This window comes from Vitis vinifera, chromosome 11 (assembly GCF_030704535.1).
Source record: "Vitis vinifera cultivar Pinot Noir 40024 chromosome 11, ASM3070453v1".
In the NCBI taxonomy this organism is placed as follows: Eukaryota; Viridiplantae; Streptophyta; class Magnoliopsida; order Vitales; family Vitaceae; genus Vitis; species Vitis vinifera.
Window position 1 is genome coordinate 4798027 of NC_081815.1, and position 106828 is coordinate 4904854.

The following is a 106828-nucleotide window of genomic DNA, read 5'->3' on the forward strand; positions in this document are numbered from 1 at the left end:
AATAAAAATAAATTTATCATAATACAAATAAATTAATATCTTAAAAAACAATAAATTAAATATCTTAAATTAATAAATTATACAATTTTATATATTATTTATATGTTATATAAGTTTATTATTTTAAGATTATTAATTTATTAATAAATAAAATATTCATTTATAATATCTTCTATTTATTAATTTATGTTTGTTGAAATAATACTAGATTTTTAAATTTAAATATAAATAATTTATTATTTAAGTATATTTTTAAATTTCAATCATAAATTGTAATTTAATAATTTTTAAATAAATTTTAAATTTTTTTAAAAAAATTAACTAAAGTCTCAGTTGGCAACTGCAACTTTAACCAAAATGATAAAAAAAAAAAAAATTAATTATATGATGTTTATATGACACCAAAGAAGTCAATTTGAACCTAAGTTTTGGTTAGATGTTATAATTTTTTTTTTAAAAGGGTCATTTTGACCCAAAACTCGAAATTTAGACTTCTGGTTAAGAAAAATTGTAGTGTCCAGAGATGGAAAATTGTGCACTTAATCCAAACCCATTGTCCTTATCAAATCTCTCATTAATCAAAAGTTAATTATGAAGTCAATCAATCACTTTGCTGAAAAAACTTTCTAACAACAGTACAAGACAAAGACTAAAAAGCAAGAGGCATGCCCAACTAATACGTTCAATCTGCCATAATTGAAGAAACAAAAGTGATCGCCTTTTTCTTTTCTTTTCTTCTTCCTTTGTTAGGATAGATTAGCTATACATCACCTACTCATTGTCTCATGGAGATGACACAAGTGGATTAAATTGATCTTCTGTTTGAAACCACGCACTAACAATGAAAAACATTGATATATAGAGAGCCAGGTACATCACAATTGATTAGGTACAAGTCAAGCTATATTACAATCAAAGCAAAAATTCGTGGACTACCTAAAAGACTTCTGTGAGAAAAGGGCTTTTAAGCTTTAGAGAGCAGGCCTAAGGAAAAAGGGTGATTTACTCCAAAGTCTCTAAAGTAGTATTAATGGCTTGTCTCTACCCAAGCAAGTGGCTTACTTGAATCAAAATTTAACGAGTCAAATGCACTCACCATGGATTGTTATGATCAAAGGTACAGGAATGGCCTAAAGAGTTAGAGATTAGCTTCAAAGATAGTGATCAAGATTGAAATTTAAGTCCAAGATTTTCAGTATTCACAATTATCTTAAACTGGGCACTTGATTAAAAGTTTCCCAGTAAGTTATATGACCTTGTTATAAAGACATTGCAGTAGACAACTAATAACCTGGTTTCCTCTTCTTCATCTTCTCCATCTTGCTTTTCATATCTTCTGGTCGAGGCACTCCTACGGAGTCTTACCAATGAGCCATATATTGGAATCAGAAATGTGAAGGTGTACTTCAAAATCTGATGGCATGCCGCAGACATTTGACCGTTATGTTGTGTCTATGATATGTTTCATGATCCCAAATTCTATAAGAGTATTAAGGAGAATTGATTGTCCAATATTGGAGTCGGATTTCACTAGAGGCTCCCACATGTAAGCCCTGTTGTTTGCCTATAGAATTTTCTGTCTTTCTACATGTGGGTATAGGGCCCAAGGCAAAGGCTGCATGGCTGGAGTAGTTTCATGAATACAATTATGGTGAAGTTGTTACCATGTTTGTATACCAAGTAGTATTAGATTTATTTCCTTACAAAACCATATATTAAAAGATTGATAGGTGAACCAATTGATCAAAATATCCAAAAGTCTTATACGTAAGAAACTAAAAGTAATTGTAGGAAAATGGAGTGGAATCCTTTGAAGTGGGTAGATTCAAAGTAGACAATATTTACATGAGAGATAATTAATTATTATAAACAGTATCAAAATTGATTTTTGATATGTTGTGACCCTTTGTCTATTTGGTCCCACAATGGGTGTTTGTCTTATTAGCCTTGCAATTCCATGAGTAGTATAGAAATTTGCTTGTGATATCCTATATCAAATAAACAAGAATGTTCCTTACACTATTTACGTAGTAGATTTTTCTTAATTATGTAAATATGTTTTAAAGTCATAAAAACCCATTGAAGTTAGAGCAAACAATATCTACATTGAAGCTCGTGAGTCATTATAAATGATATCACATCAAAGTCAATCCAACAATGAGGAGGTTTTGTTTGATTATGATATCTATTATTGGTTAGAGGTTCCTTTTATTGGGTTGATGCATTTTAAAGTCATTATGATGGACAATATCTACATGGTTGAAACGATCTAGTAATGAAGATATTATATTTGCATGAGGGTTATGGACAATATCTATACGGTTGAAACAATCCAATAATGAGAATATTATGTCAACATAGGGGTTGTAATTATGATTGATAAAGAGAAGAAGTTCTCATTGGTAGTGTATTCCTCTCATCTTAATTTGGTAGATGCATTTTAAAGTCGTAATGGTCTATTGGGCCCAAAGTGGATGATAAAAGGGTCGAATAATGAGAACATCATGTTGGCATGAGGGTTGTGATTATGATATCTCATATTGGTTAGGGAAGAAACTCCTAGTAAGGTGATATTCCTCTTAATTGGGTAGATGTGTTTTAAAGTTGTAATTTTCTATTGGATTCAAAATGAACAATATCTACATGATTGAAATGGTTTAGTAAATGAGGACATTGTATCAAATATTATGATTATGATATCTCATATTGATTAAGGGAAGAAGTTCCTAGTAGTGAAATATTCCTTTTAATCGGGTAGACACCATTGACTCCTAAATAGATAATAGCTTATTAAAACAAGTCCTTATAAACTCGTAATTTTACATAATTGTATAGATAATGGATGAAAAGGGAGGTGGAAGGAAAAAATGAAAAGTTAACCTACAAGTCATTGATGGGAAGACCATGTGATAGTAATGGTTTAGTACTAATCTCTGCATGTTTAATTGAATCTTTGGAAAAATTAGTTTTCAATTTAATAATTTTATTTCATTATGTTGTCATTCGACATTGTATCAAATATTATGATTATGATATCAATTTACTAGGAGACACAATTGTGCGAATGAAAACACCAAGAGATCAAAGACTTTTAATAACAAATTTACTATTCGAAAGAATAATCCATGGATTTATCTGATAGATGTTATTCTTAAATCTTACTCCTCAATAGCTATATTGAACTTCATGTTAGCAATGCAGGATTACATGTGCTTACAATGGATATCATCTCAATGTTTGAGGGGATGCAGATCTCCTTCTTAATCCAATGAATGTTATAACAAACGTTTTTGAGAGTTTCGAAAATAAGAAGGCAAATTAAGTTTTTTCCAATGTTAGGATTAAAAGCCCAAAATCATTTTTATCATAGTTTTTATAAGATACAAATAACTAATGAACTCAAATTCGGATTTTCAAAATAAAATCGATTAAAATATGAAATAAAAATATTGGTATAGATTAAAATCTTTCAAGAAGTTTTAAAACACTTCAAAAAACATTTTATCTCAATTTAAAAATAAATGATCCACACCATTATTTAATCAAATCTAATTTATCTTTCTCAACCTTTCCATACTTACCAGTATCATCCAATTGATCATGCAATAACCTTAGTTTTGAACATAGAAGTGAAGTTACCTAACTTTAAAATACATAGCCTAATACATCCTACATTATGAAAAGGGAGTTCCAATAATATTGCGGACTAATACCATTTCATCATTTTTTTTTTTTTGTCAAGTCTCTTTTCTTATTCAAACTATTCCAAAGTTCAAATAGAGAGAATATCTTTAGTTTAAAAAAAAATTAATTTGATTTTTAAAGAATGACTCGTCATTAAACATATTGAGATCTCAAGGAACTTAAAATAAGTTTTTGCAGATTATTCAATGAAAAGATTTTATATTATTGTCTTTTTGTACCTCATTTATTTAAAAATATTGCTTTTGATTTCATTATTTTTTTTTTAACCTTTGGAAGCTTTGTTAATGAAAGAGAAAAACTGTAAGCTAATTGGGATTCTTTGGGTGACTTGGATTTGATGATTTTCCAAAGAAAATTATTTATTTTAAAAGATAGGGTTTGAAAGAGTTATTTATTTATTTATTTATTTATTATTATTCAATTGACTTCTTAGTTCTTGCAAATGAAATGAGATTGAGTGGGTCATTATAAATTCAACATAAAGTTTCTAAACTAATGTTTTCATAATTATATTAGTCATTGAATTAAAAAAAATATCAATTCACGGTTTAGTGGTATGATCAGTTGTTGAACTGTAGTCGAACCGATAACGTTATAAATATATAATTTATATTTTATTAAAATTAAAAATAATTTAACATTTTATATATATAATTAAAAATCAATAATATTTATTTTTTTATCTTTTATATAAATATATTAATATTTTAAATTTTATTAAATGAAAAATATATATAATATTTAAATGTTAAAATATATTTTGAAAATGGAAGAGTATTATGTCATATTATATATACTATAATTTTAAAAAATATATCTTATTATTTTGTAAGTTTAAAAATATAATAAATATTTGAGATGAATTTTCTAAATAAAACATCTATTTTATTATTTTTTACAACTCTTAGCACAAGCCAATGAGTAGCTGGTTGGTGCAATCATGCTTAACTTGAAAGGTTCACGCTCGAGGCCCACAAGTTATGCATGTTTAAAGATCGAAAGACCTTTAAATTTCTCATTCACTAAATTAGATCATAAGTGGCTATTGGGTCATGGAATGCAAGGCCATGAATGAATGCGTGGCCCAATAGCACAATCAAGGCCCAATTTCGCCAAAAATTAAAAGCCCAGTGCAGAAAATTTGTTGAACCGAATCATCCGGTTCAATCCGGATTGACTTCCTGGTATGGGGAATGAATAATGAGGATAAACATCTTTCCTTCGTTCATTCTTTCCACTTATTGAAATTTCAATTCATTATAATTAAGAGGTATTTTGATTCTTATTTTTAAAAATAATTTTTAATATTAAAAATATTTTTTAAATATTAAAAAACTAATGACTTTTTTAGATAGTTTTTTTTAAAATAATTTTTTATTTTAATTTTATAACATAAATTGTAAATTCAATTTATATAATATAAATTAAATTTAACTCACGTCTTATTAAGAATAAATAAATTAACTACAAATAAATATTAAAAATTAAATAGTTTTTAATGAAAATGAATATTAATGATATAATAAAAATCATAAATTATATTTTTATAAATAATATAAAAAATATAGATATTAACATTAATTGATTTATTTTGTTAAAAATAAATAATAATTAATTAATAATTTCTAATACTATTTATGTGATTTTATATATTTTATAAATATTATAAAAATATGGATATTAACATCTTATAAAATCATAATTAATTTATTTTGTTAAAAATAAAGAATAATTATTTAAAATTAATACTTGGTAATACTATTATATTTTAAATGAATATAAAAGTAAATAAAATTTAATTTTTTAAGATATAAATGAGTCAAATTTTTCATTATATGCATACATTTATTACTCAATTATGAAGATGACATTTTGGATTATTTTATTTAATCTATAATTAATTAATCAAGTTTTTAAATTTCAAATTATAAGATTTATTAACCAGTTTAAAGCATTAATTATGTCTATTATTTTTTATAATCATTAGATATATTTTTGAGTTTTAAATTATTTTTTAAAATTATTAAACTTATTAATAAATTCAATACAAAGTCTCACTTGATTTGAAATTTGTTTTCGTAGTGAAAAAAATCAAAACAATTTTCTACTTTACTTTGTTTTTAAAAATTATTTCTAAAAAACATTTTGAATTATTTATTTAATCTATAATTAATTAATCAAGTTTTTAAATTTCAAATTATTCATAAAAATTATAAGATTTATTAAAGAATTTAAAACATTAATTATGTCTATTATTTTTTATAGTCATTAGATATATTTTTTAAGTTTTAAATTATTTTTTAGAATTATCAAACTTATTAATAAATTCATTATATTTTAAATGAATATAAAAGAAAATAAAATTTAATTTTTTAAGATATAAATGAGTCAAATTTTTCATTATATGCATACATATATTACTCAATTATGAAGATGACATTTTGGATTATTTTATTTAATCTATAATTAATTAATCAATTTTTTAAATTTCAAATTAGAAGATTTATTAACTAGTTTAAAGCATTAATTATGTCTATTATTTTTTATAGTCATTAGATATATTTTTGAGTTTTAAATTATTTTTTAAAATTATTAAACTTATTAATAAATTCAATACAAAGTCTCACTTAATTTGAAATTCATTTTCTTGGTGAAAAAAAAATCAAAACAATTTTCTATTTTACTTTGTTTTTAAAAATTATTTCTAAAAAACATTATTAAATTTTTTATTTAATCTATAATTAGTTAATCAAGTTTTTGAATTTAAATTTTTTCATAAAAATTATAAGATTTATTAAATAATTTAAAGTATTAATTATGTCTATTATTTTTTATAGTCGTTAGATATATTTTTTGAGTTTTAAACTATTTTTAAAATTATTAAATTTATTAATAAATTCAATATAAAGTTTCACTTGATTTGAAATTCATTTTCCTTGGTGAAAAAAATCAAAATAATTCTCTATTTTACTTTATTTTTAAAAATTATTTCTAAAAAATAACAATTATGTTTTAAAATCACACATCCAAATAAGGTTTTATTATTTAGCAAAGAAAAAACTCTTAAGGATTTTTTTCAAATGAAAATAAAAATATATTTTATTTACAATGTGAGGTTTTTTTTAACTAAAAATAAAGAATTATGTTAAACCATGTGTAAGGATATTACTGATAATTTTTTTTCATTTTCATTTATATTTTTACTGAATATTCAAATGAAACAAATTATCATTTCAACCTTACATTTCTAGATGTATCCAAACACAATAATTGAAATTACCAAATTCATTCTTATTTATGGATAATAAAAATTGAAACAAAATAATCATTCTCAGTCTTCATTTCTGCATTAAAAAAACGCATCGAATAAGTGACCTTCTTACTACGTCATACTCATGTCAATTCTTGTTAGATAAAATTATGTTTCATCCCAAACATAGAATAGATAAAAATTAGGGAGAATTATCTTTTGGGGGTAGATGGACCCCCAAATTAATAAAAGGTCCATATAACTCTTCAAATTGAGTTGAAGGATATGAAATAGTAACGGACAAATATATCCTTTAAGAACACATATAAAATATTTTATAAAATTAAGTTAAATAATTTTTTTTTCAATAATTTTTTTTTCAAAAATACTAAATTAAATAAAAGTAGTTTTCAAAAATATTAAATTAAATATTTTTTTTTCAAAAATATTAAATTAAATTTTTTTTAAAAAATATTAAATTAAATATTTTTTTAAATATTAAATTAAATAAATTTATTTTAAAAAAATATTAAATTAAATAAATTTATTTTAAAAAATATTAAATTAAATAAATTTATTTTAAAAAATATTAAATTACATAAAAGTATTTTTTTTAAATATTAAATTAAATAAAAAATATTAAATTAAATAAAAGTATTTTTCAAAAATATTAATTTTTTTCTCAAAATCAACAAAGGGCATTTTTGAAAATACTGAAATATGATATCCTTCAACTCAATTTCCATATTTTCATTGGGTCTTGTGCTCAATTTAAAGAGTTACATGGACCTTTTATTAATTTGGGGGTCATCTACCCCCAAAACATAATTCTCCCTAAAAATTATTATATTTCATTCCAAATATATAACAGATAAAATTTTCCATAAATATGTACTTCAATAATAATCATATAAAAATTTCATAATTAATCTTTTTGTGATAAGTCAATGGAAATGGGGTAATTCATGCGTTCTATTTGTTTTTTTAGTAATGATTATTTTTATTAATTAAGAATTTTAAGAAATCTTTTTATCATTTTAACTTCTCCATAAAAATAAATTTATAAAAATACTAATCTAGAAAATTTAATATTTAATAATTAATTGATTAAATGTATTTATACAAAGATTAATATTTTACCCTATAACACAAATAAAGATTATTTAAATGTGTATAAATCACAAATAACTAAAAAATCATTTAAAAATAAATATTTTTAAAAACAATTCTTTCCTTGTTTTGAGATAAAGTATTCTTTGCTAATTGAAATAATAAGAGGAATGAAGAGTGAAAAGAAGAAAAACAGTGAGAAGAAAAAGCACTTCTCAAAATATTGTTGTCATTTAATGGATGAGATATCCATTCTATAGGTTCAGAAAATGCCCTTAAGCTTTCAAATTCACTACTTCATTTATGTAAATGTTTTAATTTGCAAATTGAAGTGGTGCTTGGTCACCATTAATGACCATTTATAAGACTACCCTCGAATGTTCACTAAATAAACAATCATATAAAAATCTTATAGGAAAAATCTAGCGAAAAATAAGTACAATATTCTTATGAATTTTTAGATTATTTTTAATCTATTAAGTTTATTTCATTAAAAAACCTTGATAGTAAAATCCAATGGAACAAAACATAGATGATGGGAAAAATAGTACAATATATTAACATTCTTTTATAAACATGGTCCCCTTCATGTCGATATCCTTACATTGACATATTTTAATTTTGTATATTAATTTTTGAATAGCAAGGTTGACAATAACTTTATAAATAAATTTATTAGATTATCATAAATAATTTGAAAATGTTTGTTTGTATAATAAGTACGCGATTAATGTTTGTATGTGTGTTTTCTTTTTTCCTTGGGAATTTGAGGAATGATTACCATGGACACGATGGTATTAAGTCTTCATTTCATGACCATACCCTCATCCTTGTCCACATTTTATTTATTTATTTATTAAAAGCTTGTTATTTTGTTTAACAATAAAAATACATGATATTAATTCAAATTATTTTGTAAATCTACACTTCAATATTATTATTACATAAATAAATTTGAGACATAAAATGTATTAAAACTTTTCCTCTAACATGTTTTCTTTTGTGATTTTATGACTTTAACAACACAAAATTGTATCCATTCACATTTTTAAAATCTTATAGATGTACCTAATCATATCGAGTTTTCAAGAGAATCATAATTTTGATTATATATTTCCTTCAAATCACTCTAAAAGTAACAAGATCTTTTACTTTAAAATATTTATTTTTTAAACCTCTATCGAGATGACAAAGGAAAATCAAAAGTTTTTTTTGTGATCTTACAATAATGTTTGATTTCCTTCCTTAATTATAACTCCAAGATTCATTAAATCAAGATATATTTCAACATTAAAATTCACGTTAATTTTTGTTCCTAAAATGCCAAGCGACACATAATATCTTATAATGAATAATATTAAATGGGATTTGTGCATAGTTTCTCACCACGACAAAGCCAAATAATTTGCTTATAACTTCCGACAATATATAACATAAATTAAATGAATGAAAGCAATAAAATATGTAAAATTTATTTACCATTATTGACCATTTATAACATTTATAAGCTTTTATTTCTTTTTCCTTTTTATATTTTTCTTATTTACTGCATTTGTTACTTGCAGTAAATTCTGACAAGGAAGTAGACTGTCTGGTTGTTATCTCAGGCTCCAAGCCTCGATTCCAAAAAGCCGAGTGTTCCCAAAAAAGGCACTTCTGGATCTCTTTGCTATTTCAACCCCTACATCAATGGTGTCTTAATTGCCCCATTCAGGTTATACCCAAGTGTTTTTCTTCTCTGTTTTCCTCTCAAATTCTACTGCATTTTTCTCTGTATGTATAATTGATGTGAATTGAGTAGTACTGTTTTCACTGACCAATTTAGTGTTAACTTGATGCCCTAGTTCCTGTAGATTTCATGCTTCGCTGGAATGGTGTTTGTGGAATCGGGTCTCTATCAGTTTCTGAACTTGCAATTTGGGTTGATTTGAAAATGGCATTTTGTTGTGTGTATTTTTTTTTATTTTTTTATTCTTTATTTTTTTGTGATTTGAAGCTTAGTCTGCCAATGCTTTGGTTTTGGATCGATGAGATTTTGAGATATGGCCAAATTCTTTGTTCTTGAACAATGTCTTGCTCATGATTGTGGCTTTTGGGGAAATCCAAAGTTTCTTTTAGTGGAGAAAATGAAATTGGTTTCTGAAGAGCGTTGTTGTTGTCGTGTTTTTTTTTTCCCCTTGGAAATTAGGATAATCGATATGCCTGAAAATAGCTGTTTTCTTGTTAAAGTGTTGGAAGCCTGGAGAACGGGAATTTGGTGTCTCTTGACAATGGCTTACTTTGGGGGAATTCTCTGGGAACCGTTTCTATGTGGGCAATTGCTGTATCAGTTTCATTTTGGAACTGGAAATAGTTCTGGCCTTCATTTCCTTCTTCTGTTGAATCAGTTTTGTGTTACATTATGTTTCTTTGCAGTGTATGATGTTTTGGATCAGTTAGTGTGTTGGATATTGGCAATTCCATGGTTGATGTGGAGATGAGCCACCAAAATGAGGTTCCTAACTCTGATGCAGAAGGGTTTTTCATGCGAAAAGTAAATGGGATTCTTAATGGTCCCATGGAAAATGAAGCACCAGATGGGAGTACCAAAATAATTTCTGAGTTGGGAGAGAGTGAAACTCTTGAATCTCTGGCACAGAAAGCCGGAGATGGGTCTAATCTCCTTGCTGATGGAAGTGTTTCAATTGTGTCTAAGGTATGTTTTTTTGGTGTAACCATTGCATACTTTTCTATTGCTTAATCTAAAAGCATCTCTCTGTCGATTTCAATTTAAAGGAATCTAGAGTAGAAGGCACAAATAACACAAACCTCTCCAGAAAAGGTCAAGGAAAGACTGACGCTGAGAAGCTTTCAAACAACAAGAGTACTGAAAGAAATAACAAATATGGGAAACATTTAGATGCAATATCTGCTGTTTCAAATGGCTCTGTCGCTTTGAAGCAACCTCTTGCTCTTGCCACCAACCAGAGATCATCTGATGAGAGGCAGATTGCTGAAGGCATCTCAAATATTGATTCAAGCAGGGATGCAATGTTGGCAGCTGAGCCTAGTACCACCAAACTGTCCCTGGTAATTTGTTTCTTTAAATAACCTAATCACAGGTTGGAATCTAAGTTTAAAACAATTTCTTTTTAAGCTTTTGGACACACCCCTTAACAGTTAGTGATCGCAGTTTAATTCCATGTGTGTTGCACAGCAATCTAAAAAGTCTTACATGGTACCCCCTCCCATGAGCATGAAGGAATTGCAAGGCCATAAGTAAGTTGCAAGCAAGAGCTGAGATCATTGATTTTTTTTTATTTGAATAATGACAAAATATCTACTGGCTGAAAACTTAATCTGGGGTTCTGAAATATGGTTTTGCACCACAGGGAACAGACAAAGCATTTGAAACCTGTGAAACAGGGATCACCTGCTAAAGTTGAAGAAACAGCACATTCTGCTTCTTTGTATCCTTCTCACATTAACTCTTTTGCCAAGTTCTTATACTTCCTCAATATTTATGTCTTCTAGCAATTCCATTTTCACCTAAGGTTTTGTTATCCTTATTACTTCATAGAAGCCCTGAGGAAGGAGATGCTAAACCTCAACGAACAGGCCATCTTCCTGCATATGGCTTCAGTTTCAAGTGTGATGAGAGAGCTGAGAAACGAAAAGAAGTTAGTTTGATTCTTATTTGCACAAATTTACATTCATTTTGTGTTTCAGCTTCACTTGATCAAATTCAGGGATTTTATTTTTTTATTTCTTTTTTGATTGGGCAGTTCTATTTGAAGCTTGAGGAAAAGACTCATGCGAAGGAAGTGGAAAGAACTAATAGGCAAGCCAAATCCAAGGTGAGAACATTCTGTGTTTACTGTTTGAATGGTTTTGTTGACTTTGATTCATTGATTTCAGCTGTCCTTTTTGGTGACTTTGAGCTCAAATGTTCTATAGGAGACTCAAGAAGCAGAGATTAAGATGCTACGGAAGAGCTTAAATTTTAAAGCAACCCCTATGCCAAGCTTCTACCATGAACCTACACCCAAGGTGGAGTTGAAGAAGGTAACTTCTATTCTAGTTGTCATGGATTGATATTAAGTACTGTTTGTTTTTAGTTTCTCTCATGGGCATAAACGTCTCCAGTTATATCATATGTTTAGGACCTGAAATATGTTTTTGGAACCTTCTACTTAAAAGTAATCACCCCTCTTTTTTTCTTTGTTCTCATCCTCATTACCTAGAAAATTAATAACGTCTACTGTTGATTCTTGGTCTATTCTTTGTTGTTAGCTAAGGTTCTCTATAGAATGGTTTATCCCCTAAGGATGTCAGTTTTGCTTCTGAAAAACTTTATTTTGTTGGAGAAAGCTTTCCAGATGGATGTTTGTGCATAAAAATTTGTCTGCCTCTTGTAATTACTAAAACACACACCATTTACTCATGAAGTTGTGGTGAAATAATTATTTACATTTGAACCCACAACCAATAACCTAGGTTTGCGAGTTCAAGTTCCACCACTCATTGTTAGGTTGTTAACTACTGTACATTTTCTCATTTCCAGCTTGAGTTGTCACTATGACTGTTTATCTAAACCCATCAAGGTATGGGATGAATGTTTGGTTGACTGCATACAATCATTCAGATACTCTAATTATGCTTTCTGATTGTATGTACAAGCATATTTATTCTCTATAGTACCTTTTGGTTACCTGATTTGAGTGTAAACCGAGATTCCAATAAAATATTTAGTTCTTAACCTTGTATTTCTCAAGCTCTGATGCAATATTCGGTTATTAACCTTCAGACTAAATGTTGATGGTCATGTGTCACAATTTGAGAGTGCAAACCTTTGTGGAAGTTATGATATCACAGTGGACTATTGAAGCCGCTGTAACTTCTGGTGAATATTTTAGGTTTGGTTGAAATATTTTTTGAACTTTGTCAAATGTGTGCTGATTTTCACTTCTATGTAGCTCCTGAAACTTAGAGGGATTTGATAAGACTCTTCTCTCCGCCTTAAGATTTTGTGGCCCTAACACCACCAAGAGAGTGCGGGTGTATCCCACTGGTTTTACTTCCGTCTTTTGACAGCTTCAATATGGAATATTTTAGTAGACAGATTAATGAGTTAGCTATTTAGGTCAGTCTGGAATTTGATTTGGGAAGAGTGTAGATGCACAACTAATCAACTTTCATTTATATGCAAAGATATGACTCCCTTGGCAGTCGAATCATGCACTGGTAATGAAATAAATTTCTGTTGGGCTTGTCTAATATACTGAGAGGATATTAAATTTTGTAGCTAGGGTTTGGGTTGTTAAGAATAGCAAGGGTTATAAGTATGTTTTCTGCTGGCTTCTGCTGATGGCAAATGCTTGGTTTGCATACACGATTTATGTGTTCAGTGTTAGTGTCGCAGGTGTCAAATTCATTTCATCCCCAGATCATAGGATGTAGAAACTCATTTCTATTTCTAATTGGATACACTAGGCCAAATTGCCATTTATATATTTGAACATTTTCAGTTTGGTGTTCTTTTTCTCAAATTCTTTAAATGATGCAGATGCCACCAACAAAAGCTAAATCTCCCAAGCTCAGCTGCCAGAAGAACCCACCAATGGCAGTCACGGAAGAGAACAGCAGCCAAAGCACTCGTTTGGGCCGTCTAAGTCTAGATGAGAAAACCACCCAAAATGGTCCCACCAAAAGATCATCCCCTCAGCAATTGAAGAAGCCACTCCGAAAATCTCTACCAAAACTTCCCTCACAGAAAACCACCTTAGCTAGTGGAACAGAGAATACCACATCTCTTGCCCAACATCAGGAACATCATAAGGTGGAGCAGGAGGCTGGACAGACTTGTGAGCCAGCCAAAAGCCAAGCTCATGTAGATACAGAGTCTGCAGAAGAAAAGGAGCAAGAGCAAGAGCAAGAGCAAGAGCAAGCTTCCTTTGTGGAACTAAAGACCGAGCCAACTGCTTGCTGAGTTCAACCAGGGGCAGCATTGAAATGGGGAATATGTATTCAAAGAACCCCAAATTCCATTTCTACTGAAATATGAAATAGTAGAATTATGAAGGTGTGAATGATCTTGACTCATGTTTTAGTAATGTTCACTTGTTCATAGCCTGTGGCAAAGAGGAGTTGCTATTTGTCTGTTAGTCCCAGTTATGGTTGTGTATCAGGATTTGATTTGCATTTCAGTATCATATTTTGTAATGATCACTTGTTTTATGCTCATTTGTAATTATTATTTATTTTAAAATACCTTAATTTTAGCAAACAAAATGGAACCTCGGCAGCCTCTTAGAATTTAGAATACCCACAAATCATGTAAGAAAATGGCCGGAAAAACCGGGAAATGAAAAATATTCATCATGGCTTTCCGGGGCATTTCCGCAGAAATCTCAGCTGGATTTCCTGCCATTTTCCACATGAATTTGAAATTAAATTCATTTAAATTTATTAGAAGGATTCGCCACGTGTTTGAATTTCACAGGTGGAGGTGGTTGAATCTTTTGAATTAAAAATAGAAGATTATAATTAGTATGAGAGACAAATGGGTGATAAAATAAGAGCCGTTGATGAAGAACTCAAACCACGTGGCAGTATCGTAGTTATGGTGGAATCTGATGGGCTAAAATCAAATGGGAAATTCTGCGTAGCATAGAATCACAAGTGACTGGTTTAGTGGGGATAAAAATGGGAAAAAAAGAGTAAAAAACCGCAAACAAAGCAGACTCAGCACTCCTATTTGTAGTGAAAGGCCTAAAAGCAGCGCACAAGCTGCCAGTGATATGAAAAGGGCGAGAAAAAGAGAAGACGAAAAAAGAGGCGCTTGAGAGAGAGAGAGAGAGAGGAGATGCAGAGGCAAGATGAAACGACGTCGTCGGGGCTGTACGGAGGGGAGAGAGGTGCTGGCGGCAAGTTCGGCAAACCTCCATCACGGAAGCCGCACGCCACTCCCTATGACCGGCCCCCGCCCAATCAATCCCGCTCCGACAACGGGCGAGGTGGAGGCGGCGGCTGGTTCTCCAAGCCCGTGAATTTGGCCTACCGCCTAATATCCGGCGGCGCCACAAGGATGTTGCCGTATTTCTTCTCTAAATCGCCTTCCACTGATGTTCTTCCGACCTCCGATGACCAGGATCACGGTGAAGTTTCTCTCCTCTGAAATCTCTTTCTTCTTTATTCTAAAATAAATTGATTAGGGTTTCAGATTCAGGACCTGCTTGGATGTGTGTTTATGGTATATTGACTTGACTTGCCCTTTACTTTTTGCCCGTTTGGTCTTCATTTGTAATTGGCATTGTGGGTTTAGGCATTTGATGTCGAGTTGTGTCTGTTTAAGAATGAGATGGTTTGGAATATCCTAATCTTATCACAAAAAAAAAGAAAAGAAAGAAGGAATTCTTTCTTGCCCTTATTTACATGCAGACACAAACTATTAGAGGGAGCTCTCATTACGAATGCACATATCTGCTCCTTTTTTTGGTTGAAAATAACATAGTAATTTAACAAAGTTTTAAACGTTCCCAACTCATTAACCATCTTTTTGGAAGAAACCCACCGCCGCTTTAAAGTCACAGACGGCAGATTCAGTGACTCAGATGATCTGGAGGACGCTTCTTCCGTTGGGCACATTGGACACGTCCAAACTTCTGTGCAACTGCAACGAGTTTGGATGCGTTGGCTGAGAAGTCTTTGTCATGCCTGTCTTTGTCATGCCTTTTCCTTCTGAATGCATTAGTAAACTTACCACCTTTCTCCATTTGTAACTTTTTGTTTACTGCACCGCAAATGGTTCTTTCAGCACATAAGAAAGCTCAAATACATGGATCAATCCATATGTTGGGAGGGAGTAAATTGATAAATACAAAAAGAAAAAAAAAAGGCTGCATCTCCTGTGTTTTGTTTTTCGAAGTGGTAATGCTTGGCATCTTGTCTCCATGTCAATGGGATGTAGATTTTGGTCATAATGGAAGAAAGTTAATCTGCTGTTAGTAAAATGGGCAATGCTTTGTGGACCGTAGTGCTTTTCAATATAGAAATAAAACATGTCTAGAATATATGAAGTTGGAATATGAATCTTGAGTAGTTGATGCAAGTCAATAATGCAGGATTGTTTCAGAATTACAATATGAAAGGACTTCGTTTGGATGGACCATAGGAGTTGCTCTAATGGTAGTTGGCTAATAGGTATCAACTATCAGTCCATGGACAATGCATTGCTTGGATATGGGAGTCTTTTTGGTTGAGATGGTTTAGTCCCACTACCGATGCTGTGAAACCCATTGCCAAGAGCAACAAAAGTGAGGAGTCACTCTGGGAAACTTATTGCTGGCATAAACAACAATGAGGAGTCGCCCCCTTGAGGCTTGGCTTAAATGGAAACCGTTAGGGTGGGAATAGGGAATTTCCGGTTTGATTGTGGATAACAATAGGAAAATAATCACATTACCAATTAAAAGAAAAAGAGGGGGAAAACAACAATAAGAAGTGCACTTGTGTGACTTGAAGTCTCTGAAAAGATGGGGGGTGGCTAAGGGGCATGGATTTTGATGGTTAGAAGGATTATATTTGACAATATATGGCTAGAAGGCTTGATGCATATCTTCTTTGCTAAAGAGTTTGTAATGGTTAGAATATGATGTTGGTAGCCAAATTTGTGAAATTTACAAGAAACTGATATTTGCATTTGGAGGCATTAGGAGCATGATGTATATTAACAAACAACAATCATAATTGATTTGATTGTCCAAAGTTTGTTTTTTCTTTTCCTTTTGGAAGCTGCTACATATAACTTGTATTCCTAGAATATATTATAAAATATTTTTTTAATTAAAGTGAGTGAAAATGTGTTGGAAGTATTTTATCTGACATGAATATTTAAGAATAGTTTGAAAGTGATACTTTTGGTATTAAATAAAAAAGGAGATGAGAGGAATTAAAAGATGTAAGCCTAGTAGCTTGGTAAAGGGATATATCAGTTACTGGCTAAGGTTTTAGCGCAAAGACTAAGTTGAGTGATAAGGAAATGGGTATCAGGCTTGCAGATGCTTTGTGGAGGATAGGTGAATTTTGAATGCGACACTAGTTACTTGAAACGCTTCATTGGAGATTGAAGAAGAGTAAGAGGGCAGAGGTTGTAAGTTTAAGATTGAGTAAACATTCAACCAGTTGAGAGTTTATGGAGATAACATTTGCATGGTGGATGGATCACTTGAATTTTCTTAAATGTAATTTGCTTGTCTTTGAGGTAGTTTAAGGGTTGAAGATGAGCTAGAAAAGAGTGAACTTATCCTAGTTGGTTGTTGCAAGCATACATAGGTTTGTAGCAATTTTGGAATTTGTTATAGAGATTACATCCTATAAGGCTAAGACAATGTGTTTTTAGTTATGGAGAGATTTGAGAGAAGATTGACCATTGGCAAGCTAGAAAAAAATTGTATTTGCTTGAGGTGGACTAATAGTTATTAGAAGTGCCCTATTAGCTTGGTGGGTGTCCTTTATAAGATTTTGGCTAAAGTGTTAGTGACTAAAGAAGGTGGTGGGTAAAGTGGTCTCCAAGTCCCAAAATACTTTTGTGAATGGAAAACAAATCTTGGATGCAATTTTTATTGCTAATGAGGCCATTGACTTGATGTTGAAAAGTGATGAATGTAGAGTTTTCTATAAGCTTGATATTGGATGCAATTTGTATATGTATACGTCGTGTATTCATTTTCTTTAATACAATGCACGTTTTACTTATCACAAAAAAAAAAAGCTTGATATTGAAAGACTTATGATCATGTAAATTGTAACTTCTTACTTTCGGTAGATAAGATGGGTTTTGGGAAGAAGTGGATTGGTTAGATTAACTAGAGGAGGTATAAGCCTTTTTGGGAGGTTGTTTGCACACCCATTTCTATGGAGGCTGACGATGTTATGGTATGGTTGCCCACAAATAATGATACTTTATAGTTAAGTCCTTCTACTCCTTTTTGGAAAATAGGAGAGTGGTGCCGTTCGCTTATGGTATTCTTGGGTGCCATCGAGAATTAACTTTTTTGCTTGGGAAGCAACTTGGGTCAGGATTTTGACTCTAGATCAGCTCAAAAGGAGAAGTTGGAGGATTCCTAATAGATGCTACTTGAGTAAGGAAGTAGAAGAAATGACCATATTCTCATTCATTGTTCGAAAGCTCACTTATTGTGGCAGTTGATTTTTGAGGTGATCAAGTTAATTATACCCAAGTCCCAAGCTCGAAGAGGTGGTGTTGTACTTGTTGCAATCTCAGGTCAAGCTTGGTAGACAGGAGGCATTCCCTTGTGGATTTTGTCAGTAGTTTGAGTGCTTCACCTGATTGTTGAGTATTGTTCAATATTTTATTTTGTTTTTCTTCTTTTCCTATATTGCTTTGTTTTTCCTGGTGCAGTCTGAGTTCGTTTCCTGTTTACATGGTTTGTGCCATCCTTGGCACTTTTTTATTTATCTTATTAATGAACATGCTGAGAGAAATAAATAGATATTGTGTACTTCAGATCCCTCAAAAGTAGCTTTCTTTATATTGGCGGCTGTTTGGAAGAAGATATTGACAGTGGATTAGCTGCTGAGGAGAGAGCTCCTGTAAATTGGATTCCTGCGTGTGAGAGGGATTTAGAATGTGTCAAACATAAACGATTAATTTCTCGGTGGCCCAAGATCTTTTTCAAGGTGGCTTTGCAATTTGGTACAGTATGAGTTCTCTTGGAACAATAAGGGATGTGTTTCTCAAAGCTGGCATGGTAGGTTTATCTGGAGATGTATCAGAAAGATGTGGTTGGTAACCTTCTCCTTTGTTTGGTCTGAAGCTCATCCTGGAAAGATAGGGATGGGGTGATATTTTGATGTGCTCAAACTTATGCAGAGGAAGCTGGAGGTTTGAGTCCATCAAAAGATCACCTATCCATATCTTTCCATCTGCTTCAGACCAAACAAAGGGAGGTTAGCATCCATTGCATGAGGTTTGAGTGAGACTTGGGAAGCTTGTGGATGTAAATTCTTCGCTTGTCTTTTCTTTTCGTGTAACTTGTGTACTCCTCATGTACTTGGTTTACATGTCCTTTGATGTTTTCTAATAATATTTTGCATATTTTGGCTTTTAAAAAGATTGTTTATCTTAGTTGTGAAAAATAATTGCTCTTCTTCCTATCACAAGAACAAGGGATTGCTCTTCTGATATATTTTTTGATAGGTTACTCTTCTGATATATTTGTATCACTATGATACTTTTTGTCAGGTGAATTGTGGAGCTAGGTTCTCTAAGGTTATTATTCAACCAGTACTTTCTATTTCTTAATTTTTTTTAATTTTTTTTATTTTTTATTTTTTGTGTTCTTGTTCTGTTGCATACATCTGTCTCAAGCTTGTTCATGTTCAACATTGGTTATTCGCTTCAAATATTTCTAATTGATTAGTCCTTCTGAAACAGATAAATTGCATACTGAGGTGCAGGAAGATGCCAATAATGACAGAAAGGGCACTTTAAATGTAAGCTTTTTTCATTTTTATTGGTTATATTCACGCTTTTCCATGTGTTTTTAGGGCTATAATATTTTTCCTGGATGAAAATGAATTTTCCCATTGCTTGACATTAGTAACATGTACTAATCATCTATGCATGGAAGTGCAAACACTTATTACTTAGCTATATTTGCTTCAACAGAGCAGATTCTATTAGCTTGAAAACTTGACATTAGCAGCAACAACTTTTTCGTGGCCTTTTTTGTTTGCTAGGGAATAACAATCTCTTTGAGTCGTATATGATTATTCTGCTTGGGTTCATATCCCAATTATGAGGGGAAAACATGAAACTTTGGAAGGCTTCATATATTTTAAATGTTGTAATTCATGAAAACATGAAACTTTGTTGTTAATCAGATTGTGTGGGTGGAGGATCAAGCAGTTGGGCTAGTTGATTTCCTTGCCTCCTCACCTACATGCTATGACCTTTATTACTTAGTTTGTGCTTTCACTCAATTTCTCATTAAGCAGAGGGTTTAAGCTCAAACATACTTTCTCAACTAGAATGTGAGAAAGTGTTAATGCGGACACTCTTATTTCTGCTTGCGATGTATTCTTGGAACTCTTAGTAGCATTGACCTGAAGACAGTTATATTTAATTCTTTTCTGATTCATTGTAATCAAAGAATTATTTAGTAGTTGTAGTTCTTATACTTTTACCACATCTCTATAATTTGATGGCTATGTTCTTTTGTTGAAATACATATTTGTTTTTACCCCTAAAAGAATTGGGAATTATTTTATGCAGTTTGAAATATCCAGATCTGCTGGAGTTGCAGGTCCTAGTGGAACTGCAGAGGGAGCTAAGCCTGTTTCTGGTTTTGATCGGCACATACAAGATAAACAGGACAACCTACCTGATGATAGCGGGCTTTCTGAAATTGAGCAGCTGATGAAAGGGAAAAAATTTTCTAGGTAAACAACGATTTTCTGTTGTCCTGCCTGAATTGGTAGCAAATAGCTCTTCAACACGGAGCTCAAGTTTTATTGGCTAATTATAGTAACTACCTTAAGTTTTATAGTTTCTGTTTCCTTCGTGTTTGTGTTGTCACATGCATGCAAATTTTCCTGTCTGTGCTTGTCAAACTTATCAATACCCATGCTTCCCCTTGCTATGTAGGGACCAAATTGATCGCCTAACAGAGATACTGTATTCAAGGGCAGCTGATCTTTCTAATTTTGAGCGGGAAAAGAAAAATCCAATTGTAAATACAGGAAGAGAAGCTGAAGGGAATCTCAATGCCCATGAAATTTCAAGAAAATCTGTGGAAGTAAAGCTGGACTTGAACAGATCTATTTGGGGAGTCTCTACTCCTCTTCCCTCGTCAACTGTGAGTGGAGTGGATAGTCACATTACCTGGTCTCTTGGGTCAATTATTTATGCATGAAAAATTATTTTTTTTCTTATTAGATTAACTTAAAGCATTTGGCTTTTGATGAAGATCTCTTTATTAGTTACCTTCATTAGTTTACCTTTCGATTTCATAATAAATTTTTAGATGAAGCACATAGTCTACAAACATCTCTTTATTAGATGAAGAACTATAAGAGAATTTGCTATAACTTTCTTCAAGTGCTAAGTGGACAAGGAAAAAAAGGTAAAAGAAGATCAAATTTCATCTTACTCAATTATTGAAAATTGACAATATCATTTATGTGATTGGATGTACATTATAATTTCTAATTTTAGTTGCATATCCATGGAAAAAGAAAACAGCACACTGTAGTACATAAAATGTATGCAATGGGCACAAAAGGGCAAAGCCATAAAAAAGAGAGAATACAAAAAACACCACTCTTTCTCAACAAGATCCCAACCCATCTACAAATTCAAATGAAAGGCATAAAGCCTTCTTTAATGTACATCCCAACCTTAGCTAGTAGGTTACTTAGGAACAAACATTTCAACATCTAATCAAAATGCTCAATTTCAAATGCTCTTCGATTTCTTTTCCTTCCATAACATCCAAAAAATACATGAAGGAGCAACTCATCAAATTCTCTTCTGTTTCTCCCTAACAATGGGCCATCCCAACTTAATAGAGGTTCTCTGACTATGGAAGGAAGCACCCAAATTACGTCAAATAAGAACAACAACTGTCATAAAGCCCTTGATTTGGCTTAGTGGAGAAGGATATGGTCAATTGATTCTACTTAGATTTTACACAAAAAAATCTATTTGCCAGTAGCTACCTCTTCTTTGGAGTCGATCTAACATTAATACTTTTCTCTAACCAGTTTCCCAAGCAAAAAAGGTTGCTTTGGATGGAACTCATAAATTCTAAAAGATCTTGATGGAAAGAGAATTGATCTCTCCCACTCCAAGTTAGAGTAGAGGGATTTAACAAAAATACTTCATTCTTGGACTCCTTCTAGATCATCCTGACATTCTCATCCCTCCTCACTGACTTATCTTGCAATCTTGAAAAAAACATCTCAACAATATCCAACTCCCCATCATTTGTGTCTAGAGAAACAAAGATTCCAATGACCCATTGCACTTGTCACATCCCAATAATTTAGCACCCAAGCTTCTTTAGTTATTTCTAATGCAACTAAGAAAGGAAAGAATACACACAAGGGATCCTCTCACACCATCTATCCTTTAACCCCTTCCTATTACCCCCTTACAAAAATAGTTTTACTATTGAATTACTCCCACCTTTTTTCTAACAGCTTTCCAAGCTCCAACCCCCTACCTATCTCTCACTTTAGGTGAATGCCAACCCCCTTCATCCTTCCCATACTTCCCCTTCAAAGATGAATATTTAAATCTATTCACCAAGAAGAGTCCAATTAAGGGATAAAAGACTTCTAAATAACCACCTCCCCTCTCTTTCTTCTTCTCTCTTTACTTCTTTCTATGCTAACATATGCTCATCTTACTAAATGCGGCCTCTTCTCCATAACCTCACCTCCCTATAGAAAACCTCTTTGAATCATCTCTAGCCTTTACCTTATATTTCAAGGGATTGCAATTGAGGGCATGTGCAGATAGGCATAATGGATAAAGTACCTCAAATCAATGTGAGCCTTCCCTTTTTTAGAAATATATTGCTTTTTCCACATTGACAATCTTCTATGAAACCTTTGTTCCACCCCATCCTACACTGATATTGATATGAAAGGGGCATACCAAAGGCAAGCTTAAGTAGTAGACTAAAGCTCCTTAGCCCTACAACCTAACTCCATTGCCAACTCCTCCATATTAGCAATCCTTCAATTGGGATCAATTCACTTTTTTCCAAGTCTATTTTCAGCCCCAAGATTGCTTCAAACAATATAACTTAAACGAACCATTTAATCTTGAGAATCTTCACAAAAGATCAACGTATCATCTACAAATAAAAGGTGGGACATCTCCACTACCTCACCACCTTTCCCTTTCACTGTAAAGCTCGACAAATAACCACCCTCCCTAGCCCTCTCCAAAAGTCGATTCCAAACCTCCATGGCCAACACAAGTAAATATAGTGTGAGAGGGTCTCCTTGTCTCAAACCTTTAGAGTTCTCAAAAAAACTTGAGGGGGGTGCTAATCAACTACCTCACCACCCTTCCTTCACTTTAAAGCTTGACAAATAACCACCCTTCTTGGCCTTCTCCAAAAGTTGACTCAAAACCTCCATAGCTAACATAGGTAAATACGGTGAGAGAGGGTCTCCTTGTTGCAAACCCATAGAGTTCTCAAAAAAACCCAAGGGGGTCCCTTTGACTAGCATTGAAAACTTTGCTGTGGATATACACCATTTGATTCATCCAATCAATTTCTAGCCGAATCTTATCTTTTCAAAAATTAACAAAAAAACACAGTTAACATGGTGATATGCCTTTTTTCAATGTCAAACTTACAAATTACTCCACTAGATCCACCCTTTAGCTTGGAATCTATAGCCTCATTGGCTATAAGTGCTTCATCTAGAATTTGTCTTCCTCTCTAAAGTCATTATGGAACTTGGAGACCATTTTTCCCATCACCTTCTTTAGTTTATTGGTTAACACCTTGGCTAGGAGCTTAAAGAAGCCACCCACTAGGCTTAAGGCGTGAAATCTTTCAAATCCTTTGCACCATCTTTCTTCAGGATTAACATAAAAAAGGTAGCGTTTGGACTCCTTTTAAATTTTCCTTGATGATAGAAATCCCTAAAGAAACCCATAATCTTATCTTTCACAAAATCCCAATTGTAATGTCAAAAAACCCTAGGGAACCCATTAGGACCGAGAGCCTTATCCTAGTTTAAAACTAACAAAGCACAAAACACCTCGTGCCTTGTGAATGATCTCTTTAAATGCTTTATCTCTTGCCTTTCCAAAACATGGAAGGATATGCCATTGATATCATGTCTCTAATCCCTTATTTCAAACAACAGATTATGGAAAGCCTATGGCACTCCTTCCTTAATCTTGTCCTCCTCATAGAGCCACTCCATTTATTTATCAAATTTTAACAATAGAACATTTTGTGTTTTCATATACTATTTTGATATTATTTCTTTGTTTCATCAATATAGAAAGCCCATAACCCAATTTTTTCTCTCCTTTATTTTTCATCACCTTCTCAAAATGCTAAAGTAACAATTGTACCTCTTTATTTGATATCAACCAATGAAGATATAAACTATGTATTTATCTATATTTTTTTGATAACAAACAACGATTTCTTACGGAAGGAAAGAATGAAATAGTGTTCAATGATAATGAACGGTCTGACCAAGCTATAAAACATTCTTTTTTGTATACCTTTGTGAATTGGGCTAGGGTGTATTTAGAGTATTATACTTTGTCCATGATTGATTTTATAGAGTGGTTGTTTGTCTAGTTAGGGGAAAGGTTTTTTATCTTTCTTTTTGTCTAATTTCTTGGGCGATGTTTGTATACTTCGTGTGTACTGTTCTCGCCGCTTCTAGGCATTTCTAATATAAACAAACAATGATTTCATTGTGATGAAATATTACGTACCAAGTAGTATTTATCTATATTTATGGCAACTCTTTTCCTCTCTGTCTTGTATCTTCCTCTCACGATACTGAGATATTAATTGGAACCATCTATTTATTGTTAACCAACCAATTAAGTTGTCAATTTGAAACTTGAAAGTCAAACCACAAAAAATGACTATTCTACTTGCTCCATCTATCCATCAATTAGGACTTTCAACTTTTCAATTAGCTGTATATACTTTCCAACCATATTAATTTGTTTAAACTATTGTATAGTGTTATACTAGTGTATGTATTATGTTTGCTACCACGTCTAGCTATTATTAGGGTGCGGGTAATTTGACAAAGATGTTTAGATATGTCAAGGTAGTTCATGAATAAAGAAAGATAAGGGTTGTACAAAAAGAAAAAGATATTAGAAATAATCACATTACTTGTTGAAGAATATAAATAAACAAATACATCAAATGCCTTCAAGAAAGAAGTATAAGAAAATGTCTTTTGAGAATAGAAGAAGAGAAGAATATGAATGTGATCGGTGTATGGTCTAGGGAATGAAATGTCTCTTTCCTTACCATTGGTGGTCATCATTTCTTCTCCCGCTTCCTTATTCTTCCAAAAGCCTCATTGTCTGTCAAACCAACTAGGCAAACCATACATGATTCAACACATTGATAACAAATTAACTGATTTTCCCTTCCTGAAATGCCAAAGTAGATAACCTACTATGGCAAAGGGATCCTGAACACCAGCTTTAGCTTTAAAATGCCCATATCTCTCCCTATAGAATTCCTCCTCTTTGATTTCTTCCAAGTCCACAACAAACACAAGGAGCTATCACCCATGTACCTCCACTCTTGTTCCTAAGAAATCTTCCATGACATTGCTCATGTAGATTTACCATTATCCTGACATCACACACTATATCACCTATGAACAGAATCAAAATACAGATTCAATGCAACACCATTTGGTACATTGCAAATGCAACACCGGTTTTCTAGCACCACCACTTTTCATACAAGGTGGTTAATGGTGAATATTACTATTAGAGCCCTCTATATAGCTTGCAGGTGCTATTTTTGCCTCCTTTGGTGGTTCCATTTTTCCATTTCCCTCTAAATGAAAAAGGAAAAATTACGATTGAACAGCAGTCCAAAAAAGGAATGACATTTAAAGGCACCCTCATCCATTTGGTACTTTGCAAATGCAACACCAGTTTTCTAGCACCACCACTTTTCATACAAGGTGGTTACTGGTGAATATTACTCTTTAGAGCCCTCTATATAGCTTGCAGGCGCTATATTTGCCTCCTTTGGTGGTTCCATTTTTCCATTTCCCTCTAAGTGAAAAAGGAAAAATTACTGATTGAACTGCAGTTCAAAAAAGGAATGACATTTGAAGGCACCCTCTTGCACCACACCCCTTTCTATGGGAACCTTCTCATCCATTCAATTTCCATCCTTGCTTGGTTGCTGGTGAATGGCATCCTCTCCTGTTGCTTCTCTCCCACCTCCCACAACTGTAGCCTGTAAAGGGTATAAAGAAATCTGTCTCCCGCTTCTCTTCCATCCCCACAACTCCAGCCTGTACATGGTATGAAGAAAATCATTGACCATGTCTAACTCTGACTCTTACAAATGTCTGGAAAATCAAGTCCAAAAGGAACTCACCTCACCCTCCAATCCAGCATATAATCCTCCAAAATAAATAATTGGTATAGAACTTGGTTGTTGGTCTTTGCCCAATGTGCATTGAATGCAATATTTTCTTCACTACATATCTTAATTTGGATATTGCATGAAATTTTGCAGATACAAGATGAAGTTGGTGCTTCACCTGTTGAAATTGCAAGAGCATATATGGGAACTCGAACATCAGAAATAGGACTTGGTTCTAAGAGCATAATAGCAAAAGATGAAAGAACTTTCCTACATAGTGATGATATTGCATCAAATCCGTTTATTGCATCACCTTCACCAAAGCCACCTATATGCTGGCCAGGTGCTATGGTACAGGATCAACGCAGTTATTTAACCCCACAGGGTCAAAGAAGCAGATTAGGAGTTAATAATTTTCCCCGAACTCCCTATTCTAGAACTATTTTTTCAAAGCCCCACTCCAAGGTATGTGGAAATGAATTCTTTTTATTATGTTTTTATTTTTAAATTTTTTAAACATGCTTCCTTTTATGATTGTTTTCTTCTTTCATGTCATCAGTCAACTCAATCACAAGCTGATAGCAGTAGGCACCTAAACACTCCATCAACGCCCTTGCTGCAATCACAATCTCCCATTTTTGAACAGGTATGTTTTCATTTTGACAATCTTCTGAATTTATGACTTGATATTGATGTTATTTCTTTCAGCTACAATGATCCTCAAAAAGTATGGGGTGAATTTTGTGGGAATTTTCTTTCTTGGTTTGTACTCAGGGTTATAAACAACTTAATGAGAACCAGTAAGTCATAATGAATTATTGTTATTGTATTGGCTCTTTCAGCTTGAAATAATCCATTGTTTCTTGAAAGTTGAAAGGATAAAAATGGTCAATGCCATAAAATCAAATTTCTAAAAACCAAAGAATGGATTCTGTGGACATTTTTTTATTGGTACTACCCCTATTAGCCACACTGAGTCTTTATTAATATATTAATTGTTAGTAATGTTGACAGATACTGTGAACAGATAAAACCCCAAATGTTTAAGCTCTTTGTAATCTTTTTGTCATTCAAATAACCAAGCAAATGTTTCACAGGTCATGAATGAAAAGGAGTTATTACAGTTTAGATATGTTCTTGGTTGTTGAATTCCATCTTTCACTCTCTGAATGAATCTTCATTAATCTATTAGTTGTTAAATAATGCTTACAAAATAGAGTGAACAGATAAAATTACACATGTTTAAGCACCTTGTTATCTTTTGGTCATTCAAATGCCAAGCATCTGTTTCACAGCTTATTAATGAAAGAGGATTCATTACAATTTTGATAGTTTCCTGATTGTTGAATTCCAAATCGCTCCCTCTGAATAAATCTTGTTTTTTCTATTATTGTTTGGATGCTACAGTGTTGCTCTCTCTCCCTCTCCCTCTCCTTCTCTCCCTCCCTCTCTCTCTCTCTCTCTGGTGTAGCATTTAGCATCTTTTTGTAGTGTATTGTTGGCCACTTGCTCACTTTTTGCAGTGTACCTTGTAGTGTTTCTTTGGAGTGTATTGATGGTCTCTTTCTCTCTTTTAATAGTGTACCATGTAGTCTCTTTGTAATGTGTTGGTGGTCTCTCTCCACCACCACCACCACCACCACCTCCACTTCATGAACTCATACAACTTATAGGTGTATATGTATATTTACAAGCAGATACACATGCCATCATTATGCTAGTGGGCATCATATTGTGTTCTCTCTCTCTCTTGTTTGCTTACTTGCTCCCTCCACCACCACTTAATACACCAAATACTACATATGTATTTGTATAATACACATGTATATACACACATACATGCGTACACACATGCTATCACATGTATGCTAGTGGGTATGGCATGGTTTGCTCTTAAGGTAGTTGTGATGGTATTTTTGAGGTTGGCGGGGGGTGTGTGGTAACAAAAGCAAGGTAATACCATATTTGCAACCACCACCACCACCACCACTTAATACACCAAATACTACATATGTATTTGTATAATACACATGTATATACACACATACATGTGTACACACATGCTATCACATGTATGCTAGTGGGTATGGCATGGTTTGGTCTTAAGGTAGTTGTGATGGTATTTTTGAGGTTGGTGGAGGGTGTGGTAACAAAAGCAAGCTAATATTTGCAATTCGGTGTTTGAAGTATGATGTGAAATGGCATGGTTTGGGGTATAAGATATATGTTAAACATGCCTATTGGTTATATATGCATTCAGGTGATACGTTCATCTAAGGAAAAGAAAGATTCATTCTTGTTTATTTCAATTGACCTTGGAATTTTTTTGGCAATCTTAGTGATACACTTTAATTAAGCATAAGGTGTAGAACTAGAAAATTGGAAATTCGTTATTTAGTCTTGTCTCCATGGTGATTTGTTAGACTAAACAAATCTGACTTGTAAATGTGTGTCAACATTCAACACTTGCACCCAAGACCTTATAATAATATAGGATGATACTAACTAGAAACCATAAGGAATGTAGTTGAAAATTTTAATAGAGTATTAGTACATTTCTCCATTCAAAATAAAGATTGTAGCATGGCCTCTGGGAAGACCCTTGGTGCATAGGAGGGGATTTTAATGCTGTTAGATATCCAGAGGAAAGAAGAAATGCCCCTAGACTCACAGCCGATATGAGGAGATTTTCAGAGGTGATAGGGGAGCTGGGGCTGAGGGATATCCCACTGGCTGGAGGTCCTTTCACTTGGATAGGGGGCTTGAACTCTCAAGCTGCGTCTAGATTGGACCGTTTTTTAATCTCTGACCAATGGGAGGACCACTTCTCTGCCATCTCACAATCTGCTCTCCCTCGCCTGGTCTCTGACCACAGCCCCATAATTCTAGAAGCCGAGGGTTTCTCCTCAGGCAAAAGCCCCTTCCGTTTTGAAAACATGTGGCTGAAAATTGATGGATTCAAAGACCTAGTAAGAAGCTGGTGGAATGGATATTCGGTTGAAGGCTATAGCAGCCACTGCATCGTTGAGAAGCTCAAAGCTCTTAAGAAGGACCTGAAAAAATGGAACAAGGAGGTGGTAGGCAACGTCTCTTTCAACATAGCAGAGGCCTTCTCCCGCTTGCAGCGGTGGGAGACCAAGGAGAATGAGAACGCTCTTACTCCTGAAGATCTAGAGGCTAAAAATCTGGATCTTGAGGAATATAAGAAATGGGCCCTTCTAGAAGAAACTTCTTGGAGACAGAAGTCAAGAGAAATCTGGTTAAGAGAGGGTGATAAAAATACCAAGTATTTCCACAAAATGGCCAATGCTAGGGCAAGGAGGAATTTCCTATCCAAAATTAAAGTAAACGGGGTGAATCTCTCATCCTTGGCAGAGATAAAAGAAGGTGTTTGCAGTGCCTACCAAACCCTTCTCTCTGATCCTGGGGATTGGTGGCCTAGTATAAATGGCCTTAACTTCAAGGAGTTGGGAGAAGGCTTGGCCAGCAGCCTAGAAGTTATGTTTTCTGAGGAAGAAATTTTCGCAGCCCTAAGCAGTTTCTGTGGAGACAAAGCCCCAGGTCCGGACGGCTTTACAATGGCCTTCTGGTTATTCTGTTGGGACGTTGTTAAACCAGAGATTTTAGGCCTCTTTAGGGAGTTCTACCTCCATGGGACCTTCCAAAGAAGCTTAAACTCCACGTTCCTCTTGCTCATTCCTAAGAAGGAGGGGACCGAAGATCTAAAAGATTTCAGACCAATCAGCCTGGTAGGGAGTGTGTATAAATTGCTTGCCAAAGTCCTAGCCAATAGACTGAAAACAGTGATGGGGGAGGTGATTTCTGATTCTCAGCATGCTTTCGTCCATGGGAGGCAGATTTTGGACGCTGTTCTTATTGCTAACGAAGCCCTTGATTCTAGATTGAAAGACAACATCCCGGGCCTCCTTCTCAAGATGGACATTGAGAAGGCCTTTGACCATGTCAATTGGAACTTTCTTATGGAGGTGATGTCCAAGATGGGATTTGGGCACAGATGGATTAATTGGATAAAATGGTGCTGCTCCACGGCTTCCTTCTCGATCCTTATCAATGGAAGCCCCTCGGGCTTCTTTCGTAGCTCTAGAGGATTGAGACAGGGCGACCCTCTATCCCCCTATCTTTTCCTTTTGGCCATGGAAGCTCTCAGCCAATTGTTGTCCCGTGCAAGAAATGGAAACTTTATTTCCTGTTTCAGAGTGGGAGGAAGAGGAAGTGAGGGGCTGTTCGTGTCCCATCTCTTGTTTGCCGATGACACCTTAATTTTCTGTGACGCCGATGCAGATCAGTTGCAATACCTTAGCTGGACCTTTATGTGGTTTGAGGCGATTTCAGGATTAAAAGTCAATCTGAATAAAACAAAGGCCATCCCAGTGGGGGAAGGCATTCCTATGGAGACTCTTGCGGTGGTCTTGGGTTGTAAGATAGGGAGCTTACCTACATCCTACTTGGGTCTTCCCCTTGGAGCCCCCTACAAATCCATTAGGGTGTGGGATGCAGTGGAAGAAAGATTCAGGAAAAGGTTATCTCTCTGGAAAAGGCAATACCTCTCCAAAGGCGGCCGTCTTACCCTGCTGAAAAGCACCCTCTCAAGCCTCCCAACCTACTTTCTCTCTCTCTTTGTGATCCCCAAGAGAGTGTGCGTAAGGCTTGAAAAGATCCAAAGGGATTTCTTATGGGGCGGTGGAGCCTTAGAGAATAAACCTCACTTGGTGAGTTGGAAGGTTGTTTGTGCTGATAAAAAGAAAGGTGGCTTGGGCATTCGTAGTTTAGCTACTTTTAACAAGGCCCTTCTTGGGAAATGGTTGTGGAGATTTGCTAATGAGAATGAGCTCCTATGGAAGCAAATTATCCTTAGTAAGTATGATCTTCAAGAGGGAGGATGGTGCTCCAAAAATGCAAGAAACCGGTATGGGGTGGGGGTCTGGAAGGCCATCAGAAAAGGTTGGGAGAATTTTCGTTCTCATTCCCGCTTCATCATTGGGGATGGCACCAGAGTGAAGTTTTGGAAGGATTTGTGGTGTGGAAATCAATCTCTGGAAGAAGCTTTCCCCATCTTGTTTATCCTCTCTGTCAATAAAGAAGGATGGGTTGCTAAGGCTTGGGAGGAAGACGAAGGAGGAGGTAGCTGGGGGCTTCGTTTTAATAGACACCTTAATGATTGGGAGGTGGGAGAAGTCGAAAGCTTATTAAGCAAGCTTCATCCCTTGACCATTAGAAGAGGTGTGGAGGACTTGTTCCGGTGGAAAGAGAACAAGAATGGAACCTTTTCTGTCAAGTCCTTTTATAGCTCATTTTCAAGGGATACCAAACCCCCCTTCCCGGCTAGAACTATTTGGATGCCTTGGGTTCCAATTAGGGCTAGTTTCTTTGGTTGGGAGGCGGCTTGGAATAGGTTGCTCACCACGGACCGCCTGAAGAGATTTGGTTGGAGCATCCCCAACAGATGCTTTTTGTGTAAATATAAGGAGGAAACCACAGATCACCTTCTACTGTTTTGCGAGAAAGCCAGAATGTTATGGCTTCTAATTTTCTCCCTGTTTGGGGTGCAATGGGTGATGCACTCCTCTGTGAAAAATCACCTCTTAGGGTGGCATGGTTCCTTTGTGGGCAAGAAAAGGAAGAAAGCTTGGAGAGCTGCCCCCCTCTGCTTGATGTGGACCATTTGGAGAGAAAGAAATAGGAGGGCATTCGATGATATGGAGAAGAACGATCAAGACATTAAATCCATTTTTTTGTACACTTTTGTGAATTGGGCTAGGGTGTATATAGAGGAACACACTTTGTCTTTGATAGATTTTGTAGACTGGCTAGCCACCAAGTAAGGGTCATGTTTGTTTTGTCCCTTTGTTTTTTGCTTCTTTGTCTTTGGTATATTCCGTGTATGCCTTTTCTCTAGCCTTTGGCTCTTAATGAAATCTATTTACCTATCAAAAAAAAAAAAAAAGTGCCAAATCCAAATTATGGTGGAGGTTGTTGAAAAGAATTCTACCATCATGAGAGGGTCTTATTGGAAAAGCAATTGGAAAAGCGATTTAATGTGGGAGTTTAAGCTGTGTGGTGAACAAAATAAGTTTAGCCATTAAACAGGAGCAAAGAATACAATGGGGAGGAGTGTTATTGAAGAAATAATATTTTAATGGGGAAGGTTAAAGTGCCCATGGCGGAGCTCCATGTCTAGTTTATTATATTTTTTACTTGAAAACAATATCTCTTATAACTCGTTTGTATATTTTACACTGTTAACTTTATGGTGTATTCCCTTTTTGTTTCTTGCTGAATTCTCATCAGTATAAGCAAGTAGCTGTACTCTGATCTATTTCTATCTATTGAGGATTGCAGTGTTTGTTGGGTCAATCAAGCTGGACATTTGGTCTGACCCTATAGTTCAAAACTGGGAAGAAACTGGCTTATTGGCTGAACACACCAATAAGTCTTATTTTTCTTTTAATAGATAACCCTTTTTTTCCTGGTCGGAATTGAACCTGGAACTCCCTACATCCCCAACTTAATCCTTTGCCACCTGAGCTAGGCTCAAAGGGCTGGGCACACCAATAAGTCTAAAAAAATGTGAAAAAGCTCTGCATGCATAAGAAAAAAGATTGGAATGCGATAAATGTAAAACTTGTGATGGTTTGCTTTTAGCAGGAATGCCTGAATATGTTTTATCACCAAACTTTAGGTTCAGTATTTCTCTAACTCAGGCTAAAATATGGAATGCCTCCACTTTCTCTTTTATTTTAGTTTATTTTGGCGAGCATAATGCAACCTTTTACCTGATTGGAAAGGAATAGCTTTCTTTTTCATGCTATCTCACACATCTGTTTCCTATGTTAAAAGCAGAAAAGTACCTATCAAAAAAAAAATGTTAAAAGCAGAAAAGTGAAGTCATGCTGTTGGTTCTTGCACTAAATGGAACTTTTAGGGTCTAATCGAGTTCTGTTAATTGCCCAGATTGCCAGGATTGACTGGCCAGCTATTAAACTAACTGGTTTAGTGGATTTTATTTTCCCCCAAGAAATTTGTGGTCCAGTTATGTTAGAATATCATTCCCTCATATTGATTCTTGGAAGTCTTCATTTTAGCACTAGTTTTAGCTAATTTTCAATTAACATCTAGAACTATTAAGGTTTTCTGTTTTTGTTTTTTATTATTTATTATTTATTTTTTGTGCTGCAATAGAAAATTCCTCTCTACGTCATTTTTTTTTTGGATAGGCTTCTCTCTACTTCATTTTATTTAATGCTATAGTTGTTTGCTTGTTCTATGCCTATACTTTTTGCAGTGCGTACGCACTCACAAATGTACATATCTATTGTGTTTTATATTCATTCTTCTCACAAATTATTACAATATGCAGGTTTTGAAAATTGGAATTATAAACACATGCACACACGCACACACGCACGCACGTATACCTATCCCAACTTAATATGTATTTGGAATTTAATATTTGTTGTGTCCTTTATATGAAGCCTAATAGTGAAATTTTGGTTGCATTTTCTCAAGTCTGTGTCTTACATCATAGCATGAAGTTATACAGTATTATTATTATTATTATTATTTCTGAAAATTGAATTCTTATGGGTAAATGTTTTGAAATTTGAAATGGCTACTCTTGTTTATTGTATCCATAGGTGAAATCAAGGAGCAATGTGTTGGATGATGGCAATGGATCTGTAGGGCCCATTCGTAGGATAAGAAATAAGACTGTTTTGAGAACTCCCCAAGGACCTTCATTTTCTCATTCTGCTTTACATGGGCCTGCACTGGTGGAAAATTCTGATGCATCCAAAGGCTTCTTCCCTGATGTCAAGAAGAATTTGCAACCTGGAGCATCAAGTAGCACTTCTAAATTTCTGTCACTAGACAATAAGCCACACAGCAACGAAGTCAGTGTTCCAACCGTTCATCCACAATCTTCTCTGATGGCTCGTAAGATATTGGAGCACCTTGATAGAAATCCACCGACCCCCAAAGAAAAGTTGGATGAATTAAAGCTAGCCACTACATGGAAGAAACCCTCATCTTCTGAAGTTGCTACCACAAGTGAAAATACCGGTACGTCACATTTAGGATGTTTTGATTTTCATAAAAATAAAAATGTAGTTGACCGGAAGTTTTCTGCTCTAGGGAGTGAACACAGAAGTAACTCTCTTTTCAAAGTTCAGCAGCCAGAAAGGAGGGCCAATGAAGCCACTGATTCTGTAAACAAGAACGCTTCAGTGTCCAACATAGTCTTTGGCAACACCACTACAAAACATAATGAAAATGCAGGGCCTTCATTAGTTTCCAAAAAAAGTCTTGATGTTCAAATCAAGAGTCCACATGAGGTATTTCATCTGTCTAATGTACCCCATACTTTGTCTTGAATGAATGTGTCTATAATATAGATACCAATATTTTCACATTCAGCTTTAAACTTAAGATTCAAGGCCTTGGAGGAGATTACTGCTTCAACTTTAACTGAATTGGTCCTTAAACTATCATGCCACGTTGCTTTGATGCATGTCTTGATATATGGGTACCGTAGTAGTAAGACCTTAAAACTGTCATGTTCTATTGATATTAGGTTGGTAAGATCTTACACCAAATGTTGCTTTGATATATAGTTACCTCATTGAGGTTTTCTTGGGTTCAGAAGTTTAAGGTCATTGTCTTCTAAATCCACTTAAATGTCCCCTTCAAATAATTTAGTATGGATCTTTTTTCCCTTTTGGTATGTTCTTTTATGACTCACATTGTCTGTTTTTTCCAGAAGGCTATCATGGGGTTCCATGATGGGAAGCAGAATGAGAAAAATCAGCTTTGGCCTCTTCAAATTCAAACTAATGGGCAGCATACATCTAAGATGGTTCACTTTGGTGCTGGGTCTGAAGTACCCAACCTACAAAAGAAGCCCCAACCTCAGGTTTTGGGTATTAAACCGATCTTGACATCTATTTCCATCAACAAACCTGATCCAAGCACAATTTCTTCTAATAATAGCTCTGGATTTACATTCCCTGTTTCTGCTTCTTTTGGTGTACACTCTGAGCCACCAACTCCATCAATCATGCCGTTATTCTCAGCCAGCAGTGTTCATCAGCCAAAGGAGGGACATGCTATTCCTTCATACAGTTTTGGCTCCAAGAGCTCTAACCCAGCTCTTGTTTTCTCTTTCCCCTCTACGAGTAGTGCCTCTGTCCCTAATGATGCTTCCAACCTCAAGTTCAACTTCGGATCCGATCAGAAGACTAGGTTATCTTTCAGTTCAGTAGGGAAAGATGCCATCACTTATGTCAACTGAAATAGTGTTTAAATATTAGTTTTTTTTTTTTTTTTTCTTTTTTCCTTGTTCCTTTTTATCTTTTTTAATATACCTCTTATGGGAATAAGTCGATTCTTTTTTTTTGCTTTTGTGTGTGTGTGAAGAATCCTGAGTTCTAGCTCACATGCTATTGCCACTCTTTTTTTCCCGTTCTTTACTTTTCATCTTTTTAGATGTTTGATTCGAATTTTATTAGCTACAAAAACGGAGAAAGATTGGTGCATTTAGCTTATTTGCTTTATTTTCTGATCAGTTTGTGTTTTCTTGTAAGTGCTTCCTCTGATTTTATTCCTTGAAAAGGAAGGCACTAAGGGGCTGTTGTTCGCGTGATTCTGTGAAATCAGAGCATCCCCATAACTTCATGATCAGAGGCTGTAATGTGACCAATGCCATTAGAAATCAGAGCCATCCCCATGGCCCATGGTACCCACCGTTAGAGCCTCAAAAGAATTTTCTACTTTTGTTCCCTAAAACACTCCGCTTTAGTGGTTTCTGATAATATCAATGTGTCACCCATGCGTCAGAACTTGTGATTCTATTCTTTTAAGTGGGACTATGTTTGGTATACGTTTTTTCATCTGCAAGGACACTAGGTTGGGATGGCTGTGACTTGGGTAGTTGATATTTTGGAATCACACTGCACGCTTTAATTAAATAAAAATACCCTTCTGTATATGAAAAAATAGCAGGTTGTTTGGTGGTTGCCTCGATCAAGTGGTGACGTGGAAACCACCTCTGACTCTGATGAGATGTTAAGGTTTACAAATCTAGGATTCTTGATGAGAAACATGAAATGATGATCATAGATTTTATTGTCTGTAAGGAGTAAGGAGTAAGGAGTAAGGACTAAGGAGGGAGTCAAGCAAACAAAACTATATAGATTAGATTCCTCTTTGTCTGATGAGTGCTGCCTGTAATCGAGTTTTTCTCTCCTTTAACTCCTAATAATGGTTTTTATTTATTTTTATTTTTTAAATAGATGTGAAATAATATTTTATTCATATTAATTTTTTTTCTATTTATAATGTTGATATTTCTTTTATATCATGGATTTTATTCCTTTTCTCTGTTTTTATTTCTTTAAAAAATTGATTTTACCCATTTAGGAAAATTTTAAAAATACCAAATTGATAAAGGAATGTTAGAAAAACCTTAAAGAATGTTTTATTTGGGCTTATGCATATTTGTTGGGATTGAGGATGAGATGAGATGCCTCATGTTGAATTTTCATTTTAGATTTTTTAATATCTTTTATATAATTAAAAAAATCATTTTAAGAAGAGTAATTATTCACCCAAGTAGTAAATGAAGAGACATGAAACCCAGGGTAAAGTCGACAGTTTTAACGGGCTAGGGGTGAAGTGCGATTTTATTGAAACGACGTCGGTTTGATAACGGAACGCGCCCTCGCCAACTGGGCTTCGCTCCTATATACGCGTTTCCTTTCTAGGACTTCGTCTACTACCGAGCACCTCTCTGCTACTTTCTTCATTTCCAATTCTCTGATCCTTACCCTCCGCCGTTCCGTTCAGGGTTCCGGGGCCCACTAAGTCCGACGCCTCTTATCTCCATTTTTCTTTTCGGATCGAATCCTCATCTTCTTAGATCTACCACCATTCATGGCTCCCAGCACCATAAAAAAAGCAATCGGAGCCGTCAAAGACCAAACCAGCATCGGCATAGCCAAAGTCGCCGGCAACGTAGCGCCTGACCTCGAAGTTTTGATCGTCAAGGCCACTAGTCACGACGACGATCCCGCCGACGAGAAGTACTTGAGGGAGATCCTCAACCTCACCTCTTATTCCAGAGGATACGTGAGTGCCTGCGTTGTCACCATCGCCAAGCGCCTCGGCAAGACTCGGGATTGGATGGTGGCGCTCAAGGCGTTGATGCTCGTTCACAGGCTTGTATCCGATGGAGATCCAATCTTCAAGGAGGAGATCGTCTACGCCACGCGAAGAGGTGCTAGGCTCTTGAATATGTCTGATTTTCGCGATGAGGCGCACTCGAATTCGTGGGATTATTCGGGGTTTGTGAGGACTTATGGCTTGTATCTTGATGAGAAGCTTGAGTTTATGGTGTATGAGAAAAAATTGAGTCCCGGTGGTGACGACGACCGACGACGACGTGATGAGTATGGAGATTATAGAGATGAGCCCATGTATGGAATGCCGCGGAGATCTAGATCGTACGGGGATTTGAATGAATCTGCTGTGAGGGAGCAGAAGGATGTGGGGACGCCAGTAAAAGACATGAAGACAGAGAGAGTTTTGGGGAAATTGAATGGTTTGATGCGGATTGTTGATCGCTTTTTGGCTTGTCGTCCCACCGGTGTGGCAAAAAATAGTAGGATGGTACTCGTTGCGCTTTACCAGATTGTGAAGGAGAGTTTTGGGCTATATGCTGATATATCCGAGGCATTGGCGGTGCTGCAGGATCGGTTTTTTGAAATGGAGTATGCAGATTGTGTTAAGGTTTTTGATGCACATGTGGGTGCTGCGAAGCTGATTGATGAACTCGTGGGGTTCTATAATTGGTGTAGGGATACTGGGGTGGCGAGGTCTTCAGAGTACCCGGAGGTGCATAGAATTACGGACAAGGTTTTGGGGTCAATGGATGGATTTTTGAAAGACAAGGGGAAGTCATCCAAAAGTCCTGAGAGGAGGGAGGAGAACCCACCAATAGTTGAGGAGCGGGAACCAGATATGAATGAGATAAAGGCTCTTCCTCCGCCTGAGAATTACAGTCCACCTCCACCCCCACCCCCACCCCCATCTGAGCCACAACCCAAGCCACAGCCTCAACAGCAGACGGAAGACTTGGTGAATTTAAGGGATGATGCAGTGTCTGCTGATGATCAAGGCAACAAATTGGCGTTAGCCTTGTTCTCAGGGCCTCCAACTTCTAACAATAATGGATCATGGGAAGCATTCCCATCTAATGGAGGGCCGGAGGTAACATCTGCATGGCAGACACCCGCCGCTGAGAGTGGTAAAGCAGATTGGGAACTGGCTTTGGTTGAGACTGCTAGTAATTTATCAAAGCAGAAAAATGCTATGGCAGGTGGCTTTGATCCATTGCTGTTGAATGGCATGTACGATCAGGGAGCAGTGAGGCAACATGTGAGCACTGCTCAGCTGACCGGGGGAAGTGCAAGCAGTGTGGCACTCCCTGGACAGGGCAAGAATGCTACACCAGTTCTAGCACTGCCTGCACCGGATGGGACTGTCCAAGCAGTGGGTCATCAGGATCCATTTGCAGCATCGCTTGCAGTGCCACCTCCTTCATATGTGCAGATAGCTGACATGGAAAAGAAGCAGCACCTGCTTGTGCAGGAACAGCAAGTTTGGCAGCAGTATGGAAGGGAGGGGATGCAAGGCCAAGTGGGTTTGGCCAAGATTGGTGGGCCTGGTTACTATAGCGCAGCTGCTCCACAGCAAATGATGCAAATGATGCCTTATGGGATGCCACCAACCAATGGCATGGTGCAGCCAGGAGGGTACCAGTACACACCTTACTGAATTGGCTTTGACAAGGAACTGCTTTTATTCATGCTACAATGCACATAAGTATGTATATCATACATCATAATTTTTTCTGTTGATTGCCATTGTTATTAGTATGCATCTGACCGGAATGAACAGAGTCACAGGAGTTTGAGAATACATAAAAGATACTATACTATGCACAATGGAGATTTGATATTTTTTTTCTTTGTGGTTTGAAATCTCATTCTGTAATTGTCATTCAGAAAGATGTTGGATGTTCAGCCGCTTCTAGAAGCTGGATTTATTTTATGTAATTGATGGAAAAGAAAAAAAAGTCCCGTTGAAACCTTTGACTAATTTTTCAAAAAAAAAAAATTTCGGTGGCCGACCATTAATGCTTGTCGTGACTCGTGACCGGGTGCTTTTGAGCGTGTCCCTGAGAGACATTTTGGACCTGGTCCTTTATCTGGTTGTCATATTACATGCTTCAATGGTTTTTTGGATTTGATCAAGTCCTAGTATTTGGATCGGTGGAATGGGACATTTATTGGATGCCACAAAGAAGATGAATGGGGTCCACCTTGAGATTGAATCGTTTGGGTCCATCCATGGCTTTTCCTGTGATCAATGATCAATTCACCCTTGTCCCGGCTATCATGAATATTTATGCCAAAAAGACAAATCAATAATTCTCACTTGGATGGCAATTATGCCAAAATGTTAAAGAACAGATTTTCTTTTCACAGAGAAAATTCTACTTTGAAGCAATGACATCCTTTTTTTCCCTTCTTTTCGAATGTAGCTCTTGAAGTGAGGAGTCCAAAAGCGCAAAATTAACATTACTAAAATCACAACTTGCCATCTACAAATTTGGATAAATTAAACCCACATCTATGGACCACGGATGAAGAGATCTCGTGGCTACATTTCTAATGCAATAAATATCTCGGAGACACAAATAACAGGATTAAACAAAAACAGCCACTAGCCCCAATGTATAGAGTAACTGGATTAAGCAAGATAGTCAGATGCTGTCAGATGCCATCAGATGCCAAAAACCTAGGCCTGAATGCACATTCTTCTTAAAGACTACAAGATCATATAGTTCTTACCGAAAGCCTCAGCAGTAAGCCCAAATCAGGTGGGACTTTCGAAAACAGGAGTCAGCAAGCAGCAATCTCAATTGGGAGTGTCACCATCTCTAAAATTCATGGTTGAAAGTACAAAATCTTCTTGCACATCCCAACAATGCTGCGGACACTTCGTCCTCATATTCATTCTTCTCCCTGATATAAGGTGACTTGAGTGTGTCTTGATAGGCAAACATGAAGCTCAAATCTTAAAAGAGTACTTCAGCTGGAAGAAACAAACAGCCGAGAACCCAGACAGTAGCATGTCACCACATCATGAAGATTAACGCTTCAACTTCAAACCAGTTTTCCACTTCTCATGTAAATCATGCTTACAAAACCTGAAAGAACAGTGAACATTCAGCTGCATTTTTCCTTGTGCATTGTCCAGTTGAGAATCTGTAGGAAAATTCACAGAAATTTCACCTGTCATAACTAAGTTGGGGGTCAAATGTGACTCCAAATATTTATTCCTAACCCTCAACTTGATCAAATGGAACATATGTCACAAAATAATGTGAGAAGCAAATATACCTTCTTCATTTCATCACTCAATGAAAGAATCGCTTGCGACACCGAGCAGATCCAAGCTCCTCATACTCAGACTTGGTGACACACATAGCTTCAAAATCAGGGCTAGATGCCAAAAGTGATCCCCCACGCCACACACCTAATATGGGACTGGACAAGCACTGTCAGATTTTCAGTGAACATCATTTTAAACAAATTGTTACTTTTTAGGAGGAAAGGCTTTACTCTTCTTGAGTTGTTATCTTGACTTGGTAATCATCAGGTACAAGAGGTCGAAGCTCCATTTCTCTGCATTTGAAGAAACCAAAATGAGTTAAAAGTTTAGATGATCATATGCCATTAAATTTAAAAGATTTGAATGTATCAGAAGAGAGATTATAGCTTACAGTCTTTGTGCAAACTGAGGAAATAATGTGCTTCCACCAGTCAAAATGATGCTGACAAATTTTAAAGACAGAAATGGGTATTAGGAAATGGAGCTAAAAAAAGGATTCTAATATATGAGATATCTTTCAATGATCAAGCATTCAAAAACTTTGTAAAACAACCTTTGATAGAGTACAGGGTGAAGATCAGGATGACAGGAGTTGACAGCTCGGATAATGCACTCTGCTAATCCAGCCTGGTTCATGCCTGTGAAAACAGCAGCAAGTTGACAATGAAGTTCAAATACAAACGCACAAGGCAAACAGCAATGGATATCATTTTTTTTTCAATCAAATTTTATCCTTTATCATAAGCTTCAAGCCTTCATCCATACAATTCCTTCTACCACCATGCTCTCACAATTTATTCATGAATCATAACAATGGTAAGAACACATTTGCAGGCTATGGTTTCCAAGCTGCAATTGTGTCATTGAAGGTTGCATGATCAAGGTGGTATAGCCTTGTAACATTAAATTCTGAAATAATAACCATTCAATAGCTTGGGCAAATAGATCAAACAATCTCAAACTGCAGTCCTCAGATTGAACTGAAAATGAAAAAGGAACCAGATACAGACCCAAATCAGCAGGACGGAAGATCATCTCTGGGACTAGGAAGCGCTCATTTGTCAAGTTAAACTCCTGAACAGAAGGTAAATATTAAAAAGGTGATACAATTAGAAAGGGGACCAGTTTCCAAAGGAATATTGAGCCTTACAGTTTTTGTTAAATCAATTCTCCTTCTGTCCTCAGGCTTTTCTGTAACTTCATGCTGATCCATATCCTCCTTTGTTACTGTTGATGGAGGGGCTCCACCGTCCAAAGTGCGGTATCTCCCTGCTTCATTTGGGTCTTTTACAAAACCCTTCATATATGTGATACCATCAGGAAGAACATATGTACATCTAAAGAGATTATCCTTTCCAGGTCTCCTACAAACATATTTCAAAATATTGTTACCCATAAGAGCCAATGATTGTATTCATAGTAAAAATAAATAGCAACTGAACAACAGAGTGAATTTTTTATCACCAAAAGAAAAAGGGGGGAAAAAGAAAAGAAGAAAAACCTAGACAGACAAACAATGTGTAATTTGGGAACCGACAAGAGAAAAAAAAGAAGGAAAAACCTTAAACACAGCTATATGGTTGTGCGCGAGCACATGTACATAGATATATTCACATTCTTATAACGGATAAATTAAAATGTCAATATGAATAAATAAAACCAGTCCCTTCAATCTAACTCATTGTGTATTCACACAGCCCAGTAGCCTAACCTGCGCTAGTTAACTAATAATGGAAGCCTATAATGTAGCCTAGCCATATGAGTTAATGATTTTTGCATCTCAACAACTTAAAAACTGTGGGGTAAATCAAAAGGAGTAGAAAGATTTTCCATTGGTTGCTTGCAAGGGAAACAACATGGGGAAGGATTTTAACATTGGACCAATTGAAAAAGAGATGTGTGTTTGTGGGGAATAGATGTTACATATGTAAAAGGGAAGAAGAATCTGTTGACCATATTCTTCTACATTTGTCTAGTAAGTATGCTGTGGTAGTTGGTCTTTTCCATGTTTGGGATAGCTCGAGTGGTCCACTCTTCAACAAGACTCATACTGCTTAGCTAGAATGGGTCCTATGTTGGGAAGACATGGAAGAGAGTGTAGACAAGTGCCCCTTTGTGTTTATTTTGGACAATCCGGTGGGAGCGAAATCAAAGGGCTATTGATAATGTGGAACATTCAGAAAGCAAGTGCTTGAATCCTTGTATATGTGCAATTTTTTGGAATGTGTAAGGCACTGAATAGAAGAGGCACCTAAGTCTGGTAGATTTTGTTCATTGGTTGGGATTGAATTAGTAGAGAGATAAAGTTGTCTTTCCTTTTTGTTCTTTTTACTTGGTGCTACTTGGTGCCCTATGTATACTCCCTATGTACTTTGGTACACCTCTACTCTAGCCCTTTTTGTTACTTTCATTCACATATATACATGCTTTTATAGATATATATATATATAGAGAGAGAGAGAGAGAAATAAAAATTAAAAAGAAAAATAAAAACAACTTCAATACTATGTCCTCACCTGAGCAAGATTCAGGTGGCAATTAGAAATAAATAAACACTAGCCGGAAAACAAAAAATACACACACATATATATATATCATTCACCTCTGTTATTATTTAATTCCCCTGAAGCCAGCATTATAGCATCAATTTATGCAAACAGTTATTGCCAATTTGTATGCCCAGAAATTCATAAAGTTATTGTGGTCTTAAGTGGTTTGAGACCACATTACTGTTATTCCAAAGTCAGTTCGTGACAATGGTTTATATGAAGAAATTTGATGGATTGCATACTTAGAATTCCATAGAACACAAGAAAGATACCTCAAGGTTTCACCCCAAATGTTTCAAAAATAGGAATTTTACTGAAATGCTCATAAAGGGTGCATGTTTCTGGTCTGGGGCTTGGTTTTCCCGACTCGTGAAAGTGAAATTCTAATATAATTTCAATATCATGAAACTCACACACACACACATACACAAATAATCCAAAGACTTGTTATTCATGTTCCAAAGTTTTATTCAATACCAACCTTCATTACATAGGGGCTGATGATAAAATTACTTGCACTGACTGGAACTCAAGGATTTTCGAACTTTTTCACAAACAACTAAACAAGGAATACTATTTGATCTTCTTGTTTTTTTTCAAGAGTCACTGATAAATTCCCAAAACAATAGGAAGCCTAAAACGTCATAATTTTCTACACATTATACTCATTTTAAGGACAGCATATATTTATTTGACATTTACCATAGTTCTTTGAAACCCTTTCCCTTTTTTCTCCTTTTTCTTACATTTGTTTTTCATTTCTCCTATGTTTGGTTGCCAAGAAAGCAGAGGAAAATTTTCACATTTTCTTTGAGACAAAATGCCTCAAACTGGTTTCTTTTCTGGTGTTCTACTAGAGTAGAAGCAGAGTGGAATAAATAAGGGAATAAGCAAAAGTACGCACCTGGCAATCTGGAGATCGCGAGGGACATCTAGAGAGACGAAGCAGAGCTTCTCCTTGACATCGTCCATAATGAAAGTCTCATCCATAACATTAACGGCACGATAAGACACCAGTTCCTTGAGATAATTAGTCAATGCCTTGCCTCCCAAATCGAGGCGCTTCACGGCGTAGTTAATGGTGAAATTCTGGAAGACGGGGGCGGCATGGGTGAAGGAGAAGCCGCAATCCACAACAAGACTACACTGGGACTTAGCGAGGAGACCATAGGGGCAGTGGCTAGCCTCGTAGAGGTGGACGAGGGAAGGTGAATCGGCGACAAAAAGGGAGCGGAAGCCTAGGTCTTCGAAAACGAGCTCGTCTATGGAGCGTTGAATAGAAGGGAGATTGAAGAGGGGTTCGACGAGGAGGAGAGATGACTGGGAAGGGGAGATGCGGAGAAGGTTGGAGAAGAGGTGGGACCAGATGTCACGTTGGAGGTCGGGGTTGAGGAGGTATCCGCGGTCGAATGGGCGGCGGAGGGAGACTGAGGTGAGGTCCGAGTGGGAGTGGAGTTGGTCGCCCATCAGCCACTTCTTCGAGGAGGGAGGCTTCCCCATGCAGTTGGGGATCACGGCACTAGGATCCCGTTCGCCGCCTATTCCGGCCTTGATTAGGCCTCCGCCGTTGTCTAGCACCACCACGTTCGACGTCGTCATCGCCTCCACATGAATCTCCTCTCCCCTCTCTAGATGCTATACTAGACTACCAGTGGCGGTAGCTGGACCCAGTATATCGTGAGTTGGGCCAACGAAAGCCCAGTCCTCTCTTTTCCACAGAAAATTATGCATTGTTTGCACAATGCTGCGTGGGAATGGGAATGGGAATGGGAATGAGAAAGCGAAAGGATATTTTGTTATTTTGTTTTTATTTTTATTTCTCCCTTAATAAGTATTTTCAATTCTTGTATTTGAACTAGTAAGGGTATCCAACGGGCGGGCCGGGCCGGGCCGTAAATAGGAGGCCCGCTGCCCAGCTCGGGCCGGGCCGTAAATAGGAGGCCCGCTGCCCAGCTCGGGCCGGGCCTATGGGCCCGTTGACTGGTCAACAGGCCGGGCCGGGCCATGGAAAAATGTTAGGCCCGCGGCCCGGCCTAGGGCTTTTTTAAATAAGCCAAAATGGCTTTTAAAGAAAGGAAGGGAGAGGGGGGGATTCGAACCCCTCCCCTCATGCTTTCATATCAAGGCTCTAACCAACTAAGCTACATTCCTTTTGTGCTTAATAATTGAGTTAATTATATATATATAAAAATAAAGTATATTATTTTTTTAAAAAAAATTAAAGGCTCCAACGGTCATGTGACCGTTGGAGCTCCAGCCAGCTGCCCATGTGAGTCATGTGACCGTTGGGGCTAAGCCTCCAACGGTCACATGGCCAATTTTTTTTTTTTTTTTTTTTAAAAAAACCTTCCTATAAATACATGTTCTTCCTTTTCATTTTTTCATCAAATTCTCTCTATTTCTCTCTCTATTTCTCTCACATTCTACAATATTTCAAATTCTTTTATTTTTCCCTCAAATTATACAATATTGTTGGTGGTGCAAAACAAGCATTGGTGGCTCCAAGAGTTCAAATTTGCTAAGAATTTCTGCATCGGTTCTCTAATTGAGTAACATACTTCACCCCTACTACTTTATTTTTTTGTTATATTTTTTTTTTATATTTATTACTTTATTATTTTTGGCATAATATTTTATCAATAATTATAATATGACAAGTGCTTCTTCATCTAGTCCATGTGATGAAATATCATCAAACAAAAAATTTACTTCAAATATATGGAATTTTTTTGATAGAATAGAAATAATTTTAGAAAATAATAAAAAAGAAATAAAAGCAAAATGTAAAATTTGTAATAAATTTCTTACTGGTGGCTCAAATGCAGGCACAAGTCATTTAAAAAAACATCACGAAAATTGTAAAACTAAAAATAATGTAGATTTTAGAAATTATATGCAATTAGGTAAAAATGAAAGTGGAAATTTAAAAACATTTTCTTATGATGAATCTAACTGTCGTGAAGAAATGATTGATTATATAATAAGAGCAGAACAACCTTTCAACATGATGGAAACTCATGATTTTGTAGGAACAATTCAACGAGGTATTAATCCTCAATTTAAAAGTTGGTCTGGAAATACAGTTAAAAGAGATATTATGAAAAAATTTTATACACAAAAAGAAATTTTAAAAATTTTTTTTGCAAATTTTGAAGGAAATATTTGTTTAACATCTGATATTTGGACATCTTTAACTCACACTGGTTTTTTATGTATAACTGCTCACTACATTGATAATGAATGGAAATTAAATAAAAGAATAATTTCATTTAAATTAATAAATGCTCCACATAGTGGTAAAAATATAGCATCTTTAATAAATGATGAAATTATAGATTTAGGCATTCGTGATAAAATATTGACAATAACATTAGATAATGCTGCTAATAATGATACAACAATACATAGACTAAAACGATATTGACAAGTAAAAGAAGATCATGCTAAAATATTTCATGTGCGTTGTTGTGCACATATTTTAAATTTAATTGTAAAGGATGGATTAAAAAATGTTGATAATACATTGGAAAAAATTAGAGGCATTGCATATAGTATTAATAGTTCTCAAGCAAAACATGAATTATTTTTTTATTGTTGCAAAATGTTAAATATGAAAAGAAAAAATATAAATTTGGATATGGCCATTAGATGGAATTCCACATATAAACTTTTACAAAATATTACAAAATATAGAAAAGTAGTCGAATTATATGAAATACAATTACTTAACAATGATTGTGAAGCAGATATTTATGCATTAAGTGATTATGATTGGCATATTGCAGATCTTTTAAGAGATCTTTTTGAAATTTTTTATACTTCAACAAACATTTTTTGTGGTGTATATTATCCAACTTCAAATCGAGTTATTATGCAAATAACTAATATTTTTATTGTACTTCAAAAATATTTAAGTTTTTAAATATTTAATGATACAATATTTGCAATGATAGAAAAATTTAGAAAATATTGGGGGGAAATACCTTTAATTTTTTATATTGCTTTAATTGTGGACCCTAGATTGAAATTTGAAGCTTTGGATGAATGGTTAACAATTATTTATTTTAATGACCAAATAAAAATTGAAGAAATTAAAAATGAAATAAATTCATTATTACATAATTTATATAACTATTATAAAGAAAAATATGGTAATAATATTAATAGTATTAAATTACCACCTACATCTACAAACTCCTCATCTTTTTATAAAGGAGCTCTAGAAATGTTAAAAAGTCGAAAAAAGACAACAAATAGTTCTCCAAATAATACATCTGATTTAGATAAATATCTTAATACTGATATAATTTCATTTGAAGATCAAGAAGATTTTGATATTTTAATATGGTGGAAATCACATCAACACAAATATCCTGTGCTTTCTATAATTGCTCGTGATGTACTAACAGTTCCTGTGAGTACAGTTGCATCAGAAGCTGCTTTTAGTGCAGGTGGAAGAGTAGTTAGTAAAAAACGATGCAACTTAGCGCCAGATGTTATTGAAGCAGGGATATGTGTGAAAGATTGGGAAATAGCAGATAAAAGGATGTACGATTCCATTCGAGAAACAGAGATGCTTGTCGATATGGAATCTTTAAAATTATCAAGATCTTCATGGATGCATGATAGTTCGCCATCACCGCCAGAAAATAATGACTAAATGTATATTATATTTTTATTTTTATTTTTTGTGGTTGAAAAATACAGATGATTGACAAATAAATAGGTGCCAACCTAGTTGGGATGTATTTATTTTGTAGTGATGTAAACTTTTCCCACATTTTTAAATGTAATTATACATTCAATGAATAAAATTTTGAAATGAATATTTTTTTTAATACTTTTTATTTTTGTAGTTTTTTTTTAAAGGGGCGGGCCTAAGGGTGGGCCTAAATTTAGGCCCACGGCGCGGGCTTTTTGGAGACCATCAATTTGAAGGGAGGTAGGAATGTAATTATTTGTTGCGATTTTAATGTTAGGTAATGATAAAATGAGAATGAAGAGAAATGAATTAACACATAATTTAAAATATATATATTTTTTAAAAATCTCAAAATATATAGCTTAAAATAATTTTATATTTTAAGAGTTATTTTCAACTATTTAATAAATGTCTATTTGATTGTATGATTTAAAACTGATGTTTTATTTTTAAAAATAAAAAATTATTTTTAAAAATTTATAAGTTATTCTATAAAAATAGTTTTTAAAAATAAAAAGGAAAACATAAAGAAATAAGAAAAAAAAAAAGAATAATTAAGTGAGACATAATTAACACTTTAAATTCTTTAATGAATTTCCTAATTTTTAAGAAAAAAATTAATTTAAAAAAATTAATTATAGATTAGATAAAAATTTTTTAGAATACTCTATTATGCACATAATGAAAAACTTGATTCATTTATAATTAAAAATAATAATTTTTATTTTTAAATTCAATTAAAATAAAATAGCATTAATAATTATTGATTTTAAATTATTATTATTATTTATTTTTAATAAAATAAATCAATTGTATTTGAGGATGTCAATAATATCCATGTTTTTATAACATTTATAAAAAAAAACCATAATTTATGATTTTATTATAAAATTACTATTCATATTCTATTAAAAATAATTATTTTTAAATTTAATTATAATTACAAAATTATTTAATAAAACTTGAATTTCATTTAATTTATATCATATAAATCGAATTAAGAAAAATACTTGCTATTAGAAATGAAATGAAGGTTGGAATAATTTTTTACTTCGATTCTTATTGTCATTTAAGTTATCCAGATATGAAAATGACCCGATCATGTGCTATATAATATGCTAAAATTTTGAAGTTATACACAGAAATATGCCATATCCTATCTCCTTCAAAAGAATGCAATTTGAATATTTTGAAAATAAAATTAAAATCATAGTGTTGACAACATTTCTTGCATATGAATGAAACACAAAATTTTTGAGCCACCATACAACATTAACAGCCTTGCAGTCGTACTTCACATTTTCAAAAACAAACTTTGCAGGAATCGTTCTTTCAAAAATGGATACAACACAGCAGATTCAGAATTTCCTAGAGTTGCTGTGACCAACACAGATACTCCTCTCCACAACTTGCTCAAATGCATCCTACATTCCAATTCTCCCATGTATTAGTATCACAACAATTTTTACCTCTGCGTCCGGAAAAAGAGCTTTGAATCATAAACAGCCTCTCTTCGGATTGCCATGGATGGTTGGTCTGGGATAATAAATTGACCAGTTTTCCATGCAAAAACAGAGATGTCTCAGCATCTGACAAAGCCATGTTGCTCAGTCAAAGGATGGTTGTGAGTCCATGCACAAATGCACTAGTTTTCTTTGGTACTGCTCATAAAATTCACCAACTGCAATCACATCTTCGTTCTCTGGGTCCAAACCAGGCAAGTTAAGCTGCTTAGCCTTGGTTGAAGACTTTGATTCATCATCTGAATCTCCCAGATTGGAGATGATTTCTTCATGGATTTCACGGCATGCAACTATGAACATGGCAGCTGTATCTGGTAGTTTTGCCTCGCGAAGTGCAGCCAATGCCTCTTGCAATGCACCAGCTGCAACGTACAAAATCAGAGCCCTGCATTGGCCCCCCCATAATTAGGCATCGGATACAACACGGGCAAATTAAAGAAATTGTATAAGGAGAAAACTGAACGCTAACAGTACCTCCAGATGTTGTGTTCAGTGTGAAGGACATGGTCTGCCCATCTTTGCAACACCCTGCAGGATCAGAACTTTCAACATCAAGGTTTCAAGACAAAGGTCATAAAATTTCTGTCAATCAGGGTACAGCACTTTCAAACAGCTTTGCCCAATTTACACTTCATGCATGCAATGAGATAAAATAGATTTTAAATCCCAAATTCTAATTGCACTTGCCTCCAAAAGTACCAAAGGCATCTGGAACATTTAAATGTTTAATTTTAGCCAAGAATACTTTGAAGTGCTGAAAAATAAAATAAAATAATAAAAAATTGACCCAAAACCATGAACAGTACTCAACAAAATCAGATGCAATTGTGAAATTCACTTTAGATATAGATGACAATGTGGAACAAAAAAGAAAATAAATAAAATTTTTCCACTAATAAAAGTTCTATAAGGGGACTGCAGCAGAGTACCATGAAAGAAATATCTTATAAAATAAGATTTGCAAGATGCAGACAGAAAGTCTTGCAAGTGTTCAATCATAAAGAACAGAAACAAACCTTGCATAATCAGATCCCTTTAAATGTGTAGCGGCTAAAGTTGCAGCATCTGTCCAGCATCCGGCATCTTGTAGCTGCATAGGAAATAAGATAACAATTAGCTGAGTAAGAATTACAAAGCCTCGTCTGTTGACTGCTTTTTCATGTTTATGTATCATCGGAGAGAGTACCACTTCCTTCTAAACCTAAGAAATCAAGGCCATAGAAAATCCTCAATTTAATCAATTGAGCATCCTTAATCACGTGAAGCCTTCAGGAGGCACTCTGCACTCTGCACTCTGTTCCCATTTTCTGACAGCATGCTTGGTGTGTGTATATATATACATAATATACCACAATCCCATTACTGACACCTTTATCTTATCAATACTCCTTGGTGTCTTAATAGCATGAGCTCCATGGAAAATTTGTTATTAACATTTGCATATTTATTATATGTATTTTATTGACAAATAACACTATGTCTAATCATTTTCAATAAGTTTAAATTGTCAAAACATCCACTTCCTTACCCTGTACCAAAACAACCTCGGTGACAGGAACTCTGTTCTAGCAATATATCATGATACTTGGATCAAATGAAACCACTGAAAACATGAGCTATACTTGAGAATGCAACTTTAGTTGGAATTAACAAATTTCTGTAAGTCATTTAAGTGTTAAACCAATACTCACAAGGATTCCATTTCTCTTGCTTTTTCTTAATATCTGAAACAAAAACTAGAAATTGACTGAGAGTTGGGATGATTTGCATTACAGGTCTTAAACTAAGCACCAAAATATGACCATCAAAGCTATATCCTTTAAAGTTCTAGTAGCACTTAATGCACAACTGGCCATCATGATGGTTGGCCATCACTTGATAAGAGTGCAATTAAAAAACAGAACATGACATGGCAGTTGATTAAGAACACAAGTGTATACAACAAAGGAGGGTAAAATACAAGTTGCATTTCTTTTCCGCTGCCTTCCTATTTCATCCCTCCTTTCATAAAAGCAGAGGATTTTTAATCTATGCAACTCCCGTATCTCTGAAAAAGTGGAGATTGGCTGCATACTTCTCTGCCTCTAAGATAATATAAGAAATTGGTATCATCCTCCACATAATTGCTTTTTCCTAACAATCTTATGCATCTTACCAAGAGGGTTTCATACATAGCAGGCTGAGTGGATCAGAGATTGACATCCTCACTGGTTTCCTGAATTGGAGCACAACAGCTGAGGATTTCGATGCACTTGCTTCAACATGCTAGCAAAGACATTTTTCCAGGAATAACAAACTTCATGTATGCAAAATTTTCAAATTATTACCTTATTTTTTGAATTCCACTAAATTTTTTCATGAGTGTACGAAACCCAAATTTATTGCATATGATTCAACAACTCCCAAATTCTTTGGAAAAAAAAGAGTACTCAAAATATTGTGAGTAATTCCCAATTTATTTGCAGCCACTTTCAGCTTCCCATGCTCCTAGCCAAGGATGAAAATATCAATAAATACGGATATATCAATACTTGAATTTTATAAATATCAGAAATATCGGTAAAATATTGGTGGGGAGGAAATTGTTCAAAATTCATAGAAATACTTGGAAAAACTTTAAAAAATGATAAAATAAGCAAGAATACACATGTTAAGGTTATTTTGTAAGTGTGATTAATAATAGGTATGGTCAAGGATAAAAATATCGGTAAACACGAATATATCGATATTTGGATTTTAAGGATACAAAATATGAATTTTGGAAGTGCACGCTTAGAATTAAGATAAGAAATATTTGATTTCATTCAATGAGAATAATTTATACATATTACATGACAATAATCCTTTAGTACTAAAATGAATATCATTGTGGTTCCATCGCATTGTTAGACAAAGGGATCCTTTCAACAATACTAATTGTAAGTACAAACATGTCATGCATAAATTTATGGCATTGATAATAATGTCTAACTTGAAAATATATTTAATATTAAAACTATAATTTATTTAATTCAAATGTATTTAATGATGTAAAATAAATTATGATACATGTATGATTTTCTTTTTAATATTTATATTCTTTATATTTAATTATCATATAAATAATAAAAAAAAAGCATTTGTTAAAAAAAATTATAATAGTGGTCTTATATTTTTGGTAATCAATTAAACAAAATTTAAAATAAAATAATCAGAATTAATTTATTTATTAAAATATTCTTTTAATATTAAAACTATAATCTATTTAATATAGTAATATTTGTCCATATACAATGAAGAGCAGAGTTGGCTTAGTGGTTGCCAAGGGTTCAATTTGAACCTTTTAACATGGGTTTGAATCCCTTTCCCATGTAAAGTTATCATTTTTGTGCTTTGACCAAGTTGACCAAGTAGGCAAGAGGAGTGGAGTGTGGCTAGAGCGTGCTTTGACCGAGTTGACCAAGCAAGAAGGCATGAGGAGTGCAAAAAAACTGGCAAAAAATCAGAAAATGCTGAAATATCGCCGTTATATCGACAATTTTGCCGTTTTTTCGGCAATTTTTTACCTAATCAATAATCAGTGGCTGATTTCATATCGACCACTCCCAATATCCGAAATTTCACCAATATTTCGGCGAAATTTCCCAACATTTTCATCCATGCTCCTAGCATAAGCAGCAAGGAAATCACAAATATGTGGAAGGGGAAGTACTACTAATGAAAAAAAGGAGCATAAACAACAGTTCATCTTCTCAAGTTGCTCAAAATAATTTTAGCATGACATTTTCTTCTCCTTGATATCCATTGCCCATCCCACCTCCAAAGTTCATTTAGGTTTTTCCCTGAATATTCAGATTAAATCCAACATTTTGAATCACATGGGCACTAAATAATTGCCGGATTCTAATTGTGTTACTATACCCTGTAGGGACTCCAAGATTGACACATTTAAGCAGTTGTAAATTTATCTGACAAGGTCCAGTTTTTAGACTAGAACATCTAATAAACAAATCAGAATCTAAGCAACAAAAAACATACCATAACATCTACATTTCATTAGTTTACTGGAGGATTAGTCAACTATTCTTGTGATTGGTGGGTCCCTTAACAATTATCCTAAATGTTCAGGCAAACTCATACTTGGTTTTATGATTCTATAATTGAACATCAGGACTGCCTTGGCTTCCTTGCATCATGAAATCATTAACTTAGTGAAATCCAGGCAAACATATGCCAGGTTTTCTTATGTTAGCTTTTGAACCATAAGTGCTTATGCCCCATGCTTGTTGTTCCTTTACATATAATTTTGCCTCTTTTATTTTATGTCTCTAAAATTCTGAATTGTAATAGAACCAGAAAGAACCAAAATTCTCTTGATAAGGAAATGTCGTATCCAGTCATGTCATATCTCATGACAACAACACTCTAATCAGTGAATAAGGCAATGAAGAAATAGGAAAGAAGGCCTCATAATGATTTACACATTCTATGAAGTTTAAGAATATACTTGTATATTGCTATTTATTCATCAAAAAGAATATACTTGTAAAATTCAGCTATGCAAGTAATTACAGAAAGCTGAATCATATGGACAGCAGTTCATCAGGCAGCCAGCAAAGGTAGCACATGAAATCAAACAAACCAAAAACCAAAAAGACTAAATGTCATCATCATCTGAGTTTCAAACAAGGACTCAACTTTGATCAACGATTTTAAAAGTAGGAAAGATGTACTGGAAAATTTTGTTTCAGTATAGTGCCTAACCTGAGAACAAGCTTCTTGATACCTTCCAACAGCACAGAGAAGATGAGTCCCTGACAATGACTTGTCAATCCTGACCATATTGGCAGCAACAACCTATATATTCACACAGTAGTAAGTAGGCAAATTACATGGAAAGGTGAACCACTTTAATTTCAATCATAATATGAGCAGTCTGAAATGAACACTCACCTTAACTGCAAGCTCAAGCAGTGACCTTGACACAGCAGAGGAAAGAGCAACTGCACGCAGTGCATTTGTAGAGAAGTAAGGGCTCTCTGGAGGAGTGGAAAGCAGTATACTAACAGCAGTTTCTAAATTCCCAACTGACACAAGCCTGATTATCAAGGATAAAAAGTTACTAGAAGAGTGAATGTAGCAACTAATAACAATGTCAACAGACGGTGAAGCCTACCCACAAGATGCAAGAGCCACTATGACATAATTAAGTCCCTTTATGATGGACACTCATAATAAACAATGGATTTTGAATGGATGCAAGCAAGGAACCCTAACAGTATCTTCCTTACTTTTCATGTAAGTTAATAAAGAACCATACTTTCTCCTAAAACCTGGAACCCTAATGGTATCTTCCTTAGTCACTTTTCTCCTTCTAAACAATCCTCAGTTATCTTTTCTGATGGTTCTAAAAGTCAAGTCTCAGGTGAAGGAAGTGTTTACTACTTTGCCTCTTTCATTAATTTTATATCTTCTGCATTTTCTTATTAATCTTTATTTGCCAGTCAACTCATAAAAAGGACTGTTCAATTGCCTTTTTTCCTTCTTTTGTGTATTTTGGGATCTTTGCACCATAAAGATAATTGGTGGAGGGCATGAAAGGAATGAAGTATATCTTCTATCAGCTTCTATACTGTCTACTCAATACGCACTCTCTTCGTCTGTCTCTCCAACACAGGGGCATTTCATATTTAGCACCCTCCTCCAAGACCTCTAGATTTTAGGGTTTCTAGTTACTTCAAGTCTATCCTTTGATTGTGAGTCATATCAACTAAGGAAACACCATTGATCTTCGTTTGCCCGTCAAGTCAATAAAGTTAGTCCTGAGTTGTTTTTGTTAGTTCATTTGATTTGTGGGGACTTTGTAAAATTCCTAATGTCAATGGGTTCAAATATTTTGTGTTTTCTTAATGAGAGCTCAAGAGCTACTTGGTTATACTTGTTAAAAGAGCAGTCAAAAGTCCCTTTTGCTGGTGATACATGGACACTTTAATCTCAACCAAAATATCCATGTCGACATGGTGCGGGTGTGAGATCTATGACTGATATGGATATATTGCATATGATATGACTATTAATTGTACTATCTCTTTCTTTAGGCTATGTTTGGTTCTTAGAAAATTTGAGGGAAAATGCAAAAGAAAGAAAATAGAGAGGAAAAGTAAAAGGAAAGAAAAGTGAAAAAATAAAAATAAAAAATAGATTTAAAATTAATAAATTATTTTTATATGCTACTTCAAACTTATTTAACTTATTTTAACTCTTCTATAAAAAATTAAATAATTTGAAAATAAATAAGTTTCTAACTAATTTTAATTATATTTTATTTTCTTTGATATTTTCCACAACACAACCAAACATGATAAAATAATTTTCCTTATCATTTTTTTTTCTTTCTTTAGCACTTTCTCGTAACCAAACATAACCTTAATTTTTTTAAAATTGATAAATTTATTTCTCTCTTTATCTCTTTCTTAATTTTTTTAAAATAATACTATAAATAAATTATAATAAAAAATAAATAATTTTTAAATTAATTTCTAACTCTTGTAACTAAACTGTTTTATTTATTTCTTAATTTTTTTAAATATTAAGTTATAATAAAATAAAATAATTAATTTTATATAAATTTTAAAGATAAATATAATAAGTAATATTAAATAAAATTTAATGATAAATATAATAACTAATAGATAAATATAAAAATTAATACCTTAAAAAATCTAGAGATGAATTATAATAATTAATATAAAATTCAATTTTTTGATAAGAAATTAAATATGAATCATATTTTGTCAATATCTAATCTATTAAAATTACAAAACCAAGATAAAATTTTAAAATTTTAAACAAATCAAAATTTGTTGGTATAATATTGTCTTAAATATTTTTCTTAGCAACTTATTAAACTAAAAGACAAATAGTAGTAACATCAAAGTTGTTAGGACAATGAGTCAAGTACATTGTTTGTTGGCAATTTTCTTCCAATTTATTTTCTGGCTTAGGAAACTTTTAAGATAGTGATTTACTCTTCAATGAAGATCCAAGGTTGTTGTTGGCTCAATTGGATAGTCACAAATAAGCCTAAAAAGTTTTGGTTAGTGGCAAGTTAGGTGCTCAAAGGGTAAATATGGATCAATATATTTTTTGTGCTTTAAAATACTTAAATTAATGTTTTGGAAAAACAAGGATGCTCAAGCGATGGAAGCAACGCTCAAGCATTGGAACCATTCAAGCGCTTATTCAACACTCAAGCGTCTGAGGCACTCGAGGGGTGGGTAAATGCACTCGAGCGCTCGTCTTGAATCTACTAGAATATGGAAAAATATTTTTTGAAAATTCACGAATATTGTATTTGGAAAATTCGGGATATTCGAATCTCCTAGGACTTCCAAGTTTAAATCTTGGGTTGTTAGAAGACTTGCATCCCTTCAACAAGGTTGAGGAGAATTCACTAGAGCAATTGGAAATTGCTACATCACAGACATGGATCAAGTTGTAGGTTCCGGAGAGTAAATCTTAGGGGTAAGCAACCAGGTAATTTATATGTGACTTGATCTGAAATAGTGGATTTTATATAGGTCTTAGATCCCGTGGTTTTTTATTTCCATAGATAGTACGAGGGTTTTCCACGTAAAAATTTCCTATGTCCCTTGCTTATTTGTTTGATTTTAGTTATTTTGTTTAGTTTATCTCTGATATCGTCTTGGAATTAATTTGGGTAAATAATTCAACTCTTAAATTATAATCTTTTTAGATATACACAGTCACCCCCCTCTAGGTATTACCTTACTGGACAACGGTTTTTCAAAAGTAAAATAAGCTTTGCATCTTATTAAAATAGAAAAGATATAATAAATATATTCCTCAATTACAATTAACCATGTAATATTATAATGACTAATACTTATCATACTATGTTCATATTTTGTGTTAATTTATTTTTGCTTGATGTTTTATCCAAGTACCCACACCTATAGTTGAGATCATTCTCAGCTGAATCTTTGAATCCAGATTTTAGAATGCAAAGGATCCAACACCTAGAAACATACATGCACCCGATGCCTGTACCTGAACCCGTGAAACATAACCCTTTTGTATTCCAATCTTTTCTCAATGAAATAAGAATCAATTCGATTTATCTATTACAATACTTCGTTCTAACAATGTTTTGGAGTTTTCTAATGCTTCTATTTCAAATGTCTGCACAAAGAATGGAGTTGTTCACCAAACATCCTATTCATACACCCCACAAAAGAATGGGGTAATTGAAGGAGCGAGAGAGCAAGCGAGAGAGCGAGGGCGATGGCGATGAGGGAGAAAGCTAATCGGGGAGGTGAAGAAAATGGCAGGGGAGTAGCTTTGGGGTGGATTCGAAGGTTTTTGAAGTCAAAGTGGAGGAGAGAAGAGGCAAAACCCTGGTTTTCATCGTGGAAAGCAAGAGAGGGGTTTCGTCAAGGGTCCGACTAGGGCCGACAAGTGTTAGGCTCTTTCTGGAGGGTCTGGATCAGTGCGTTAAGAATGGGAATGAAGATAAATGGGAGAAGGGTTGGAAGGAAAAGGGGAGAAGTTACTCTATGGTGCGCGAAGCCAACAGGGCGGGTTGTTTTCTCTGGTTAGGGGTCGTCGACTCGGAGGAGAAGAGATATAGTATTTGTATCCCGAAAGGCAAAAGGGAAAGGGGGGGATGGTTAGCTATGGCGGAGGTCTTACGGAAATTGATCGCTAGTTTCGACAAGAAGGAGAACAAAAAGGAAAAGAAGACCTCCAGAAGGTTGCAAGTAGAAATGGGGAAGAGGCTGGGAAGCAGGGATAGAAATTTGGTCAGAGTGGAGGTAGAAGGGGAGGAAATTAGTAGAAATTTGAGTAGATTGGAACATTGCTTAGTCGGAAGCTGGAACCCTAGGGTAGCAGGAGGAGAGAATCTGGAGAGGTTGGGATGGTTAATGGCGTGTTCTTAGGGGTTGAAAGGAAAGCTTGGTTTGGCAAGGCTGGAAAAGGAATGGGTCCTTTTGGAATTCGAACTTGTGGAAGAAGCTAGACGAGTCCTCACCTCCGGGAAAAGGTCGGCAAGAGGGATTCAAGTAGGTTTGGAGTTCTGGAATCCAAGGTACGGGTGCTTGGAAGAAGGGGAAATAAGAAACAAAGCATGGGTGAGGATCCTGGGTCTGCCAAACTCCCTTTGGGTCCCGTCCATTTTGAGAAGAGTGGGGGAAGAGTGCGGCGGTTTTTTAGCTATTAACCCATAGACAGAAAGAATGGAGGAACTCCAGTGGGCTAGGATCCTAGTTAAATCAAACGGAGAAGATCTGCCAAGCTCGCTGGAGATCAGGGTCGAGGAGACAACCTATCACCTTCCCCTTTGGTGGGAGGTTTTGCCGTCGTTCAGACAGAACTCGGGGGGCTATCGTGGTTCAACTGGTCGTTCCAGTGGAGAGGTTAGGGGTGACGGTGGTGCAAGCGTTGGCCCACAAGTGGAAGAGCGGGTAAACGCAAGGCCTGAGGCGCTGTCACTGACAGCAGATGGGACTGAAGGGCAGGTGGACGGGGCGGGCAGTGACTTGACTGAGGGCTGGATTCAATTCGGGTTGGCAACCTGGTTTCCTATGGATTGTTCAGTAGCTGGGCCATCTTCGACTGGCCTTGCCGAGGATCTTTCGGGCGTGAAGAGGGCTGAGGGCCTCTTTTGCAAGGCCCTTCAGAGGGTGAAATTTTAAAAGGGGCTGGGGATGGAGGGGTTGGGCCTGTGGTTGGGCCGACGGGCTCTAAGGGTAAGGAGAAAGTCGCAGTTGTGGAGAACGGGCCGCCCTTTGGGCCTTCTGTTCCTTTAAGGAACAGACTTGGCCCGTCTCTAACCCAACTTAAGGCTTTTGGGGTGCAGCCTATTAGGCCTTCTGTTCTGTTAAGGGACAGCCATGGCCCATCCGAGATTCAGCCTACTGATAAAGAACTTTCTGTGAAGGTTTGCTCCTCTTCTCAACCTGAATTCTGCAAGGAAAGCAATTTTGAGCTTGAGTTTATAAGCCTGCGAGAGAAGGAAGCCGGGAGAAAGCAGCAGGTGGACTCCCACTACTCATTGACAGACTGCGTGTTAGCGGGAGAAGATTCGAGGTATGGGTCCCTATCAAATTTGGGGGGCTTAAGGGATTTGGGGTCTACTTCTCCTTCTATCTCTTTTTCTTTTAGTCGGACTCTGGAGGGGGAGTTTTACGACCATTCTGGGGAGATAAGGGAGGTTTGCCAGAATGGAAATTTGCTAAGTTTCCAAAACGCAGCTGGGCCCATTGTGAATGGCAATGGCTGCTTGGAATTGGTTGAGTTTAACGGTCCTATTTTAGTGGCAAGGTTTTCGGAGGGGGGTTCAGCTTAATCTGAGTCCCAAGAAGGAAGGGGGGAAAGGGAACTTAATTGGGAAGAAAGTAGCCTAGCGAAGTTCAGCCACTTCTTGGGGTTCTCGACTGAAGGTTTGGAAAAGGAAATCCTGAGTTTCTTGGTCAAAATTAGAAAAAGGCGGGAAAGGATTCACAGTAAAGGTCTCTTGGAAAAATCAAAATTTGAAAGGGAGCTAAAAATGTTGGAGTGCTCAATTAACTACGAGGGGGTAGGTAAGAAGAAATGCCCTCTTCAAGGCAGAGGGGGTTAGCCAGTGGTTGTCCAATGAACCTCAAACTGTTGAGCTGAAATGTGAGGGGAGCGAACGACGGCTCTAAAAGGAAAGTAATCAAGTCTGTCGTAAGGAAGCAGAAGGTGAATCTGATTTGCATTCAGGAGACAAAAATTCAAGTTTTGTTTGATAGGGTGGTGAGAAGTTTAGGGTCAGAAAGATTCTTAAACTAGAAGGCCCTGGATGCTTTTGGATCGGCATGAGGCATTTTGATTTATTGGGACAAAAGATCTCTAGAAATTCTGGAATGGGAGGAGGGCCAGTTTTCTATATCCTGGTGGCAGCTTCCCAATTGTTGTTTTTTGTGTGGTTGTGAAGAGAAAAATGTAAATCATATTCTCATACATTGTACAGTGGCCAGAGTGCTGTGAGATTTAGTTTTGGGATTGTTTGGGGTTCAGTGGGTGTTTCCAGAAACTGTAAAGGAGGTTTTATTTAGTTGGAGGGGATCCTTTGTGGGGAAAAAAAGGAAAAAACTTTGGAATTCCATTCCGTTGTTTATTTTTTGGACGGTTTGGAAGGAGAGGAATAAACTAGCTTTTACGGGGGAAATGAGCAATTCAGAGACTTAAATATTCTTTTGTTTGTAATATATGAGGTTGGGCTAAATTGTATATTGGAGAGGAGTCGCCTTCCCTCATAGGCTTTCTGGTTAGCCTCCAGATAAGGGGTGGTGGGTTTTTTTGGTTTTTTGCTTGTGAGGCCTTAGTAGCCTTGTATACCCCCTGTATACTTTGTGGCTATTTTGCCTCTTTTTTTTTAATTTTGTACTTACTTATCAAAAAAAAAAAGAATGGGGTAATTGAAAGAAAAAATAAGCATCTCTTAAACATGGCAGGAACCATCATGTTTCATATGTAATTTCCAATTAGATTTTAGGATGAAGCTATCCTCACTGCCTGTTATCAGATCAATACACTTCCTTCATCAGTTCTGAATTTTAAAACTCCATATTTTGTACCTTCCCCTGGTGAACCACCTTAAGTGCGCCTAGACTCAAGGCGCCACCACTCCCAAGTTATAGCACTTGCTTGCCAAGATATGTGCCTTATTGAAAAAGTGTGCCTTGTCAGCTTTACTCTTCCTTTGTAAACACTTTTATTTTTGAAATTTCTAATTATATACTGAAATGTATATAATTTCATTACTTATTTATTGAATGCTTCTTTTAAATGTTTCAAATCTTAAATTTTTTATTGATCGGATTAGATTTTGAATCATATTTTACAAAATTGATGTGTATTCTAGGTCTCATTTCACTTCACTCAAGCGCACACCTTGTGTTGCACCTTGCACTTAAGCTATAGGAGACTTTTGCGTCTTAGGTGCGCCTTGCGCCTTTTAAAACTATGTTGTGCAGATGTAACTTTTTTCGAGTCTGCTCCTTTCTTTTCAACCTCTGAATCAATTTTTGGTTCTGAATTATTTCCTTCCCCTACTCCTATCCCTAATCCTATAGTTTTGTCATCAAAACCACTTCAAGTTTATGCAAGGAGGAGAATAGGACAGCATGATGACCAGCAAAACTAATATTTTCCCAATCTTAATGACCTCTACTCAAAAGCCAATCTCGGATTAGAGATCCTACTCCTGATAGTGAGTTCTCTGACCTTGATTTACCTGTCGCTCTTTAGAAAGGTAAGAGATCCACCACAAGGTATCCACTTGCTAACTATGTTTCATTGGAGAATCTTTCACTTTCATCTTGATCCTTCACCTTTTCTCTTTTTATTATCTCTCTTCCTAAAACCTATCAGGAAACACTTATAACTCCTGGCTGGAGGGTAGCTATGGGGGAAGAAATGAAAGCCTTGCATGACCATAGCACCAGGGAATACAAGCTCTTCCTACGGGTTAAGAAGTTGAGTGTAGATGGATCTTTACCATCAAATGCCAACCTGATGGGTCTATTTTGCGGCTGAAAGCTCAAATTGTAGCCAAGGGATATACACAAACTTATGGAGCAGATTATTTTGAGACATTTTTGACAGTTGCTAGACTCAACTCTGTTCGGGTTCTTATATCCTTAGCAGTTTCTATGATTAGCCTTTGTATCAACTAGATGTTAAAAATCCCTTTTTAGGAGATTCGCAAGAAGAGAATTCAAGACATTTTTGCCAATTGCTAGACTCAACTCTGTTCGTGTTCTTATATCCTTAGGCAGTTTCTATGATTAGGCTTTGTATCAACTAGATGTTAAAAATGCCTTTTTAGGAGATTTGCAAGGAGAGGTTTAAGTGGAGCAACCTCCTAAATTTGTTACTAAGGGGGAGTCTAGCATGGCATATAAATTAAAGAAAGTTATTTACGGTTTGAAACAATCAACCCAAGCTTGGTTTGATAAGCTAAGTGGAGTAATAGAATCTCTTAGCTTTGCATGCTGCCATTCTAATCATTCAATGTTTGTAAAGCATACTTGTTATCATTATTATTGTTATTTATGTGGATGGTACTATTGTCTTTGGCAATGATCTTAATGGCATAGAGGAGGTGAAAAGTCAACTCAAGGAACATTTGCAAACAAAAATTTTGGGACAAATTAGATACTTTCTTGGGATTGAAGTTGCTCATAGCAAAAGAGAAGTGCTTTTGTCCCAGAGGAAAAATGTTCAAGACCTCCTAATTGAAAAAGGAATGTTAGGGTCCAAACCTACAAATACTCCTATGGATCCCAACTTATAACTTGATGATGAGATTAGTTCTAACTTTGAAAACAAAAAGAAATATAGAAGCCCTGTGGGCAAATTAATCTATCTGATAGCAACAAGGTCCAACATTACTTTTATAGTAAGTGCAATTACTCAATATATGCAGAGTCCAAGACAAATTCAATGGGAAGCAGCTTGTCGAATCCTCAGATATCTCAAACAAACAATTGGTATGGGTGTCTTATACAAGAGAGGTAAAATTTTGGATATAGTAAGCTACTCAGATGCTGATTGGGCTGGTTCTAAGTCCGATAAGAGATTGACAGGCAGGTATTGTAACCTTATTGATGGAAACTTAGTCACTTGGAGGATTAAGAAGCAAAATATCGTAGTCAGGTCTTGTGTTGAGGCAGAATACCATGCAATGGCTCATATTGCCTGTCAGCTCATGTGGCTGAGAAACCTATTGAAAGAGTTTGGAATTACAATTAAAACTCCTTTAGTCATGTATTGTGACAACCAGGCAGCTACTTATATAGCTAGTCATCCGATTTTTCATGAGAAGACTAAGCATATTGAGATTGACTGTCACTTCATTAGAGAAGTTGTGATGACTGAAGAGATTGTCTCCCCATATATGATGTCAGAAGATCAAATTGGTGATCTCTTCACTAAAGTGATGCATAAGAGCCCATTTCTTCTTTATTATTCCAAGTTAAGCATTGAGAATATTTATACTCAAGCTTGAGGGGGAGTGTTAAAAAAGGATTGAAGATAATATTATTTTTCTTAAAAGTATTTTCTTCCTTTTCCATGAGTTGGACTTTCCTTGTTGAAATAGGAATCCTTCACTATATATTTATGAGGTGGACTTTCCTTTTGGATATAGGAATGTACTCTATATATTTGTATAGTTTTCCCATACTTTCAAGGTGAGTATATGAAATTTTAGCTTTCTTTTATCAACTATCTTATGTTTAACCTCCTTTCATGCATAGGATCAAAAAAGGGGAGAATAAATAATAGAGAAATTTAAAGGAAAGACGATCAAGTGTATCTATTATTCAAAATGTTAGTCAAGATCAAAAGCAAGGACATTTGAGGAGTTTTAAAGGAGGATAAACGAAGCAAGACTAATAATAGGCACTTAAAGGCAACATTACAAACCAAAGCTCTGATACTTCGAAGTTACATATCTCTATTATTAAAGGAATTCTAAATGTTGGTCAAGATTAAAAGCAAGGACAATTGAGGTGATACTCAGCAGTCACTATTTTGGACATTCATCTCCAGTCTGATCTGGGTAGGCTGGATACCGAGAATCCAGGCACCGCTTGGATTCAGAAACTACGATCTGTATGTTTGCGCTTTTGGGTCCAAATAAACTTACTATAACTAGCAATGAATACATGCATTCCCATAATTAACTTGACTTGACAGCATGAATTCATACTCATCTTGTGCTAATTAAGATTGGCAAAAACAACCACCTTCAGAAACAACAAAATAATGAGCATGTGGATGAGAAGGCTCACTCATGTACACGGTTCTGAATAGCCTCTGCTCCCTCCAGTTTCTCATGCCAAGTAATCCGCTCATTAGCAGTTTCCCACAACTCTTCTTGTTCAAAGGTCATCAACTTAAGTTGACCACAATCCTGCTAACCACATAAGCTAATTTAAAGTAGAGAAGCTGGCATACTTAAAATATCACAACAATTCCCTAAAACATCTTGTCATACATAGCAGACCTCATCTAGTCAAGTTATAAGATGTAGCAGCCCATCTAGTGGTATTAATATTCCATAACTAAAGGATTAAGGATCTGAAAATAAATTTGAAGATAAGTGTAAGAATGGTGTCTAAAAACTAAGTGAATTACCACTGCATCCCTCTTCCTTGCACCTGGAATTGACTTCCCCTTTGATGTTATCCTACTCAGTATAGATGCATCATCAAGCTCTGAAATTGATGCTTGTACAGAGGCCTTCTGTGGAGACTTGTTAATTAACTTATTCATTAAATGGTTAACAGCATGACGCAACTGTAACCAAAAAATTGCTTCTAAGGAATCACCAAAGATAGCAGCTGCAAAAGCAAACCTCACGGCAGAACCTTTTTTCACCACAGCAGCATATAGTCTTGCCCTCTCATCATCAAGTATGGAGCCTTGTGTGGTGGAAAATTAGCAATAGGTAAGAAGATATGATCAAATGCTCAAGTGCAAAACCTTTGAAAGAAAAAACCACCACCATAGAAGACAAAAACCCACCTTCTTTTCTGTAAGGTTCTAACACCTTAAGAAGCATCTCTGGCACCACAGAGTCACCAACAGGTGGTGAATCAATCATATAACTGCGGAGATCTCCTGCACCTGAAGCAGTTCCTGGAATCAGGTGGTGTCTCTTATCCTTAGTTGTGCTGCATGTATTGAACCAATGTGGCTTTACCCCCAATTGCAAGATCATCCGCAGTGCCTGTAGTGAAGAGACAAAGTTGAAAATTTAGTAGCTTAATGAAAATGAAAATCTGTAGTCATTCTCTATAGTCTATTAAAGGTAAGGGAGTTTTCGCATTAAATTTTGAGATTGCTATATTTGGCCATATCCTCGTGATTCTGGATGTCCCAACATCATTTCTGAGCAATGAACAACAGATTCTGTGCCAGTGGTACAAGAGTTGTAGAACTTTGTCAATATTTTCTCTAAAAGATAAAAAAAAGAGATGAAAAAATAGTTGAGATGAAATATATGCTCATGTAATATTTGGTTTTTGAGTGTCTTTCCCTTTATTCCAAGCTAAGCACTCCCCTCATGTTGTACATTTTACCCATATATTCATATGACACAATACTCAGACCAATATAATTAGTTATTACAGACAATTGGCACAAGAACAAGTAAAAATAGGGATTTAGCATGCTGAGTTAGAAGAAAATGAAAAGACAAGAAAAAAATGATACCACAGCATGTGGAGTAGGAAGCAGTATGGGAGAACATAGAGGCATTGGCCGGAATCTCTCTTTAATAGCTCTAGGATGGGGCCCATAGCTAGTTTTTTTGTCATTTCTGCATGAAAATAAACGTGGTTACTATTGTAGATAATAGCAAGTTTCCTAACAAATTACTACTCAAGAATAAATGTCATAACTTCAAGGTGGAAGTTTTACTTCAAGTGGTACCCAAGTACAATCCAAACAATCCTTTAATGAAGAGAATTACTCTCTAAGTATTATCAAAGTACAATCCAAACAATACCTAAATTCAGAGAATTAATTCAATGTAATAAAAATACCAAATGGTTTGGCATACTGTACAAAATACAAAACAATCTGCTTCATCGTTAGAGTGACAACATGTTGGCATTAAATTTATCTTCAGTGAAACCTTGCAACCAATCAATTGGGAGCAATGGATTTGTCACATAGCAGCAACTTATTTATTTATTGATGAGTAACTTTTTTTTTTTTTTTCCTTTTTCCTTTTTCCTTTTTCCTTTATGGTACTTGCCAAGACTTGAACCTTGAACCTCCCACACTTTTTTAATCAGAAACACACTAGATCTTTTTTAATAGATAAGCGCTGAATATATTAAAAAGAGGCCAAAAAGCCACAAAGTATACAGGGAGTATACAAACCGGCTAAGCCTCACAACCAAAAAGAAAAGCAAAAAACCCCACCAACCCTTAGCTGGAGGCTAACCACTCCAAGAAGCCTAAAAGGGACAGCGAATTCTCTCCACTATACAATCTAGCCCAACACCATAAATTACAAAAAAAAGAATTTTTTAGTTTCTGAATTGCTATCACTCCCCCCCTAAATGTTAGCCTATTTCTTTCCTTCCAAAGCGTCCAAAAAATGTACAACGGGATAGACTTCCATATCTTTTTCCTTTTTTTCCTTACAAAAGGGCCCCTTCAGCTCAATAAGACCTCTTTTACAATTTTTGGAAAGACCCACTGAACACCAAACAAAGCAAAGACCATATCCCACAGGACTTTTGCCACTATACAGTGTATGAGAATGTGATTTACAGTTTCCTCTTCATAACTACACAAGAAACAACAATTCGGGAGTTGCCACCCTCTTTTCTAGAGCCTATCTAATGTAAGCATCTTCCCCCAAGTGGCCTCCCAAGCAAAAAACACTATTTTAGTTGGAACTTTATCCACCCAAATGCTACTTTTCGGAAAGCCGGTGACAACGGTATTGACCACCAAATTGTACGCTTCCTTGACTTTAAACTGCCCATTTCTTTCTCCCTTCCAATAGACTAAATCTTCCTCTAAAGTAGGTTTATAGCTCCTCAAAACATGAAGCAAGTTACCTACCATATCCAATTCCCAATCATTGAAATCCCTCATAAACCTTAAATCCCAACCTCCTTGACCGACATTTTGATCCCACATTTCTTCTACCGTGGCATTTCTATGAGCAGCCATGCCATAAAGGTGAGGGAATCTTTGGGACAGCATTGTACAACCGCACCAAAGATCAGTCCAGAATCTGATTTTGGTGCCATTTCCAACAGTAAACGCCATATTTTCCCAGCACCAATCATTTTCCTTCAAAATCTCCTTCCATACCCCTAGATCTTTTGTACTAATTAAAAAGATGAAGGATGAGACATTCTTCCACAATATACAACTCTGATTAAGACAAGAGAATAGACCCTTTCACAAGAAGCCTTACAAACTGAACAAACAAAAATAGGTTAAAAAAAACTGAAGCAACACTTTTTTTTTTGATAGGTTGTAAGAAAGTTATTGACAAGGGTACATTCTTTTAGATTATCATATTACAAAAAAAATATAGAAGCATTTGAACAACAGTCTACATGAACTGTGAAGGCAAATTAGCATCAGGCTTTCCATTGTCTTCCAATCCCACAAGATGCCGCAAATTCCGCAAAACTTGAGAAGGCAAAGCCCCCAACACATCACCCAACCCATCATTTGCTGATCTAAAGAAATGACAAATGAGCCGAGCCATTACCCTAAGAATTTGCATTTGGTTCTGACAAGCATCAGGCATGTATTTGCAGCATTTGCTTCTCAAGCTCAATCTGCAAACCCATCACCTCTTTTTCCACTCCATCTCCTCCTCTTCCCTCTTCTCCTCCATCCTCATCCTTCTCCAGCGCTCCCCATCAAATTCCTGTTCCAACTTCAACTGCCTTTCCAATTCCCACCTCACCCACATCATTTGCCTCTCCTCCAATTCCAACACTAATTGGAGGCAAATAGACTACAACAAAAGACACCTTAACCTTGAACCTCTCACATCCCTAGGCCATCCTCTTGCCAATTGAGACAAGCTCAAAGCCCTCAAGGGCAACATTCGCTGTCAGACACACATTCTCAAAAGGACTAAAGCTTTTTAACCCTTTTTAGTCCAGAAATCATCTTATCAAAGAACAATATAACATAGTACTGAGTCCAGGTATGTTCTTGAGGTCTTTTCCAAGTAGATCTAATTTCCCAATTCAAAATTTGGTTCCATTTTTGGCATAAAGCAAAGTTATTTTATTGAAGTGAAATGTATGAACAAATGATGGGCAAGAAAAGGGTAGCACATCATCAAGGGAGAGAATAAGAGAATAACATGCTCCAGCAAGGAGAAAAAGGGGGGGAAAACTAATGAAATTCCTCCAATCCAATTCACTCCTTGTTCTTCCAAGAAATTAGCTGCTGAATTAGAATTATGTAATCAAATGTAAGAAGAGAAGATTGTCAGACAATCTCCCTCCCATAATAGATATCAAAGATATTCTCTTAAGGTATTATAATGATGTACTGATGTAGTAAAGATGTAGTATTAAGAACATAAAGAAGAGTTAAGTAAATTGTGACACATACATATTAACCTCAACAAGTCGAAAGCTACTATCAGCCCCTGCAATGCACAATACCAGAGGATCATTTTTATCAGTTCGAAGGGGCAACCAGTCAAGTTCCAATACAAGGGTTCCAGGAAACTGTGGTTGCAGGAGGGAATTGGCTAATGGGTCCTGTGAATCCTGTAAAAATATACAGATTTAGTTATCATAACTAGAAAGATTCTTTGAAAAATATAGTGAACCAAAATGAATAACTAAATAAATTCCAAAGACATATCATCCACAGAATATGCAACTTATGTACATAATATTTTCAACATATGTTAGTTGGAGACTCAACAGAAGTTGTGAAGTGAGTGCTTCCCAGCCCCCTAATACTGACAACCACAAAAAGTCAAATATTAGAAAATGGGCGGAAATGTTGTGGGAAGTCAGAAAAGAGCAGTCTATTCCTTGTTATATAGTAGGCTTAAACACGTTGCTGACTATGCAGAAAGAATAAGCATTCCCTTATCCATGCAACATATATGGTTCCCCAGTAACAGCTCCATTTGGCAAACATGAGAGAATAATTGACCATCAAGTTACCATTTATTTAAATCATATGCACACCACTAGTCAAATATGAGAATGAACAATTACATTCACACTAGAAAAATGGAAATTAATAAATCCCGACTTTTTTATGCTTACAAGATCAAAAATAGAGAATGTATTGTCATAAAATAGTACAGCAATACGCCCTCGGCTACGGTCTCCGGCAACAACTGGCGAGAATTTTATTCTCCGGATTCCTTCTCTGTGGGTGTTAAATGAAGAAGACTGTCCGGTTGTTACATCCCACCACCGTATGTTTCCTGATCTGTCCCCCATAACCTGAGAAATACTGAAGTTATTGACTCAAATGACGTAAAAATAAAAGGTTAGGGATTCTGATTCAGACTGCTAATTAAATAAAGATAATTCAGATGTATGACACATACTACATGAGGCACGCGGTAAGCCATGGCTGTAATCAATCCATCAGATGAAACAAATGAAGAAGAAGGCCATTTTGGTCTGTGGACCAGCAATAGGAAACCTTATGAGATAGTGAGCTAAATCAAATTATAAAAACAAATGATAAACAAATCAAAAGAGATAATCAGAACTAAAGCTTAATCAGTAATACACCTTTAATTTCTGGGAAAAAAATAACTAGAAGTTCAAGTTCAGATACCCGATATGGGTAGAACATTTTTGACAATATGGCAATTAGTCAGAGTAATGGTACATTTTGTTAGCCATTTATGATATCTCTTCTCATTTTTTTAATGACTAAAAAACTAGTCCTTCCCTTTTTTTGTTTTTTTTGTTTTTTTTGGAGATATCTGAATAACTGAGCAAAGAATTAAGAAACAAGGATGTCAATATAGGAGTTGATGCCCAATAAAGATTAGTTTTAACTATAGCAGCTTCAGAAACCTAATAAGATGTTGTGAAACCTTTTAACAAGGATGTGGACATGTGGTAGGGAAAGGTTCAAGAGAATACTTGCTTCCTGGAAAGAGCAAATATTTGTCCAAGGGGATTATTTTTTGATAAGTAAAAAGAGATAAATATATATTAAAAAGAGACGCCAAAACGGCATTTGTCCAAGGGAATTAAATAGTGCAATGGTAATGGTAAGAAAGTTTTCTTTCAAATTGGTAATTGGGGTTTATATGAAACCTTCATAACAGTTTGCTTGTGATCAAAATGTTCCTCTCATGGACTGGAATCCTAAAGTGAATGATTTTGTTATCAATCTCATTGTCAGAATCTTTAAGATTTGGTCTTTTAGTGTCTCCACTACCAACTCATAATGAAGAAAAAAGAATACCTGAAGTCTCGGATCCTTCGTCCATGAACCTCAAAAACTCCAAGAGCACCATTTACTAGCGCAAATGCAAAACTTTCAGAGGTGTCATCTTGAGGTTCATCTGTGCTCGCTGCCTCTGCACATTAAAATTACTTTCACCATTCAGAGGATAAAAAAATCCAAGAAAAACAGTTGAAAATATTTTAGAACAGCCACTGCTCTAAATAATATGCAAACATATTGAGTAAAATGAGCTCACTAGAATCTGTTGAAGATGCTGTTTTGGGGGAAGAAGCCTCTGCTGGAGCCACTGACGTACGATCTCTGGAAGATGATGCTTGCCTAGAAGGTCCATTCTGAACTGGCCGTGGTGCTGTTGGAAGAGTCCATTCCAATACTGTGAATGGAAGAGCTAACGATCTAAGCTACAGGGTGAAATGAAGTACAATGGTATCAAGATGAGAAAACAAATAGGTCCACCACATGCATATTTATACACTCTGCAAATGGCATATTGGTTCATACACTGAAAACCATGTTCAATGTGACACAAAATAATGATGAAAAGATAAAGAGTATATATAACTCATCAACTATTGATCATTTACAATGCCAATGAATGGGATCAACATGATGCAAAAGTATCATGAAATTTTCCTTCACTCAAATCAACAAGAGAAAAAAAAAATTAAACCTAACATTCTGTAGTCTACAGGTTATGGTAAATTGAAGGATGGAGCATAAGAAACTAATTGTATATTTGTTTGTCCCATTCAGAAAGAAGCATGCCTAAGGAAGCAACAAGGAAGAACTATAAGCAAGAAAAGTGAGAAAATCCAAAATAAAAGATGACACAGGCAACAGCTAAGAAGGATTTTTAGCATGCAACATCCCACCAAAACAGCACTATTGTGTTTCATATAGATTTTAAGCACATACATCATGTTTCTCATGTACTTAAAATTGACAGGAATAGAAATATTATATAACAATGCTTAAACAAAAAAGGAGAAAAAGGAGGGGGAGTGGTGGGGAGGGGGGGGGGGGGGGGGGGGGGAATGTCCCATCGAATGAGTGATCAACAATCAACAAAATCTAATATAGACGGGCTGTCCCATCGATAAGCTCCGTGGCCCAAAGCCAAAAGAGCTTTAGAAACAAGTTTTTGAGAGCATGATCCACTTGTTCCATGTTTTCAAATGAGACTCTTCTTCTCCTTCCAAATAGGCCAGTCAAGAAAAAATCTCATTAATAGAATGAACGATAGATAAACACAACGAAGCTGAGAGAGGTTTTATACATTTCTTCCCTGCAAAGGTCTCACACCAACTCAATAGAGTCTCTTAAACAATAGAAGGCAACATCTATTCAATGTCAAACAAAAAGAATACCAAGTATGACAAGAGCCTCATTTTAGCATAATAAAAAACAAGATGATCAGTTGATTCTTCTTCATCCTTACAAAGGTGGCATCTATTCACTAAGGTCAATCCTTTTCCTTTTTAGTTGATCTGAAACTATAATTCTCCCCCAAATTACTTCCCATGTAAAGAACCAACTCTTGATGACACCCAAGAGTTCCAAACTACATTTATCGAAAAAATCCCTCCTCTTTTGGATACAAACAAGAAGGCTTTGATTGAGAAATTTCCCCCTAGTACAATCTATATTCACCATCCATCCTTAATGATTGCTTTTGCAACTATAAAAGAAAAGCCTCAGAAATTTTCAGCTCTTAGTGATGAAATGTCTTGAGAAACAGGAGCTCCAATGCCTCCCTCACCCAATTCATCCCGCATGTCGACAACCCACGCATCCTTTGAGATGGCTATGGTAAATGATGAATAAAAAGAGATTCTCAAGGCTAAATCACCACAGCAAATATCCTTCCAAAACTTCATTCTCTTTCCATTTCCCCACAACAAAACGTGTTTTACCTTTAAAATCATCTCACCCTCTCCTTATTGCCTTCCACAACCGCACCCCATACCAATCCCTCAACTCATGAGAACACTAGTATCTCCACCAAACTTCCCAAAAATCACTCACTTCCATAAGAGTTCACTTTCTAAAGCAAATTTCTAACCCCACTTTCCTAGAAGGGCCTTGTTAAAAATAGATAAATCTCTAATACCCAAATATCCTTGTGCTTGGTGAGGCTTTTTCTCAAAAGCTCCCCTTCCACAAAGGAAATCTCTTTGAATCTTTTCAAGCCCCTAGCTTATTTTTCTTGAAATGACAAACAGGGGCACAACGAGAATTGACAAGTTGACAGTGTTCCTTTAATCAATGTAAGCCTTCCACCCTTTGATAGATATTACCTTTTCCACAGCAATCCTCTTGAGAAACCACTCACAACTTAAAGTAAATTGAAACCATTTGGTTCTCTAAATATTTTCTTAAAGCAATGTCAATTTAGCATAGAGTTGCCCTTTTTCCACCAAACTTATTGTTGCCTCTGCTCCTCCTGTAAAACATGAAACTTGCATATATACAAAGCAAGGAGCGGATGCAGCAAAAGTTTGGGGAAAAATAGGCTACTAGTAGGTAATCTAATTTTCATTTATTTCCATCATTTTTGCGATCAGTCACTTTGTTTTAGACCAAAAAAAAAAAAAAGGGTGTTTAAATGCTATGTAAAACACAATGTATTACTCAATTTCCAAGGTACATCCAAACATTCACAAACCAACTCATCAAAAATTTCAAGCGCAAACCATAGAGATCAAGGAGGAATCATGAGTAGGTGGAGCCAAAGACACTGGGAACTGAGAGGCAAATATGGTTTTTCTTAATTAAAAAGAAAAGGAACAGAAGACACAAATTGCACATGAAGTGATCACACACTTCCATTTCCTTTCTTGAATATAGAGCGGAATAACACTTCCTTCTACACATGGCAAGTGGAACTTATTCTAAATGCATCAATTGAGAGCCACATGTTAAGAAGACCACTTAAGCATTTACCATTTCAAACACATTGAATTGTGGACATACTGACATGAAAAAAAATTTATGATACTTTAGCTTTTGGTTCAGTGTTTTGTATATGCATCCTAGAACAACATCTGTATTTGTGTCCATATAACAAAAAGAACCTAAATGTAGAAAAAGTTGCATTCACATTGCCATTTAAGCTGAATTTCAACCGGTAGAAACAGTATGTGTCGTACTCATATGTTCATAGCCCATGACACATTGGCACGGACTTCAAACATACTTAGCCAATCACCAAATCACTATTTTTTCAAGAAGCAAACTAGTTTGTGAATTGTTATTCTCCTGAACAAACTTCAAGAGCTATTGACACAACTATCAGCATATCCAATCAGAAATGGACAAGAAAAAGAACCAGCCAACTTACCATAATGGGACTCTTCGTCATTGCCCACACCTCCACAGGTGCATCACGAAACAAAATTAAAAGATACCTGAAATTTTGTTAGTGCCGTAAGAAAATTTCACTACTAGTTTCCGGTGGTGTTGGGAACATTAATTATAGAACATCAAACTGTGAAATGAATAAAAAAGCACTCAAGTCACTAAAAGAAAATATTGAAGATTCTTGGTTTGTATAATCAATTGTTTCTAATTTCTTTTATCCAAGAATGATTCTTTATTCTTCTTTTATGGATTGTGTGAATGAAATCATCACCATGAAAGGCTAAAAAGCCATTTTAGGGTGTGAAACATGAAAACCTATGGTTAAAACCAAGGGAAAACAATGGGTGAAATCGAACTAAAAATGAAATGAATAAAGGATTAAGACATAATAAAATAAAACAGAGATATCCTCTAATGTTAGTTTGAATTAGGGAATGATACAATAACCCATTCCTTGATACTAAGGATTCTTGGTAATTCCCGATCCCTAGTTATCTGAGGTTTTGCTATTGTTCTATACCCTAAAACAAATCTACACAAAGTGGTAAAGGCCTAAATCCTAGGCCTAAACCCAATTTCATACTCATTCATATATTTGGTATTTCAATAATGGAATAAAATATTAGAAGTTAGGATACAGATGCAACCCAGAGTTATGAAACTCAAGTTGATCTTGTTTGACCCTACATTCTAAGACTAACTACAATCGATACCCTTGTTTTGCTTGAGGCCCTATACCCAAAGTTGGATTATGGAATCCCCAACCTTGAATCATTTGAATTAGAAATCAATAATTCTTTGCAATTTATTTAGGTTTATTTTATTAAATTCAATTTCATTCAAATCAATTTTATATATTTTCAATTCAAGAAATTAGGTCAAAAGCAATCATTTAGACCTAGTTTGACAACTTCCATAGGTCAGTCCTTGAAGACAATACCCCTCTCTACAAAAGCTGTAGTGACTCATTCTGGTTTTTCTTGGCCAGAGTTGCGACATAAAAAGGCTTGATATTTTGGACAACAGAGTATCGCGGTCAACCTCCACTAAATGCAACAAATGTTGGCCCACAACTCTTATTGAGGTCATTCCTATTTTAGTGGCTTGCTTCCTTTTCCTTGATGAAGGACTTTCAATCTAGTCCAATCCTTTGTTTTGGCCCACTAAACAACTTTGGATTCCTTCATGAGATTGGCCTATCTTTCCCATTCTTACAACCTCCTCATCTTCCCAACCTTCTTTAGCTAAGACAAAAGGTTTGGAAACTTGAAAGGAATAGGTCCAACTCATTCTCGTTGGGTTACCTAATTTGAAATTTAAAATATTGAGTTAGGTATGGGGTGCAACTATCCTCCACCTGCTCCTTACCATACCCATGTGGTGTATAGCGTGGCGTCATCCTACCCATCCGATATGCCTCATGCCCATCTTTACTAACACGTTCCCCTAAGTTAGGTATCGACCAACCCTGAATTGACTCAATGTTTGCTTCTTAGGAGATGTCATCTTCTCCAACCATTGCAGTTGTTGCAACAAATATCTAAGCTCCATCTATAACTCACAAAATCACAAGGATTGCTACATTATCCTTCACCTCTACCTTATTGTGTATCTTGGATAAGTCAACTAATTTTGTGGTGCAACTATCAATCTTTATAACCTTTCCCCACCCATCAATACTGAAGCAAATACTTCTTAGTCCACAAATGGAACGGTACTTCTTTCACCTCAATTCACCCCTTTCTAAAAGTTCCCAAAATTGTTGCATTTACCCTCAAATTCCATTTGTACACCTTGACCTTTACCTCTTCATTCATTGAAATGAGCCTTTTCTCATGTAAAACTTTGCAATATTTATGGATTCCACAAAGAACACCCACACCCCACCCCCACCCGCTCTAGACTCTAAAATGGGGGTGATGGAGATCACCCCTCTCATCCCCAAATTTTTAGCTAAAGCTCTACCTAAAGCAACTTTGCTCACACATCTTCCTAAAGGTTCGTAAACCATTGCCCTGGCCCATCCCTCTATCGGTTCAAATAGCATAATGAGGCTAAACAGATGGTTACTCCTTTAGAGCACTACAAACTACTTGATCATCAAAGCCTCAACATGGAGAAAGACACAAGAATGGAAATACAACAATAATAAACCATAATGGCTAGGATTCCTCATTTTAGTGACATGTTGAAGATGAAGCAAGATGATTACTCCTTTGAGACACTTTAAAACTAATTGCCACAAAGTCCTCACTCGAGAAGAAAACACTCTAGATAAGCAAGGGAATATTGAGGGGCCTTTTCAAGCAACTTTGAGTCCCTATGAACTTTTTCTTCTCTTTTTTGTTCCTTGGGGTTTTTTATTCTTTTGGATAATCATTAAATGTTTTTGGGTTTTTTGTTTTTTTTTATTCCATTTTTTCTTCACCAAACAAATTAGATTTAAAGATGCAAAATAATCAGAGAAATGAATAGAAGTATAATTCATACAAATTCTAGTTTTCTTTTGTGTAATTCAATTCCAATGTTTGAGGCATAGATATTCCATATATATGTAAGCTACAATTACAAGGCATATGTTGTCCCTACTTTTCCATGGATAGAGAGATACAAGTAACAGCAGGTGCAATGAATAAACAAGTCAGACAAGATTCCAGGTTGAATACCAACCTTCCAGAAGAGGAAGTCCTTAAAGCTCTTATAGGAGCTCGTTCTGGCTTTTGCAAAACCCGAAATTTTCGATTAAGGCCACTTCTAACACATGTCACAACAAGCCTATTAATGTAGCCTCCAGTTTTTTCATTCACCTGAGTCCAGCAAAGTACAAATTGCATGTCATAGAAGTACATTGATGAACACTTAAATATTGTAAGAAAATTAAAGGCCCGCTTGAAGTTAACTAAAGCATAATACAAGAAATGCAAGAAGAGAAGGGGCACAATTGTGAGTTTTTTGCGTATGCATGCACATGCTTGTGCGTGTGTATGACCAAAAGAGGGAAAGAATGAGAAGCGAGAGGGGAACATCAAGACAAATGAAAAAAAAAAATACATGAAATGATGTATTCAACAAAAATGATAATGTTCAAATGGATGTTATATACCTGAGCATAAGAGAATGAGACCAATCTAGAATTTCCAAGCCACCGCAATCCCCTAACGGTACTGTTATGAACGGAGAAGCTTGCAGCAACTGCATTGGCCGAAACATCAATGACATCAATTGTCCCACTTTGAGTTCCCAAAGCAACCAGTGGAACTGCTACAGCAGGACTGTTTCCCCCTCCTTCACATGTAATGATGAAATCTTATATTAAGTTTATGAAATAATGTCAACTCTCTATAAAAATAAAAATTCAACAGATATTTGTAAATTGAAGGAAGATGAAACTCACGGGCCAAAGTGGCTGTTAAAGAAGGGGATGGTACAGCCAGCATGGTTGCTGTCGAAGAAAGAAGCTGAAGCTGTCCAACTAGGCTGATCTGCACTGGGGATTTGGTCTATAAGTATATACATAGATAGCTGAAATAAACTACAGAAATAAAGAATATTTTTTTTTTTATATAGGTAAATTTTGTTCCCATTGGGACTTGATCCTGGAACCTCCCACAAACCCTCCCCATCCCTTTACCAATTGAGTCAAGCCTCAAGAGCAAAAATAAAGAACAATAATACTATTTACCATTTCTTTTCTTGTTTTTTTTTCTTAAAAGATCAAGCGAAGAAATATATCAAAGTGTACTCAACAATCAGGGGACGCAACCCATGTACACAAGAAGTACACAGCGCATCAAAAGACTAAAAAGAAAAGGAAAATAAAGGAAACAACAAGGGATAAAGCCCCTAAGCCTTGCCCAACCCATCAATGAAGTTCAAAAAAGGAATGCTTGCACCCACCCAGGGAATCCTGCACCACTCAGATGAAAATTTGAAGGAAAAACACCTTCAGTAACTGATCATTCAGCTCCTCATCTTAGAAGACTCTTCCATTGCCTCTCTCAATATACACCAAAGACGAACAAAGTGGGGCCACATTCCAAACCCTTTTCAGCCACTTTCCTACCCCTTTGCCATGCCATTGCAATAACAGCTGTTCCATTGACCTTGGAAAACTCATTGAGACCCAAACAAAGAGCGAACAAAATCCCAAAAAAACAAGCCTTATCACAGTGGATAATAATGCTATTCGCTAATGATTTGCCATCCTTCATGTATTATACAACAGTTAACAGAAAACCAATCCTGTGCTGCCTCTGCAATTTGGGTGTAATCATGAAACTCAAAGATCACTTCCAAAATAAAATAATATTCACATCAGTAATCATGATGTTTTATCAAACCCAACAATCCTGACTTTCAGTTCAGTAGGCATGAATAACTGATAACCAGATCAATCATATCCCATCAGCTATATTAATGTGGATTTCTTACAAAATGTGCAACCTTTTCAGGATTGCTCTAAGCTATTGCTTCATGTATTATTTGGTCTATTGCCAAAAGGTTTATTCAGATGATCTATTTCCACTTCTCCTGCAGCCAATCATCCAAATAAAGCCCACGAAAATGGCCGCAGTTTTCATTGTGCCAAGCAGTCCGTATAACTAAGGAAATTGAACCCAGTGTCCAATGCCAAAAGCTATTGAGTCCCATACCTAAATTCTTATTTATCTTGCATGAATGGTAATCAATCATCACTTCAAACACAAAAAAATGGGTTACTCCAATTAAATGAGGCAAGCTGCTTTTTAGGGTGAGGATGAGGCAGTTCATGGGGTGGGAGCACATAAAAAAGATCAAGAACAAATAATTTCACTTTAGGAACAAATAATACTGATAGATTCAGGCTTTCCCTCATTCATTTTATAAAAAGAATCTTCAGTGACTGAATGAGAACCATAAATATTGATAGAAGAAAATTGTATTGTGGCAAACCTTGGGTGACAGATCTGCCTGGTTTAGAGTTGAGTTAGATGAGCGGCTTCTGATGCTGGTCACACAGTCTGGTTGTTTAACCAAGTCTGCCGTTCCATCAATATTGTTGGTATTTGTCCCTGAAACGGGCCCTTCACCAACATCAGCACCCTTGCCCACATTTGTAGCCTCCTTATGAGTGTCTTCAGTCCCCTCAGAAGTCAGAAGCCAGTTCCATATTTTCCCATCATCAGAAATGGAGATCAAATGTGTCTTGGAAACATAAAATGATTCATCACAAAAATCGAAAGGATTATCGAAGTCCATATCAAAAGAAGAACTACAAGATCCAGAAGAATAAAGGTTGCCAACACATTGGAGGGTTGAATCTGACTTGCATATAACGACAGCAAGAATGGAGGGAGAAGGCACAGGAGTACCGATTGAGGGCATCAACTCTTCCATGGTACACATCACATGCACCTGTTCTCCTCTGCAATAATGTTCAAATAAGCACATTCTCTCAAAGTCCAGGAAAAAAATTACTTAAGCAGTTTGCAGACTTGTGCATCAGCAAAATTGGACAGCATTCAGAGCCTTTCAAAAAACAACTTCAACACCATAAAGAAAAACAATTCTAGTCCAATTTCAATTGATGAGAAGTTCAGAGACATAAAGTAATAAAGGAAGAAAGAAAGAAAAGCACAAGCATGCAGACATATAAGGTGAAACTTAAGTACACACGAAGTTTGAACCAATTTGTATGATTAGCTTGGATTCTTGAAATTTCTAATAGAATTCAAGCTTTAGCCAAGATATTTTGAAGGTATGCTTTAGTAGTGAAACAATTTTGACATACTTCATTGAAATTCTTGTTACAATAAAAGGATCAAACTGAGTATAAATAACATGTTGTCCACACAAAAGAAAAACAAGAATGCAGGTCTAATTTGAGCTCACTCTTTCCGTCGCCAAGTGCTAAGCCTCCCATCAAGATGGGCACAATACAGCAACTCGTTATTCGGATCCGGCAAGACATCCAGAAACTTGCCGCACCCGCGAGGCAGAGCCGCGGCAAAAAGTGACGTCTCATATTGCAAATCAAACACGATCAACTCTCTAGGAAATGCCACAAACAAAATGTGCTTCCACAGCGGAGAAAAACTGAACCGCACAATGTAAAGAGGAAATACCGCCAACGCCGGTGACGAAGCAGCTGTGCCGGAGGCGTCCCTCTCCAGCTTCTGCAACTCCGAGGAATCGTTCGGAATATGAAACTCCTTGATCACAACATCATCCTCGGTATCCCCAAGAACTTTGATGGATAGCAGAAACCCTTTAAGCCCAATTGCGCATAAATGCCGAGAATCAAAAGGGTCACGGCGAATGCAGGAGAAAAACTCTGGCGAAACGTCGTACTTCCAGATGCAGCGACCGGTGGAGGCGTTCCAGATAGAGAGAAGCGAAGGACCAGAGAGAGAGGCGAGGACCCAGTCGGATCGGCCTTGAACCCAACAGAGATCCTGGATACCGGGTTTGGAAGCGGGGTCGGACTCGAACCAGAGGAGAACGGAGCGGAGGCGGAAATCAAATAGGGCGATGCGGCCTTGGCGGTCTCCGGCGGCGAGGAGAAGGTGTTGGTAGTTAGTGAGGTCGTGGGGGAGGGGAAAGGGAGCCCATCGGACAGAGGTTACGAAGGGGGAGAGAGACGATGAGGAGGAGGAGGCGGCGGAGTTGGTGTTGGAGGAGGAGGTGCCGGTGGGAGGAGGCATGGGGAGGACGGAGACGAGTTGCATTGAGCGGGAGTCGACGACTGAGACGCTGCTGGAGGAGGGGAAGGCGAGGAGACCGGAGGGGTGACAGTCGGCGGATCCGCCGTTGTTCCGGCTGGGAGGCCCCGGAAGCATGCAGTCCCATGACTCATGTGGTGGTCGAGCCATGGCGTTTGGAACAGCAGCTGCTGCTGATTTCAGTTATCGTTGGGTATTTACCACTTTCTATCCCATCGGATCATGCCCCTGAGAAAAAGGTTTGAATTTTTTGAGTGGAAATGGGCCTTTGTTTCTATGAATCAATTTGGGTCTTTTTCTCTCCCTATTCTCCCGTCGATCGAGAGAGAGAAAGATGGTAGGAAATTGTACACTTGTGAGTTAGCAACTCAGTAGAGCGGACTCGGAGACAGCGAGTTAACCCAAAAAGAAATTGTTTACTAAGTTCTTAAAATCAGTCCCTCAAATGCTAAGATATGCTAAAATTGACTTTGATCCTTTTCGCTATACATTTGCCGAATCTCCCCTCTCAACCCAACCGAGTTGACTCACATGGTCTTTCTTTAAAATTTGTAGCACATCAAGCTTTTGAACAGTCTTGGATCTGAAGAATGCTGTATTTGACTTAGTAATATTGTTTTGGGTTGGTGGATCCGGGTGTCACTCATAAAAAGGAGTGTCCTGGGCCCAATCTCCGATCGAGCACCTTTATTACGTATGGACCCATCTTACGGGGCCAGGAGTCTTTCTTTGTTCCTTGGTTACACAAAATGAGCCTATCGATGGCCCAAATGATCCTAATTGCCCTTGGTGTCCACATGGGTGGTGTAACCAACGCTTTAATGACAATTTTATTTAGGGTTATTTGATTAAAAGGATTTTTAAAAATCTAATTTTTGAAATTTGACCTTTCATGTTTTTTTAAATTTTATTTGGACAAAAATACCCTTATTATTTTCTTGTAAAAATGACTTTTTTTTAAAACCTTAGTGTAATAACTTTGAATGATAAATGACGTTTATGTCAAAAATGATTTATTTTTCAAGAAAAAACATGAGAACGGTTAGATTCATAATTTAGGAATGATTTCATCATTTTTAACAAAATATTTCTTTTATTATTTATTAGTTGTCACAATAAACAATTTATTTGTGCAATATATGAAATTAGACAAAGTTCATTTGGAGCACAAATTAGAAAACATTTGGACAATTAAAATTTTTTTACATCATACTTTAAAGAAATAAAAATAGAGTGGGTCTCTGGACACGAATCAACATCCCCTATCTGATGTAGGATGTGGGATACTACTTCGATAAATACCTTGATACATTTTGTAAGATCAAATAAACAACTCACTTTTCTTGTGTAACTATTATTTGTTTTGGATTCAATATGCTCGAATTTAAAATATATCTACACAATGATGAGAACTTCATCATAAATATAGTGTTATGAACTTTTTTTCCTTACCCGGATGTGAAATATTATGATAGTAACCAGTATCGTGAAAGTAAGAGTCATTGTATTTAAAAGCATTATGGATAAGGGCATAACTTGGTACAATATAATTAACATGACACTATTATAAAAGGGATAAGGGTGTGGGGGTCGCTTTATTCAACAAAGGCTCGAGTCATTCCATTGCAATTATCCACACTTTTCATTCCCATCGATCATCATCTCCCCACTTTCATAGTTGTGCTCACTATTGAAAGCGTTTATGTTGTTCTAAAGAAGAATTGAGTCTCCATATGGTTTAAATATAAGAAAGACAAAATATGAATGCAATTTTTGGCTTTGAGGAAGAAACCTATTTTATTCTTCCCCAATAGTGAATTCTTCATCTAATGTCTCAATAAAGAGTTGTTATTCTAAGCAGAATTGTATCTTTTTTATAGGAAAATGTTAAATATATTTGTCTATTTTTTCTTTTTAAAAAAAGAAAAAAGTCAAACTATCCTCATCTTCTTCTTTTCCTTACACGGCACCTACAATCATCCTAAAACCTAATTTTTCTTCCATTATTGTTGTAGTTTCATTCCCCTTTCTTTGGCTTCTCTTATCTTCCTATGCTTTTCATTTTCATTTTCATAGGTTTTGTTTTTCTTGTATTTTCCTTTCCATAGATTTTATAGTTCTTTTTATGTTAAAAAAAATAGTTTAAATTTGATAGAGCTTGAAAATATAAGGCAAAATAATGACAATTAAAGAAAAAAAATGATAGAAGAAAAAATATGAAGCAAAAAAATCTCAATATATCTAAAGTTTCAATGTTTACATCTCGAACACCAATTATGACATCTATACTCTAAATATATGAGAATTTTTATTTCTTTATGTTTTTCTATCAAATTTTCTCATTTCCATTCCCCTCATCTTTTCAAATTCTATTAATTTTAAGTCATTTTTATTATGAACATAAAGGTAAGAAGGGAAACAACAACAACAACAATAATAATGATTTTAACATTTCACAAATAATTTTATTTGAAAAAAAAAAATTTAGACCATGGTGGAGATAGATTTGGTGGTGTATTAAACATATTCCTAAACTATAATATGCTTTCCATTAAACAGTTGACCATTTGAGCTATTTTATTGTGAGATAAATTGTGTTTTTGCTTTTAGAAATATTAGACTAAAATAAAATATAAATTTAAGTTAAAAAAAAAAAAAAGACATAAAACAAGCACATAGCATGGTTATTGTCACAAGCACGACTTACCACATGAAGCCTTAATGTTGCATGGTTTGTGTCAAGGCACTAACAATTGGCAACATATTGACCAAAATTATTTTAAAAGCATGTTTTTGGTTTTATTCTTATGAAACACTTCAACAATAAAAATAACTGCAACATATTTAACTTTCAAAAAATAAAATAAGGGAAATTGTTTTCATTTCTCTTCAAATAAATCTTGCGAGTACTTTCTTTTATAGAGTCATTTTCAAAGAGGGGATTTTAAAATTTAAAAGAAAATTATATATTAAATACTATGCATTTACACTATATTATTAAAAGATGGTTGTGCCAAATGCATCTTAAAACTCACGTCTTAACCATGATAAATATCGTTGATTTGATATACAATTTATATAGTACTTTTAGAAAAGTTCATTATTATTTTTTAATTTGATGGTATTCTAATTCCCTCACTTTTTTCTCATATATATTTTCAAGTGTTGAATTGCTAAATGGTTGATCTTACAAAAAATTCATATCAAGTTTTTGAGGACCGATTGATATATGCTACCAAAAAAACAATTAAACATAATGTTAAGAGATAATTGAAAAACGAAAATGAGCAACTGATATTACTACTAATGTATGTTGATGGTAAATTAGGATTTCACAAAAGTTTCATTTAAACACTTCATTTTAATATTCAAATTCAATGATATATGTCATTCTAATTTTCAAATCAAACAATCAACTAATACAAGTACTAATTTATGTTGATGATATCTTAGTAATTAGCAGTATTGATGATATTTATAGTTGTGATTATCGATAATTAGATAAAGAAATATATATGAAAAGGACTTGAATCGGGACTCCTAATTAACCAAAACTTTGGTACTATGTTAGATTACTAGTTTTCCTAAAAGTTTAAATTATTACGATTTAGGTCCATGTGTAACACACTTAAAGACCCATGTGAGTTTTATTATTCCCTAGGGATTGAAGCATCCCAAGACCTTACAAATATATACATGGCACAGTTTAAATAAATCCTTAATCTTCACAAAGAAAAAAAAAATCAAATTTGATAATGCAAAAGGATGCTTAACACTTGCTTGCATAATATTCAAATCATCGAGGATTAACAATGAATATTTTCAAGAACCCAGCTTCATATAAGCACTATAGGAGGTCTACGATAAGTAATAACTTACAATCACGAGGTTTGAGATAGCCTTCATCATCAACAAGCCCAATCAATTCCTTTAACAACCTACCATCATTCATTATCATTAGCAACCTACCATCATTCATTAGCAACCAACTAAGTAGACTTTAAGATACTTGAAAGAATATTTTACCATGAGATACACCTTAAGCTTGCAAGTCTTGTAATTTACATGGATGTTGATTGGACTAGCAACATGAATGGTAGAAAGTTGACAAGAGGATATCAAGTATTCTTATGTAAAAATCTATATGGAGCTCTAAGAAGTGGAAAGTGTCGGCACACTCCAACACATAGTCTAAGTAGATATCTTTTGCTCATAGAGTTGCAAAATTAACATGAATCCAATCCTTATTACAAGAATTACATGTAAACTTCGGTCAACACAAATTATTTAGTATGACAACCTTGGAGCAACCTCACTTGCAACAAATCCTACTTCTTACCTTAAGAATATAACACTTATAAATTAATATTTTTTTTGTTAAAGGAAGTTCATAAAATAAAAATTAAACAAAAGATACATGTCTACCGCTAAATAAACCGTTGACATAATGACTAAAACTCTTTTAACATTGAAGTTTAAGTTATTAAAGACAAACTCACATAATTTCTAATTCTACTAAAAAGGTATGTAAACAAATAAAAACTCGATCAAGATTTATAGCTTATTTTTAATAGTTGCAACTTATCTTTAAAAGTTGTGATTCATCACCGAGATAATCGTATAACATTAGAAGACCTCTTTAATTATATTGTCTATTTTATTAGCATATAAAGGTCAATTATGACATGCACATATCCACTCCTATATTTGTTTGACTAACACTCTACCAACATTATTAATACATAGTAATACAAGGCAACTCTTGAATATCGTCTAGAGGGGGAGGAGATTAATTTATACATTTATTTCTTTTGGATTTTTCATTCATGGACCATAAAGACCCACTAGGTAAAAAAAAAATGGTACATCAAAATTAATTAATATAGATGGACAATACCCCTTTTACATTATTGAATTCATTTACACATCTACCCATGAATAGTTCATTCAAAGCGTTAGATCAAAGCTTTTAATATTACTTATTTTGATTGGTTGTAATGTTTCATCTAGATCGATATAAAAAAAATGAAGAACTCCACAGATTATTATAGCAGGTGAAAATAACGATAAATATTAGATTCACAAATTTTTATTACCTTAAATTTTAATTGTTTTTTTAATTAAGAATGTAAAGTAAGTGTATATTTTTGTATAATTTTTTTTAATTTTTATATGAAAGTTACTATTTAAAAAAAATAAAAAATAACAAATATATTCAAACGAAGTTTTAGTGATGAAAATATTTTACCCTTCTGTAGATACTAAACATTTGGACCTTAATAATCAACTTTCTAGTAGGTGAATTTGGCAAGGCAGTGAGACAAGACGTTGCTATAACTTTTTAGATTGGTATAGAGAAATTATTGAGATGAACTTTCACAAGCAGCTGTTCTCGAACTGATGGAGAAATGGAGATTAGATGCGAATCTTCGATTTATACAAAAATGTCAAAACCATGATACAAAGGATTGCTTGTATTCATTAACATTAAAGTATGAAAAGTAAATCAATAAATTGAAAAAGTATAGCAACTATATAAGCCGGAGCATCTTGAGAATTCCTTCTAAAGTGGCTTTTTTGTTGTGACAGGATGAATAATCATACTGTACTAAAAAATCTCTTCATTTACTTATAATCAATTTGGATGCTACCATAATGATCAACGATCTGTTTTGGTAATTATTTTTTAAAATAGTTTTAAAAAATAATTTTTGATAATAGTTTTTTAAAATTGTTTTATGATGTTTTGTAGAATAAAAATTTGTATTGAAAACCTGAAATGTCTTTAATTGGTTTTTAATATTTTTAAATATATTTTAAAAATAATTTTTATATTCAATGTTTTATTTTTAATCATTCTACATACTTATATAATTATTTTCTTAAATAGCTTTTAAAAAGCAATTAAAAGATATTATCGAAAAATAGTTTCAACCAATATGGTAATTGTTTTCGAAAATAATTATAGAAAATAGTTTTTGAGAACAATTTTTAAAAGTTGTTCTCTGATTTTTATAGAACAAAAATCTATTTTGAAACTTAAAATGTTTTAAACTTGTTTTTAATATTTTAAAAATAAATTTTATATTTAGTGTTTTATTTTTAATCATTTTACATATTTGTACAATTATTTTTTTTAAATACCCTTAAAAAACAAGTGAAAATAAAATAAAAACTAAAAAAATGTTATCTGAAAACACCTTATTTTTTGTTTTTAAGAATAAAAAATAAAAAAAATAATTTTTTTTATTATCAAACATGTTTTTTGTGTTTTTTTGTTATAATGAATAGAAAAATATTCTAAAAAACAGTTCATAAACAAACCTCTATTTTATGTTCTTAAAAACAAAAAAATAAAAAACAGTTTTTAGTTGTCAAAAGTATTTTCTTATTTTTTTGTTTTGAAAAATAAAAAACTATTCTAAAAAATAATTGACAAACAAATCCAAGACTTTTAGAAAAACACATTCAATATAAAAAGTATTTTTGGAAAAAAAAAATATAACAAAATTTTTAAAAAATATTTTTAAAATTTTAAAAAATCATTTATAGTACTTCTTGACCAAAAAAACACTTCAACTTATGTGGAGGAATTCAAATTAAGCCTTGAGGGAGTTGGATGTGGATTAAAATGTGGAATTCTAAAGATGATGCAATTGATGAACATAAATCAATTGTCATGGATAGATGCTTCCAAATATAGTCTACTTTTCTCTCAATTTATGATGTGAAAGAAAGCTTGCACTTTAATTTCGTATACATCAAGTGATTTCGTCCATCCATTTGTTTGCTTCAATGAAACAAACAATAGTATACTAACCCACCAAACAAATTAAGACATATTTACATGAAGGTATTTATTTTATAGCCTTTTTGGCTTTTGTGGGATATTTTTTTTTAAATTTTAATTTTAATTAAAAAATAAATTTATAATGTTTAAAAGATAATAGTAGTCTATAAAAAACTAGGATGAAGTTGATATTATAATTAATATTTTTTATTTTTATGTCATATTTTATGCACTATTTTTAATTTTTTTTTATTGATTTTAAAAAGAATTTTCAGCTTATCAAAAGCCAATAGCTTTAGGTGTTGTTTGGGTATGTTGATTGTTTACTACTTCTTTATATATATATATATAAATGATAATAACATTTGTAAAATGCAAAAACTCAAAAAAAATGATGAGTTTTAAAAACTTTTTTTTAATAAGTTAGTAACAAATTTTACTACTTAAAATTTTAAAAAATTCGGGTATTTGTGTTTTTTTTTTTTCACTTAATTCTAAATAAAACTTAAAATTAAATAGTGTTTAATAGGGTTAAGTATTAAGTTGTTTGTTTTTGTAATTTTTTTTATTTCTATTAAGCATTAAAAAGTAAAAATAAACACTAATATGTTACTTTTTTCATGTAGACAAAATTAAATATTTTATTTTTCTATTTAGTAAAAAATTTATAATAAATCATGAAAAAAATAAAAAAATAAACAATTTAAAATTTGAAAGAAAATTACTTTTATAAAAAAAACTAAAGAAATAAACACTTTAGGTTATTCTTTATATCCTTAAAAAAATATTTTAGGGTGTTTATATTTTTAATTTTTTTATTGAAAACAATTTGTTTTTGGACTTTAAGTTTTTTATTTTTTATAATTTATTATAAATTTTTAATTGAACATAAAAAACAAAATATTTGATTTTTTTTTAAATAGAAAAAATATCATGATATTTTTTTTTTACTTTTTTAATACTTAATATAAATAAAATATTATAAAAAATAAATAATTTAATATTTAACACAATTAATTACTATTTAGTTTTATCTTCTATTTAAATTTAAAAAAAAAACAAATACCAAAGAATTTTTAATGATTTTTAAATTTTAAAAACTTAAAATAGAAAGTGCATTCAAGATTTTAAATTTTTTAGATATGCAATGATCAATTTTATGCTATATATATATACATATATGTGGATGTGAATTGTTAATAGAATCTTAAACTTAGGAGAATAAGATAGAAAATTATTTATATTCAAATTAATATAGTAATTGGTAAAGAAGTTAAGTCACCAAATGAATGAGAGAGAGAGAGAGAGAGAGAGAAAACTTGCTCCCCACTCCCCATCACATCCTTCACATTTCTTCATGGACGATAGACCATATTTGTAATCATTCACATGGAAAAAAAGAAAAAAGGAAAATTCAAAATCAAATCGTCTCAGTGGATAAAACGGGATTCTAATGATAATAATTTGAAAAGTTTACATAAACTGACGAACCTAAGATAAACTTTTAATTATGAGGGGATTGCAACACAATAATGAAGAATGCACTCAAGTTTGAAAGGGGGTGGAGCAGGGGCAAAATTGGTGGAACGTGGATATTTAATTTAGATCATGATTATGGGACTTAATCCCAAAAATGAATCACCTTTTTGTGTGTTTTAAGGATTGAAGGAAAGGGAATGAAAGATGGGGGGAGTGTGTGAGCTCCATGAAAGACAGGACTGACATGTAAGTTAGTGGGTAGGGTAGCCCATTTGTTCCCAGGGTGACCCACACACCCAACCCCTTCAGGGAAAACGATAGTACTGAGAGGGTGGGGAGGCATGAGATGGGCTTGGTTTTGCGGGGAAAGGGCACATCAAACCATGTAAACACTCTGCATTATTGAACCTTAGACGAACAACCGAATTAAAAAGGCAAGTCTCTCTCTCTTTCTCTTTCTCTTTCTCTTTCTCCCTCAGTCCCTTGGGGTTGAGAAGTTGAAATAAAGAAAGAGAGCGAAAAGCTCAAGTTAACTCATTCAGACAGACCCATGTTGGGGGTATTGTCTTCTTAGCAAAACATCATCTCTCTGGCGCTCTCTCTCTCTTTCTCTATCTCTACAGTATTGTGCTCTCATCCAGTAAGTCTTGAAGATGCCCAGACCAGGCCCGAGGCCATATGAGTGTGTGAGGAGGGCTTGGCACAGTGACAGGCACCAACCCATGAGAGGTTCCATCATTCAACAGATTTTCAGGTTCTGGGTCTTCTGTATTTTCTCTTGGTTTTTGGTTCTGGGCGCTTTTCTTTGTTCACTTTCTCAATGCCCACCATGTGTTTGATTAGGGTCGTCACTGATACTCACAGCTCCGCCACTAAAAAGAACAGGGAATGGCAGGAAAAGCTTCCTATCGTCGTGTTGAAAGCTGAGGAAATCATGTACTCCAAAGCCAATTCTGAGGTTTTCTCTTCTTGGTTTTGCTTTAGGATCCGTTCAATCGCTGAGAAAATGTGGGATTAAAGAATTAATTAAAATTTGAAGGTTGGATTTTTATCCTTGGAAACCGTGAAATGAAAACCTCCCCTCAACTGAGTTTGATACAACTTTATGGCTTAATTCTGGTTAAATTCACTTTATTGGGAGTCAAAACTGCAAAAAAAAAAAAAAAAACATAGGGTTCGAGCCCAGATTTTATTTTATTTTATTTTCTCGGTTTTCTCAGCAATCAAACGAACGGTTATAGACTCGAGGGTATTTTCATACATGTTCAGTTTTTTTTTTTTTTTTGTTTTTTTTGTTTTTTTTTGTTTTGTAATTTTCTTTCTATTGCTCAGACTGAATATATGGATCTTGGAACTCTATGGGACCGGGTGAATGATGCCGTTAACACGATAATTCGGAGAGATGAGAGTACTGAAACAGGAGAGCTTTTGCCGCCATGTATTGAAGGTACCCGTTTTTTCCTCTATTGGATGTCTTGATCCAGTACCCAAATCATGCAATGTGGGTTGTTCTCATCTTTGAAGTATATGAACTCAAGCTTAATGTTATTTACAATCATAGGTAGTTTGTAATGAATAGAATAGTTTTGTAATTTTTATGCCTCATTTTTTCCTTCCTTTTGTTGTTCAGCTGCTCTCAATCTGGGTTGTGTTCCAGTAAGAGCGTCACGAAGCCAAAGGCACAATAACCCAAGGAGTTACCTCACCCACAGAACACAAGAACCCACGTCTGTTTCTCCTAGAGTTTTGGATAATGCTGTCAATGAACGATGCCCTCAGTTACAGCCACCCAGTGCGGGCAATCAACTAACCTTTGGAAGATTGAACATGGATTCAACCCATTTGGTTTTGGATTCTGACAGACATGTAACTCAGAATAATAGCCTAGCTACTACTCGTAATTTCCATTTTCCATATGAGAACTTCCCCCTTGGCAGCAACCAATCCATGACAGTGGAAACTAACACCCCATTGAACTTTGGTTCAGTTTATCCCTTGTATTACGGGACTCATTTTCAAAATGAAGAGTCCCATTTAGGCTTCCAAATGCCTGAAACTGCAAATGCTAACACTGTCTTTGTTGGCGCACCAATTGGGACATCAATTGCAGAGCCTTCTGAAATGGGTATCATCTTGCAGAACTTATTCTCCAGTGATGGCACTGAAAATGTTTTGAACAAAAATGCTCAAGAAAATTTCAGGGACACTTGTGGGAAGGAACCTGTGGCAGAATGCGATTTATCCTTGAGGTTGGGTCTGTCCTCAGATCCATGTATGAGAAAGGAAAAATGTTCAGCGCCTGACACTGAAGATGTTGGTTCAAGTAGTTCTCAAGAGGGGGCTAAGGTTAGTGGTCTATCTCCTGGGAAAAGTAAGGGGTTTTGTTTCTTTCCAAGTGAGACTGCTAATAGCCCCTTTGGGTCCTGTTCGAATAAGTGGAATTCAGGGGATGAAGGGCAGAATATGGATGCAACAGTGAGGAAGCGTAAGGCACCCTTTAATAATGATTTGGAGGGTGGGCAATTTTTCTTGTCACCAGAGATCCGATCTGACCATTTTACTGGTCGAATTTAAAGGCCAGGTTTGTAGGCAACCTTTTCCAGTTGTCATACATGTTTCATTTAAATCTGAGTTGCCTCAAAATATGTTATTGAATTCTTTTCCTCGGCCCCTATTTTTATTGAGCTCTGACTGTGAAATTTCACATGCTGATCATGAGTTATGAGTTGCAATAGTGCAAGAAATTGAATTGTAAATAAGGTCTTCCTTTGTTCATGTCTGGCAGTTGATGACTAGATAAACTAAAAACAGGACTTTGGCAAACCAAACTACCTAGACCATCTAAGCACTTATTGGGGTTAGATTTACTTCACATTCAGAATATTGAAGTTCATAACATCAAATTGCATGACCTCTAGTTCAAGTTGAATTAGAGCTGTCTGAAATAGATAAATAAACACATGGATAGAACAATAGCATGGAAGGATGAAGGGGAGTAAAGTTCTAAACCTAGAAGAACAGCTCTGAGCACTGTTTGGACCAGTCTGTTGAAAATGTCATCCAAAATTCCTTGGGGGCCTCCACATGGATGGTTCATTCACTTAGTATAAGTCACTTCATAAAGAGCACTATTTGGGACCCTGCTGGAATCTGAAATCCTTGGGAGTCTCCATCTATGTGGCTCCTTCATGTTGTAGGAACTGCTTTACACCAGTTGAACAAATACATCACAAGTTGAGCATCTATTAATGAATATATTTATCTAACAATTGAGGTGAGTGTAGCTGTAAATGGTAATCTGGAGTGCGTGGCATTGGATTAAGGTCACTTCTAAGACGAGGTATAGCCCAAATCTCTTTTGCAATAGGCCAAGATAAGGCCTTTTCTTTCTCTCATGTTTGTTGTTGGTCTATTTTTAAATCAGTGGGTGATAACTAGTGAAGCGTGTTCTTTGTATATTTGTCATTTATGTGATGTGTGATGTAAATAGGCTTTGATAGGTAATGCCTAGAAGGTACTGTACCTGTGATGGAAAAAGAGACCCTTTGGAGACCAGATCTAGTCTAGAAGTATGGTTGTGCAAGATCAGCTTAAGAGGAGGGGTTGGATTCTAGCCAATAGATGTTGCTTGTGTTGCGTTGAAGAGGAAACGATAAATCATATTCTTGTTCATTGTTCTAAGACGAAGATGTTGTGGGATCTTTTGCTTTCTCTTTTTGGGGTCAATTGGGTGATGCCGTTTTCGGTGAGAGACACTCTATTAAGTTGGTATGTCTCCTTTAAGGACAAGAAGCATAGAAAGGTTTGGCGGGCAGCTCCTCTCTGTTTATTTTGGACAATTTGGAAGGAAAGAAATAGGATAGTCTTCGATAATGGGGCTTTGTCGAGTCAAAGATTGAAAAACTCTCTTGTTTGTAATCTCTTATCTTGGGCTAATTCTTCTATAGTTGTAGGCCCTTTATCTTTGTATAACTTTGTGGATTGGTTGGGTTCTTGTTGAGGGTCGGTGAGTGCTTGTGTTTTTGTTGCTTGTTTTAGGTGTCTCTTGTATACTCCTTGTATGCTCTGGGTTGCCTTTCAAGCTCCCTTTCTCTAATATATCTTTGTGCTTTTGCCTATCAAAAAAAAAAAGAAGTATGGTTGTGCAAGGGGGAATGGATTACCCAACAGTTGAAAGGGACCCAGGTGGAAGTGTAGGACAGATCATGGTTGATTTTGCAGGTTTGGTTCAGAGGTCTTTTGTTGTTGCAGTTGTGAGGTTTTCTTTCTAGCATGATGTTTTTAGGTTGGATGATCCACTGAAAGTTCAGACTTGGGGCTTTAGTGTGGCATGAAGATATTTTGATTAGGGATCTTAGCTTGTGGGATAGAAATGTAGCCTGATGTTTGTAGGGTTGCTACATGATTGGGGTTGGAGCCATTTCGATCTCTTTTCAATATGGTTTATTTTGTGAAGGTTGTTACAGACGGGGATGACTTCATACAGAAGCTGGAGCAGAGGAAGAAGTTTTCCTTTCACTGCTCAAGTTAGTGTTTTTTGCAGTTGTTATCGTTATGTGGAAGGTTGTTCATGACATCAAGGCCCCATTGGACGTAGTCTTTTGTTTTGGATTTAGCTAAAAGATGGAGTCAAAACTAAGGCCATAATGTTCAAAAGGCAATATTGATATTATCAAAGCTTCGTTTAACATGAACTAGCTTCTTGCATGGACCAAAATAAAACTTCTAGGAGAAGCAACATTTTTTTTACTTTTATATTAAGCTCTTTTTTAAGTCTTACCTAAGCAGGTTCTGAAGCTCTCATTGAGCTTAAAAAAGAGTTTTTGACTTCTCTAAGGCCAAATCAAAGAGGCCCTAATAAATTGGAATGGAAGTAGCATACTAAATCTTGTATGTGCAAAATGTGACATGGAATTAGCTCTTCATCTTTGACTCATTTTCCTGTTTCAGAGGGAGCTAGGGAATTGAATCTTTTTTCTCTTCTGGGTGCAGAGTGTTCTCTTTCTTTGGATCAATTTTTTAGGATTTGGGGATTCATTGGGAGGAGAAGTACAGTGCCTTAGGACGTGGCCTTTTTGTGCTGTTAGTGGAATGAGAAGAGAGTGGTTTGCATATAAGTTGAAATGAAATATTTTAAACTCTGGTTTTGTTGACAAAGAGGTTTTAAACTCTAGACTTTTTGGGTGGTGGTGGGGTAGGGGCTTTTCACATTTGTTTAAAAGTGTCATTAATATCTTCATTGGAAAGCCACAATTTTGAGCATGTTTGAATTTGTGTGTGCATAATAGAATTCTGATATATTTTGTCAGAGAATGGTAAAGTTTCTCGATTTTGTGTAAGCCACACTGATTATGTGGCAATGAGATGTATAGGTTGAAGCTGCCTCACATATTGACAAAGGTATTTTGATATGATATTGGATGTTTATTAATTTAGATATACTCACATGTTCTCACACTGGAGCGTGGAGGCAACGGATAGGAAGTGTAAGGCACCCTTTAATTATGATGTTGAGCTTGGGCAACTTTTCTGGCAGCCAGAGGTCTGATGACCGATCTTATTAGTGGAATTGAAAACCAAAGTTTGTACACAAGCTTTTCCTCTAGTAGCACCTGTTCTTTGAAATACCAGATGCTTCAAGATATGATGTTGCTGTTGTAAATTTGCAATGCATATTTATCTTTTACTAAATGCAGCATACAACTCTTGTATTTACTTTCCAGGAGTGCCTGTTTCCCTTTCTTTCTTACCATGGCAAGTTTTTGTAAGATTACTCTATTTAGAAATAAAAAGTGAGGCAATAGAAGAGCATCCTGACCCATTCCTAGACTCTCTAAGATCCTATTTCAAACTTGCTCCCATTTTGAGTTGAGAGATAAATAAATGGGCACATCCCATTGCACTGATAAGGAACTTTATAGTGGCTCAGAGGAGATTATAAGGTCCTATTGATTATACTGGGAAAAGCATGTTAAAAAAAAAGCTTGAATTGTGTGATCTTTCCCACCACCCCTGAATGGAATTGTAGGGGGTGGGGCGAGAATTTTGTAGTTCTTGGTGTATTAAGATGCTTAGGGAGCTCCAGTGTATTCCTCCATTTAGGCCGAACCTAAGAGCTTAGATAGTCCTTCACACACTGAAGGATGATGCATGGATTCTCCAGAGAGGACCATGATGATCTCCCAGACCACCCAGATGGTGATGCTGATTATGTGGTAATGTGGTAGAAACTAAAGTTACATAATTTGATATTGAATAATTAACTTAATATATCATGCACCCAGGTGTCTTCATAGCTTACATAAGACATACACGTAAACATATTATGTATGTGCATATTTGTCTGGTCATTTGAAATTATGGAATTACTTATGAAATGAGTTAGGCAGGTCTGAATCTGATCCCTGCAATTCATCATTGATAACGATTTTTAAGATACCTACATCTAGATTATTGGAATTCAACGTCTACATTGCACCTATGAGTTCTTAATCTGTCAAACTCAAGTATAAATCAGTCCCACAATCCATTGGCTTTTAAGGGTTTCTGAAGTCCGATTCTTCTATCCTGTTTCAGCAATCTGAAATTGTTTTCTTAGGAAGGCTTTGGCCTTCAGCTCTAGACTGTCAAAAACTTGACTAGTATTTAAAACCATTGAACAAACAAGCATTAAAGTTAATTAATGATGATGGAATCAGATGTCTCTTTGCTGTTAATATTTAGCATATTTTAGCTGCAAGAGGGTTCCTAATTATCTTATGTGTGTAAATAAAAGAATACCCTTAGAACTCTGACATCAGAAAGTTGTCGGTGATCGCAGATTTGATCCCGAATGACCTAATCAACCCTCCTGTCATTCACAATTATTTAGCAATCCAGGAGCTGTAGACAAATCTAAATACTGTTATAATTCAATCCAAAAACAGATACATTATTCAAGTGAATGATCACCACTACTGTACCAGGACACTAAGACAGAACACAGAAAATGTGGGAGATTTATATGGAAGTCAAGAAAGAGATGGCCATGACCAAGAGCATGGTGGTTACAGCACCAACGGTGAGAGATGTGGCAGATGAGATGCTGATGGTGACCTTCTGGCCAAGTGAGCAGTGTCGACCGATGGTGCAGATGAAGTACTGAGGCTCTGTAGAATTCAGAGTATAATTTACTGGGCTTGTTGCTTGGATATCATTGTCTAATACATTGGCTGTGGTGCAGTTATCATAAACGTCCTTGGATACCCTGGCCACGGTGTGTGTTCCAGTCCAATTGAACACTAGAGAAAATGAAAAAAAAGAAGGGAAAAAAAATATGCAGATTAGGTGAGCAAGTATGGATGAAGGAATGATTTAAACTCTCTAATCACAGAGACTCTAGACAAGTAGAAGAAAGCATAATATTCCAATTCAATCCATCTTCTACTGGTTTTATTTGATCTATTGTATGCTTATCATGATGGAAGAGATGTAAAGTTCTAGCTGATTTCTACTGAGCAAGAAGGGAGGGACAACTGACCAAAACCAACAGAATTCAAAGAGGACCCACAGATATCCAGTGCTTACCAATGGTGTCGCCAAGCTTGAAATCCTCTCCACTAGCCCAGGTCGTGTATGCAGACTCGCCTTCAGTAGGAATAGACCATGATATATTGCCTCCAACATGGTGTGTATCAGCTGCTGCTGCACCCTGGAGAAGAACCGCAACAACGATCAAGCACCCGATGATTTCAACGCGAGCCGCCATGTCCCTCTGTGTGTTCCGCAGGTCGCTCCTGATTTCCTGTGAGTGTAGTGTGTGATGGGATAAGGGAAAAATGCAGTCCACATACACTTATATGCAAAGTCGTAGAGATGTTCAAATTAATCAAGCGTCTGACTCTGACTCCAGCTTTTGGCGTATTCAGTGAGTACTTTTGGTTTTTCCCTTGTTACAAGGACGCGCTATTATGAATATGATATGCAATACCTCCTGAGTAAACAGGTAACTGAAGTGGAACGGTGGAAAACTTTCTTCTAAACAATACTATTTTTCTTCTTTCATGGTGTTTACGCTGATATAGAAAAGGGTTGAATTGAATGGGCTTCTTCTAGATGCGAGATGCTGTCTTTCAAATGAAGGGTCTGGTCTTATACTGCTGGTATTTTTTTTATTCCTAATGCGGACTTGGTGGTCTGAATGATATTAAAGTATGTGGGATGCAAATATTATATTTCTCTCTTGTCGTCGCATCGAGATGGCTGTTTATATAATAATCTTGCCAGGGAAACGACTAGTCCAGCGCTATTAGGAAGACGGAGAAAAAAAGTTTGACAATTCGTTTTTGATGATTAATGGAGTAAGGTTTTAAATTAAGGAGAGAGTATATGGAAATTAAGAAATATCGACCATTAAGACGATGGATATGTACATTTGAGTTATTTGTTTGGAGGAAGATGTGGTAGAAGCTAAATTTGTTATGTTAAGTGGTCTTCTTCATCTCAATCTACTCAAAAAATGAATTTACGACATTTAATTGAGTCTCTTCAAAATGAATTTCCCATATTTAGGTGAGTTTCTTCACAAGGGACCTTTAAATGTAACCATATATTAAAATATTGTGTATTGATGGGGCTTCTTCATCTCAATAAGTCAAAAAGTCTCTTCAAAATGAATTTCCCATATTTAGGTGAGTTTCTTCATATGGGACCTTTTAAGTGTTACCACTTGCCAGAGATTAAAATATCGTGTATTGATGGGCTTCGAAATATATTTTCTATTGCGGTTGAAGGGATTAAATATATAAATGGTCAATGCAGTCAATAAATTTTCTACTGCACTACCTGGGCAAGTTTGTACCTTGTTATATATTATGCATCAAATATATATATATTAAACGTTGTTGTATAAATAAAATATTAAAATAATATTTTAAAGGACAAATTAATTATAATTATTTTATAATTCAATGAAGACATTTCATTTAATTTTTTTAGCAAAAATGTAAAAATTATTATGGTAATTTTCTTCATAGTGTTTTTAATATCATTAATATATTAATTAAATATTAAAAATTTATACATTTATCATCATTTATTTTATATCATTTAATACAATTGAATTAATTATATCATAATTTTAATATTAAATATAGTTTAGAATTAGACATATTATAATCAAATATCACAATATTATTATAAAATATTTAATAATAGTTTATGTAATTTAATAATCAATGTACACTTATCAAATTTATATTTTTTATCAACACATGCAATATTATTATCAAATATGATATATATATTTACATTTTTATAAATTTTAATCAATTTAGGCTCACTGATATTTTATGTCAAAATATCTATCGATATATCTCCAATATATCCGTAAAATTGAAGGATCGATATATCAGTAATTACCGATATTTTTATCCTTGAGTATAACTATTAAACTAAAATTCTTAAAACTATCCCCCATGTAGTGGGACAAGCCAAGCTCACCATCAAGGTGCATAAAGCTTAATTAATCTCCTTGAACCCTATTTTCAACTCAAATATATATAAAACATTTGAACATTGTATAAATAAGCATTTAAAAAAAGAATATAAACAATATCTAACGTCATGATACCAAGCTCAAACAATTTATTTCATAAATGAAGGTGAAATCAATTATTTGCTCATCTCAAGGAAAGTGACTTCTCATTTCCCACCATGACATATTGGGGATAACCCTTATTCTCAACCAAAGTACTAAGTGGATGCTTCCACCTATGAAAGCATAAGTCACTAGCAAGTATCTATGAAAGCATAGGTGTATTTTATTAAAGAAGTGTATGCCAAGACTTTAAGAAGAAGGTAAAACAACATATATATATCCCCTTAAGGGCTCTAACTAGAGGAAACCACTAGTATCATAACACTAAAAATTATATTTACAAATGTAACTTCATGCACTATAATGGACACATACTCCATGTTGGGACCTTAATTTGTCTTCTCTCTTTTGCTCACCATGAGTACCTACCTTTATAGCTTGTCCTTGGTCAACAACAAAATATTTATCATTTATTAATTTTTTTTGTTATGTTTGTCCTCATTGCTCATCCTCCCAAGGACTAAGATGGGGCTTCAAAGGCGTCTTGGGATTTATGTTGGTTTTTATTCTCCATTTATCATTCAACATATGGAACCCTGCATGAGTAATGTTTTGATGACACATTTTGATGATGTCCATTTTGATGAGATAATCTTCCCATTGTTAGGGAAAGGAAAACATATTCTAGAAGAATGGGGTGATATTATTTGCAACGCATGGAATTTATCTCATCTTGATCTTAGTAGATTATTCAGTTGTAAAGACTTGCAAATCAATTACTAGATGTCTTCAATGATGCAAAGAAAGTGACAAAGTTATATATATTAATTGCAAATACTCTAGTTGATGCGACTCATGGTAGCTTAGCTTTAAAGGCGTATCAACAAAATTTATACCTTAAATACTATTACTAAAGTAGCCAAGCTACTATAGCATAGTGGTTCTAGGATCGTTCACTGGGAAGGGTTTTCGCAAACACAAGTGATATTCAAATTAGGAAAATAGGTGATTTTCTTATAGATGTTAGCTTTAAAAGAAAATGCAAATGTTTTTAGAAAGATTTAAACTAATCTAAGCTAACATTAAAGACTAAAATGAAAGGGTGTAAAAGCAAGTTTCTCAAAGATAGGATATCTATGCTCTGGCTCTTATGCAAATTGGAAATCTCAGGATAGGCTCCTCGCGTTGGGGTTGCAACTATGGTGATGCTTGCTTCCCGAACCGGTATGGATTTAGCAAATCAAGTTTTAATCCTTTAAAATGGCAAAACAGATGGTAGTGAATTTCATCAATGGTTATTCACCTTAGACTTCCTTTGAATGGCTCGTAAGAGATAACTAATGGTCTAAAGCCAAAAGCTTACCAAATATTGGCAACTCAAAGTCATTCCAGGTGATAAACTCACCTTTCAATGGCCATTGAAATTGGTTATAATGGATTAATGCAAAACTTGGAATTGAAAACCTCACCTTCCAATAGCTCGTAGGAGATAACTAATGGATAGAAATCCAAAAGCTTATCAAGTATTGGCCGTTGGAAGTTGTCCAAAGGAAATAAAAACCAAACTTTGCATTAATGAACCATTAATGAAAAACGACTACCTTACCTTCCAGGTGCGAGAAATTTCCATGGGATTGCATCCAAGCCATCACATAACATCCATACTTTGAGAAACTAAAAGTTTTAGCCAATCATCCTCTGAGGAAAAGCCCTTAGAGGCTGTTTGGCTACTAAGAAAATAGAAATGGAGAAGAACAGGAGAAAAGAGAAAAACAAAGCTTTATATATCTCTAAGTTAATGTACAGAGGATCGATCCCCCAATCATCCCATCTCATCCCATCTCCTTTGGAGGTGTTGTGCACCTCTAAATATAGCAAAATTACAAGATAAAGCCTTATGTCGGCTGAATACAAGGTTACAAAAGGAATTTACATGAGAAAATAACAAACTACAAATATCTGGGAAGTCGGTGGTGCGTGCGTGGAGAAACAGAGGATTCAAAGGAATTTCGCAATGTGAAATTCACATTGCGAAATGGCAAAATTTCGCACCATGAAGAAAATCTCATTGCGAAAATTTGGCATGATGCAGTTGCCTTCCGAAGGCCATATCTTCCTCATTTCAGCTCCAAATCATACACGGTTTGAAGCGTTGGATTCTTGACTTCCTAAGATTTCAAATGGTATATAGTATGTAGAAAATGGACTTCGGGAAGTGCTCCAAAAGTGCGAAGGAAGACTGCAGCTGCTGTCCTCAGTTTTCTTCACTTTGCTTGTTTTTCCTCTTTGCTTCTCTCCTTTACTTGGCTTGTCTTAATGATCCAAAATCCTTGCTTAACTCGCCCAAATAGCTCCTCCATCAATTGGCATGCTTGAATTGGTTCATAAGCTGATAAAAACATGTAAACTTGCCACAAAAATGGTTAAAACCAATTACTAAGGACCTTAATGAATTAATTGGGTTAAATGAATATGATTACTACTCAAAGGTGCTTAAAACCATTATAATTAGGTCTACAAAATAGCCCTTTTTGGTAGTAATCACTAGTGCTAATTGATATCTTTGTAGGACAATTAACTAATGAATCTAAGGCAAATTTGAAGCATAATCGACCTATTAGCTTATAAGATATAGTTCCTTGGAAAAGGAATACAAAAGGAAAAATACATAAAAAAAGTTGACACTCTTAAAGAAGTTGCATTAAAAATAGGTCTTTAAAAATAATTGATAAGTTCCAAGTTGAAAAACAAATAAGTTCTAAAAAGAGATAGATTAAAAAGATAGAACCCTAAAAGGCACAAATTATACACTTAACTCCTAAAGAGGTACGGGTCCCTAACAATAATGAGATCTCAATTGATTATTTATATATAAGAGAAAAATGGGATTGAAATACCCTTATTATTGATAGTATGTTCTCTTTTCAAGTAGTCATTGATGTTAGAATAAAACTCTTAAAAATATGACATGATGTAATAAACATGTGGATTTTTATTATTTATTTAATAAAGTTCTAATTTACTTTTATCTATTTTATTTTCATGCATTATATCTTATTAGCACTTTGGCTTGTATTTTTTGCATTGTACATGACTTGGGTACATTCAAAAGATCCAAGTCATGGGTTCATTACAAATAGATGATTAGGTCATAATTGGTTCGTGCGTTTAGGCAAATTTGAGGGATGACTAATCTTGGTTATCGAGATAATTTTCTTATGGTGAGTACATTAGTGTGTAATAGTTATTGGACAAGACATACGCTGAGTCATAACTTAAAACTATTAAGTAGTCATGACTTCACCAAACTACTTTATTATGTTGTCTCTTGACCTTGAGAAAATATTGAGCTTGTGCTAAAGTTAATAGTGTATTTGACCTACAGGTGAGATTGTAAACTTATCATATATTTTTCTATTGATTAGGTCACTATTGATGGAAACCGATAGTAATAGGTATTCTCAATAGAGGAACTATGATATTCCATGAGACTGAAATAGAATGTCCTTTTAGGTGATTCAAAGAAGGTATGTTCATATAAACTATGGTCATCGTAGTTACTTAAATAGAATTTGGCATTAGCTCTTTGAGAGCTAAGACATGTTAGTTGAATAGATAATAAGAGGATTTGTAAGTCAAAGATTGTAGAGGTTGTCTTGAAAGACTGATAACTTTCACTTTATTTGACTAGGATACCAGTTCATGGAGAGACTAAACGCAATGGATAGTAGGTTATGGACCTAAACACATGGTGTTTCATTGTTATTTACATAAGATAGTGGAGTTCAATTGTTTTTTTATAGTAGAATGTTAAATCAACTTTAGAATTAGACTATTAGGAAACCAATACTCTTGTGGCTCTCAATGGTCCTTACTTTGAGCTCATATGCCTTGTTGACACGAGTTATGAGGATCGGATTGACTCTAGATTCATTTTTGTGTATAAGAATGTTTTGGTAATTACGCAAGGTTGTATAAGGGTAAGTGAATAAGGTCTTTGGATTGAGTTAATTGATTAATTAATAAGTCTTATTGAGTTAATTAATCAATTAAGACCCGTTTTGGGTTAGATTAAGTGACCTAAGCCCTTAGTGGGCTCAAGTCACTTAAATTCAGTGGAAACCTTATAAATACCCCCCTTAAGGTTACCATAACTTTTTCTAAAGAGTTGTCTTTCACCTTTAAAGAGAAAGAGTTATAGCCTCCATTGTTTTTTCCATCCCCATTGAAAGTATGTCAAGATCAAGGTTCAAGTCATTGAGTGAAAGACTTTGGGTTTATGAGACTTTTGCAACTTTGTTTTTCCTTTTCACCATGTGAATTCGATTTGGGAACATTTGAATTTAAGGTATGTTTTTCGTTAGAATTTTTTAAATTCATTTATAGTTTAAAAATGCATTTTTTCTATTTTGCATAAAATTTAGAAAAACCTATGATAATCAAACATGTTCCTAACTTGATCTGAGCTTGGGAAACAAAGCAATATGGGTTTTTCCTATCAATTGACATAATAAGAAATGATATAAATTGTACCATAGAGTGTGGAAGAATTCCAACATAGAAAATATTGATCAAAATGGAAAGAAGTTGTTTAGGCAAGGTTAGAGTTATTAACAAAATAAGAAATATTTGGATTGGTAGTTTGAGCATCTGAATGCGTCAAGTTGATCAAATTCAACTAGGTATTTGTAAGCAAATAGAATGAGAAAATTAAGATCACTAGATATAAAGTGAGAATCATAGCTTAAGGTTTCTTATAAAGACTGGGTATTAATTATGAAAAACCATACTCTATAATTAAGATAACTTTATATAAGTTTATCCTATTCAAGAGAATCAAAACTACTATTGATTGGATATGTAGATACTAATTATCTTTCATATTCCCATAAGACTAAATCTCAAACATGATAAATGTTTATTTGTAGAAATACTATAATATCATGGTGATTAGTAAACAAAGAATGATAACTTAGAGACCTTTCATTTTATCATCTTGGTACATGTTATCCAATATTTGTCCTTTCTCATCTATGATCCATCTTTGTACACTTAGGATATGATTTCGAGCTTTTATTGAGTCTTTGTTGGTGGTGCACTATCACTCACCTTATCACTATTTTTGGACTTCTTTTAGAGATATATCTTAAAGAGATTATATGAATCCTTAGGGTGATGTTTTTCTTAGTGGCTCTAGGTTTAGGTTTAGATTTTTGTTTTTTCTAGTGAGTTCATCTTTTGTTTAGGTTTTGTTGTTTTTAGTGTATTAGGTTTGATTTTGATTGCATGTTTTTAGGTTAGATGAACTTTGATTTGTTATTTGATTTTTAGTAGGTGACCGATTTTTGATATTTTGAGTGCATGAGTGTTTTTTATGATATTTTGAGTGCATAATTGACCGATTTCATTGCATGATTAATTTTTTAGTACACAAATAATTTTTAATAATTTCATTGCTATGAGAATTATCTTCATAGCAATTCATGTTAATAACATGTTATAAAACAAGTATAAATGAAATGCAAACGATAAAGAAGAATAGAGAAAATATATAAATTCTCTTAGAAATGTATAAAAAGAATAAAGTAAGAGAATCAAAGAGAAAGTTGAAAAAGACTTTTCTTGTTGGAGTTGTCACTTACACAAGGTTTGATAAGTCTTTTATAAGTTTCACAAATACCCTTCCATTATTCATCTTTAAGATGAGTTAATGAAAGTTTATAATTGAACTTTAATGTGATCATTTACTACTCATTTACAACAAAATTGTTTCTTTTTTTTTTTAAAAAAAAAAAAAACTTTTTTCACTACCCACTCGTTATCCTCAATTTTTTTCTTGTTATCTAGGATTTCTTTCATGATATCTCTCTCCCTCTCTTTTGTCATCATCTTTGCCTTTACACTCCTTCTCCTTACTCTCTCTTTCTTCTCATCACCTTTGTTTCTCCTACTCATCATTCTCTCATCCTCTCTCTCTTTTTTCTCATCACTTTTGTTTCTCCTACTCATCACTCTCTCTCCTTCTCTCTCCTTCTCTCTCTTTCTCTCTCTCATCTTCCCCCTTCCCCCTTCCCCCTCCAACACACATGTTTTCTTATCTAAATATAGTCTAAGGTCATACCGATCTTCGTTGCCCTAGCTATGTGAAGTTTAAATCACGGGGTTGTCACTATCCTCCATGACTAACACTGTTGTCGATCTATTCTCTCATTTGGAGAAGGAAAAGGGAAAATTTTTTTACCTTTTTTCTAGGTAATCAAATGAGAGTGGTGAGATTGATTTGGGGTTTGGTTCAATTTGTTGCATAATGCATCTCTTAAGGGCTTGTGATTGTTTTGTGTGTATGTGTGTGTGCTTTATTTTTTTGTTTTGTTTTTTTTTTTCTGTGTTGAAATTGTTCAACTTGGAAAACAATTTCATATTGTTTTCTAAAATCACCAATTTGAGAAAAACTTTAAAATTGCAAAGAATAATTACCAAATATGATTTTATGTGATTTTATTCTCAAGAACAAAAAATAGGTTTATTTAAAACACTTTCCCAATATGTTTGAAGGTTTCACCAAGGATAAAAATATCGGTAATCACGGATATATCAGTACTTCGATTTGACGGATATATCATAGATATATTGGCGGATATTTTGGAAAAAAAATATCAATAAACCTAAAATTGATCAAAATTTATAAAAATATAAGAAAAACTTTATAAAAATATAATTAGAAGTATATTGATATTTTAAAGTTGTTTTATTAAATAATTTGATATATCTATAATATGATTTATCATATTTGATAATAATATCGTATGCATCAATAAAAATATGAATTTTTTAAGTGTACGTTTATTATTAAATTATATCTAATATTATGATATTTGATTATAATATGTCTAATTTTAAAATATATATTAATCTTAAAATTGTGATCCATTTAATTCAATTGTATTAAATAATATAAAAAAAATGATATATGTACAATTTTTTAATATTTAATTAATTATTAATGATATTAAAAACATTATGAAAAAAATTATATAATTTTTATATTTTTGATAATCAATTAAAAGAAAATTTTGCATGTAATTATAAAATAATTATAATTAATTTACTTTTTAAAATATTCTTTTAATATTTTCTTTATATAATGAGTTTAACTATATATATATGTTTAGTGCATATTATTTAATAAGGGCAAGTTGGCTCAGATAATAAGTGGATTGAACCTCAAATCTTTTCATTTGGGGTTCGAATCCCCCTCAACAGCAAAGGAAAGGTTTTTTTTTCTACATTGACTTCATTGTAGCGCGTTTGCTGTTGACCATGTGACGCCCACATATCGCGATAATAGTTCTCAATTACTTTTAATAATAAAATTTTATTTGAAACTCAGTTATATAAAATAGTTTTTTTTAAAATTTTTCATGAAGATACAATTTACTTATTTATAATATAAAAATTTGTAAAGTGTTTTCCATATTTTTAATTATTGATTCAAATATTTTATAAGAAAAACCAAAAAACACCACAAATCTATTTTCAAAAACTAATTTCTATCAAAAATCATCAAATATATTTCCAAATTCAAACAATATATATATATATATATATTATTAAGAATAAAATAACAATCTCCAATCAAGCCCAAGGCATTCCTAGACATTCAACAAAGGGTAGACGGTGGATGAATAAAATCCTCTACCTACTTTTAAAATTTTGAAAAAAAAAAAAAAGTATGAAGTATCACATATGACATATGTTTGTCATTTTCTTCACTATTTTCAAATTTTTATATTTGGCATTAGACTTTTCCAATGTGAAAGTAGAGTATGGTGCCACAACTATGTGAGCGCTCCTCATCATATATTTTCGGATTTTCCGGAAGCATGTGCAAAATAGAAGATCTTTTCCCCCAAATGTACGGCCAATAACGTTGACCCAAATTTAAAGGATTAGACTTAGAAAAATTTAAAAATTGGGGCAGTGTGGAAATTGACCGCACCCCGCTTTTAATTCACACCTTCCAAACCCCACACTTTCGACACTCACTTTAATTCCAATCCGGCGTTGCAGTAGACATAATTTCATGGGTAAAAGAGTAGTTGAAAAATTCAATTTTTTATCTATTTTTATTTAATTAAAATATTTTTATTCTTTTCTTATAAAATATATAAAAAAATAAATTATTTTATAAAAAAATATAAATATAAAAATAATTTTATCTCTTTTAACTAATTAATTCTATCTTTATCTACCTTTTTGAAACTCGTCAATCCTTACCGACATTATTATTACTAAATTAAAAAGGTGATGCTTTATTTTACTAATTATTATGAAATAAAATAAAAGCGGAATTCATCATGCATGTGGTTGGTAATGGGCCTTGTCGTTTACCTACTTTCATTTGGAAGAAAAAAACAAAAAAAACGTCCAAGTGGGGGTCAAAGTTTCCACGTTTCGAGAACTTGCTGAGTTGCTTCCTTTGTAAAAATTT

At 34.7% G+C, this 106828-nt stretch overlaps 7 protein-coding genes across 16 annotated transcripts; 4 read left to right on the forward strand and 3 right to left on the reverse strand.

Moving 5' to 3' along the window:
- The first annotated feature begins 9646 nt into the window (after nucleotides 1–9646).
- LOC100266313 (protein WVD2-like 5) lies at nucleotides 9647–14287 on the forward strand. Its single transcript, XM_002282182.4, has 9 exons — nucleotides 9647–9779; nucleotides 10481–10760; nucleotides 10841–11134; nucleotides 11262–11323; nucleotides 11437–11514; nucleotides 11625–11724; nucleotides 11830–11901; nucleotides 12002–12109; nucleotides 13611–14287. The coding sequence occupies exons 2-9, from the start codon at nucleotides 10527–10529 to the stop codon at nucleotides 14031–14033; spliced, it is 1371 nt and encodes a 456-aa protein (XP_002282218.1). The 5' UTR covers nucleotides 9647–9779; nucleotides 10481–10526; the 3' UTR covers nucleotides 14034–14287.
- A 453-nt stretch (nucleotides 14288–14740) lies between these two features.
- LOC100261107 (nuclear pore complex protein NUP1) lies at nucleotides 14741–39296 on the forward strand. 2 transcript variants are annotated; one of them, XM_010658132.3, is made up of 9 exons: nucleotides 14741–15201; nucleotides 19503–19561; nucleotides 20343–20509; nucleotides 20715–20925; nucleotides 26347–26658; nucleotides 26753–26839; nucleotides 33849–34272; nucleotides 34345–34544; nucleotides 34970–39296. In XM_010658132.3, the coding sequence occupies exons 1-9, from the start codon at nucleotides 14910–14912 to the stop codon at nucleotides 35498–35500; spliced, it is 2283 nt and encodes a 760-aa protein (XP_010656434.1). In that variant the 5' UTR covers nucleotides 14741–14909; the 3' UTR covers nucleotides 35501–39296. The 2 variants fall into 2 exon arrangements, with proteins under 2 accessions (XP_010656434.1, XP_010656435.1); XM_010658133.3 differs by having other exon boundaries at nucleotides 14776–15201; nucleotides 34973–35773.
- On the forward strand, nucleotides 37141–39359 carry LOC100252580 (putative clathrin assembly protein At2g25430). Its single transcript, XM_002285247.4, has one exon. The coding sequence runs from the start codon at nucleotides 37141–37143 to the stop codon at nucleotides 39040–39042; it is 1902 nt and encodes a 633-aa protein (XP_002285283.1). The 3' UTR covers nucleotides 39043–39359.
- A 461-nt stretch (nucleotides 39360–39820) lies between these two features.
- Nucleotides 39821–44978, reverse strand: LOC100247472 (actin-related protein 6). 4 transcript variants are annotated; one of them, XM_002285259.4, is made up of 8 exons: nucleotides 44119–44978; nucleotides 41816–42029; nucleotides 41676–41739; nucleotides 41219–41303; nucleotides 41057–41107; nucleotides 40896–40958; nucleotides 40674–40820; nucleotides 39821–40538 (listed from the first exon to the last, which is right to left on the reverse strand). In XM_002285259.4, exons 1-7 carry the CDS (start codon nucleotides 44811–44813, stop codon nucleotides 40691–40693), a joined length of 1302 nt encoding a protein of 433 aa, XP_002285295.1. In that variant the 5' UTR covers nucleotides 44814–44978; the 3' UTR covers nucleotides 39821–40538; nucleotides 40674–40690. The 4 variants fall into 4 exon arrangements, with proteins under 4 accessions (XP_002285295.1, XP_059596814.1, XP_019078647.1 ...); XM_059740831.1 differs by having other exon boundaries at nucleotides 39821–40565; nucleotides 44119–44941; XM_019223102.2 differs by having other exon boundaries at nucleotides 39821–40574; nucleotides 44119–44941.
- Nucleotides 44979–49077: 4099 nt separating this feature from the next.
- LOC100256021 (uncharacterized) lies at nucleotides 49078–81074 on the reverse strand. Of its 4 annotated transcripts, none has more exons than XM_010658138.3 (20): nucleotides 79662–81072; nucleotides 78723–79194; nucleotides 77185–77272; nucleotides 76894–77075; nucleotides 76461–76597; nucleotides 73771–73837; nucleotides 70666–70831; nucleotides 70428–70542; nucleotides 69550–69625; nucleotides 69260–69442; nucleotides 68586–68746; nucleotides 65691–65796; nucleotides 65001–65205; nucleotides 64611–64897; nucleotides 64265–64389; nucleotides 54372–54516; nucleotides 54183–54275; nucleotides 50456–50529; nucleotides 49914–49967; nucleotides 49078–49824 (listed from the first exon to the last, which is right to left on the reverse strand). In XM_010658138.3, exons 1-20 carry the CDS (start codon nucleotides 80639–80641, stop codon nucleotides 49524–49526), a joined length of 4017 nt encoding a protein of 1338 aa, XP_010656440.1. In that variant the 5' UTR covers nucleotides 80642–81072; the 3' UTR covers nucleotides 49078–49523. The 4 variants fall into 4 exon arrangements, with proteins under 4 accessions (XP_010656440.1, XP_010656441.1, XP_019078592.1 ...); XM_010658139.3 differs by having other exon boundaries at nucleotides 64265–64386; nucleotides 79662–81071; XM_019223047.2 differs by lacking the exons at nucleotides 49078–49824; nucleotides 49914–49967; nucleotides 50456–50529 and adding exons at nucleotides 51238–51654; nucleotides 51767–51926 and having other exon boundaries at nucleotides 79662–81074.
- Nucleotides 81075–88969: 7895 nt separating this feature from the next.
- LOC100250879 (uncharacterized) lies at nucleotides 88970–96038 on the forward strand. Of its 3 annotated transcripts, XM_010658142.3 has the most exons (5): nucleotides 88970–89514; nucleotides 89604–89718; nucleotides 90093–90207; nucleotides 90391–91341; nucleotides 94197–96038. In XM_010658142.3, exons 1-4 carry the CDS (start codon nucleotides 89414–89416, stop codon nucleotides 91332–91334), a joined length of 1275 nt encoding a protein of 424 aa, XP_010656444.1. In that variant the 5' UTR covers nucleotides 88970–89413; the 3' UTR covers nucleotides 91335–91341; nucleotides 94197–96038. The 3 variants fall into 3 exon arrangements, with proteins under 3 accessions (XP_010656444.1, XP_059596610.1, XP_010656448.1); XM_059740627.1 differs by lacking the exon at nucleotides 94197–96038 and having other exon boundaries at nucleotides 90391–91469; XM_010658146.3 differs by lacking the exons at nucleotides 88970–89514; nucleotides 94197–96038 and having other exon boundaries at nucleotides 89604–89696; nucleotides 90391–91469.
- LOC100245731 (umecyanin) lies at nucleotides 95644–96684 on the reverse strand. Its single transcript, XM_002285269.5, has 2 exons — nucleotides 96327–96684; nucleotides 95644–96040 (listed from the first exon to the last, which is right to left on the reverse strand). Exons 1-2 carry the CDS (start codon nucleotides 96505–96507, stop codon nucleotides 95760–95762), a joined length of 462 nt encoding a protein of 153 aa, XP_002285305.1. The 5' UTR covers nucleotides 96508–96684; the 3' UTR covers nucleotides 95644–95759.
- Between the last annotated feature and the right edge of the window lie 10144 nt (nucleotides 96685–106828).

Excerpts from the sequence above, each read along its gene's own strand:
- LOC100250879 (XM_010658142.3), top strand. The coding sequence starts at position 89,414 with ATGCCCAGACCAGGCCCGAGGCCATATGAGTGTGTGAGGAGGGCTTGG. Across the intron at positions 89,515-89,603 it reads ATCATTCAACAGATTTTCAG|GGTCGTCACTGATACTCACA; the intron begins GTTCTGGGTCTT and ends GTGTTTGATTAG. Across the intron at positions 90,208-90,390 it reads TTTGCCGCCATGTATTGAAG|CTGCTCTCAATCTGGGTTGT; the intron begins GTACCCGTTTTT and ends TTTGTTGTTCAG.
- LOC100245731 (XM_002285269.5), bottom strand. The coding sequence starts at position 96,507 with ATGGCGGCTCGCGTTGAAATCATCGGGTGCTTGATCGTTGTTGCGGTT. Across the intron at positions 96,041-96,326 it reads CAAGCTTGGCGACACCATTG|TGTTCAATTGGACTGGAACA; the intron begins GTAAGCACTGGA and ends CATTTTCTCTAG.
- LOC100261107 (XM_010658132.3), top strand. The coding sequence starts at position 14,910 with ATGCAGAGGCAAGATGAAACGACGTCGTCGGGGCTGTACGGAGGGGAG. Across the intron at positions 20,510-20,714 it reads AAAGGGAAAAAATTTTCTAG|GGACCAAATTGATCGCCTAA; the intron begins GTAAACAACGAT and ends CTTGCTATGTAG. Across the intron at positions 20,926-26,346 it reads CTCCTCTTCCCTCGTCAACT|ATACAAGATGAAGTTGGTGC; the intron begins GTGAGTGGAGTG and ends GAAATTTTGCAG.
- LOC100256021 (XM_010658138.3), bottom strand. The coding sequence starts at position 80,641 with ATGGCTCGACCACCACATGAGTCATGGGACTGCATGCTTCCGGGGCCT. Across the intron at positions 64,390-64,610 it reads CAAGGAAGAGGGATGCAGTG|CAGGATTGTGGTCAACTTAA; the intron begins GTAATTCACTTA and ends TTATGTGGTTAG. Across the intron at positions 54,517-64,264 it reads ATTCAGAACCGTGTACATGA|GCTTGTGTCAGTTGGGAATT; the intron begins GTGAGCCTTCTC and ends CTTGATAATCAG.
- LOC100252580 (XM_002285247.4), top strand. The coding sequence starts at position 37,141 with ATGGCTCCCAGCACCATAAAAAAAGCAATCGGAGCCGTCAAAGACCAA.
- LOC100247472 (XM_002285259.4), bottom strand. The coding sequence starts at position 44,813 with ATGACGACGTCGAACGTGGTGGTGCTAGACAACGGCGGAGGCCTAATC. Across the intron at positions 41,740-41,815 it reads GAATTGATTTAACAAAAACT|GAGTTTAACTTGACAAATGA; the intron begins GTAAGGCTCAAT and ends CCTTCTGTTCAG. Across the intron at positions 40,821-40,895 it reads AAGATAACAACTCAAGAAGA|TCCCATATTAGGTGTGTGGC; the intron begins GTAAAGCCTTTC and ends GTGCTTGTCCAG.
- LOC100266313 (XM_002282182.4), top strand. The coding sequence starts at position 10,527 with ATGGTTGATGTGGAGATGAGCCACCAAAATGAGGTTCCTAACTCTGAT. Across the intron at positions 11,135-11,261 it reads GTACCACCAAACTGTCCCTG|CAATCTAAAAAGTCTTACAT; the intron begins GTAATTTGTTTC and ends TGTGTTGCACAG. Across the intron at positions 12,110-13,610 it reads CCAAGGTGGAGTTGAAGAAG|ATGCCACCAACAAAAGCTAA; the intron begins GTAACTTCTATT and ends TAAATGATGCAG.